The sequence below is a fragment of the Molothrus aeneus genome, chromosome 1 (assembly GCF_037042795.1).
Source record: "Molothrus aeneus isolate 106 chromosome 1, BPBGC_Maene_1.0, whole genome shotgun sequence".
In the NCBI taxonomy this organism is placed as follows: domain Eukaryota; kingdom Metazoa; phylum Chordata; class Aves; order Passeriformes; family Icteridae; genus Molothrus; species Molothrus aeneus.
The window spans coordinates 40,377,860-40,522,038 of record NC_089646.1 but is presented as its reverse complement, the minus strand read 5'-3'; the positions used below and the strand labels follow the sequence as shown (position 1 = coordinate 40,522,038).

General features: G+C 37.7%; 2 protein-coding genes across 2 annotated transcripts; one reads left to right on the top strand and one right to left on the bottom strand.

The window, feature by feature from the left end:
- Positions 1-62,963: 62,963 nt before the first annotated feature.
- On the top strand, positions 62,964-86,969 carry AZI2 (5-azacytidine induced 2). Its single transcript, XM_066555588.1, has 8 exons — positions 62,964-63,122; positions 71,444-71,673; positions 74,133-74,258; positions 74,579-74,678; positions 76,320-76,468; positions 78,906-78,967; positions 81,688-81,803; positions 84,605-86,969. The coding sequence occupies exons 2-8, from the start codon at positions 71,449-71,451 to the stop codon at positions 84,991-84,993; spliced, it is 1,167 nt and encodes a 388-aa protein (XP_066411685.1). The 5' UTR covers positions 62,964-63,122; positions 71,444-71,448; the 3' UTR covers positions 84,994-86,969.
- A 2,682-nt stretch (positions 86,970-89,651) lies between these two features.
- Positions 89,652-133,268, bottom strand: CMC1 (C-X9-C motif containing 1). Its single transcript, XM_066555601.1, has 4 exons — positions 133,176-133,268; positions 120,628-120,720; positions 92,613-92,703; positions 89,652-91,373 (listed from the first exon to the last, which is right to left on the bottom strand). The coding sequence occupies exons 1-4, from the start codon at positions 133,198-133,200 to the stop codon at positions 91,259-91,261; spliced, it is 324 nt and encodes a 107-aa protein (XP_066411698.1). The 5' UTR covers positions 133,201-133,268; the 3' UTR covers positions 89,652-91,258.
- Between the last annotated feature and the right edge of the window lie 10,911 nt (positions 133,269-144,179).

Below are 144,179 nucleotides of genomic sequence, written 5' to 3'. Positions count from 1 at the left end.
CTGGTGCGGGCAGCCGCCAGACCCCGCCGCCGGGGGGATGGGCTCCGGGCACGGAGAAACTCCCTTAACATCCATCTCCATCTTCCAGTTCACTGTATTGCGAGACAAAAGCAGGCAAACACTTTCCACCACCCCGCGTCTTTCTTCTGCTTTCCTTTCTCCCTCTTTTCTTTTTTCCTTCTTTCTTTCTCTCTTTTGTTTTTTCCTCCTTCCTCCCTTCCTTCCTTTTCCCCCCTCAGGAGGCCGTGACACGCATGGCTCTGGCCGCGGCTGCTGCACCGATCCGGCGGCTGCAATTCTCCCCTAGATCCTCCAGACTTTTGTATCCAGCGTGCGTGTGTAAGAGTGACTGTGTGTGTCTGTGTGTGTGCGTGTGCGTGTCCTTGGCACGGCGGCCTTCAATCGCCCCGAAACAGCAAACGCTAACTAAGCAGATCTCTCGCCACGAAGATCAACTCCCGGCCCCAGCCTAATTGTGGTGGTTATTTACTTTACGCTATCTGTGTCCCAGGCCCGGACAAGCCCTCCCGGCTGCAGCCCTTTGAACAAAGTTAACTGGAGGGAGCCGAGCCTGGGGAGGGGGTGGGGGCGAGGGGAAACCGCCGGGGTTTAACACGGGGGAAGTGACAATAACCCGGTAATGTCAAGTAAAAGTTAAACCTCCCCCTTCCTCCCCTCCCCCTCCCCTCTCCACAGCCCAGGCAAGCGCAATACAGCAAAGCAAAACAAGCGATTTCAGACCTGTGCAAGGTGCTGGTGGCGAGAAGAGAGGAGCATTTACCCGATTGTTGCTTTTATTTTATTTTCCCCTCGCCTCTCCCCCCAGCACCACCCGCTATTGCAAATGTGGGCTCCTTGATGTTAATCTCCTCTCAGCGGTCTGAGTCTATGCGTGTGACTGGAGCTCCCTCTCTCTCAGGCTGCCAGCGCCACGCAGCACTGCACAAGGAGAACTGAAGTAAGGAGAAAAACAAGAACAAATCCAGGCTGGAAATCTAAATTAGTGCTAGCCACCGGCTCTCCGATTTTATCAACACAGATAAAAGAAAAAGAAAAAAAAATCGCGTGTAAGCTGCTAAATCAGTTGTGACCACAGTGCACTCTAGACTGTTTTATTCTTTGTGTTATCTTCCTTCTCAGACTGAAGTTAGACATGATAGGGAAAAAAATGCAATCTCATTAAGAGTGGTTTATACCAAAACAAGAATTTCTTAGTGGTGCCAGAGCCAAGCCAACTCTTCAGCTATTCCCCTTTTCATTTCAAAGAGATGAATGGTGAGCACAGACCTGATCGTTCTTAAATCAGGACACCATCAGGTGACCAGTCTGCACTTCTAAATATAACACCCTATTGTCCTGAGGAGCAGCTGCTCTGGAAGTTAACTGGAAACATCTCCTAAGAGCCTGCAGTGCAAAGATCTGATCTATACATCATCCAGCTGATGCATGTACTGACCTCTCCAACAGCGACTCCCAGCTCTGCGCAGATACCGGGCCACATCCTCAGGAGCTGGTCTGTTTTACGCCAAGAGAGAGCCTGTCCCGGGATATTTTGGGAAGCAGGTGACTATCAAGTACTTCATGACACCCTTTTATTCCTGGCCTTGGGTTGTGTTATCCCCCAACAGCGTTGTTACTGTGGGAACCTGAACAGTTCTTATTGTTACAATATATTCAGACAAAGGGCAAGAGCTAACCTTGCAATAGAGAAAAAAAAGGCTTTGTCACACCAAAACTGAATTTTTAAAATACACATCTCTAAAAATCCTTTTATATTGTTCTCAAAGCATGTCAAGTATTTACAATCCCTGCTATTTTCTCAGATTGGTGCAAATGAGGAGCCCTACTGCTGAAATTGCCAGCATAAATGTTTAAAATTGAGGTAAATAATTAGACAATCAAGCCATATATATTAACTTTTATAATCAAATACTTCAGACTACTTACAGTCATCCATTTGTAATAATTACAATAGACTTAATTGAAAGGCTGCGTTTTGAGGTAGAAAGCCTTATACCTTCTGGACACTCTTGCAGTTCTGGTCTCATAAGCAGAAAGCAGTACAGACTGCAGACAGGCACTTTGGAGGGGAGGGCTGCACAGCCACAATGGCTGCACAACGTGTACCAAGGTGGACTTGACAGCAGAATTGTCCAGAACAAAGCAGTGAGCCCACACAGCTGATAAGCCATCCCACTGTCTGTCCACCTGCACAGTCACCCCTTCCTTCCACAGAGAAGAAGTCATGCAAGGAACAAACTTCTGTCCTCTAGAGCTTTTCAGTCAAAGTACTCCCAGTATCACAGGTTGGAAAATGGCAAAATAAAAGTGAAAATAAATACATTGTTCATTCAGGCACTACAGTGCTCATTTTTGAAAACAACTGATAAATTAGGTAGAAAACTTCCCATGGTGGGTATTACTAAATAATCCTGTTAGAAAATAACAATTCCCAATCTACCATCTCGAGGACTGTAAAGTAAAATTCAAAGCCAAACCAAGCCACCTAAAAATACAGAAAAACTTACCCAAATATAAATATTTGTCCATGTGCTCTGAAGATTACTGGAGCTGGACATTGGCAGAGAACCAACTAAAACTAATTCCAAAGGTGGGGGCCCTGGACTCAGAAAGCTCTGCTCCTAATCCTAGAGAGTTTAACCCCCAAAACCAAAAGAAACTTCTGAGATAGTTTAAGTGAACATGATCATACATAAGAAGAAAAGGGCAGGCCCTAGACTATATAAAAGTCAGTACAAAGTTTTGCCTTTAGCTGATTTCAAACTTCCCTTTCTTCTTCTTTTTTTACCCCATCTTTCCTTTCTGTGCTGCAAGAGATTTACAACTCTATTGCAAAAATAAAATTATTAAAATCAATTCATCATAACAGTGTGCTCTCAGTTTCTCTGCACAAACCAGATTGCTGTTATTCAAAGGATTTCTAGAGAACTCTAAGTAGAATATATTTTTTTAGGCTAAGGTAAAGTTCTGAATAATCATTGCAAATATCAGTGAGAGAAATAAAGATCTCGAGGCCAAGCACAATTTGAGCTAGAAACAGTAACTACAAATCTAGAAATGCTAACAGATTGGACAGGAAAACATGATCTGAACCAGCAGCCTGTGGAGAAAGAAAGCATGACCTCCTTCCAGTGGTCCTTCTGAAGAATGGGACTACAGACCATGATAATGCAATGAGCCGCAAAACTGAGCAGTTCATCAGTATTGCCCAATGAAAAGGTTTTGGAACCTCCAGCTTACTTGGTACATACACTGAACTAAAACCACAGAATTGTATTTGCAGCTGAGGTGGAAGAATGGTGAACCAGAGCATTTTACCACACAGCAACAGTCTTGGAAGAGCACACGTTTGAGAAGCAGAAAGCAGGGAGTCTCACTAGAGGGCAAGCCAATCCACACCAAATAGGCTGAGCTCCTAAGGAAACAACATTGTGTTGAATGCTTCTCAGATGTCCTGACAGAATGAAAAAAATTAGCATGGATCTTTCACTTATGTGCACTGTGGTAAAACAGCATATATTTTAGCTTCTATATAGAATAATAAAGTGCATTACTGAATATGGACTGTCTATTACCATACACAACATATATTAAGGATTTCTGAGCCCAGATCTATTGTACATTTTTCAAGAGAAACAGCATTAAAATATTGCTGGTGAAATCAATACTATGACTCATGAACACACACTCCATGCTCTTGCATATTTTGCAGTTGTGAGTTGTACTGTAAAATGGGTGTGGGTGACTAAATAGACTACAAAGACACCAATGTTCTAAAATGCAAAAGGAAGACCTTTCATGACCAAGTACATTCTTCGTAGCTCAAAAAATTAAACTCAGGGAGTGATAACAATATGAATTTAATTACAGGCCAAGAATTGGAACAATTTAATGGAAAGGGTCAAAGACTTCTTCTAGAATCCAGTGTAATTTTTATCTTGTTATTCTTGGTTATGATCAGATGATAGTAAAGCATACTGTGCAGCCAACATGGCAGGGAGATTCTATGCAGTCTTAATTAATTAGGGTAGAAATGGTGGGAAAACATGCACAAATTAAATGAGTTGCCTAAGATCATAAAGTAGTCCAGCAGCAGATTAAAAAGAACATTTATGCCCCTTCCAGAATCTCTCCTTTTAGTCATTTGTTTCACCTAGCAATTTGTGAGTAGTTAGGATAACTGCTCAGAAACTAACTAAAACATTTTTTGATATTTACTTACATAATAAGAATTAATCTTCAAAGATATTTTCAGGTCTTTCTCAAGCACATTTACATTTACATTAATGTGGATGAACTGAAGATGTTGCACGTAAAATGTAAAAAAGTGGCTATTACAAGTTAGCAAGACTTACATAATCTTTATAAAAATGCAGCTATCGGAGCATTTTGCTTTCTGCTGCCTCTCAAATCTGTTGGTTCAGGCTTCATCTATCTGCTGCACTCAGCATTTGAATAATTTTGACCTTTTACCACCCTTAGACAATTCAAATAAAAGGTTTCCTGTTGTCAACACAAGCTCCTTGGGGCCTCACTCAACAGTCTTATCTGTCAACTTGCATTCTAGGCAATTTCATTTCTCACTTAAGAGTTGCAAATAGAGTTGCTTTCTCATGAAGGCTGTGACTTTATCAATAATTCCCTCCATACTGTGCCTTCAAAGTGGCTAATACAAATATCCAATGGGTCATCTTCCCACTCATCAATCTCTGCTTCTGCCCTCTTAGGCACTTTACTGCAGGTAAGTAAACATTTGGTAACCTGGGGACTTCTGCAATTTTTGAGATCTATCTATGCAGGTATTTTCTGTTTCAGAAAGTCTATAATTTTATGTGCCTAATAAATGCTATCCTAAAACAATTACATTGCACTGGGATATAAAAACATGCTCTGGATGTTCATAGAGAGTAAAAGCTGAATGTACTATTTGAATTTCACCACTGTCTACACAGTCCACATGAAAATTGATACATTACAAGCTACATTTTCAAAAGCATCTTGTCTTCTAGCTTTCCACCCCAATTTTAATTCAGTTCTCCCCTGCATTCTAACATTTTTGCTCACAGATCCCAAAACCACAAAGAATGGCTGCACAATTCAAGCCTTGAATGATATTTCTTGACACTTTTAAAGATTTATCTCTGTTCATTTTTTGGAATAAAGAGTCCTGTAATCTACTGAACTCCTGCATCTCCTTTTCTGGAAAACCATCAAAATAGAATTGATAGGCTCAATGAGTTTTAAACATGAACATAGGTCCTTGTAGTTTAAATTCTACATGACTGACAAACAAAACTGTTCTTTGGCCATAGCCAGAGTTTCATCCTTCCTTGCCCAAGACAATGAGAGAAATGGGCATGCACTCACTTTCTATAGCAGCATCATGATTTGAGCACACAAGTATCTGTTCTTTTTTGTGTGGAAGGTTTTATGCACCTCAAAATTGCTACATGAAGTTGAAAAAGAAGCAGCTATTTGTGCTGACTTTTCTGAGAGTTGGCCTGCACTCATAACTAGTCAGGACATCACTGGGTGGGATGAAAAGCCTAACCTGGGAGGCTCAAAGGGAAGAAATTAAGCTCTGAGGGAAGCGGGTGGGCAGCAAACCACATTTGTTTCACACACTGAAAACATCTATCTGTATATCACTGGGTGATGCTACAGTCTTCTTGGTTCCTGTGGTAGGCCTGGATCTGTGTCAAACTGAAAAGTTTGACATAGTTTTCAGTACCTGGGAAAGGAATATCTCCACTGAATTCACTTAAGTTAGAAATTGGGAGAAAAAGTAATTTGTCACTATAATAATTTTTAGAAAGAAACAAACAAAAGGGAAATGTTTTAAAACAACAGAAAAAGAATTTATCTAGATAATTTCTTAATGGATGCTACATCTTCATTGCTAGAGAAGAAACTTATGGAAGTAGACAAAGGCATGAGAATGTTCTACACGGGATGGAATATCTCCAGTGGCAGCCAAGGGTTGGTGTGCAAGAACTGAAGTCTGAAGTCACACTAACAGGGAGAGATGGAGACAAGATGATGTGTGGGCTAAACCCTTCAGCATTTCTGCTTCACCAGCTGGTCTGAAAACCACGCACAGTCCTGCTGTGTAAAATCCAAAGGAGATTTGTAGAGGAACAAGTGCAGGTGTTAGGAGCACCAATTCCTCTCTGATCTTCCATGACATGGAGTGTTCCTATGTGCCTTTATATCTCATATTCCTAGTGGAATTGTAGGGAAACATCATCAGAACAGGAGCATGCCATGGGAAAAGGAAGAAGCCCTGAACAATTATGTGTTTAGGTCCAGCAATCCCTTTTTTTCTTAGGTTTCTTTCCTTTTTTTTCCTTTCTCAATCTCTTTTCATAGCTTCTGTCTCTTGTAGTAGGGTGAAGCTTAAGGACTCAATGTGCTAATGGCATCTTATTTTTTTTTTTTCATAGCAGACTGCATATATACATATGCAAATACAGTTTTGAGCTGGGATGATGGGTTTTGTTTAAAACTATTAAAATGAAGTCTGGAAAATTTTCTTGATGATGAAAATAGGTGAGTAATCTGTTTGGTAGTATCTGTATAAACAATATGCACAAAACCACTTTCTTAAAACATTTCTGCTTTTAATTCTTAAATTAATGCATATTGCTCAATTTTACTACTTCTTTCAACTTCTGCTAGCTCTCTGGTCCTGCTGAGATATGCCCCATTCTCTCCTTGTTCTTTCTGCAGATTGGAAATACATTCAAACGCATCAACCTTTGGAATAAAAAACCCAAAGTGTTAAGCATAAATGAGACTGAACACAATTCATCACATCTTCTAAACTGATAACAAGTGTATATATTATCAATTACTCTTCTATTCAAGTGCAGGGACTTGAGTACAGGATTTTCCAGTTTTGTCCACTATAGTCAGGTCTTCACCTGCAACTGGTTGAATCCAGTGAGACAGAGAGTATATATTTAAATAGTATAGTCTTCAGCACTTTAATATTTAGAAGAGTCTGAGTTTGCTCTCTCTGTCTATGATAAATCTGTTTTGATCCCAGTTTTACAGCTACAAGGTGAAATACAGGACATAGTTCTGAAGGGAAAACACAAAATCCAGAACTTTCCCTTTGCAAAATAATTTTAAATTCCATAAATAGTTTCAATATAGCTATACTTTGGAGCTGGCAATGTCTCCTCAATTGTAAAAGCCATGTTTTCATTATTTCTGCTTTTTTTTGGATACTACAGAGAAAAAAACCCCACAGAGTAAAAGTCTGAAAGAAACCTTTGCTGAGTGGGATATTATATATCTTCAGAAAGCAACATGAAAATTTTATTTTTAATTTTTCTACTGAGAATTGTAGAGTTTAAAATAGACATTAGAAGGAGTGAGTATTAATGAATACAATAGTGAAGCAAATTAATGAGGAAATGAGAAGACTAGAAGATGCAAAATACCTAGGAAATTGATGAAAATTAAAAACCCAGCAAACAGCTTCTGACTCTGAATGGCAAACTCAAGAGAGATGAAAGATGAATGCATCGAAAAGAACATCTTTTTGTTCCTTGAAAGAATAGGTTATTGTCTACTTGTATTTCTTGGACACCATCACTGGTAGTTCACTCACAAAATAACAATGGAAGACACATCCCTGCCCCAAGGAATGTACCATCAAAAGACCCAATGGAAAAATGTCCAGTCGTTGCAAAATGAATAGAATTAGATCCAAAATTAAGCAAATGTACTTAAACAGCAATGCCTCCCAGCATATTAGAAATAGCTCAGCAAGACACCAGTCAGCCTAACCATTCACAGATAGATGTTTTGATGACAGATTAAAAATAAATAGACATGGTAATGGATATAAAGAAAATAAACTGAAGTTGCAAGGAAATGTTTTGATTTAAAAGCTGAAGTTCTCAGGTCAAATATGCTGTCAACAGGGTATGACACTTAAGGTCTCAAAAAGCACTCAAAGCTAAACTTCAGCTCTGTGTATGCAAATCACTGGTGTGTGTGGTTGTTTATCACTGTCACTTGTACAAGAAAATGATAGAATTTACATCTGTAAAAGCCTGTTTGTGCTTAGTTTGTATTCAGTTAGCACATGCAGCTGAGGTTTGTATGCATATCTGTATATTTTATCATTTGCTTGCAGAAAAAGCAGGGCTCAAATTGTACCTGAAAAATAGATGCCATATTTCGAAACTGTGGTTCTGAGTAGTGCTCAGAAAAAGCAAAAAGTCCCAATACAATGGTTCAGACAGAATCGAATCTATTTCCAGCAATGACACCAAAATAAGATAACACAGTTTACAATCAAACAAACAAGATGCCAGACATCATGAAGATGTTAAGACTGTGTTTGTCGGTTTCCTTTCTTGTGCCCTTTAATTACAATGAAGGAGTTCATAATTTTGACAGTTGTAGAGGTCACTTTACCTCAGAGAAAGTTCTAATGCTTTGCTACAAGTAGACATAATTCATAACTCTGAGTACTCTTGTTTGATCCTGCCATGAAGACTCATGGCAGGTCTGTTCTTTACAATGGTGTCGGTCATGTAAACAGAGCCAAAATTCCTGGATCAGGAGAGGTGTGAGGCTGAATTAATCAACTTACCTCTCTCTGTGCCATCTTTGGCACTGAGCTAGCCCCTTCACCAAATTCTGTATCAGCACAGTCCAAGCTCTCCCCAGTGCACAGGGATCCATTGGCCTTTGTGTATTTGCTGTTAATATACATTATTTTTATATTTATTCATGTTTCACAGGGTATTATAGTAAGATCTAGATAAAATTTATTTAGTGTAAGTGCTTAGATTCCAAAACACAAGGCCCAGCTGCCAAGGAGAGAAGTGGGACTATAAAGCTGTTCACTGTCCAGTTTAGTTCTTGAATTTGCCTCTAAGAGACAATGTTAGCCCTCAAACAATAAACCACATTCACTCATAGTCTGGGAGTCTATCTATACAGCTATTTATCTCATTTCATGGGAGCACCAGAAGAGCTCACAGCTCCAGAAAATAGTTGAAGTCAGAATCCAACAGCAACCCAAGAGATTACGTTCTTACTTCTTCATCAGCAATTAATTTATTCTTGACTTTCAAAAGGTAGTTTCCTTGGATCTACCTATATCTATTTCAATTGAAACTCATCCTCCAGATAAGATAAATGGTGTCCCTCCATAGCAGAATGTAGTATACTTAAAAATGGAATTCAAGTTTGAGAGCTAGAGGGTGTGTCTGTGAAGAGAAGGCCTATGTGAAATAGAGCTAGCAAATGTTTTCTGGTTTAATACTGGAAATCTGACTGGAAGACAGTCATAGTACTAAACAGCTTTTACTAGAAACAATAGAGCTGTTTAATAACCTGTTTGGTCCTGGGAAAATCCCTATTTTCTTAGAACTAAGCCAATGGCAAGATGCCTGTTGTTTCTTGGGGCATTACCACACTGGTGTCTCACAATAAGAAAACAATTTTACAGGAAAAAAACCCTATTTTGAGTGCCTTCTCTGAAATCAATTTGCATTTCTATTACTTTCTAATGAAAAACATTGCAGTTTACATACTTTGCTATATTCATACAGCTTTTATAAGCTTGTCAAGTTATCTATTTTGTTAGCCTTCTATTAAGTGCTCTGGAATAATTGTGTTTACTGTATTAGGCACTTCTGTCTTTTCTAAAGAAAATTAGATGAAAACTAGGAGTTGATATCTTATCTAAGACCAACAGGCCTCCTACTCCACCACCCTGACAGTGCCCAGTGTCAAATACACTGCAAAGGAAAATAAGTAGACAAAAGTGCCAAATAAATATGCAATAACTAGTGAGTACTAGGCTTTCCTCTTAATTACCACCACACTGTCATTAATTTATGCCAAAAATAACAAATTATATGTACAGTGTTAAAATATTTTTTGCTGTAACTCCTGTAACTGTTTTTCTCTTTACCCATATAAAGGTCTAATACTCTAAGAATTTCAAAGCCATTTTAAAATTCCAAAATAAGGTACAGCAAAGCAAATGCAAATCAGCAGACATTACATTCTCAAACATGAGTAATGACTCAGCGTTGTTCAGATGTGCATTTTTATTTCTACAGCTGCATCTTGCAGTGCAGTGCTATCAGTCAGATTGAAGCTCTAAACAATCTGGTGATTTTACAGTTCTGTGACATCTAATAGGTCATTAACTTTTTTCTACCTGTCACAACAATATAACAATCTATTTAAAGAGCTCTTATTTAAGATTTGCCTCCCACTAAAAAAACCTATGTTCTGGCACATGATTCAGAGGGATGGGAGGATTAAATAGGTACAATCAGATAATATTGCCTTTGGGCCATTCTTTCTGAAGAAACTAACTTCACAAATGCCATTTAGAGTGAGAACTTTCTTATTCTCCATTTAGGAAACAATATGATTCAAGTATAACTGCAATTTACAAAAATAAAGAGGACAAGAAAATATTAGAAATAGTCTCTACGTTTCATTAGAACATCCACTCAAACCATCTTGTGCATTTGTGCATTTAAACATATGGGTATGTATGTTTATATAAAGCACAAACATATATAAAGCATGTATTTCCATATCATATGGATGCACTTACCCCCCCATATATGACATGGAATAGTGGGTATAGGGTAAACTAAAACACTCCTGCTTGTCATTTGCCATGTTTCAGGATGAACTAGAAAAGCATTTACAAGCAAGAAATTCTAAGGTATTGGGAATAAAATAAAATAAAATAAAATAAAATAAAATAAAATAAAATAAAATAAAATAAAATAAAACAAAACTATGTTTATCAATGGATATTGAAAATTTCTCTTCAAACACAAAGGCCAATTGAAAGCAGGCTCCAGGGGAGGAAAACAAAACCCAAAACAATCCAGAATAAAATGTTGATTATGAAAAAATTCTAAAATGTTGGGAAAAGAAATTAATCTGAATAGAAATTAGCTAATTGATGTAGCTGATTATGGATAAGTGTTAAAAGAATAGCAAAAGACTAAGCAGAAAGCTAAAACTAAATTAAATGGATGCAGAAGACTGGCTGGAGAACAAGTTTATAATTCAAGAGTAGCAGAAAGAAGAGATATAAATTGAAAAGATGTAGGACTATATTGGGTGTACATGCTCTCAAGTGGAAATTCAGAAAATCTGGAAAGTTAAAATTACAGGTATTGATTTCACTAAAAACATAAAAAGTTACTATTATATTAGAAGATCTCATTTGGCCCATTTTGGGTAACAAGTTTAGTATGCATTACTTGTCATAGTACAAAGGATTCTTAATTGCTTGAGATGCAATACAGCTCAAGTCTTCAAGTGAATCCATAATTGCTTATTTGGTGCTGGTGTATATTTTAAGAGTTGTGGGAAAAAAAAATTCTCTGGAGTAATTTCTTTTTCAAAAATAAAAACTTAAGTTTTTGGCATAGCAACCAAGTTATCTGTACTGGTAAAAATACAGCTCCTTGTTATCTACTAATACTTGGCTAAATATGTTTTGTTTTCAGGAGGCAACTGAAAGAAATCTGATGTATGAACAGCCTTTATGACTGATGGTGATGGTTTGATGAATGAAATCCCTGTTCTTCTTCAGAAGGAATTTTACATCAATGAACTTTTTCTCTGCACTGAAAAATAGGGGTTTCAAAACAAAACAGTTCAAAGGTGAGAGAAGTTTTTAAAAGTTCTTGTGAAATACTTAGTTCAGAGAAAACAGCTTTGTCATAATATTCAGGTGCTCATTGGTAATCAAATTTTGGTTTTCCTTCTTATTGTTTAACATTTGTAATAACTGGGATGTACTCAACATTGTTTATGATCTTAAAAACTGTTCAGGTGCCTAATAGGCCTAACTTTTTGGAAAAAATATATCCATTGTAAATGCAAAAGATAATTAACCCATTAATTACTTCAAGGCTAAAGGAAATGCAGCTACAGTATATCACTTATAATGACTAACAATTAAACTATCTTAAAAAAATTCTCACTGTGATATTTCAAGATTTTTGCATGGGCTGAGAAAAGCTGTAGTTAATACAATATTCAAAGAGATTAAGGGGGATTCAGTTTTTATAGACATAAGATCATCTAAAGGGAAACCTTTTAGAAACTTTAACGGAAGGCTTCAGAAAAAGGTAAATACGATCCAGCTTCACAGGCCTCAGCCACCAGAGGATGATACAGCCTATTTGTAAACAAATGGTTATTTATTAGCTGTGGTATTTGAGAGCTGATGATTGCTAGGGATTTATGAGTAAGTCATCTCATTTCCCTTAATCATGGCAATGACTCAATATTCCTAGCTAGAATGGAGTTTCAGTATGTTCCACCAATCTTGCAGTACACTTTATCACTTGGATATTTTGGGGTTTTTTTTTAACTCTAAGCAAGAGTGATCATAAGATATGATATCTTAGGGGAGCATTTACCATGACAAAGCACTGCATGCTTAGCAGAACTACAGTCAAAATACTCTTTTCTCTTTCATAACAAAGCTTCATGTGTAATTTAATGTAGAAGTAAATATCAGTGCTATTAAAAATGACAGCAGGGAAGAAATGGTAAATAGTAAGAAAAAAGAAAAATATAAATGTTGCATAATAATCCAGTTAGTTCTACTGTACAAAGGCAAAGGAAACTCCTAAATGCTTAGTTTTAAAAACACCATCAGTTTTTAAATACAGAGCACCACATAGTGAGTGGGAATGGGTCAGTTCCTGTCTCCAGAGCTCTGGTAAATTGGGCAACATAGCTGAAATGATCAGAAAATAATTTAACTGGATTTTTGGCCTTTGACCTTGCAAATTTCTCATCACTAAACTTTTCCAGGCAGATGCATTTTGAGCTTAAACATACACCCCTATAATTTAACTTCATAAGCTTAAATATGTCTCAGACACTTTCATTACTTGGATATTCCAATTTAGACTTTTCCTCCTCAGAGGCACGTGGCAACAGAAAGTACAATGTAGACTCTTGAAGGTATTCTAAGAATGACTGATTCATGTCAGGTTTCAGTAAAAAAACTTGCAATTATCAATTTTTGAGGAAACAGGTATATGTTATTCAAAAAAGACCAAAGAACAACAGGACAATGTTTGGAAAACTCGTGCAGCTGCCTAGCTTCTAAAAGCAAAAATTCTAAACCGGTGTTACATCATATGTACACACACTCAACCAGTTTGTGTTGGTGGGTGCACTACAGACCTCTGACATGTAACCTAGAAAAGTACTTGAGTTGTGAAAAACTCTCCCTCTTCTGTGAATCAGCCACAAGAGGCAGGTGAGACATGCATTTCATCTGGCCTACAGAATTATTGCCTGGCTGGAGCAAAACACTAGTTCCAGGGGAAGACAAAGGTAATACCTATCTATCATTTTCTAAAGAGAAATCCTCCATGAGTGCTATTTCCTCTACATCCATATCATAGTTATAAATTCCTTGGTGGCCTTCCCAGTCAAGTAATTTCTTTCTGAGATCCAGACTGTTCCCACTTCTTTCTATTAACTTTGTCTTTTAATTCCACTTTTTTCTGCCTTCATTTCTTTTCCCTAATAATTTCAGTTACTCTCTCTTGCCCTGTGCTCCATCATTTTCCCCATCCTTGTAACACTCAGGCCCAGCTCCTAGTGCTCCACTTAGGCAGGTTTCCTTCTATTGCTGTGGCATCAGCAGGGATTCTTTGACACTAAAAGAGAGATAATCTCCTGCTACAAACTCCATTTTCCAAACCACAATACTTGTCAAAGAGAGGAGGAATTGCACAAAGCCTGACTTGGCCTCTTCAGTCCAAACAAGGATCCAGTGAAGATGAAGCTTTGGAGAAGGTAACTGCCAAACCCTAGTGGCTAAAACACATGGAGGTTTTTTTCTTTTTTTCTTTTTTTTTCATGAGATTTTAAATGCAAGCCAAATGTAGGCATATTTTCACAGCATAACTCATGCCAAGCTTTAGGCCACTGCTCCAGAACATAAAGATAATACAATTTCCTTGGTAATTGTAAACATTTCTCATAGGAGCAAAATATTTTCCTATTAAATCTATTGTGAGGCATGGACCTGCTTGCTTAAGCTTTCCAAAATAAGTAAAGTGCTACATTCATTTCAGCCTGAGGCAGACACCTGCCATGGAAAGCTTCAAGTTGAGTATTTAAAATTTAGCAAAATTGCATTTTATCTGAAGCCACTTAATAATGGGAAAAGACAGTGTCTTAAATAAGGGGATTTCTTATGTGTTTATTTTAGATTTTAACTGTACCCGGCAGCGTGGGGATTGAGTTACTTCCTCTCAGGGGGATGAGAGTAATTTTGCAGACAATCTTAAAAACAAAATTTTAATACAGCTGTCTGCTTTGTTCTTCAAGGGCATGGGAGATGCTCAAAAAGGCTGAATTGTGAACTGAACAAAGCTTGTTTTCATAATTTCTGTGTATGCATTTGCAAGGCATCTGAAAAAATATCCATGTGATTTCATCAGATTCAGTGATACTGGGTGTGTTTCCCAGGATGAGATTAAGCAGATTGCCTTGGGTTTGCTCCACAGGGGACAGGTCAACTACCTTTATTGCATGCCATCAGCAATGTGCCACTGAGACATTTCCAAAAGATTAAATACTTCTCAGGATTAAGAGGCCTGGTTAAAACAGAAAATTTCCTTTTTTGTTTTTTCTACGTGTAATGCCTATTAGGGGGCTATAAAGGGGATTATGGAATCATAAATCACCAACAGTATTGTTTGCTGAGGTATTTTTGTTCTTATTGCTTATACTTATGAAAGTACATGCATTTTCAAATTGTATATGCATGTATATTTTTATTAAAATAAGGGCAGAATAATATGTTGTTTAGCCTCCCTAGACAACTGCTGCATTTCTCAACTCACTGTGCCATTTAAGCTTTGCTTTGTGGTTAGAAGTGGCAGTTGGTATAATTATTAAAGAGAAGAGATTTTCAAGGATTCAAAGGATTGCTTATCAGCAAGTACTCTTTATGTGCCTCCATAATACTTGCCTGTTCTGTAGTAGAGGTTTCTTGAAAATTCCCTCTACACTCAAGAAGAATGAAATTTAAGAACTATGCTAATAATGGTAAATTCTATTTCTTGTTAATTATTTCTCAGTCTTACATAGTCACTCTTTCAGTTTATATTATCTGACTGAATAGTACAAGATTCACATATTTTGGAATTTACCCTTTTTGATCAAAATATTATTGAGTATAAGATGAAGAATCTCAGTCAATCAAATAATTACTAAAACAATTACCAAAGCCTCACATGAAACTTTCATATTTTTAGTATTAATTTTTTTTATTTTCTTTTGGAAGCAGTTGTAACCTTCTGTCCTTGTGTTTGCTCAATACACAAATGAAGGCTGGCATGAGGTTCATAATTTCACAACATTACAGGTCAGTCTCAGAGGCTGCAGAACTATGGATGGAGGATCTTATTTTTGGCTAAAGTCTCACAGAGCCCCCACTTTATCTTTCCTACTATTTTGCTCCTGAATCTGACCCTGTCTTTAAAATGGGCATCATGCAGTGAAGCACAGAAGTTCAGATGGCATAGATCTATTTTGAAACTTTTGCTTCCAATACATCTCCTCTAGAACTTTAAGAAAATCAGACTCAGATCAGGATACCATTGTGCTAGGAGCTGTAACAGGAAAAAAAAAAAAGAGAAAAAGAGAAGAGAAAGAACAATGACTCCTACTCCAAAGAACAAAAATAAAAAGGAAGACTGGGGGGGGGGGGGAATTAATAATTCTGGTATATTTTAATAGGCACTTGGGTATTAGTATAAATATTAGTAGGTATTGATGCTATAGGAAAATGAATTCTGACATTAGAGACCATGTTATATAATTTAAGACTTTTAAACTAGGTAAGAAATACCAAAGCAAGTGCCAATAGAAATAATCTGAGATCAGTAAGACAGTACTTTCCACTTCTGCCGGACTTAATCTCAAAGTACATGAATTAGTTTTAGGTTTAACTTAGCCTATCTGGAGGAAGACTGACAAAAATAGATACATCCACTTGCCATATTTGTACTAACACTGGCTCAGGTTAAGGCTCAGAGACAAAACAGGACCTTGTCCTGAGAAAACATTTCACTGCCACTGATTCCACGTTCACACTCAGTGTCCCAGCTACATTAGGATCCCTGCTTCTTTGCAGCTTATTGCTTAGAACTAGGATAAGGTTTTTTCCCTAACAGCTGCCTAGCTGTCAACATTTTTCTGCTCTTTTAGAACTATTTTTCTTTATCATAGGCCTGCACTGTACATATGTATCTTCTGCAAAATATTCATATGGCACTATTTTTTAAATTATTTCTTTTGTCTCGTGTCTCCTTTCAGCACTTTTTAAAATCCTCAATCCTTTGAAATATTTTCTCTCTTTAGGGCAGGAGCACTGAACTCTTCCTGATGCCTAATTCAAGAGTGGAAATCAACACGATGTATCACATATACTAAGTTTGGGATATTGAAATGTCAAGTGCAATTCTGAAGAAGGTATGAAGGACACCTAGTGCCTAAGGAGACAGACTGAACCACCATTTCCTGAAATACCTGCAACCAGAAAGGATGAATGTGATCATGGCATAAAATAAAGCTATTCAAACCTGGCAGCACCCTTGGGAGACGATAGCTGTGCAAAATGTTGGTGTTTGGCTCAACAAAGTGACAAGCAGCTGCAGAATAGTTTAGTGACAATAGCAATGGAGATTTCCAGTACATTCAGCATGCTTTGGAATGCAGGATACATATGCAAGGTGTTTTAAGAGTTAGCACTGAGTAACATCCTAACATTGTCTTTTCATTTACTGTTGCTTATGTTAAACTGCACAGTACTGTACCCATTCCAGTTTCCATTTTATTGTACAGGATCTGTTTTATTAGGGAATGCTCATTAGGTTCTCTTCAGTTAGCTATTAGGCATGCTATACAGGCTTTGCCTCTGTTTTTGTGGAGTGTGTATTTAAAGCCCATTTCTTAAGGCCCGTGGTTGTCCCAGGCCCACTGTTTGGGTTATTTATTGTGTACTGGAAAACTGAACATAAAATAGATTTGGGGTGTGCTGCACACTGCAAACTTAGATCATGTCCAAGCAAGTTGGAGCATACTCCTGACTGAATCACACATGGACAAGCATCAGCTGCCTTGCCGTGCCATAACATGGCCAATGACAAGTCAGCCATGTGACTCTTCAGAGGAGGATCTCAGGTCTCAGTGTTGTGAAATAGAAAGGCAGATGGATTTGTAGGCTGTGTGAGCTCCAGAAGTCTTTCTTAGCCTGTAGAGAATGCTACAAGACTCCTGTATTTGACCATGAAAAGCACTAAGACACATCAAGGGGCACAGTAGCCTTAGTGAGCTCCAGGTCCAGCCCCTAAGGTGCCATGCAGACATAATCATATTAATGATCATATGTCTAGTTCTTTTACCCTCTTCCACAAGCCAACCCTTCCAATATCAAAAAGTGTTTCAATTTGGACTCTTCCTTGCAGAGAAAAAAAGCTCTGAGATACTTAGAGCAAATAATTATAATAATTACTTGACAGTATTATTATTACAGTGTTCCACCTGCTCTCTCATTCTCCACCATTGCAACAGCAGCTCATTTGTTCAGACTTGACTTGAGTGAAGCACTGCAGTTTCTTTCCAGCTCCTCCAGTGATGGAGAGAAACTGCAGTGCTGTGCAGGACCTGAAAATGTGAGTGGAAAAAATATGCTTTGCAGCTCTTTGGTTGGCAGAATGCCCCACCGTATGACCCAGCCTGCGGAGAACAACCTGAAACTATGGAAATGGGACACAGCCTTTCCCTCTGCCATGAACAGCGATACTGCACCTACCTCTGGCCTCAAAGATAGTGAGGGATTATAGTTCTTTTGCTGATAGCAATGTAGCTCACATCATCCATTAACTTTGTGCATGATAAAAATGTTTCATTGTGGTGATACATCGTCTCTTGCAACCAGCTCACAAAATTGGTGAGATAAACTTGAGAGAACAAGATGCACTGTTCTGAAAGATGATACAGTTTATTTACATGCTCTGCAGATCAGAGAGCTTGAGAAGGGAGTTTGACTCCAAAATAAAATTGTTTGGGTTTATTCCATGTTCCAATTCACAATCATATACTATTTGCTCTTCAATAATTGTCCTTGTAGCTTCTTTATTTTTACTACTTTCCATATTTCTAATGCTGAAGTTTTTTAATATTATTTTTCTCCATATAATTAACTTTGAATTTTCTAAGCAAACTTTCCTTGGTTTACTTATTTCCTTCCTGTATTTGCAATCTCCCTTTGCTCTTCTCTTTTATTTCTGTTTTCACTAATTTTTCAACACCTTCTAATTTGCTTGCTATCTTCTTAACACTCCTCTCTTTCAGATTACTAATAATACTGTTAAGTAAGACATTTTTAAGAGATTATGCTGCTTCATTTCTTGCATTATCAAAGACTCTTTGCAGCATGCAGCCTGATGAAATCTGTTTCCCTAAAGATCAATGTGAATAAATGGTAGGACACATTGTTTAGGGAGCATATTGCATTCTGAGGAACTGGCTCCTCTCTGGTCTTTCAACAAGAACCACTCCTACCTTACACTCAGAGAGTTCACAAACTCAGGTTTTGCTAAATTTAAGTAGAAGATTCACGGATTGTAGATGTAGCTAGAGATTTTTATAAATCCAGAGAATTTTTTATAAATCCACTGTGCTGAAGAAACTGTCCTATCCAGCCACATCAATCTATTAACTCTAACTTTGGCTCCTTCCACGCATGCTAAAATCCTGCTCTGCATGCCATTCTTGTCCACGTACAGCCAGCTGAAACAAGATGATGTGCTGTTTTTCTTCCTGCAAGGTAGCCAGAAATGGTACTGTGCCCATACTGCTCATAATATTTTGGCTGTCAATCATCTGCTACAAGTACCTGAACAGTGAAAAACTCAGAAATAACTCCTCTCCAATATCCATTACCAAGAATCTTTGGTCAAAATGTTCAGATGTAATCAACATACCAAGGAACCAGGGAATTTTCTGTTATATCTTTCTCACCTCTACATTCATTTTGGCAAAACATAGAGCTCTTTATTCAGTCATTTGTTTAAGGGTGAAATTTTACTGCTTTTTTAAGGCTTCTGTATGTCAGGAAACTCTAAGCCTAGTGTTTAACCTAATTAATCAGCTTTTTCTGACTCTTTTCCTACTACACATTGGAAAAAACCACAAAAGATCAATTTGTTTAATATATGTGAAATGCTATATTAGTAAGCATATTTAATACATACACATTGGAAAAAACCACAAAAGATCAATTTGTTTAATATATGTGAAATGCTATATTAGTAAGCATATTTAATACAGTCATCATATATGCTTTTATTTTGATTTTTAAATCTTCAAGCTTCCTGTGAAATTCAGTTACATTTTTAAGTGTTTCTCATAATAATGCAGACATGACTCTCCCAACTTAAAAGAATTTTAATATTTTTTCTTAGTGACTACCAGTCACTAAGAAAAAATATTAAATATTAAATATTTAAATAAATATTTAAAATTTTAAAAATATTAAAATATTAAATATTTATTTAAAATAATAAATATTTGACTGTTGGTTCAGTAAAGTGAAATGGATCCCAGCATAGTTGTTTGGTGAAAATCAATATATAGCCCAAAGTTGTATCATATTTTTATTGCAGACTTTTTAGGGTACGTCTCATCTTTGCATTTATGAGAAATGTCTCACCATTTGCATTTCTGTCTGAGCTAGCAACTACTAGAGATCAAGCTTGAACTGAATATAATTGACTTCACTACCTGTTCTACTACCTGAAGCTGTTAGACACAGTTTCAAAAATAATGTGAAGGAAGAATAAACAGGTATTGCCATCAAAACAGGGAATCTCCTACAGTCACTATTCCTGCCCTTGCTCTATTCCCTCTCTTACATCACCAGATGTACTTATGTGACTACACAGTGAACAGGATAAACAAAGTAACCTGGACAATCTCTAACTCCTTGCTGGAGGGGATATGGGATTATTTTGATCCAGATTGGTTTTCTGATCTAATTTACTAAATAGACAAATACTTCACTGCATCAAGGGACGCTGAAAAAAACAAAGCACCAAAGTCAGAAGGACTGGACTGCAGCAATGTCAATTCAATGCTTTGAAGCTGTGATACTATAAAAGTGATTAAAATAAAATGGTACCTAAAATACATCAGTGGCCCTAGCTAACTGGGATGAAAAGGCAGTCATGAGAGATTTCCTGGAAAACACCAATTTAGGTAGCATAATTATTGAAACAAGGTAAATTAGTAGCTAGTTGGTTTTACACTGAAAGTATAAAACCTTTTTTCCTTAAGTGTTTCATATTGGTAAGAATTCCTCCCTAGTCTGTGAAGAAATTATTTATTAAAACTTTGCTTATTTTGGCTTGCTTACTTACTTTTGAACCTTCTCAGAATTTCAGCCTTACCTCTTGGCTGCTTTATTTTTCTTCCTAATTTCTTCTGAGAGATTTTGTCAGAAATCCTTTTGAAAAATCACAGTAAATTACTTCCTCAAGATGCCCTTTATACACTGTACTGTTGACTCAAAGAATTTAGCTGGTCAAGAATGTGTGATTTACCCTTGTGGCAGCTAGGCCAGTTTGGTCATATCAGCATATATTTATCCAAGCATTTCATTACTTTCTCCTTAATTATACTGCATCACTTCTTATAATACTGAAAAGAAGTTTGCAAGCCTGTGATACCTGGAATCATTCTTGAATCCTTTTAAAGATGGGAACAATGCTAGACATTTTTCAAACACTGCAATTTTTTTGCCTTAAGTGATGTACAGATTTTAGAGCTTCACTTTCATATTTTATGTTTCTCTTTTGCTCTGAGTTCTTTTGTCTTTTAGTCATAAGCAACATGTAGCAAAGAAGAAGTATTTTCAAAGATAAGTTATGTTTGCTTGAGGCCATAAAAATACTAAAAGATGACTGGCCTAAATGACATTATTTATTACTTAAAATATTTCTTAACATTAATATGTAATTATGTGACACTTTAAGAAACCTCAATAACAAGAGCTGTCAGAAATAAAATTGTTTTGAGAATAATTTCAGTAATATTTTCTTTATAAAAAGTCTCAAAAGGAATTAAATTATTACAAAAATTGCACAAAATAATTTTAAAGGTCTTTTCACTGAAAAATTAATGTGAGAGTGGTGACCATTTATCCCATAAAATAGCGAAAGGAAGGCCTTTATATTTAAAATTAATATTTTATCTGTCTCTTTCTGTCTGTTTCCTAATTCCATTTTTATCCACTTTGTTCTGTTTCTCTTTTCCTTCCTTACTCCTTAGGGTGGGAGGAAAGAAGTTTGCTTTGATCTTTATTCTGTTTTGTAGGTTTTTCTTTTTTAAGTATAATTTTAGTTGTAGGACAGTGAAATGAGCATGCCTTGGATGTTCTCTACCATAACTAAAAGCTGTGTAGCAGCTAATAATCCTCTGGACAAACATACTATTTTTGAAGTGAAAAAACTCTTAGAGACTACTTAGAGTTAAATTTTCCGGTATTGAACTTAATGTTAACCAAAAGGGATTATATATGAGGATCAAAGGACAATTAAACCCCACTATTGTTTAATATTGGGAAAAAGGGGGGTCAAGCCTATACAGCTGAAATGCAGTTTCTAACCACTGAAAGATATGTGCAAATCAGTTCCAAACATATAAATATTCATCATTTTCCTATAATGCATTAAAAATTGATTTAGAATCAGAGAAACTTGACTGGTTTTATTTTAGCAGCTATCTAAACAGTCATATTTCAGTTATCTGCAGTTTTTTTAAATCTAAACAAAAATATATCTATGTGGTAAAAGAATACTACTTCAGTTTTCATCCTTAAACTAGAAAATACAGCAAGCTTTTTAGAAATTGTGTCACATCTCAGAATTACCACTTAAAATAATTATTCCTTTTCAAACTATTCTGCTTCATGAAGAACCAGTGAATTTGTGAGAAAATGGGCAATCTGTGTGTAGAGTTCAGCAGGGCAGTAGTGAGAGTGTGGTGACACAAGTCACTAAGTGATTCTCCATGGCTGAATCCCAAGATATGTTAAAAATAAATGCAAAAGATCTCATTTTTAACATCCTGATCTAGGGAAAGATGTCTCTGCCCATGACTGCTCACTTATATTCAGTGATATTTAGAGGTTAGTGTTAACCCAAAGCAATCTATGGTTTTCTGAAAAAATAAACTTAGTAAAGCAACATTTCTTAGATGCTGTCATTATTTCTGTACCATCTAAGCTTACAAAAAATTCTATGCAAAAAAACCCCATTTTGTGAAAAAATACCTGCTGTGAAAAGTATTTCGTGAAGAGCTACCATATTGTTCTGGACTGTGAAAAATTACTGTATTTTTAAGCCTGGCTCTATCTCATATGACTGGGTGGCTCTACAGTATTTCTCCTGGTACCAGGTTCCAAAAAAGTCTTCAAAGGTGAGGTATCTTAGTTCTGAAGATGATAGTAAAAAAACAGAGTGAAAAACGTGGCTGCTTAGATAGCATGTGCTTCTGAAGAGAACTGTGGTAGGAAACAGAATTCAGTTCAGCCTGAAGAAGAGAAGGTGCAGGGGGATCTTACCAATGTATACAAATAACTGAAGGGACAGTGCAAACAGGAGAAAAGCTCTTCCCAGCAGTGACCGGTGACAGGACCAGAGCCAATGGGCACAAACTGAAATACTGGACTCTCCCCCTGAAAATCAGGAAACACCTTTTCACCATGGTGGTGACTGAGAACTGGCACAAGCTGCCCAGGAATGCTGTGGAGTCTCTCCTTGGAGATATTTAAAAGCCACTGGAGTGTGGTCCAGGGCAAACAACTCTGGATATCCCCAGCTAGAGCAGGATGGTTGGACCAGACTACCTGGGGATGTTATTACAACCTCCACCATTTTGTGTTTCTGTGATAATCCTTTCATGATAGAGTAATTTTGCACCAGGAAAGACAAAACAATGGAATAGTAAAAAACCACGGAATTTTTGTCCAGATTTTCTGGCATTTCAAAGCATTTGTAGATCTGGTGCTACAGAAGTACAGCAAGAATATGTTTAAATAAAATATTAATAACTGGGAGATTGAAAAATACAATTTCTACTGCATAGAAATATGAAAGGTAAGACCCTGTGATCACAGTCACTAAACTACTGAATCATTACATGTTTCATTTTTCAAGAGGGTACCAGGAGAACAGTCCCTTCTGATACTGCTGCTACTCCTATTTTCTTTAAAAGCATTTGTGGGAAGAGGCCAATTTTCTAAACGAATTCTAGATAATTTATCCCTACTTTTTTGCACATACATGATCACTTTTAAGAAATATGATCAAAGTCTGATATATTAATCTTTCAATAAGAAATTACAGTACAAATAATCTTGCCAGAATAATTTTTAAAAATAGAGAGCAAATAATCAGGAGATAATGTTTTAAGGAATGTAACACCACAGCAAAGTCATTCAAAAGACAAAGGTAATTTGATGAAAACTTTCTAATTGCTAGAAGGCTTTTGGGAATGCTGGAAGATACCAACTTTTTTTACAAGAGATTATGTAAGTCGTAAATAACAGAGTTTGCATTTTATCCAATTTTGCTTTTAACATTTGGAAATAGTTTACTTTTACTCAGAAATAATGAAGGAACAAGAAAATTTCTTCCGTACCAACATAGCATATGCTTTTACCATCAATTTAGTTTATTAGAAGTCAATCAACTACAAGTTTCCTCTGTCAAAACTCAGAATTTTAAGATAAACTCTGTCCCAACATCTGAGTAGGTAAAGCTTAAAAGATGACTACTTCTAGACTTTAATTTCTGAGTTCCATCCCTTCGGATGATGTCTTGGATCAAATTCCTTCAGAACAATTGACTTCAACTATGTGGAAATATGCTTCATGCATTTAACTTAGTCAAACATGCTATTTGATATCTCAAAGGAGAACTTTTGGTTTTGCAAATTTTGGGAAAGAGTTATAATAAATTGCAGTTGAAGAAATGCCTTAGGCCAATATGGCGTTCCTCAAAGCACACTGCAGAGAAAGTGCACTCAAAGCATTCTGCACTAGCAGAGAATGAACAAGTCTAAAGTTTCTCTTAAAGCAAAAGCTATGACCCATTGCCTTGTCAATAATTTCAATCTGACCTCCTTCTACATGTAAACACAAAACAACCCTGTGAAAAGAATCAAGAAAACTTTCAGATCATGCAGAATACTTAAATGCTGTATAGCCCTTCTCAGTTGCTTTTTAAAGTAGATGTAGATTCTGTCTTACTGTAGAAAAAAAAAAAGCACATGAATTCATGACCTCATTCTGGGGGATGGGGCAACAGAGAGGTACATTTCTATCCTTTTCACATCAACTTTGACTCAAAATGAGGCTCTACAACACAGGTGAAGCAAAGAACTTCCAAACCATGCCCAAGAGGCTCTACAAGCAGTGTGCCTGAGGGTGCATTTCAATGCTAATAACATGTAGATTATATAAACATAGCCTTACTGTGTCTGACCTAGCGGGTCATGATGAGAAAATAAAGGCAAGAAACAGATGAAAGCTGAGAGAGCTCAAGTATATCAAAAGCATTACTCTTAAAGGGCTTTCCTGTAATAAATAGCATAATGGGAACCAAACAGCCTGGCATAAGATAGAACAAACTCTGGGCTTTCCTGGGATAATGCTCCCAGGAGGGAACAGCAAAAGAAGCATATTCTCATGTCCAAAGACAATGCAGACCACTAATGTTTCAAGGGCTATGAAAGGAACAAAATGTAACAGAGTCTAAAAAGTTGTCCCAAGTGACAAGCCACATTTCTTTGAAAAAAAAAATCATTTGAAAATTATCCAAAATATTTCTTTTTCAAATAAAAGAAAATGCATGGAACAACAAACATTAACAAATGTTGAGTTATAATGCTGTCTTTTAAATGTCTTTTAATGCTGTCTCTGCAGTACACTGAGACATGTTTATGAGGTATGGAAATTTCGTTCTTCAAAATCAATTAGAAATAAATTGCATCAAAAAAGGCAGCCGATTATACATGTCTACAAATTCCCAACATTGAATAATAAATTTTGATGGCCATGAAAGAGTCGAAGCAGGGATGTATTCTGGCATTATCTTTTCCAGCCCAAATGCTGTATTTTTGTTCAAATTCCAGTGTGTGCTACTTACTGTTAAGTTTGTAACTACCATTGAAACACCAGCTCTGTATAATCAAAAAAGTTTGCTGCGAGACTGTCATTCTCACTTGATTCTTACACTTCATCATTTCCTCAAACCACCAGATATAGTACATCTATGCAAGTTATCATCATTCTCTGCAGTTCTATAAATTAATTTCCTATTCACAAGACAGAACTTGTATTGAATCCAGTTGAGACTTAGAAAGGCAGATCTCAGGTATAATATTTTAGAACACAATGAGGCAGAAGGGAATAGCTCTGATTTTTTTCCATAAAGGTCTGACCTTGGAAGCACACTGAAGACCTTTATGAAGACTATGATGGCCCACTTGAAAGCTTACAGAAAACAAACCTCCAGCATTCCAACCTATGCATCCTACCTTGTCTGGGAAAGGCAGCAGAAATGTCAGTACCATGTGAAAAAGACTTTCCATATCTGACCCTTTGTAATAAACTGGATGCAAAATGAGAAAGTAAAAATTCCGTCTTAGAGAAGAATAAAGCCAGGATGATAGGATGCAGCCCTTTGAATTGCAACTCTCTGGATTTGATCCATGTCAGAGTGATCAAATCAATCAATTCTCACTGATCAAGTGAATTACAATGAAATATAAATACTTAATTAGATATGTGGCCAGAGTAGCAGGTCTGAATAATATGGCACATATTAAAGGACTAAACTGGGCTGAGTGTTCTTTATTTTACAGATTTATCAAGCAATTTAATTCAGAATGAGTAGTACTGCACCCCTTAACAGATCTAGAACTTCTGTAGGCCAGCAGGGAGGGATTCAAATTTTAGTGTTCAAATTATGGAACACATCATAGGAGGAATTAGCCACCGTATAAGAAATGCTTAGACATCTCAACAACATTATTTGCTTTTAGAAACTATTTTTATTAATTGAAAAGGAATTTTAAAATTTCATATTATAATCATGAATATACTTGCAAAATGCAATAATTACTCTAGTCATGAGTTACCAGCAAAAATAACTATAATTTATACATTTTTCCTTGTATTGCTCCTTTCTCTTTCTACATGACTCACAATCTGTTTTAAAGCAACAGCTCTGCAACATGCCTGAGTTCCAGAAATTTTATACAATATTATTTCTAATATTTGATCATTTAAAATAGTATCTCAGAAGGGCCCTATTTGTAAGAAAATGTTATTTTAACCATTTAAAAAGGGTTTCACATTAGCAAAGCATATAGAACTAAAACCAGCAGACAAAAAGATCGGGTCTCATTGATACTAAAGTGAGCAAGGTTAACTCTGTTTTAGGTTAGGACATAATTTATCCCAGAGTTTTTACTTATTTAAAATAAGTGAATAATATTCAAATAATTGCATCTGAATATGAAATTATTGGGTTGGTACTACAACTGATGATAGTAGAAATATTATTAAAAGTGAATACTTAAGAAAAACATGTTATTTATACACAGAAATCAAAATAGACCTTTTTGGGCAGAACACTCTAGAAATATTGTTACAAAATACCACAAGAGAAAATAAAGTTCCTGAGGCTGAACTCCCTGGAAAGGGCTATGGATTTTTTTGTTTGGTTGGTTCTTGCTCATCTGTCTCTCAGATACAAAATTAGGACAGCTTGGGAGTTAAAATTGGAGAAAAGAGGATTGTGGGACAAAGGACCATACACAGCCATCTTCCATATTTCCATACATGGGTATAAGGCATACATAATATGAGGGAAATAAATTATTTATATACTGGTATATATATATATAAAATTTGTTTATTTCATGTTTACCACAAATACTTTTCCATTGTTTCTACTGAAAATAAGATCATTTGAAACTGGTCATACTTTACATGGTTAATATGTTTCTTCACAACTAACATTTAGTTTTCTAGCCAGGGCTCAGAGTGCCATACAGGAAATCATTAAGAAGTATTTTACTGCTTTCCAGCATGTTTACATGAACTAATTTTATAACATACCTGCAAAGATGGAAGAAGCCAAAGAATTATTGCTGTTAGCTATTTTTAATACAATGTAGTCAGCAGATAATTGTGTTTGCCTTAGTGTTAACTAATGCCCCTCCTACTGTGTTTTAAAAGGAAGTGGATCAGCAGGAAATATTTAATTTACATCAGCTTCTTGCTGTTTATGTGAAAATCAGCTACCAGAATAACAAATGGTTATTTTATGTATGATTTATTTCTTCCTTCTCGCTAAAAATTCCTCTTTCAGAAGAAAACACACATACCAAGAAACAGTGAAAAATATTTTAAAAATACATTAAATGTCAAAAGTTCAATGCTCTTTTTACATATTGTATTCCATTGCAGTCAGACTATTTTAGAGAAATATTTGTGGAAATATTTGTGTCCCTCAAAGCTGTAGCTAAGGGGGAACACAGTTGTACTCAACAACTCTATATCCTAAAAGTTAATACTATTAATTTTTTCAATGTCACTGCTAAGAATGCTCAGCAAGAAATTTGAAAAGCAAAAATAGAAGATTTTTTAAATTTGTTTTTAATTATTTCAGGATATTTGGTTTTGCTTTCTTTTGAGGGACCTGACTTCATTTTCTTTTTGTCTGATTGACAGTACATATCTTCATAAAGACCACCTATAGATGTGCTTACACAAAATTCCATACAGTATTTTCAAGGCCTCTTAAATCAACCCACATCTGTTGGGAATGCCAAACAAGAAAACAGGGAAATAAAACAAATAATTGCCATTTGGTCTCTAGTATAATTTTAATATTACACTGAAGGGTTATTTCACATAGTCGTATTTTCTTACACTTTTAGGTACTGCAACATGCAGTCACTTCATAGGTTTGTCTATCAAAATCACATACTCTAAAACTGGTTGTGAAGTCTAGTGTTTTTAAGGAATTTTTAGTGCAGTAGATAATGGAATTTGGTCAAATATCTGCTTTCATTTCCTGGGTTTGCCTGTTAACTATTTCCCTGGAAAACACAGGGATATCCAACAAAACCAGGACTGGCTAAAGAAAATTATACAAGCGGTTCAGAAGGTTTACACAGAAACAGCTGGAACTCCACTTGGAATCAGTATGACAAAACAACCTGTGAATACTTACTCCTGTAAAATTGGGGAAAAGAAAGCCTCATACTGATACTGAAATTACTTCTGTGATTCTTGTTTATTTCAAAAATGCTTTTATAATTAACAGTATAGATGAGGTTCAGGTTTCCTAAGTTTCACTTATTGGACCTCTTAGATAAAGAACAGAGAGAACGATATATCCAGACAAGGTAAGAGCAAAGCAAGTCCAGCTTCTCTTCCCTCAGGCCTGCTCCTCCTTTTCCATCCTATTCTTTCCCAATGCTCTGCAGTTTATAGGAAGATGAATTTGGCTGGGAACTGTAACATGGCTTTTTTAGCCTCATTTTTTCCCAACAGATCTAGATTTAAAACTTCTGAATTTCATAGCTCTTCCTGAGTGGAGTTTTTTCACACCACACTGTTTATAAAATAATTAGCTAAATTAACTGATCATCTGAGATGCTGCACAGAACAATGTGTGGCATAATAATACCACAAAACCTAGTAGAACCTTTCTTTTGGATACTAATGACACCTTTACTTATATGTTGGTTCACCTGGTTTTAAACTAAACCTAGTCCAACAGAATTCTCAACTAAAAAACGTGAGGCAAAGTAAATGTTGTAATCTATCCTTACACAATACTTAATAAAACAATAAGGTGCACCAGTAGGATAGCAAACCATCCTGTGTTTCAGTGCCAAAATGAAAACTATTACTTATACTGAAACACTAAGGATGTGGCTGCTGAAAATTAGGAGTTTACTTGCCTTTATAATTTATATTTTCTTGAAATTGTTAGAAGTAAAATGTGGTATGGCAATAACAAATGTCTTGGAAATTGTTTTTTTCTTACACCATTTATATATACTGTATTTTATATATATATATATATATACTTATTGTAACTATAGTAGTATCATTCCAATTGTAATCATTTGAGCATATTAAAAAATAATAAAACCAAACAAATCAAATACTCTAAGAAGAAAATATTTTTTAGGCAAATTAATACAGCTGGGAGAAAAATAATACCACAAGAAAAGCTGGGCCTGAAGTAAACAACTGACTTGACTGCTAAAACACTGCTATATCAGAAACAAACTATTTTCTCCTCACAAAGAAAGTATTAAACATTTCACATGTGTTATATGACTTGTATATAAGTAATTTCTGATGAGACAGCCCTCATAAAGGAGGAGTTCTATGTGTCTTACCTCCCCACAAGAACTGTTTCAACAGAGTGTTTTAGCACACTTTTCCTTTAAAAAGATTGCATAGTTTTATGAAATGTCATCAAACACCCATAAGTCTCACCATTTCAAAAAGTGAAATATTATTTCCAGACATATAATTTCATGAAAGAGTTAGTGGCTGGAAATTGACCATGGGAAAATAATAATTTCACTATTTAGCAATAATTATAATACTTAGCTTGTTCTTCTAGTGTTATTTAACAGGGAAATAATTCCACAATTCCACTCTGAAAAACAGCTTTTCTATTTTCAGGAACTGTGTTGCCTAAATAGCTCACAAACTACTCTAAGTTATGTAGACCCTTAAAGAATTAATTACTTTCACTGATAAATGAGACACTGAAGGCAAAAATGGCCTGTCCTATGACCCAATAAGAATTGTATCTGCTGTTGTTTTCATTACCATAGCTTGGATCAGAAATTAAAACCTGGTAAAAATAACAATGAAACTCTAACTAATTAGAAATAGCAGTAAATCACTTAACGAGGAGCAGATGTGATTTTGGGGATAAAAATGAAAATATTTCTTACTTAAGAATTAACTTCTTAATAAAATAACTTTATTTAATAAAATAATTTTTTGTTTTATATTTTATTTTTATGTTCATTTATGTTTAATTTATATTTAATAGAATAATATACTTAACTTCTGAATAAAATAATTTTTTATTTACTCTGAAGATCCTTGCAATTTTTAACTATTACCTTATCTGTGTCTTCTTTTTCAAAATTCTTTATTATAGGGATATTGCAACGACAATGACCTTCTTCCTCTCAACAGTGTTGTGAAATATTTGGGTTATATACAAGGGGTTAGTTTTCAGTGCATTTCTACAGCATCCCATGCAGCAGGCTTTTTGATGCATTTAATACATTAATGAAAATTTACTATTATCTATTAAGATTCTCTAAATTAGTGCACACTAAGGAAAATCAGGCAAATTTATTGGGATATTTCCATTGATGATAGATAAGTAATCATTAAAAAATACTAACAGATCACCTTCAGTCCAGAATCACAAATCAACCAAACAATAAATGTGCTTACACTTAAAATCTAAAGCAACTTCTTGATTTGTCAGCCTGTGCATTGAAGTCAGCTTGAGGAGTTACTGCCCACATCAAATATTAAACATCTGTGCACAGCTAACATTCCTCCTTGTAAGAAACTTAATATAAGCCCTGCAAACAAAGAAAAACCTATGTTCTCTCACTTCAACCTGTACCTACATAAATATATGCATTTCTCAGAAAGGCTCTGTTTCAATAAAACTTAATTGTGTCTAATACCCTGTCTTATACATAAACCAGCCAGGTTTCTTTTCTTTTCTCAAGCTCTTCTCTATCCTTCCCCAAATTTCATCAATTTCAGATACTATCCACCTTGTTAGAAACATCTTTGGGCATTTGCAGACACTCACAAGAGAAATTCAGTAGTCACCCATACTTGTTTTTCAAATGCCTAGAAGGACGAGAAGTCCTGAAGTTTATACTTAGAAATTCTATCAAATGAAAATGCATTACTGTTCTCCAGGTCTGTTTATTGCAAGCCTTCAGTCACTCCAATATTACTGTTATAACAATAATTATTACTTTCCCTTCTTAGAGTACTAACAATTATATATTTAGGAGAGTCTGCTTTATATGTCATTATAATTTATCTGATTCTCTCAGCCTTAGAATATTGTTCTATTAAGTTCTATTGTGAGTGCAGCCAATCTGCAAACCTTTTACTTATCAGTAATACTGTATTTAACAACCACAGCTCTTGTGTTCACATGTAATTTAGGAAATAGCAATTTAAATATTTTCAACATGTAATTTTAACTTATTTAAGGTGATACTAATTTTATGCCTTTTTGATATTCGTTTTTCACAATATATTTGAACTCTTTGCAAGTTCAAGTGAACAAGGAGTCCCATACAGTCATATGTAAAGTCCTGCATTCATTTAATAAGCAATTTTTATCAAATGATTCTGTGTGAAGAGCAAGCATGTTTAATTAAGAGCAGCAGAAACTGCTACAGTAAATTCCAGGTTTGGATTGAGGCTTGTACTAGTACATTTTGCATTTTTTAACAAGAAGTTAAAGAAGGATGAGACCAAGTTGTCGATTATTTTTAAAACATCTATACTGAGAATATACTTCAGATAAACTAATATGCTTTAGTGCTGGCTCCTGTACATCCCCCCAAAACATTTTTCTATAGGGCAAAATGGTGCACTAAAAATCTGCTGAAGCAATATGCTACTATTTAGCAAGTTCAACATCTAAAAATTGAGTAGGTAGTATTCCTGTAGCCTCTACTAGATCACTGTAAAACCCACCAATCTGGCATGATTTAACATGACACATAAAAGCTGCTGAGAATGGAACAGCAACAGTACTACAATTTTAAGGTTATATAATGTACATTATACACAAAACCTCACGTATCTTCAGCATTGAAACAGCTTTCTTTTTTTATAACTATTTCCACTTCAACTCAAAACATGAAGCTTTCTAAATCCTCTCTTTAAAGACTAAAGTAATTCAGTATTCATCACAGACATCTGCTCTAACAGACAAATCCAGATGAACTTTGTACTTTCACTTCAAATTTGCCCTTATAGAAAGAAATTATGTAATGGCATACTATTACATTTCACCTCATCATTTTTCAAACATCAAGTAAATGTTTCCTAAACCCTTTATATGTTCAAATAAATGATCATAAATATTCTGCACCAAAATACTCCAGATAAAAAAATTACAGGCACGGATTAAGTACCATAGTGCCCATTTGCACTTTCATTACTTAGAAGCCAAAGACAGGCTTTTGCAGTTAGATTCTATACCATGTTTTAATGTTCTTGAATCAGGTGCCTAGCAAAAAATTAGTATAATTGTTATTGAACACCTAAGAATATTGTATTCTCTTCATACATTTCTATAAAACCCTGTTGATTTAATTTCCTTAGATCCTCAAGATTCATGACAATTCATCAGTTTCAACTTTCTTCTGGAAACTACCAATATATTTTTCTCAAAATAGTGCAGTAATTAAATAAATTTTATATCGAAATTGTACTAGATGACAGTCTATTAATCCATCTGTCAAAGACTGCTTATCCATTTTAACTTTGATCATCTAGGTTAAGATTTCTCTTAAAGGTCACAGTTAATTCAGTCTTCTGAATTTTACCTTGTGTGCAATGTCAAGAAATATTACCGCAGTAATCAGTAGTTCTGTGTTTGTAAAGTGAAAATGCTCCTAAACTAAAACAAACGAACAAAAAAACCAATCTATGTTTATCTCTCCATTCATGCTTTCTTTTCCTCAAGTCATACTAACTTTTAAATTGTTCAAATAACACAAAAACAAGTGAAATGACATCAGAAAAAAAGAAGTGATATAATGAAATATTTAAGATGCAATATTTTTAAGCTAACTCATTTTCATTTCCTATTTCCTCTATCTGTTTAATAGAAACCTCTTTCTTCATTATTTACTAATTAATGAAGTCTGGAGAGATATGGAAGGTTAAATACTTTTCCTCCTTTTTTCTACATTGAATAGTAAATGTAAAGCATAGAACTTAGACAATATTTTTGTTAAAAAACCCCAGTCGTCCTCATGCCAGAGTCACTTCAAGCACTGGCCCATCTACTCCTATGTTTTGTATAACTAATAAAATCAGTACCATTGCTATTCTCTATGTCTGCTCATCTTTCTTAATGATTTTTTCTCTCTTTCGATAAAACTTGGCTCAAAAAAACCCCAATACTTCCCTGTCTACAACGGGTTTCCCACATAAAATAGAAGTGCAGGATTTTGCCTTTTAAAGTGGCTACCAGTATTCAGCATATGGGGCTTTTTTATTCTTAGTTCTCAAAGCACAAAGAAAGAAATGCTTATTTGAAAATAGACTGCCTAGGACTTAATTCAAGCTGAAATAATCTTGACTAAATAACAAACTCTGTTGTATTATAAAAATAAGATAGTATTTCCAACACTTCATGGCTATAAAATGCCATCATTTACAGATTATCAAGGCAGGAGGGCAGGCAGATTTCATTTTGTAAGGTCTTTTCCTGGTAAGTATAGAAAATGAAGATAAGTGCATTGTACATAGCAAGCTGAGAGGAGAGGTTAATGTTATTTCAATTCTTTTGCATGTTTGAGGGATTTCTTTTATGTATCCGAATTTTTAAAAATAAGCAGAAGAATATCAAGGCCAAAAGGGACTATAACTACATTAGCACAACCACACTTCCTCTGCAGGCCAAAGAATCTCCTGCTATTACATCAAAACTAAATATCTTTGTAAAGATTCCAAGTAATGACAATCTTAATCATGTGTTCCAAAGGTTAGTTACCCTCATTGTTAAGAGATATCCACATTTTTTATTAGTCTGGATTTGTCTACATTCAGTTTCAAGCTTCTGAACCTTATTACATTCTATAACGTTTAAGGCCATTAAATACTAGAAATCTCATTTTCATGCATCTATTTGTGGACTCTGATCAAATTACATCTGAATCCTCACTCAAACATATTGAACAGATTGAGCTTTCTAAGCCTCTCATCATAACCCACATTAGAAGTAGCACACAAACATTCCTATAGCTATTTCTGAATATTTTTTCAATAATTTCTCTTTTTTTTGAAATATAACAACCATTACTGAAAGTAATATTACAGCAAGTCTAACTTATGCCATTTGCCAATGTTTTCCTACTTCTCTATTCCTATATCTATTTTATGTCAGCAAACAGTATAGAAAAAAAAAGTGATCTACACACACACCTGAACACTTTATTCCAATCTCAGAGTACGAAATATCTAAAACAACTTCTGGAGAAAATAAACAATTAAATATATGAGGGTGAATGGAAAATGAGATAAAATGACACGACTCACAAAGCAATCCTGCTAGAATGACTGGATATCTTCAAAAAAGGAGCAAATTTTATGAACAAATAAAAAGCAGAATAGTATTTGTCTAGATCTCTGTAACACTCCACACAAAAAGTTTTACATAAAATTGTGGTTATTGCTGCAATTGTAAGAAGTAAGGTACTGGCTGTGGAGGGGACTTCAACTCCTATGAGCCAGACCTCTGCCCCAGAGTGAAGTTAGTAGTAGAGTTCCTCAAAGATCATCTTTGAGAACAATCTTATTTAATATTTTTAAAACTCCCTGGCATAAAAAGTAGGAGTGATGTCAATGCCTCCTAACCATGTGTCAATACAGAGAACTGAACTAAGACAAAGGAAAAACCGGGTGACTCAGGGACTGGAGTAATGGAAGTGTCATGACATTTAATAACACGAAGTATGAGGTTGGGGCACAGGCTCCGTGCTCAAGGCTTCTTAGCAGTGTATACTAAATTGGATTTTGATGCCCTCAAGGAGAGGATAAAATTACTTATTTTCTCAACATGAACAGGCTTCAAAACTATATTTTGTGGTGATGACAGAGGAACCAGGACAAGAACATCTTCCCTGAGAAGTTTGTGTTGCTAAGCTAAGCAACATCCCTTACCACCAATAGCAAACAGCCATGGTCCCACTGCCTTCTGCACAACCCTCTCTCTGTCTTGGGGATGAAGCCATGCACCCTGTCTGAGGAGAAGAACCAAAAGCTACTGGCAGATGCAGAAAAGTGAAATGTGCACACCCCAGGTGAAAAGAACTTCAAAAAGCTCCAGCATCAGATAGCCCAGATCTCAGTTTGCTCTGTGCTCACCTCTGTCAATGGCCAAATCCTCCTAGAACACTCAATTTTCTCCAGTCTGGAGAACTTAGGGAGGCAACAAAGGTCGCAATGAAGTAAAGCTTCCCAGTCCCAATAATATGTGGCTATGAGACTTAAACCACCCAGCCCTTTTAGCAGCAGGGACTAGCTTAATCTCTTAAATCCATCTTCCACTCCCCCATATGAAATAAAACCTTTTCTCTTTTGTTATCTCCTCTAGCAATCAAGCAGACAGTGTTGGAGAAAAGGTGTGAGCAGGAGGGGACCAGTATACAGCCAGCATAGCAGCAGTCATGAAATTAATGCTCATGTGATCTTGGCACCCTGAGCTGCTAAGAGAGGATGAAATATGGGAGCAATTCTGTACCATGATGATTCTGCAGACACATCAGTCTGTCATCATACACAACTATTTGTGCCTAAATCTAGTTCTGTGACAGTTCCTCAGAAACTAATACACTGAAAACCTATTAGGGAAATGAAGATCATAACATATTAGTCAGTCTCAGGACAACTGAGCCACCAATGTGATGCAACCCTACAAGGCAAACATGACCTTAAATCAGAAATGATCATTTCAGTAGAGTAAGAGAAGACTTTATGTTATTTTACATTGCACTAATGAGTCCCTGTATATACTGTTACATGGAATTCTGGCAACTTATATTAAAGAAAAATGGATTCAAACTGGGACATGTGGAGAACTGTTACTAGGGTGATAAGAGAATGGAAATTTCCCTCTTTTGTAAGATCAAAGTTAAAGAAAGTGATGGCTCACTACCTTTTTTCCTTACCTCTAATTCCACATTTTGTTTTGGCTTCTACCTCAAATGCACCATTCTACAAGCCCTAATGCTCCTGTACCTATGCAGTGAACTGAGTCAAGGGACTCATAAATCAATAAAAACCTTTCAGTCATCAGTTTCTTGATGGGATTTCTTTTCTGAGTATGTAAGTATATGGTGGCACACATAAAATAAGGCCTAAAGCTAAGAATAACAATGCAAATTTATGATGCAAGTGCAGATCATTGTTTGCTAATAAACACATGTTGAAAGGAAACACTGAGAAGGAACATAGATGTTTAAACATAAGAACAACACAAGCTTGGAGAAAATAGTTATGCATCTACTAGAAGCCACATTTCAGACTGGAAATCAGAAATTTTAGCTATCACAAAAGTACAATTGTAGTTCCAGTTACAGGGACAGAGGTATAACCTGTTTTTACAGTACAGCTACTGTCTGCTAGCACTTTAGAAGTTCTTTTTCAATCCCATATTAAACAACTGTTCCATATTTTTGATAATAAGTATGCATTTAATTGTGTTGAAGTGTAGTATTTTTTTAAATTTATTTCCAGGAAGTCAGAGATTAGTAAATTAATAAATAAAAAAGTAGTACCACTTGTACATCTGGACAAAGTGAAACATCTGGAAATGCTAATAATAGTAGCAAGGTAAAGAAACTTCAGGCGGGGTGTAATTTCTCAAAAGTTCCAAAATTACTCTAACAGCTTGTTTCAAAGATTTGCCTCCTATATGTGGTGTGAGACTTTCAGATCTTGTACACCCTCAGACCCATAGCCATATTGTGACCTGATATTTAACAGAATCTGGTACTTAGTATTTTGGGTTTTTTAAACTTGTCCACCTCTCTCTATGTCCAAAGCCATTATTTGGTTGCAAAAAGATGAAGTATGCAAAAAAAATGTCTAGGTAGTTAAAATACTCTTTTTTTTAAATCACCAAAAAGCTCCAAAATATAGGTGATCTGTTTTCATGAATGTTAAGTGGGAGTTTAATCTTAGAGGGGGAAAAACAGGAGGCAAATCTTTGATGCCAGTTTTGAGCATGGTTAGAGCTCATGATTTTGCATGAGAGACTTGACATACTATGGAGTCTTGCAACACATCAACCTGCAGGAATTGGATTATATTTAAACATACATGGTAACTCTTACTTTTCATACCAATGAGTTGTACTGTGGCAGCTCCTTTGGGAGTCTCTGCTGGGAGCAATGAACGTGCTCTTCTTTGCTTGTTTGTTTTAGCATTCTTTGCATTGAAAGAGTTACTTTGGGATTTAGTTTTCTGACGACTTGATAGAGAGTGACTATTAGATACCAGAAATATGCCTTGATACAATTATAAAGAAATTCTGAGACATTTAATTAAATTGATACATATTTCAAGGGTTAGCTGAATTACACTGTTCAACATAATCACACAAAACAAATATTTTACATGCCACTTGTTAAATAACATTCATATGTGACCACGTAATTCTGAACTATGCCTAAACACATCAAAACTCTCTAAGAATTTTTCAGATTTTACACCTGATCCTGCTTTCTTGCCCCTCAAAACATGCCCCCTTTGTGCCTCACAGTTTTGCACATTTCAAATATCTACTTTTAAAATACAGAATAATACACAAAAAAGGGCATGAGAAAAAAAGAAAAATATGAAAAAACAGTAATATGAAAGAAATTCAAAACTCAAATAGTATTTACAAATACAATTTATTTTATGATACTTTAAAATACATTATTACAATCTTCTAGTTATGCTTTTAAATTTTTTTTTCTGTCCTGAAGAACATTGGAATTGTTGTGATGGAGGGGTTCCAGTTGTTTTTTCAAAGTACTTTAAGAGCTACAAATCTAAAATTGGTGGACATTAAAAAAAACACAGCTAGGAGATGCAAAAACTATGAACCTAATACCTTGCTTATCATCTCTTTTAATCAGAATATTAGAGATTCATATTTTACAGAAATTTTTATAAGAGATCTCACTCTTCACTTGAGCATTACTACCTTTTTGATCCTGTAGTACTGCCAAAAAACATTTCAAAACCAATACAGGCAGAAGACAAATACATCTGACAAACAAAATAAATTATATTATATTTGTTATTTGTAAGATATATGTACTCCTTACCTTTGATATATTAATACAGGTGCTGTAATTGATTTATTATGTCACAATAAACCAGTAAAATAAACCATTTCCTCACACTTTTCAAATTACTTCCATTTTAGATGTGTAGATCTGTGGTTCTCTGTTATTATTTTTAATGAATAGCAAACATCATACCATCAATGAATAACATATAATAAAAATATGTTTGCATGTCTCATTCATTGCTAAAACATCACCTTCCCCTCAAAGGGACACATTAAGTCTGTTTATTTTTTGGAAATTCTGCTATGTGGCAAACTACTGACAGGCAGTTGTCATCACCAAAAAGGTCAGTGGATTTGGAGCACTTGTCTTTTTGTAAAAGCAAAATGTATTAAGTTTGACAACACTTTTAAGCACTTTGCACAGGTTATCCAGAGAACCATTGTGTGGTGCCAGGGATTTTTGTGGCCCCTCCCCATCTCATTACAAATTCTGGTGAAGATGCCACTGTTTGAAGGCTCGTTTTTGTCAGGTTATAACATTGATGCCGTCCCGTAGCACACTGTGCACTCCTGGCTCCAACTACTTTGCTGCAATAGCTTACCTCTGAGTGGGGCTGTGAAGGAGTTTCATGTGCAGGGCTCTCTCTGTAGCTTTAGTCTGGAATCCTTTTTTTATTCCAGTCAAAGCAGCCACTTCATCAGTGGCTACATTTGCACAGCTTTTCCATTAAACATCGGTTTCATCAAAGAAACTGTTTCCTGTTGACAATAGATCTTCTCCAGTACATTTGGATCAGTAATTGTTTTAATGCTAGTTTCTTCAAATCTTCAGCAGTGTCTTCTATGCATCTTTCAACTGTATTTACTGACAAGAGTGCATTTTAGATTGCTGCTATATTCTTCTACCTGTGTTATTTCAGTGATTTTTATTGTCATGGGAATAACAATTGTTTCCTCAATATGGTATGTGGTCTTTTGCTATTATCTATGACTTTTATCATTAAGTTTTGCAAAACACTGGATTGAGCAGTATGACTGAAAACATCACTGAAAAATATTTGTGAAGGTCTGTCTTCATGTTCTAATGTGTAGCTTTCTAAACATCTGGCTAACCATAGTGGCTTCATACCACCTTTAGCTGGTATCTCAAGACACAGTACACATTTTGGTGAACTTCATTAACAGCGGTTGTCAGTTCATAGGGTCATAGAATAAAAGAATGATAGTTCCAACCCCCCTGCCATAGGCAGGGCCAACTTTACTAGATGAGGTTGCTCAGAGCTCCATCCAACCTGGCCTTGAACACTTCCCAGGGATGACATATCCACCACTTCTCTGGGCAACTTGGTCCAGTGCTTTGCCATCCTCCCAGTGAAAAACTTCTTCCTAATATCTAATCTAAACCAACCTTGTTTCAGGTTTAAGCCATTCCCCTTTGTCCCCTTTGCCGCCTTTGTAAAAATTCCCTCTCCGTTATTCCTGTGGGTTCCCTTCAAGTACTGGAAGGCCACAATTAGGTTGTCCCAAAACCTTCTCTTTTCCAGGCTGAACTAACTAAATTCTGTCAGCCTTTCCTCACAGGATACTTGAGTCTTCATAATTTTTAATGTGTTTGATCAACTTATTGTCAGATCCAATCAGATCACCATTGGTTTTGATGTTGTGTGGCTGACAAAGAAGTCACACTTGGAACAGAAGTATCAGCTCTACCATTTTCTTGTTCCCTGCTTGTGTTTAGAATCATCTTCAATGACAGTTTCTTTGCAGGAATCTTTTAAAAACATTTGTCCATTTTGTGAGGGTTAATGTAATCAAAACTAGTTAATACAGTCTGTAAATTCAGTTAAGCCCTTGCCCTTCTATTTAGTATATATTTTGATTCTGTGGCATTTTCATTCCAAGTCTGATTCCTGAGTATGCTTTCACTTTTTTGCCTTTTTCTTTTTTCTTTTTTTTTTAAGATGCTCTATGCTACTCCTAATTTCGGCTTCTTTGGCTCACCTTAACTTTTTTCCTGCCTTGATTCTAGTCCAACAGTGATCACGGAGCCCAGTTGCCTATCATAATATCTACCTACAGTTGTTTGGTATTGTGTGGAATTTGACAGTACGAAGCAAAAAATGGAACTTTCACAACTATTAAGTGTGTTTAGAGCTGTTGCTTGAATGCAGCATCAAACAAATTGAACACTGCAGTAATTTTCTATATATTTACTGAGACATGCAAACTCCCTGGACATCTGTAGGAAATCCAGTATAGACCTCTCTCTTTCACTAAGAATATTGTTCAACTCTCATAATGTGTAATTCAGGGAGCATCAGGCCTCTGACTAATGATAAGGTTTCATCAGGTAGAGTGACATGTGTGCTATGGCATTACCTAAGCTAAAATGTGGATTATTTTCCTATAGTTTCTAAAATAATAAGTTGTCACTTATAAAAACTAGTGATTCTGAATCTGAAAAAAAAATAAGCATAAAAGAGAACATAATTTAAAATTAACCTTTTTGGTAACTATTTCTAAATTTGTTACAAGTACCAATACTAACATGTATTAGGACTAAAGTCTTCAATATTAGACATTACTTTAATAAAACAATAATAAAATCTACTTGTAACTGGCATACAAAAATAAAAGGCTTCTAGATTCAATATCTACTTTATGGCTTCTGTTCAAATCTCATGTCCTTTTGAGATTTCTGGTTTCATAGCTTTAAAGAAGCCTATCTGAAATCCTCTGTATTGGTAAAAGAGCACTGAACTGAAACTTAGTAACTTGATCAAAAAATCTGCCATGAAGGATCAGATATTTTTGGGATCATGCTTTTCACTTTTTGACAAGAAAAAGTGAATGCCTGTAAGTTTTTGGCTCCTAAGCTTAAGCAGATGTTCACATCTGAAAACAGAGATTATCTTCAACATATTCAGAGCACTCTTGGATTTTGCTGTACCCAGGTACCAGGACTTGCACCTGAAGATACCCAGCACTCCTCAAATGAAGTGGAAAGACCACTACAAAAACATGGACCCTTGTACTTTGTATTTTTTGGACAGCATTATAACTTGATGGTTCCTATTCAACACAATATTCACCTTGACTGGGACATGGTTCCATCATGCAGGACCAGGCACACAGCTGTTGGACACTAATGCAAGTTCCATTAAAGCCTTCTGAGAGTAGCATTATCATGATAGTTTGCTGTTGTCCAAGGTCTTTCCCCTCAGAATCCTGAAAAAAATCTGTCTTCTGCTCCGTACCACCCTTTAGGAGTGGAGCTCCTCATGAACTACAGCTTACCAGTGAACAGTGAGAAATAAATCAGCACCTTAAGAGAGTTTTGAAACTGGAGAGACTCAGTCAATGGGCGAATTAAATTCCTGAGCATATCTTATTGAAGGAAATTTACCATTAAGGGTTACTTCTGTATATTGTTGTTTGTGGAATTAGCATCCTCTGATTATAAGCTTACCAAATCTTTAACAAATCTCAGGGTCACTGAAATAAACATTTGAAAGTCAAATGTTTGTCTTAAATCCTATTTCCAAGTATGATTATATTGTAAACTGGCATAATCAACTGAAAATTCTATTTTTGCCAGCTTAATTTCAATCTTCTTTTTATTTTAGAGGAAGAACTCAAAAAGAAGGATGGGAATTCTTCCTTCAGTGGCACTGTTCTTGAAGACATTCATAAAAAATAACTTGAAAATGTCCTCAGTTAACTCAGTTAGCTTTAACTGAGTTAAACCTCTTTGAGTGTGATGTTACCTTGAGCAAAGTAAACTTCAATGCAGAAGATGAAGGGGGCAGAAAATTTGTGGTGATAATTCTTAGGGAACCACCATTATTAACAAGGAAACTACATTCCTTCAAAGACCTCAGTAGATGTTAGGTAACAGCTATAACCTGCACAGAACATAAGGAGGTATAAGTTGTTCTCCAGTTAAGCACAGGAAAAATGTTTAAAACAAAAGACGAAGCATAGAATTTAAGCAGAATTTCTGATTGAGGTGCTGGGTGAAGAAGAGACATTAACTCTCCCATGGGTACTCTGAATATTTTGATTTGTGATTCTGCAGTTAAGGCACTAGTATGTAGAATAATTCAAATCCAGGACAGGAACTTCATTCAGACTTACCAGTGAAGATGCAGCAGAGAGGTATGTACCTAATATTTGGATAACTCACCAAGATTTTCAGGAAAATAGGATAGAATGCTCTGTGAGAGCCCAACATGTCACCTTAATGAAAGTCAAACTGATACGTCCAGCATCCAGATAGAAAGCATAAGCACCCCATCCAGATAGAAAAATGTCAGTAGTAATGAATTTTTTTTTGAAGTTTGATATCTTTAAAACATTGGGAAAATGAAATTATACACACAGGTTGATGCTAAATGAGCTTTCAGGATTTCAGAACTTGAACTATTCGCCCAAAACCCAGAAAAAAAACTTCACTTTCAGAGCACAGGGATCAAACACAATTCCAAGGAAAAACCAAACCAATCACCCAACCAACCAGGCAAAAATACATGCAGAAAAGTACTGCCATTTTTCCTTCCAAATTAACTTGCACCAAAAAATAATCTTCCTATTTGATTTCTTTTTCTGAACATTGAAGTTATGTAACTGGGATAGATAATGTCATGGCTGAGGAAACATCCACAATGAGAGTGTAAAGTCTGTACCAGATGAGTTTTAGGATACAGTGCTGGGATGATGGTACTAGTATGGAAAAAATGGATCTATGCAATGCTGCTGAATCACTGCTTTGAAAAAACATTATTCTTCAATGATACTCCAGGTGATGGGAATACTGAATCATATCTTATCATAGAGAATGAATATAGATGTAAAGATTATTACTTCCACTCAAACTCCCTGAAGTCATCTGCAAGTATCTTGACAAAGAAATCAGGTTAATACAACCTTGAATTTCTGAAAGGCACTTAGTCCCTCACTATGGATTCTTAAGACAAGTAAGAATGCCATGGTTTATGGATCCTCAGATGACTAAGCCAATGACCAAAAAAGGAAAAAAAGAAGGGTAAAAGCATATTTGGACTGTTTTCTCAGTAATGACTTTTCACTAATGCAATCCAAAAATTGGTCTTTTTTTGTGTAACATGCATAAATTTTCTGGAAAACTGAGTAAACACCAAGGGGAATCTCTAAGTATGCTCTAATATTGATACTAACTTGTTCCAGAAAGAGGAAAGGCATGGGGATAAGGAACTGAAAAACAACACCAACAAAGCAACCAAAAAATTGCAAAAAACCTTACACACCTTTCTAGACCTGTCTGGGCAATAAAAAACCAGATGAAATACAGGGTAAATTAAAACTTAAAAGTGATTAATATGGGAAAAATAATTTACCTTTATAAAAATGACAAGCTGAAAATTTGACATTTAAACATGACCTTGAAGTTATGACAACTCTATGAAAACATTGGTTCAATGTTCAGGAGCAATCAAAAAAAGGAAATCAAGTATTTGGAATTACTAAGATGGAACAGAGGAACACATCACCATGCCACCACCTGATTTCACAAAGCTCCCAAATCTTACAGGCTGCATGCTTTTTGGTTCTGCGAGCACAAATGGAACAAAAAAAGAGAGCGGTAACAAGGAATCAAGGTAGAGAACACCTTTCAAGTACTGCAATGTAAGGTAGAATTCTTTACCTTAAAAAAGGAGTGTCTGAAAAGATCATAAAATGGAGATACACTAAGTCTTGACTGGCATAGGGAAAGTGAAGAGATTTTTTATTATTTCCTATTTCGCTGTGTTCTCACAAAAATACAGACAATAGGGGAAGCAGTTGCTTAAAGGAGAAAAGCATAACAGTACAGCTGTGAAGGAAGCCCAATGAATGCTTGCCACAGAGCAGACAAAGTATTTTGACTACCGACAGAGTCGGTAGTCAAACGGAGAGCAAATTATAAAGGCAGTTGAAGACAGAAATACTTGCCATTAGGAAATGAATACTTTTCCGCAGACAATACTGGGAGGGGGTGGTGTGAGATGCTCCTCGCGAACAGGGCAGGGAAGGCAGTCGGTGGGGTGAAGCCGAGCTCCGCACCCGCAGCTGGGCTGTGACATCTCGTGGTCACACGGTCTAAGTGCAGTCCAGGACACCGCGCTGCAGAGCACTATTTGTTTTGCCTTCGATATTAAAAGCAGAGACCCTGAAGATTTGATCAGTGGGGCAGGCAGAACAAAATCAGAAGAGTACACTACTTATAGCTCTCTATATAGAAATGGGTATTCTTCTAAAATTTAAGAAGCGAGGTTATTAGTGATATATGAAAGAGAAAGTTGACTCAAATGCTGTGCGATCATTAAAACAGACATGCTTTCATTAGCACTGTTAAATGTGACTTCAATTATTGAGGAAAACAGACTAAATTTTAAACCTAATCTGAATCCAAAAAAACCACAGACCCCCTGAATAATGCTCCCTCAGCTGTGAATGGAATTGGATTTGGGCTTCATGACACACAAACTGTATGGTTCTAGTAGACACCAGGACATGAAGTCTTAAAGACCCATGCCTCAGAAACAAAAGATGTCTCTTTACTTGAAAACCCGACTGGAATGCAACTTCTTCCTAACCTTTGTTTTGGCTCTGTGCAGCTTTGAAGAGCAATTCAACTCACCATGGCTAAAGCAGTACTGAAATTTTATTTTGAGATCCTTACAAGAAAGAGGTATGTTGAATTTCTCACACCTATAGTACAAGATTTTAAGTCTTACAGATACTTTCAGTCACCTGCTTTTAGGTTTGCAAAAAGATTGAATATTTAATTTTAAAGGCAAATCATAATTACAGGATCACAGAATATGCTGAGTTGGAAGAGACACAAAAGGATCATTGATTACAGCTCCTGGCCCTGTACAAAACCATCCCCAAGAGTCACAGGATGTACCTGAGAGCATTGTCCAAATGCTTCTTGAACTCTGTCAGTCTGGTGCTGTGACCACTTCCCTGGGGAGCCTGAACCAGTGCCCAACCCTACAAAGTCTGTGCTGAATTTCATTGCATAAAATATATTGGATAACATGGTCACTAAGATACCTATTCAAGTGAAAATTTCTAATATCAAAAAAAATTAAAATGCTCTACTTATCAAAAAATTTTAATCAGAAAAACAGTATTTCTTGAATAAAATAGGAATAAAGTAACAGAAGGTGTTTTTAAAAATCCACACTATTTTATCTACTTACAGTCATTTAGATTTGTTGAATTTCTCCTATTTTATCTGCTTACAATAACCACAAAAGAGTTCACTTCTTTAGAAAGTCCCATACAACCTTCTTTAATGGTTTTTTTTCCCCTGAAATCTCAATTAGTATTTGGTTTAACAGCCTAGAATAAGCTTATATATGACAAGAGCTCAGTTGTGTTGAAAATCATATTCATAAACTTTTTAGGCAAATTACAATCTTGGCAAGAATATAATATGAACAAAATAAAATGAGCATAAGTAATGCTCCCTTGTTATAAAGTTGCAAGTATGCTTTTCCTAGACCAGAATTAAATACATTCATGTGAAATACAACAAAGTGAGGATTAAAGTCTCCCATTTCTATTTTTTTAAGTAATAAAAATGCAGTCTTCAGCAACATAAACAAAGTGCATTCTGAACATTTCAGAAGGAAAAATTTAATTCTCAGCAACAGGATGAGGTCATGCAACAGAGTTACTGCTGTGAAAAGGATTGCAGTACTATGACTGTGACAGTGTTCACAGGGGTTCTTGGAAGAGGGAAGAGACAAGAATGTTGACTCCATGTTTCAGAAGGCTTGATTTATTATTTTATTATATATATATATTACATTATAACTATACTAGAAAAGAATAGAAGGAGAAGTTTCATCTCAGAAGGCTGGCTAAGCTAAGAATAGAATAGAAAAGAGTGATAACAAAGGCAGCTGGCTCGGACAGAGAGAGAGAGCCAGCTTTGCCGTGACTGGTCACTAAATCCAAACATCCACACGAGACCAATTATGGATCCACCTGTTGCACTCCACAGCAGCAGATAACCATTGTTTCCATTTTGTTTCTGAGGCCTCAGCTTCTCAGAAGGGAAAAAATCCTAAGAAGGGATTTTCACAAGAGATGTCTACGACACTATGACCTTTCATAAAACTCTTAGTCAAGGCATAAGTAAGTTAAGAGGTAAGACAGAAGTACCCAAACAAGAGGCCAGAGAAACTAAAGATATCTATACAATAAATAATGTGACTGTATACATACAGAAGGAGGGGGGCTATTTTGCTCTGCTACCACTGTTTTGTCCCACACATAAAGTTGTACAACACACACATTTCCAGAGAGCATCTTGACTTACAAAGTCATTTATACTTGGTCTAGCATGAACTAAGCCATGATGTAATAATAAGGATCAGGCAGCCTTTTCTCCATATGGGAAGGAGATACTGTTGAAAGGTGGGAAAATGTCAATGCTGCTGCTGTCAGATCTGTACAGAAGAAATCATCATGATACATTGTGATTCACTGTGCATCTGTCTGATTAACTCTGCAATTGACAGAAACTCACAAAAATAAATCCAGCACAAAACCATTCATGACCAAGTTTCCATCCACTTCTATTTGACAGCGAATACTTCCTATCCATTAGGTCATATTTTGTCTACAGGTAGATCAAGGCCCCTCCTGAACAGCAAGCTTAGTGTAATACCACGACCTTAGCAACACTTGTGAAATCTTGAAACTTGTAGTTGAGACTGGTAGGGCTCTACATGCCTTTGGCAAAGCTGGCATCAGATGTACTTGAGAAGGCAAATATCAGTCCCAAGGTGCTACCAGAATGAAAATATATATACTCCCATATGTTCATTAAAACACAGCTCTCTTATTTGTGCCTGCTGCTGGAAGGTGCACCTCTTGCTCAGGTTTGAGGGGAGGACAGAGTTCAGCAAAACTTACATAAAGCTGCTTTTCATACCCCAACCCTCTTGGTCTGGGACAGCCACTCCAACAGGGAGATCAGATGTGTCTAATGATCAGCACAGATGGATGTGAAAATTGAAATAAAGTCCTGAAGCATGTCATCTTGGAGTTCTCACAAGCAGATGGTTCTGAGGACTTTTGGAGGAATGCTCCACAGACCCCATGTATAGTACCCATTTGGAGCTAACTTTGCTGCCATTCAGTGCTCTAGGTAATCACCTTTTCAGACAGGTATTAGTAAAAATTCTATGAAACAAGTCAAGAGGACTACTAATCTCAGGTGTAGTCTTGCTTGTCTAGCAGAGTGGCATGGCAAGCTTCCTCACACTCTTAGCTGTGAGATATGCTTCAGCCAAAGGCAAGAACACAGTAATTCCTTTAAGAATTTTTTTTCTCTCTACAAGAATGGGCATATTTTTATTGAGAAAAAGAATTGAAATGTCTGGAAAAAACAGAATGACTACATTAAGAAATACATGATGAGCTGGGTGAATTAAGCATAACTTGTATCAGGCACATGACAAATTCTTCTGGTCCATCATAAAGGCCAAAGGTTCAGTGCCCATAAAAAAATAATTTCAGCCCATCTAAGACAAACTGGAAACTATTTAAATTGTCAGCTCTGCTTGGGGGCCTATCTATCTACACTCTACACCTGTACATTTAATAATCTGTTGGAGGCTCTAAAGATCAACGACAACATGCTATCTTTCCTAAAGAAACCACTCCAACACTTATCAGAGACATAAAAAGACAGATGGCCTTTTGTGGTGGGTTGACCCTGGCTGACTTCCAGGTGCCCATCAAGCTGCTCTGTCATTCCCCTCCTCAGCTGGACAGGGGGGGAAAAACATGACAAAAGGCTTGTGGTCAATATAAAGACAAGGAAGGTCACTCAGCAATTACTGTCACGGGCAAAATAGAGTTGACTTAGGGAACTTAGTTTAATTCATTACAAGTCAAATCAAAGTAATGAGAAATAAAATCAAACCTTAAAACACCTTGCCCCTACTCCTCTTTTCTTTCCAAGCTTAAATACTGTTTTTCCTTATCTCCTCCCAGAGGAGTAGGGGGACACAGAGTGAGGGTTATGGTCACTTCATCTGCCACTCCTTCTTCCTCAGGGAGAGGACTCCTTACATTCTTTCCCTGCTCCTGTATGGGGTCCATCCCACATGAGACAGTCCTCCAAAAACCTTTCCAACATGAGTCCTTCCCACAGGTTGCAGTTCTTCACAAACTGCTCCATCATGAGTCCCTTCCATGAGTCCCACACCAATCCTTCAGGCACAGGCTGCTCTAGCATGGGTCCCCCTTGGATCCCCCTGCCAACAAACCTTCTCCAGCATGGACTCCTCTGTCCATGGGTCCAAACGTCCTACCAGAAGCCTGCTCCAATACAGGCTTCCAGAGGGTCACAGCCTCCTTCGGGTATCCACCTGCTCTGCCATGGAGTCCTCCACAGGCTGCAGGTGGATCCCTGCTCCAACATGAACCTGGACTGCAGGGCACCACAATGGGCTGCACAACAGGCTGCAGGGGAATTTGTGACGGTGCCTGGAACACCTCCGCCCCCTCCTTCTCCCATGACACTGCTGTCCATGGTTGCTTCTCTCATGTATTCTCATTACTCTCTCCTACCTTTTCACAGCAGTTTTTCCCCCTTCTTAAATCTGTTATCCCTTTTTACATCTGTAATCCTAGAGGCACTACAACCATCGTTGACAGGCTCAGCCTTGGGCAGTGGCAGGTCCATCCTGGAGCCAGGCTGGCACTGGCACTGTTGGAACTGAGGGAGGCTTTCAGCAGCTTCTCACAGAAGCCAGCCCTATAGCCTCTCCATTACCAAGACCCTGATACACAAACTCAATGTGCCCTTTCAGATTTTTCCTCTCATAACAGTAGTCGGAAAATGAAATAAAAACAATAAAAAAGGACATTCATATTTGGGATAGTAAACTTATACATAAATAAGAAAAGTTCATGGTAATATTACAGAATATTTTTTAAAAATGAACCAGGACTCCCTTCTGCACAAAATATTACATCTCTCAGGACTATTTTTATTTATTTAAAACCAATTTCTTTTTAGTTTCAATATTCAACATTCCAATTTATTAGTATGCATATATGCACAGGTATATATTCACAGATAGAAAGTTGTGCTGTGCCTGAACATTCAAAAATGACAGCACTTCAACAATTTCTAACCCAAATAAGTGAATATTGACACTTACAGGCTCCTGTATGAATACATGGGGTTTCTGCTGTTTCTATCAGTATAAACCAAGCAAGCATTGGCTGTGGGTAACATAGCAACTATCTTGCAAGGCATTATTGATTTATTGAAAATTGTGATCATCTGAAAATGGTTCAAATGATATTAAACAAAAAAAGATTGTGCTTTTGAGCTCTCTGTTGTGTATTCCTCTAAGTGGGATGTAAGGAGTAACATCTTCCAGAAAAAACATGCTTGTCACTGAGGAGCAAGTGCTGATACACTGAACAGAAGGAAGAATAGATTATAGTTGATGACAACACACAGAATATACCCTCTTAAAATATCCATAAGCTATATTACATTTAGAATTCCAAAACAAATAAGACAGAGATTTCATATTTGATTTGTTCTGGCACAAATCTGGATAAACTAGAGTGCAGGGCTACACAACATAAAGTTATTAAAACAAAATTATATCCACAGTCTAATCTCTGGCAAGCACTCAAAAGCAGTCAAAGCAATAGTCATGAGATAGTTTTATTTTATGGTAAATATCTGACATTTTCATTAGTATACACTGGCAAGAAACGCATATTGATGTTCCAAATGCCTATAAAAAGCAAAAATTAATTCACACCCCCAAAAAATGGCAAGTAATTTAGAAATTACTTTATATTTCATATCAGTTTGAAGCTCCTATGAAATTGCCAGCAAGCATGAGTAAAAAAACATTTTGGTGAGAAAAATTGAAGGTTTTATATGTAAGTACTGCTAAGTCAGACAAAAAACCCACATAGCACAGCTTGTCGAGTGACAAAAGGAAATGTTGTGTAGGGAGAACACACATCCAGCCAGCTTCTCCCATCACAGTCCCACAGCACCTGCAAGTGTTGGCCTAGGAATGTCAGAAACACATGCTTGCCTACTTTTGTTCTTACTAAGGAATTACTTTGGTTATGACAACAATTCCTTTTTGAACACACTTGTACTACCTCACTACACAATCTCCAGTAAATTCCAAGAGTTCAATGCCTACTGCATAAAGCAGCAATTCACTTGCCTCTTTTAAATTCACCTCCAGCTACCTTAACTGAATGCCATCTAGTTTCAGTACTGTGAGATTTGGTCAGCAACAGTTCCACATTTCTTTTATCCACTTCCTTCATGATCATAGGAACTTCAGTCATATTTCTGTACCTTCTTTTTTGCCAAACTGAACCTACAGCTTTGGTTACATTACTGTATGCATGTGTACTTTCAGATAAAGTGTAAAATTCAATTTTTAATCTCCTTTGTACTTTAATTTTACTTTTGAATGGAATTTTTTAAGCCACTTCTAAGACAAGGTTTTACTTTTTAACTTTTGGCAGTCAGAAAATCTCAAAATTCCCAGAATAATTAGTGTATTATTCTTATGTCTGTTAATACCTATATAATATGAAAAATCAGTTTCCAACTACCTTTAAGCATAGCTATACAGTAACTCATATATGAAAATATTCTATCAGTCATGTGTGCATAATGTGTTATTTTTCCAACCTTCAAGGAGTTTGGACTAACTGTTAATGTGTTTTGGTGCTACCCAAGCTCTGGAACAAAGAGTAACCAGGAATTGAGCATGATAGCTGTAACAAAGACATCTAAATTGTATGCCATGCACTGTCTGTTACCTGGATTGGAACAAAGTTTGTCAGAGCACCCGAAAAAGCAACTGAAAGAAAAAAGGCCTTCTTAGGAAGTCTATTTGGGAAATGTATCCATATCTCTGCTGCCATCAATTACTGCATGGAATGCATTAGGAGGAAGAAATAAAATCCTTATCTTTGAAAGCTCTCACAGGTGAACAATTATAATCCACATTGACTTCATCTGAATTTTGTGATAAACCTCTGTACCAACAGAGAGCAAGTCCAATCTGATACATTTAAAAAAATTAGTTTTTCCATTTCATTGCTATTCCTGCAGTAGCAGGACACACTAGCTGTTCATTTTTTACTTTATACTTATTATAATTTAAAAGCACAGAAAGTAAAGATAAAAAGCTTTAAAGATCCTTCATTGATCAATTTTTTAATTGTGATTGCCTTTATAGACATTCAGAAATCCTTTTAATGAATTTGAAGGACCTGTCGATGCTAAAATCCAAAAGTATTATGATACAAACATCACAGTTGTGCAATTTTTGTCAATTGGGGATCATCCTGCTCCAAAATAAATGATGATTGCAAAGTTTCAATTGAAAGAACTTCTACTGGAGTAACATGCAAGATGCATGTTTTGTATTTTCTATGTTCTTAACAATTTCTACTCCAGTAGAAAGAACTTCTACTGGAGTAACATGCAAGATGCGTGTTTTGCATTTTCTATGGTCTTAACTTTGTTATAAAAGCAAAATTCACAGAAGGACTTAGAAAGCTTTCCTGTTCCACAGCAAAGGGCCAGGCATTCTGTCAATGCTGCAGCTGGCAAGAAGAGGGAACTTTTGCTCCAGAAGAGCTGCAGCTGTTTGGAATCAATGCCAACAGGAACCACAGGCCAGGGCATAGGAGTGTCTGAGAGCTCTGTACAAAGCTGTGCTGTGGCACTGTGCGAGAGACGTGAGGGCCGGGGCTGAGGCTCTCCAGAGAGATGGGCAGAGAACATTGGTCTGCTAGAGAGCATCATTCAGGGGTTTGCAAGAGTTCAGCATATTCATTTGTGGACAAGATTATGGTGTGGTTTCCAAGAGAGTAAAACTAATAGAAAGCCCCGAGGAATAAAAAGCTTTGAAAAATGCAGGGGTGGGGTGGAGAGGTCAGGTCAGATTTTGCTCTGTTGAAAAGATGAGATCAGTTTGCATGTTCCTCTTGTTTCTGTACACCTTAACCCAAGCCTTAGAGCATCAGAAAAGTCAGCTTTGCTCAAAGGCAACTGGTATTAGAAGCTGGAAATCACAACAGAGACTTCTTAAAAACATCAGTCAGTAAAGTTAAATAGGTATCAATAGAAACAACATGAAGAAAAATCTAATTAAAAAATACACTGCTGCTGAAAATTTTATACAAATCATCCTGCCCCCAGTAATGGAGCACAGATTCTGCAGTGATTGAAACAATATTAAATGATTTTCTACAACTAATTTTTATTTTTCAAACTCTTGAAAAAAAGAGCACATCTAAAATATTTCTGCATATAATACAAAGTATGTGCATGCCTTGACAAAAAAAGATGACCAAAAAATTACGATTATAGCCCTTGCAATCTTACCTTGGCTATCTGCATATTTCCCAGAACTGCTTCCCAGAGGAAGCTCCAGACAGATATGATTGCTTCCACTCTTATGGGGCTCAGCCTCTTCAGGAAGATACTTGTCAGAAATCCAATGCACTTAAAATATGGATGAGTATCCATATTGCAATACCATGGCTGAGCTGTATAAACTTGCATCATCAGTCCCTGCTTTAAACACTTTCCATTTTCATTATGAACCCACACTTTATACAGATACATCTTTCATTTTTTTCAGCCATAGGAAAGTAAAGGCTTTGCAAATCCTTCATTACAAAGTGTCAAACTGTATTTATTCTAAATTTTAAAAAAATCCCTGAGTTATAACAACTAATGCAAGAGATTTTTTCAAGGAAGATTTACTTACCAGTGAAGTTATTTTTAGTTCTTTTTATTATCTAAAAGTAACATCTTGTGACAAAAGCATTTTATCTTTACACACCATGAGGATACCAGGAAACTGTCAGTCAGTGCATATGCAACGGATTACTCCAGCCACTGACTTTTCTATAACCTTGGGAAGAAGGTAAAAGGAAAAAAAAGCAAGAGAGTGTTGTGGAGAAAAAGTAGGATTTTGTAAAATATATATGTCAATACAGTTCTTTGAGATCACCATTTCCCTATAGTTCTCACATCCAAATGAATATCATATATTTAAAATGCATAATTAATTATATGAACATTAATGACATTTCAACAACAAAATCATTACATTGCCTCCTATTTTCAGTCATTTTCTAGTTTACAAAATAAGGTCTGTTTACTTTTATCCCAAAAGAATGACTATATTAAAAGATTTTTTAATTTTAGTTTTGTCAAATCAGAATATTGCACAAAGGGAGGAAGACAGTCTTGTTAAAGAATTAATTGCTTTGATAATGAAATTAAGTATGACAACAACAACCTTTGCCTACATTACAAGGTCAGCACAATGATCAGGAAGCACAGCAGGCACAACTTCAACCCAAGACTAGTTTAAGTGGTTTAACTGCAGAATATAACATTGCTGGTACATGTGTGCAAGAAAAAGAAACAAAAAAAAGGACTTAAAAATCAGCAATATATTTTGATATGATTATGATGTGGATGACATGCCCGGATGCCTGGTCCTTACTCTTCTTTTTCTGTCACATTCCAGATGATCAGGAAGGACATCCATAAATGCATTCTCAAACAAGAGCCCAGTAGAAAAAAAACCAGGAGGAACATAGGCCTTAGAACATGGAACCTGCCCTTCAGTACAGCATGCCTATCTACAGCTCTCCTTCTTCTCATGATCAAAAATAAAAATGGAAAAGCCCCCAGGAAAATGCTTTTCTGAGAAGTACATTATTATACATTATTATTAGTACATTATATATATTATTAGTACATTATTATATAGTACATTATTATTATACTGAATTGTGATTATTCCTCCAAAATTAATGAAATTAATTATCTTTCTTGGCCTTCTAGAACATGGTGCTGACCCATCAAGGAGCAGACTGGACTGGAACATCTCTCTGCATTTCTTTTCACATAATGGCTTTGAAACTGCAGTCTTGGAATTAGACTGGCTCATCAGTATTGGTAGAAAACAGAGATGAAAAATTATGCCAAAGGACCTTCCTGTTCATGAAAGAGATCTATACCTCTGTAGTAGGATGTTTTTGTTATCATCTGAAGGCCCCAAAAGAGTAATTCTGTTTTCCTGAGCTGAAAAATGACAGTTTTCTTGAACTCAACTAAGATATTTAAAATATTGAAGTTGTTGAAAAAGAGTTCCATTGGTTAGGGAAGATTAGAGAACACAAAGCATTTACAGTGTGTATCACTGAACTGGAGGCTTATTAAGCCAGTCTCTAATTAATGTAACTATCTCAGCAGAAAATTACTCACTCATTCTTTTTATAGTACCAAATCACCTATTTATCACAGTACCCCTTAATAACTTCCATGAATAAGGAATACAAACATTTCCTTCCTATACCCTGCTTCCCATAAAACAACTCTTCCTCCCCCCCCCAAAAAAAGGGAAAAACCAAAGAAAATTACATGAACAAAACAATAAAATGAGCCCTACAAATTTTTCTCCTTTCCCTTTGCTCACTTAATGTGTTTCACTAAGATTTGTACAAGATATCCATAAAGAAACAGCCAAACAGCAGGGAAGCCTGCATTTGAGCAAGTTCTGAAGACATTTAGCTAAAAAAAGTAGCTACATTTCCAATTCTAAACACTCATAACTGAGAGATGAGCAGTTTGGGATTAACACTGAAATCAAATTCAAAAGCTTAGTCAGGAAAGGGTAATGGAATTTTAACTGGTTTTATCATATGGGTATATGATAAACTCGTTAGTTACAACGAGTTTGTATATCATATAAAAAATATGATATACAAACTCGTTGTAACTAACAAGAACAAGTTCAGTGTGCTGAAGACCAGTTCCCTTTGCTCAGCTGAAATGCTTCCAGAGCACACTGACAGTCAACAGAGCTCTCTAGCTCAGGCACCCTGATCCCAGCTGCTAGACAGTGACAAAGCATTAGGTGCCAGCTACTTCAGTGCCTTCCACAAGGCAAGGCACTGCCTATGGGTCGGGACATGGTAGTTTTTGAATTCAGATAATTTAATGTCTTCAGAGAGCTGCAAGTCCTCACCATGTCTCTACCTTGTATTTTGACATTTTAACAGTGTGTTACTGGAAATGACAACAGCACTCATACGATGTAAAGGCTTACTCTAAGAAAGGTTATGAATAAGATGACAGAAGATGCTAAAAACCCTAAACCTTCAACCTAAACAGTAATTAAAACCAAGGGTTATACAAAACAGTAAAAGCATTTCACAAGGAAAGAAAGCATCCATTAGAATTCTGATTGTGGAACCAGACAAAAACCAATTTGCTACAGGAAGCTGTCTCAGGACACTAGAATGTTCTGAAGGTACTGTTAGCTCTTGCCACTTTCTCCTGCAGTAATCCATGAAAGAAAGAATAGACAGACACAGCTTTAATTTAGGAGATATTCAACAGACAACCCAGAGCTAACTCATTTGATAATAAAAGTATTTTTTATTCAGCTTATGAATTGCATACTACTGATAGTTTTATGTTTTCTTTATCATACTGAAATTATCTGAGTGTGCTTCATCTTGGCCCATTTGTGCCACATCCTAGTTGCACTGCAGAATAAAACTAAATGCACACATGAAATAGATAAGAAAAAAGTACAAATAACTAACTGTCAACTAAAAAAAGAAATGCTTAATAAACCTGATACCATATTAAGTCAGTAGCAAAACTCTGGTCATACTCTAAGCTTCCTCCCCTCATCCCTGATTCTTTTCCAATCCAAAACCTTTTTCTGTAAAAACTGTGAAAAAAGTTTATGGCAATAAATTGCCATATTTGGAATGGCAATGGCTGTGCCTCAGAGTTTATGCATTTTTAGCCAAGATTTTCTTTCAGGACAGAGCTTCCTATTAAAAAAATGAGTGAAGTGACCCCTCCAAAGCATGATATTTACCACCAAATTAGTTCAGGACAAACTTCTTTCTGTTTCCTTTCTCTTTTCATTCACACACAAATAAACCTTTGGGCAACATCACACAATAGTCAAAATAGAACTTCCAAGAGTTTTCCAGACATTTGTAAAATTGTACAAAGCTTCAAACAGACAGTTCTTTCACTTGATGAACAGAACAAACCTATTAGAGATGTCTTAGCTACAAAGAAAGAAAAGTTAGTCAAGTTTACTGAATGCAATAAGGACCTAATATTTTGTTTTAAACTTCAAAGTAGAGGGGGGACAAAGTAAAAATAACTGAAAATAATATTTGCTTAAGCACAAACAAGAGATGTTCAATTTTAATGCACAAAACAATTTAGTATTTCAAAATCTAGAGGATTTTAGGGACATCATTAAGGAGACAGCAAGAGAGATTTAGCTCAGCTGAATTTAGGAAAAGGTTTGACATTGATTTTGTCAATCAAAACCCACCCCTACTCCTTAAGCTATAGATGATGATGAAAACTGAATCTTCAGTATTTTATATTTTTAGCCTCCTTTAAGTACTATCTTTCTTATTAGGAACTTAATATTCATCTGCCAAAGCATCTGTTCTTTGCAAATATTCACCATTTCAGCTAATTCACTAAGGCAGCACCATTAGGCTCAAGAAATATAAATATACATAGATCTATTGTGATTTTAAAAAATAATATTCTGCAGATTTACTGAGAAGCCTGCTAACGGTTAGCAAAAAGAAAGAAAGAAAGAAAAAAAGCTCCAGCCACTAAACTCCTATGATCAACCATTTCTTCCTTCAACCTGTTAGGGCTCTGGCTGAGGGGAATGAGGGGAGGTTTTTGCGAGGAGCCCTCAGGGCGGGGAGGGCTCGAGGGCGGCCCCTTTCAGCCTGCCCGGCCGGGGCTGCTCTGCTTCCAGAGCTGCTCTGCTTTCCGAGCGAACCGGAGCGGGCGCGGTACCTGCGGTGTTCCTGCAGCGCCCATCGCCTCACGGAAAGCCGCACCCGAGCATCCGCGGGCACCTGAAACGAGCGAAGGACGCGGAACCGCCCTGTCCGCGGCCGGAGCCCTCGGGCCGCCCTGCTGAGGGGCGAACCGGGCATCGCCGAGAGGCATCACTGCCCTGCTCCCCGCGCCGTCGGACAGGGAGCCCGGGGCCGAGCCGGGCCCGCCGCCGCCGGGCGCAGCCCGCGCTGAGGGGAAGGGGCGCAGCAGCGGCGCCCCCCGCCCGCCCGCGGCCGGGACAGCGGGGCTGGGCAGGGCCGCTGTGCCCCCCGCGCCTCCGCCCCGACCCCAGCCGGGCCTCGGCCGCTGCCGCACTCTGCGGGCATTTCCGCCGCTGTTCACGGGCTCGCTGAGCCCGTCAGGCAGCGCCCGTCCGGCCGTGGAGGCACGGAGGGATGTGAGGGAAAACGCTGAGGGAGCGCCACGTGTGAGGGGACCGGAACCGGGCAGCAGTCTCGGTGCTTGACAGCTTTTTAATTTGGAGCTTCATCTTCTTTGCTGGCAGCTGGGTAAGACAGTTCTTAGTCAGAAACTTGTCTTCATAACCTTTTCCAGCGCAGGACCCTCTGGCGCCCAAGTCAGTAAGCCCTGCCTGGTGAAAACCAGCTTTACACCTCTTTCTCAAATGCTTTTCAACTAAAACTTTAGAAATTATTCTGCAATGCCATTTGCATTGCTATAGGGATAATTTATATACTGTAAGGTTAAAAAAAAAAAAGTTCTTCCGCTGCAGTGTCCATAAAGAAGTTGGTTCACTGGAAGTGTCACCCATGCCTGTCCCTCATTTCATACAGGACTGAGCCTATGTGGAGGTTTATAGTCATACTTTTCTTAGGGGACTGTAAATACCTCAGAATTAATCAAGGAAAATGTACCACTTTTGTTAAGGAAAAAAAGGTGGGTTTTGCTTTTCTTCTGTTCTTAGTCTTCACTTGCTCTTTGCTAGTCATAAAATTATCCAGTTATGCTTCTGCATTTTAATGATTAACAAAAATCCTAATAAAGTAACAAAGTAAAAACATATCCTAAATAATCTCCCCCAGACAGACCTTTTTTTTCTTTTTTTGTTATCAAAATGAGAGGAAAGCTAATATATTTATAAGCATTTGTTAGGTTGAAGGTATGGGTGCTAACGTCTTTGAAATAGGTCTTAAAGTCTCTACTAACTTTGGGCAGCAGCTTTGTTGCAGAGCTCAGACAGCTTGGCTCCTGGAACAAATAAGTGGGTCTGCACAATCCTGAACTTTGGGGTAAAATAGTAGGTTCAAGGGGGGAATATGTAGCAGGTAGTTCGGCAAGGCTGTACCTTCCTAGTTCCTCAGCAATGGGCAAAGGAAGAGGGCAACATGCGGCTGGGAGTTTAGGATAAAAGGAGGATGTGTCCTCTGAAACCTCGAGAGAGAAAACCCAGTGGATGTATGATCCAGCTGACTCTCTCCCTTTATTTGATTAAGTTGAAGGACTCCTCGGTCTTCTTTTTGGACATAAACCTCTGGCGTTTGTGGATTTTCCTGACAAAATCCTTCCTTTCATAACCTTCCTAAAGAGGCCCTGCAACAATAGCCAGGACAGAACAAGCTCCAGCTGCATGCCAGAGTCACCAAAACCATGAAGATTTACCTTCCAGTATGGCCTGCATCTGTCAAGATAGACAGCTAAGAATAAAACCAGTCTAGTCATCTTACCTAGCATTGTTCCCATGACCTTGCACAGCACATGTTACTGAATGGACTTTTTTTTTCTTTTCATGTGTAATAAAGGGCTTGATTTGTTATAAATCCATAAACAATGCACCTCAGAAATCACACTGTGTAGTGTTTTGGGCTCGGTTTGTTTGTGGGTTCTTTTCACATTTTTTCTACCTCTACAGCTAATTACTGACTTAAAACAGACTGCTTGTTTGTGCTGGAGCAGACTTATTTTAAATGTTACTTAGGCTTTATCAGTAGTCTAGAGAAATGCACAACTAGAATTTTAATTGCATGCATTATTATTTGGTACTTCCAAATTTTTACTGTAATGCAGCTTTGTGTCCTACTTTGACTGGTGCAGGATTGCAGAGTATAAAGTGCTGAGCCATTATCTTTGAGCAGGACAGATTTTGTGATCTTTCTGTTGCTTCTGTACAATGTCAACCACAGAAAAGGATCAGAAGAAAGCGACTATGACTTATTTTTGTATTTGCAAGGACTTGCACTGCATAAATAGATGTGTTTAACACAGCCTTTGCATCTGTCAAAGTGAAATCTAATGTGATGTGGTTCACAGAATGCTGATTTTTATATCAAGTTTGTTCTGTTCTAATTATATGCAATAAGAGTTTTGTATCATTCTAATTGTACTTATTTAAATCACACATAATAGAAGTAGTCAAGAGAATTCAACAGAGTACAGGGAGTAAGCTGTTCTAGGCATACACTTCTAATGCATCAGAGTTATTTAACCACCACACAATCATCATGGTATGCTAAGAGGTTGGAATGGACCCTAAAGATCCTCTAGTCCCAACCTCTCCATGTCATATGCAGGGACAACTCCCCCTAGACCAGGTTGCTCAAGGCTTTATCCAACCTGTCTTTGAACAGTACCAGGCTTCACAATGTCATCTGGGGCCTCAACATTTCTTAATATTTTATCTTCAGTTTACCATTTTCTAGGTGAAAATTTGATGTAGTGTCATTTAATATTACTTATACAAACAACAATATTTGATTGCTGATCAGTGATAGAATTTTATTTTTTCATTATAGAATTTTTAAATTTTCTCTCTTGTAGCAAAACATGGTGTTCCCATTCATCCGAAAAACAAACAATAGAATCAGTTAACACACCTTTCTGATGGGTCATGAAACTGGAATGTATTTAGTACTGGAAAGTTACCAGTCTCAGTTAAAGGCACACCTTTTGACACCAGATGCTCTGGCAGACATCCTTGTGCCCATCTGTTATGGTGAATTATTTGCTAAAGTCTGAAAAGAGCTGGGGTTTGGTTTTGGTGGGGTTTTCTTCTTGTGTTTTAAAAGTCGAGTATTTTGGTTCTGCAGGCCTAATGCTTGTGCCTGGCAATGTGTTTCCTTTGTATGTGCTTAACATGTGCTGGGATTAGGATGTCAGACTGAAGTACAGGGAAATGTCTTGCTAATTAGAAGATAATTCCTGGTAGCTTCCAAGCTCTAGGCTGGGCAGCTTACAAACAGCTGTGTGGAAACATGATGGTGTTATAAGAAGAATATGTCAATCTAATGGTATGTTTCATTTTTATTTTTTTTTAATTCTATAGTTGTTCAACAGAACAATGCATGCCCATATGCAGCTGAACTATGTATGTTTTTACACTTTCTAGTTAGCTTTTTAATCCATACCTTGTTCTAGTACGTTCTGTGCAAATGGGGTGATAATAAATTCATTTTTATTTCTTCAGAAATCAAAGCATGTTTCTTTCAGAAAATATTAATTACATGATTGAACCACTGTCCACCTAAAGATTCAACATTTCAAAGAAAAAACACAAACAAAACCAGACCCTCTACTATTGGAAAATTCTGACATTAGTTTTTAATATGACTTTAAGCTGTTTTTAAATGGGTAGCAACAGGTTTTACAATACCAGCCATTGTCTGGGACTATTTTTTGTTTAACTGTTGTGTAGATAGGGTACCAACTGTGTATTTTATAGGGAAAAAGATTACAAATTAAACACATGATTAAAAATAAATGTGATAATTAGTCTGTGAATGCTATCCACAAAAATAGTGGGCATATTTGATAGCCCAAATCCTTATGTGCTTTCCTTCTGGATTTCATAATGGCACTATTTCAAATCAATGTTAAACTATGTAGTAGGACCTCTGTTCTGTAACTTAATGACATGCAAACTCATTTGTATCCATGTCACATGTATTGTTACAAAGAGGTGTTAACTTGGAAATAGTTAGGGCAATATTTTTTGCCCTTCAACTGAAGGCCACTGCTCTTAGTAAGAAATATAGTGGAAAGTAGCATTGTGCTATTTTGGCTCATAAAATAAAAAGCAATTTACATATAACACAAACTTCTGGTGAAAATCTCAGTAATGGTAGTATGCTACAAACTTTTTAAAAATTTGTTTTGAGGTCTGGGAGCATGATTAATGGAGAACTTGTGGTTTTGGTTTTTAAATTAGATTCTTGTCCAAACAACAATTCCCTACCCACAGCAGGGGTCCTGCTTCCATTTGGTCTTTAAGCATTTAAGGACTACTCAATATTGCAACATTTTTCCAAGTATAGATCAATTTGGCACGTTAGTACACTTCCCTTGCTCCAGCTAACTTTGTGGCACAGTTGCCAAAAGTCCTTTGGGACTTGGCTAAAGAACTCTCACAACATAAAAGCAAACTGCTTGTTTTTTCAGCAGCAAAGGAAACTCCTGTTAGTTTTAAATTAGTCTTGAAGAGCACAGCTGCTCTCCCTTGTAGATCTACATTAGACTTGTTGAATCAGCTTGCTTTTATTCCCTGTAACAGAGGTCCTGATCTGCAATTTAGATTTATCCTTGCTTCATTTCGACCTTGGTGGAGGAACAAAAGCTGTGGTTTTGGCAGATGAGGTTACATGAGATGATCTTTCACCCTGCTGTAGCCACAGAGCATTCTCTGCCTTTCATCTCTGCCTTGTGGGGAGAAAAAAAAATTAAAAGAGTACCAATGTAAAATGTTACACTAGCTCTTCAGCTGTGCAGGTGTAACTTCTCAAGAAGCTGGAAAGAGTTCGAAGAATGTGAATTGGATGGGCTCCTCTGCTGAGGAGTACTTGGAGCAAGCTGGGGGCAGCTCCCATGAAAAATCACTGATCTTTATTGCTTTGCTACAGCCTTATTTTGAATGATGGCAGGGAGTGCAGTGAGCCTCAGAAAAGGGAGAAAAGTGGGGTTTTAGTGGCTGCCTGATTGTGGAGATGCCCAGTGGTGCTGGAAGAGTGGGCACCGGCAGGGAGCACATCTGTATCCTTGCCAGACGAGAGTGGAGTTCTGTGCCCGTTTCTGGGGTCCTCAGTACAAGAAAGACAAGGAGCTACTGGAAACGGCCAGTGGAGGCCCCTCAGGGGTCTCTCTTCTAAGGAGAGAGTGTGGCAGCTGGGCGTGTTCTGAGAGAGGACCTCATTAGTGCATATAAATAACTCAAATGTGGATGCCAAGAGGATGGTGCCAGAAACAGGACAGAGAGCAATGGCCATAAACTAAAACACAGGACGTTTCACCTCAGCATGGGGAAGAACTTCTCTAGACTGAGGGGGCAGAGCACTGGAACTAGATGACCAGGGAGGTCGGGGGAGTCTCCCTCTCTGAAGGAATTCCGAACCCACCTGGACACGTTAATGCAGCACTGTTCGTGGTGACCCTGCCTTGGCAGGGGACTGGGCCTGGATAATCTCCAGAGGTCCCTTCCATCTCTAACAATTCTGTGAGAGCATTCCAGGTGGGAACGCTGACCCGCAGCAACCTTCCAGCCGCTCGGGGCCGGCGGCGGCGCCAGCCCTCGGCCGCGCTTGCCGGGTGCTCGGCAGGGCGGGGCGGCGGCCCGCTTGCACGCCGGGATTTGCAGTCCGCCCTCCCTCCTTCCTGCCCGGTCAGGCGGTGGGGCCGCCTCTCTCCTTCCGGGAGCGGCGCTCGCCCGTTGGCGGGGACCGGGAAAGGCGTTTGTTGACTTCCTCGAAGGCGGCGGGGGCGGCGCCCAGCCCCGGGAATTCCCCGCGGTGGCGGAGGCCGAAAGCGCGGCCGGGCCGGTGGGCTGGGGGCGATGGGCGCCCGAGGGGGCCCGAGCGGAGACCGCGAGGGGCGGCGCTGCCTCCCCGCCGAGCTGAGCGCCCGCCGCTGACCCGCCCGGCCGAGCGGGGCCCGGACAGGTTGGTCCCGGCGCGGGGGGAACGCGGGGTGGCCCCGGCCGGGGCTCCCCCGCGGTGCCGGGAAGCTTCGTGCCCCGTGGAAGAGGAGCGACTCTCCCTGGGAAAGGAGGCTGGTCTTTCGTTTCTCCCCTTAAAATAGAGTCGTCCTCATAGAAGCCCAGAATTGTGAGGGTTGGAAGGGATATCTAGTCCAGTCCCGGTGCCGAGGCAGGGTCACCTCGAGCAGGTTACAGGTGACACAGGAATGTGTGCAGGTGGGTTTTGAATGACTCCAGAGAGGGAGACTTCACGCCGTCCCTGGTCAGCCTGTTTCAGTGTTCTGCCTCCTTCATATAAAGTTCTTCCTCATGTTGAACTGGAACTTCCCGAGTTTCAGAAGGGGCAGCCTGGTCTTGTGCCATGTCCCTGCCCAGTCACACTTGGCCGGAATAAGGGGTCATACCGTGGCAGGAGGGTGAGCAAGGCTTACAGGTGCTGCCAGCAAGCTGGGCTTGGGCCTCGGGCAGACTGTTAGCCTGGTTACAAAGCTGCCTCTAATCAAGTTGAAAAACTGCGTGGGTTCTTGGAGCTGCCGTTTGTGCCTTGGTACAGAGCAATCTGGCAAAGGAAATGAGCAAACTACGGGTGTGAAAACAGAAACATGTATTGGAGCTGACAGGAATACAGGTGCTGCAGGCCGTGTTAGTTTGGAAGAAGGAAGTGTAGATGAGCCTTGAGGTAGTTGTGTATGCTACTGGTGCTTTACACTTATAAAAAATTGCCTCTTGAAATTCTGCTGTTTCACTTGGTAGGGAAAAATACCCTTATCTCCTTAAATGAATTGGTCCCCTAGCAACTTAGAAGTGAGTGTCAACTGTTCCAGTGAGTGCTTTTAGGAGTTTTTTGTTTCTTAAGGAATCCTTTCATTACCCCACTCCCTTTCACTGTATGTATGCAGTAAAATCAGTGTGCTGGAAACAGACTCTGGAAAAAGTGGAGTTAGGGGAGAATTATTGCTAGGACAGTAAAGTCTGCTCTGGACTCCAAAGGTCAGTTTCTCTTCTGAGACAGTTTTCTGGGACATGTTGTTACAGGCTATGGGAACTTTCATTTCCTGGATAGTGGTGTATGATCACATGCTTCTGCTGCAAATAATCCAAGTTATCTGTTCCAACATCTATTTTAGAGTTTTAGTAATTCTACTAGAATTACTGTAGAAACCAGAAGAAATCTAAGATGATGACTACTTTTTGTTCTTTGAATAATTGCTGTTTAATAACAGCACTTTTTTAAGAAGTGTTTATCAGATAATTGCCCTATAGCTTAAGTAGATGATTATTGCCTCAAATTTTAAGCAGAATTTTTTCATCTAAAATTTCAGTGAAGTCAGAAGGCAGAAAACACTGGTTCACTGAACTCTAAATTAGACTGTATGAAGGGTTTAGCCACCTTCTCCCAACACCCGTATTTTTTGCTAAAATTTATAATTATTCAGAACCTTGTTTGCTTCATTTGTAGTTTAGAAAAGTGTGAGGTGACCATTACCCAAGTGCTAGCTAGGTTATGTTTTACAATGAAAATTAAATAGTAAAAAGTTTTTCAAAAGAGCAAAGAGGGTGAAGTGATATCTTTGTGCAGCAAAAATGGGTAATAAATGAGAGATAGTTTTAAGATTGCCTAAATTTCAGCAAATATTCTACTTTGGTTTTCTGTATATCTTTTATATGTGACACTCAAAAGGTGGGGAAAGTGTGAAAATTATTGGTCAAATATATGAACAAACTACTTAGTGTACTCAGGGCAGAGAAATAGAATAATTTCATCTCACAGCATTGGAAAATCATAGAGTTGCAAATGCAGTAAAATTTGTTTGTATTATTTCAATAGATGCATTGAATTGGAGATTGTGCACTATAAAATGTTAAATGTGGGTTGCCTACTTAGGAAAGTGGAAACTCCCCTGTCACTGCACATGCTATTCATATGCTTTCTTTAGAACAGAATTTGAAGGAAAAAAAGAGAACATGTAGAAGGAAACAGGATAAAATGCAGTATGGGTTTACCTTTTGATATATGTTTTCATTCTTTCACAGGGATTTTCTAGACAGGGGAAGTCTGACAGTCCATATTGAATAAAACAGTGATAATGAGATCGAGTTTGCTAAGATGGCAATGCTAGGAGTAACAAAGGGGTCAGGATAGTGACCAGCTTGGTAGAAGTCAGTGGGGAGTTCTGCTGAACTCCATACTTGTGTCCATTATCCATGGTTCACTTTGGACTCAGTCTTATGTTTTTGCTAAATGTTTATACTATACTTCCATTAATTAACTAATTTACATGATTATACAATGTTTTTATGTGGAGTTCTTAGTGTATGAAACTGTAGATGCAAGTAAAATTTGACAGGACCTTTTGAGAAGAAATTAAGCTTGAGAGGGTAAGTGAAGCATAAATGGCTTGAATATTTGAAGTCATCCACTTAGAAGCTGTTAAGTGGAACTTAGGTTCAAATTACCAGGTTTGTCTGAAATTCTGCCATATAAATCTGAATATAGAATTTTAGAAGACAGCCCAAGTTGAAAAGGACCTGGCAAGATCATGTGGTCCCCTTGTAAAAGGGAGCCTGAATCAGATTTGCTGGCATTCTGTCCATTTGTGTCTTGGAAACCTACAGATGTTGTGTTAGTGAGTTGCAGGATGACCAAGGGCCATCGGTGAGACTCACTTGCCTTCCACTAGCTGTAACAGGTGAGGCACATTTCCACTTAAATTAAAAGTTAATACAATCACAAAAAGGCTTATCACTGAACTTGTGAACTTATTGAATTGTAATTAATCTATTTAATTGAATGGAAGGAAACTTGTGATTGGGAGGTAGGACCTGCTGTTTGGTTTACAAAGGAAGATATGAAAAAATAATCCAAAATAAATCCTCTAAACTTTTGGAAATAGTTATTCCTTATAAACCTTTTGAAACGGGAATGAATGAACAGCAAAAGAAAGGTTTCAATAACCTTTCAAGATACTTATATGTGGTGCTAGAAATGTTTAACAGCCAAAAGCCATTTTGGTCCTACTTAGGTTTGTTTGACAGTACTGCTTTTAATTACTTTCAACATTAAATGTAATAGTTTAATAAACAGGATTACATGATGCTGAAAGGATAATATTTTATTGATTCCTACTTCTGGGTTTTTATTTTCCCCCTTTTCAGATAGTTGTCAGGGAGAGTGATTATTGTGACAGGATCCACAGGAAAGCAGATTGAATACCTTACACTGAGGATGCAAAAGGTTTGCAAATTAGCAGTGGAGGTACTGGAGTCTGACACTGTTCAGAGAAAGTAAAATTTATTGAGCGCTTTTGTAATAAAATGGGCTGTTTATTGCTTTTCTGGTCCTTGTGAGAGTAGATTATTTATTGTAAAAACCTTGAGATTGAAAAAAATTGCCTGTTGTACCTAAGGAGATTTTACTTGGCTTTTGTAGCTTACCCAGATGTTCAGGATAGATGAGCTACAGTGATCTGGTTTGTGAACTCAGAGACAGTGAGTTTGCATTTCCTGAAGGCAATAAAACGAAAGTGCTCTGGAGGTGTGATGCAGCTCCCATGCTGACGTGTTTCTGAAGGAGCACCCAGTACACTGGGCGGTGCCCCTGTGCTCGGGGACTTGCTGGGAGGGCACTGGCCCTGTGGACTTTGGCCATATGGAAGGATGAGCAGTGGCCAGAGCAGCAGCTGCTGAGATGTGGGTGTGCGTGTGAGAATTTTTATTACTCTTAAATGGAGCAAGTTTGTGTAAAAAGTGATGCCTTTCTCTGTCGAACAGTCTGTTCACAACTGGAATCAAAGAGAACCTAAGATTTCTGAAGGAGAGGTGCAAAGTGATGGATACTTAAAGAGACTGGAAGTCTTGCTTGTTTTAACATCTTGTGTCATATGCTCCAAGTACTGTGTTGAGTTTTTGATGGTGGCTGCGGGAATTCTGTATTATTCCTTGCTGTGCTGAAGTGTCTTTTAAAAAAAGGGAAAAAAAACCAGTACAGCTTTTCTGAAATTAAGGTGAAGGTTGTAACATGCTCACTCAGGATTCCTTTGGTTCAGAGGCATTTCTTGAATTTAAAGGGTTTTTTTTATGGTTACATGCATTTATGTATACCCTTCTCTGTGTAAGGCAAGATAAATCCATACAAAAATTATGCTGTTGTTATCAACAGCTGGAAACTGTTCATATTACCATTAGCAAGTCAAACCCTTCAAGTCTGGAAGGCAAACAGGAAAACAACCATCTTGAAATTACTTGCATTTGATATTTGGAAATATTTTCAGAACTGTTTTATTCTCTTTCAAATCAACCGTTAGGCCAAAATGAGAATCTGCTTCATACTGGGAAAAATTTAATGTAATCCTGCTTTTACTGTCTCTCCTTCTGATCCGAGAATAAGATTAGCATTTCAAACTACAGAGCTCTGTTTGTGCAGTGGTCTGTTTGCTATTAGAGCCTCTGCATCCCATGTTCCTCATATGTAGAATGTGTTTTATATTTAACGGCCTCCCATGGTGTTAATGACTAGTGTTCTCAAAGCTCTTTAAAGAAAAAAGCAATGTTTCTGCCAAGCATTAGTAAGATATGGGAAAACATTATTTTGCTCAAAATATTCAGTGTATTGAATCAAAGCTGTTCTATAACCTATGTTGAGCAACAGAAGTGGTTCCTGTTAGTTCTTCTGTTCTTCACATTGTGTGAAAGAAAACTTAGGTGGTGCCACCTCTTCAAACTCATTTGCTTATAAACAGGGAGCATAATTAGTCCTGCTAGAACTTAATGCTGTTTCCTATCAACAGTGTCTTCAGGTTGGGTTTTTTTGTTTGTAGGCTTTTAAACAGTAGTTAATTAATACAAACAGTAGTACTGGTACTCATTTAATGTATTTCATTTTGGACATAAAGATTAAAGTCCTTTTAAGTAGGCTGTTTTGTGTGCAGATCATTCTAAAGTGTAAATGAAATATATTTATCACAGGCAAAACACTTAGCTACTGTGCTGAAGTAAAGGGAGTAAAAAGTATTAAGAAGACCTTTCTTGGGATGGGATGTGTGGTAAATGGGATTGTGAAGTTTGCCTTAAGGAGGCTGAGATGGACATCAATTGTATTCAGAGACATTAACTTGTCGGTATATTACTTCAAATATTTTAGTGCGAAATCTTTCACTTGAACCAGTTACTGTAGGACAGATTACCTCATGAATTGCAGCTCCAGAGAGGTCAGTGGTTACTCAGGTGTTTCAGAGTGTCAGCTCTGAGGCATTTTCAGCAGTGCATACGAATGTGACTTTGAATTAGGAGAAGTCAATGTGACTTTGAATTAGGAAAAGTCAAACAGATTAAAGCAGGGCAGAAGTCTGTGGCAGGACTTGGTGAACCATCCTGAAAGACCTTCTGGCATCCTTCTTTCAGATTTGAGGAGCTCTAACCTGTGGTATAATCAAAACACCTATTTGATTGTTGCCGTCAGTTCATATTTTTAAGATGAGGTAATACAGTTCTAGGGCATCTAAATTTTGATTCCTGTCCTTGGGTGAAATCAAAGACTACATCTGGAGTCGGGGATTTCTTACAGACATTTCTTTTTTTATACTGAGGGTTTTTGTCTATCCTGACAGCAAAAAAAGCTGGGTGAGCTGTGCATTTCACCATGGCCTTTTATAGTACTGCTGATCATGAACTGTTTAATGGCAGCTCGTCATCACTTAGTGTGCAATACAGTTGGTCAAAAATGTGTATATTGGATTTTTGGGAACTGTTATCTTCAGTGTAGAAATTTAGAAAAGCATGCAAACAAAGTCCCTTTGAATTATATGGAATTAAATGCTTCTCTTCTAAATAATCTCCAGTTCTGGCTTAGAGAGCAGCGTCAGAAAACCAGAGTTGAATAATCCTATAAACTAAATGAGATCTTTCAACTAAAAAAATGGTAGAGTAACTGGTCTTCCTAACAGGTGCAGGTTAGGTGTGTACTTGTATTTATAAAATATATTTGTGTATACTGAGTTTTATTTGGAAGGTGTTTCTCTCTTGGAGGCTCATAAAGGCACTTTTAGTTAACAAAATGCAGAATAAATATGGTCCTGTTTTCCCATATTGCCATCTCCTGGTAGCACTGATGTGTGCAAGAAATAGGGAATGTATGATGCTTAGGTTTAAGAGCTATAGGAAAGCATGGGGACAAAGATCTGTGCTATGTACAAGGTCACAAATCTGCTGCTTTCTTTGAGAGATAATGATAAGCTGTGACACTTCTTTAATGACATTTGAGTCAAGTGTTCCGAGAAAAGGAGATGTGTTGCCTTGAGAAGGCAAGCTCTTGGGAATTTGATGAGATGGGTGACAAGACTTGCAGAGCCTTTGGTGAAATGGGGGAGGATAAGCTGGTATGTTATGCTCATCTTGGAAGACAAAATGAGCAATTCCTTCAGTCAGTTAATGCAGTTTCCATGATGTGGTGCTTTTGGTCAAGGTCACCTTGTGCATGGAGTGATACTGTGCTTACAATGAAAAGGAAGCAAACCTTTCTTGCAGGGTTCTTTCTACTTAAATATCACAGAAATCACAGAATATTCAAGGCAGAACAACAAGCAAGGGAAGCTTAGGCTACCTTTTTTTGTCAGAATGCATCAAACAACATGCAAGGCATCCATTCACCTCCTGAACATAGCCATTAAAAGGAGTTCAGCTTTGGTTTGTAGTATTCTTGTCTTTTTTCACTGTTGAAAAACTCCACTGCTGTCTTATTTAGTAGAAATGAGCTGTCACAGTTTTTTTATCATGTTGTCTAACTGGCTTGGAGCAAATTGAGACAAATGTGATAACAGCACTATTGTGCAGCAGTAGCTGTACTACAGCTCTTCATAATGCTGCACTCTGAAAGCTTTCCAGCATGGTGAGAGAAATTTGACCATACAGACAAGCTCCAGGCCTTTACTTCTTGTAATCTATAAACAAATGGAAGTTTAGTTTGAATTCAAATAGCAAATGCACAGTAGAAGCAGCAGTTGTGACTGTGGGTTTTTTTTTCACTAATGCCTGCCTTTTCTGCAAAGTTCTGCTGATCAAGTTGGTTTTCTGTTGAAGTTTTTCCTGCAGTACAAAAAGCTGTCTTCATTATGCTCAGTTCTTTCATTCCAGCATTTCTGTTGGTTCATTAGCTAATCATCAGGAAAGTAAGGATTTGTTGAAGGGGAAAAAATAAAAGTCTGCTTTTTGTAGAAGTCACATCACTAGTTTGTTTAAAGGGCAGTGTATTATCAGGCACTTTGTAGCATTTCATAGTACTGCATAGGAATACAAGTAATCTTGATGTTCATAACTAAATGAGATGTGTCTGGTTTTGGTTGGTTGTTTTTGCATTTTGGAGGTTGGCTTGTTTTTAAATAAACCTCAAAAGTTGTTCACGATAACTTGTAACTCTTAAGGCAAATGCTTTTGGGGGTTTTCCATTGAGACCTATTGCTCAAGAAAATATATAGAATTTCTTTAAGATTATATTTTCTTATTGAATGTTTTGCTGTGCCTGAATGACATCGGTTGTAACAAAAACTCAGTGTAACATCTACTTTGCATTTGTCATTCATGTGGATCTGCCTGGTATTTTAGAGCAACACTTTAGTAATGATCAGATTATTGTCAGTTTTCTCCACACATACTGAGGCAGGTCATGTTACTGTGCATGTTTTCATTCTCATCATATTTTCAGTCAAAAATTACTGTAATTGTTCAGAAGGAGGTTTTCTACTGTGACCAGGGAAAGAATAGCTACTCATGCAGTCTCTTTAAGGACAAATACAAGTGTAATTTAAGAATCTGCTTTAAAGTTTCAGAAAAATATAAGCATTTGCATTCAAAAATAAAGAGGCTTTGGCACTTGTGCTCAGGAACCACAGGAGTTAGTTGATTTGTTGGAATGGTACTCTTTTACTGCTCAGTGCTGGCTTGCAAGAGTTCTGATACAATATTCCTTTGGAGTTCAGATAGTTGGTACCAGCCAAATTCTACATTGGTGCTAAGACTTAATAAAAATGAATTTGAGGGTTCATACATCTGATAGGTACTCAAAATATTTATATCAAGTAACGGTGAAATGTGTCTTTTCTAAACAGTGTATTTTCAAGGTGACGTGGATTTCAAGATTTTTCTGCGACATTAAGATACTTCCTGATTATTCAGTCTTGTCTTGTCATACTTAGACAGAAACACCCTGCAGTATTATTTTGGAAGGTTTTCAGACTCTTTGATGAATTTGTCTTTGTGAAAACTTAGCACTTATATCTGTCTTTTTAACAGCTGTCATGGAGGAGTTGGTAGAGGATGACATCTGTATTTTGAACCATGAAAAAGCAGACAATGCTCACAAGAGAGACAGCGATATTCCTGTTCCATCCTATAGTGGAGATGAGTCTGTTGCCTCACACTTTGCACTTGTCACTGCATATGAAGATATCAAGAAACGACTGAAAGAGACAGAGAAGGAGAACTCCTTCTTAAAAAAAAAAGTGAGAATTTTAGAAGAGAAGGTAAGAAAATAGTTGATATACCAGTTTCTGGTAGCAGCTTCTTTTTTGCTCCTGGCTGGATGCCAGAGAAGAGGGTTAAGGATTTGAAATATATATACTTGAAATAATTTCCATGTTAAAAAGTTTTTATAAATTGTTTTATTTATTTAAGTGAAATGCAGTTTGTTCCTCTGGTAGTGTAGTTGTGTCATACTGGCATTTTTGATTCTCACTGGGCACATATATGATGCAATGCAAGGACAGTGGCTGATTCAGACACATGTGTAGTTGCATAGAATTTGTCACTGTAGTTTGGGTGCCACTTCATGGTGTTTATTAGCTTGGGCATGTGTGATACAGTACTGTTGAACAGTGTGGTGCAAAGCTTGTAAATTATCAGAATCCAGGAATTGTCTATCAAAAGACCCTTGAGGATACCAAAATGATAAGGAAAAATTGGTTGGCAAGGATATCCAGCTAGGTCTAGCTAATCACAGCCTCTATGCCTAACATAGATGTTGGCTGGCTGGCTTTTGATGCAGTAATTCTGAAAAGTAAATGAATATTGGAATTTGTTTTATAGGCAGTTTCTTATGGCCATAAACCAGTGTTAATGAACCTAATGTTCATTAAAGCTAAAAATTGACCAGGGCACGGGTTTTTCTCTCCAAGTAAGGAATGCCATGATAAGATGTACATCCATTGTTCAGCACCGAGTGTCTTTGTTTGGCAGAAATTCTTGAGTTTGATAGGTTGCTTTCTTATATGAGATAGAGATAGATCCTAGTATTAGAACTGAGACATTTTTTAGGACTTTCTCCTTACTGTGCTAACTGACTCTTAAAAGCTTTCCAAGTGTGTATTATTTTGTGGCATTGGAATGAAGAACTTGAGTCATACTTGGCACAGCTTTGAGACACCTATTTGGGAATTCTTGGTGAAGGCTGGATTGCATTTTTCTCAAAAAGGAAAACTATCTCAAGACTGTCTTTATATAAGGTGTAGGGGGATGTTGGGAATAGGAATAGAGCTTTAGACCTGAACCATGCTCAGTGTAACATCTTTTATGTTGTTACTCAGAATCACGATAAACAGAATTTGACCTTGACAATTCCTTTTGTCTTGTGTGTTTTGGTTTGGCTGGGTTTAGCTTAATTCTCTTAAAGATGCTACTTTGTTTTCTGTAGAGAAAACTTTTTCATATGTGAATACCACTAAAATGTTTGATGAGGGAGGGGTACTGAGAAGGCCAAGGCTGTTAGTGACTTCCAGTCTTTGTCAATAGCTAATGTACCTATATGCTTAAAAAATATATGGGGAGTTACCCTTTTGGAATCTGTCATTTCAATGTGCATAGAAACTTCCAGAAAGCTTATTAAGGCTTGTGTTCTATTTGAGTGGCTTTAGTAGGGGGAGAAAATATAAAGGACAAAACTTAAAAGGAGTCATACACATACAAAAAAAAAGGCAAAGGGGCAGGAGCTTCCTATCTTTGTGGCCTGTTTTCCCATACTTTCTTTCAAGCAAACACTTTAAAGAGGAGATATTTAAGGTAGATATGTGAGTGTCGATGCTTTGTTTTAGTAATTTTTTGTGTATGACTCCTATTTTTTAAGAAAATATGTGAAAATCGGTTGTGAATATCTCCAAGAGGTACACATAAAGGAAGTGTGCAGGATAAAAAGAATGAAAAGGAAAATGCAATACTTAATTAAAGCAAGAACTTTTTATACGAATGGATATAATTTGATGTAAGACTTCTTTCTATCTTATTAAAAACACTGAATATATTTTAACTCTGTTCCCCTTTTTCTAGCAATCCAATGAGTAGTGGTTATTCTGCCTTGCTTGTCTTTTGCCATAGCAGGCAGTAAGATGGTGGTAATCTCAAAGTTAATAGATATTTCTAAAATTATTCTGCTTTGGCTTTTTGTACATAAATACACTGAAAAAGAATCTTTATTTACATTATGAGGCGCTTAGGAAATTATGTTTGGCTTCCTTGGAACTTTCTGTGTGTTGTGCATTTATATGCTTAAAACTCCTTTTTCAAAAAGCAGTTTACATTTTTTTGGAGCCTGGAAAAAATACGATTAAGGGATTGTCAGTGGGAGTAATGATAATTTATGAATGGTTTTTAAGTACTCATAGGAGTGAACTCATAAGCAGTCTACTGGAAAGTGTCCCTGTCCATGGCAGGGGGGTTGGATTAGATGAGATTTTAAATGTCCTCTTCCAACTCAAACTGCTCTATGATTCTATAAATTAGTGAGCATTAAGTATTGTGAGAGATTTCAGAATCTGTAGACAGCCTTTGCTGCACTTTAGTAAAAAACTTTGGCCCATATCAGTGTATTTGATTAGTTTGTTATCTAAACTGAAAAAAAAAGGAAAAGCTGTTAGATTAATATGGCAGGCTTAAAATTTTTCAGTTCCCAGCATACAAAACTTCTCACTTGTCCTGTGTGTTGAACGTTCAGGTGCTTGGCTCCCGGGCGGAAGAGGAATGCAGCTCAGTTGGGCGGGAACAAGTCAATAAGGCCTACCAAGCCTATCGAGAGGCCTGCATCGACCGTGACCATCTGAAAAGCAAACTGGAAAAAATGGTGTGCCTTTTTAAGTAATGGCTTCAGTGCTTGCTTTATCAGCACTGCATAGCTAGTACATGTTTACTCTAGAATGAACTTTATATTCTTAAGATCTGTGGTGTTGGTTTTATCACTCTTTTAAAGTATATGACAATACTTTCTGTAGAAATAACAATTTAGTGTACCTCAGTTTTATTACTGGGCTAGAATAATGCTAAAAAAATCAAAACAGTATTTTTTGTTGTTGTATTTGTTCTAAAATATTGAATTGTCTGACATGATAGAAAAATGCTTCACAAATTTTTTTGGGTTGGGGTTTTTCTCTCCTCTGAAAATAGGCAAAAGAAAGTGCGGAATCCTTGAAAAACTTGAACGAACAGTTGCAATCTAAAGAAGTAGAGCTGTTACAACTAAGAACTGAAGTGGAAACGCAGCAAGGTATGCATTTGGTTACTTCATCTTAGGGTATGTTGAGGAGCCATAGTGGCCTCGGGGGCATGAAGAGGCTTAACCTTATATAGGGGCAAGGTAAGAGAGGTATCAACAGCAGTGAGGTACTTTGAACTTGTCTTCATTCTCATGAATGGTGACACATATATTCTGAGGCTGTTGTGTTCTCCCACCCTAGGTGATTTGCAAATTTGAGAAATGGGCACCACCTAACTGTTTATAAGCTGGGTCATGTGCATCTCTGGTCCCCACCTTTTCCTCAGAGCAGAGCAGAGGCCTGGTCAAGTATAAGGATCAGTCAGTCAATCCCACTTCCTCTGGCATCTGCAGAGGGTCCAGTATATTGCTTTGTCTCGCTGTTGGACACGACAAATACAAGGATGTTGTATGGCAACAGCTGCAGTTGCCAACAGTTACTTAGCTGGCTGGGAAATGAGGAAAAATAGAAAGATGTTGGTTGTAGAGAACCTGGTGAAAAGAGGAAGGAGAAAATAAATATATCCTGGCAATTCCAAAAGCCCAAATCCAGCGTCTCTTACTGCAGTAGTAAAGAGTGCTCTGTATGTGATAGATGCCTAAAACAAAACACCATGGAAGGAAAAATCCCCTTGATTAATTTAGTTACAAGAAGATGCCATCTGTATAGAGTATGGACTGACTTCAGAGTGACTTCAAATGCAGTCATTTGAAAGGCACTTTTGAGTATGACTGTGCATGAATTTCATTACTCTCCAAGAGGACCTTAAGCATGTATGAAATGCACTACTTCAATTGCACAAATATTTAAACCTAGAAAAACAAATTGCAGGTACTGCTAGTATCAATGTTGAGGATATCATAGTTTCAGGCGGTAAGAATTGCAGGGTTTGTAAGGAGAGCTCTGAAAATGTGATGATTTACTTGTTTGTAATTCAGTTTTACTCATAAGTGAACTCTAGGTACCTTACTTTAAAAAAAAAAGAATCAGTGTAACTTAAGACTGTTTAAACTATTAATTCTGGAAATAAGTGTACCACACAGTTAAAGACTTGTGGGGTTTCTTCCTGTCATGTTCCTTCTTTTCTTGCTGTCTCACTAATGCTTGCTACTGATCTGATGGTAGCATCAGCTTAGGTTGCTTCTTACCGTGTGAATTGCTTCAGTCTAACAAGATATGTGTAACTTTTATGCTTTCCCCTTTTGTTTGGTTTGTATCTTTTGTTGTTCTGTGTGGAACTTCTTGATGTTGAACTTGGGGAAAACTTAATGGTAAGTGATGTAATAATACAAATCTGAGGGCACAAAGACTGGTGTTTTCAAAGCATGTAAGAAGTATGCAAGTTGGCATATGTGTATTTGCCATAAATTGATTTTTTTATTTCCAGTGCCTTTTTATGCTAGTACTTCCTTTTTCTCAGTGTCAAATGTCCAGTGCATTCCTAGAAAGTAGGGCTCCAAGCTTTAAACCCAGAAAATAGGCCAATAATGCCAACAGCATTGCCAGTGTTATATTTCCCTGTTGCCATAGACTCCAGTTTCTTCAGAAAATGTTTTTGTAAGGCATGGGCTGATTGAAGAGGATCTTGCATATTGAATTATGTTCTTTGGACTGAGATTGGAATCTAATTGTCTTGTTTGTCTTCTTTACAGTGATAAAAAGTCTGAATTGTACTCCAGCTAACTGGGAATTGGAGAAGCTGAACAGTGACCTGAAAGTGCATAGTCTGGAACAGGATCTAGAAAAACTCAAGGAAGAGTGCAACAGTCTCAGGAAGGAGTTGCAAAATTCCAAGCAGAAGGTACCTTAATTTTTAAGGAATTTTTGTATTAATGCTTAGTTTTAAATCCCAAGGTCAGTCAAAATCAAGGGTTAACAAAAAGAGGAAGTCTATATGAGTGAAATATTAATATCTTGGTAAAATTAGCCTTTAAATATTTTCATAGATTGTCATTCTTCTTGGAAATAGGAACAGGCTTCTCAGGGCGGTGTTCATGGCATCAAGCCTGTCCAAATTTAAAAAGTGTCTGGATAACACTCTTAATTAGAAAGTTTAGCTTTAGGTAGTACTGCAGTGAGCAGGGAGTTGAACTTAATCCTTACAGGTCACTTCTAACTCCAGATATTCTATGATTCTATACAGGTGAGATTTCCCAGCCATTGCCCATATAACAACAGAAAATAAAGCTGTATGATTTTTTATAAGTAGCCACTGAAGTTTTGTGTAACCCGAGCTGCTAAAAAAGTTTAGGCAAAAGCTGGCCTCTATTTTTTTTTTTTAAAGCAACGGGATGCTAATGTTTAAAGATGTCATGAACTTTGTTTAAGGAGGTATGGCACTTTTCTTTAGGGTAGTTGCATGAAGCTTGTCAGCAAAGTTCCTCTTTTGGCATCCTTCTCTGCCATTTCTGGGACAAATATCTGTTCTGAGGGACACATTTTGTAACCTAGGCATTGTTAGGGTCTCAAAAAGAAAATTAAGATCCCAGTAACAAAAAGCAGTAAGTTACTGTCTAGTGCATTCTTTGTGCTTTCCATCTTATCTTTGATGAAAGGTACACTGCCAGTCTCTAGGACTCTGCAGTCACACTGAAGTCACACAGTGAATGTAAAACATTTAAATGTGATTGTTTGAGGAGACAGACTGTTTTACATTCCTTATGGTCATTAATAATGATGATTATGTAATCTGGAATCACACAGCATTTGCGTGAGTCTGCAGTTTTTCCACTAGGTGGAGATAAAGCATGCGAGGTGTTTTGTTAATTTCCCTTACTGTTGGTTGTTTCACTTGGGTCTGGAGCTGTTTCAGGTGCTTTCAATAACTTGTAAATCTGAAGGCTTGCTGTAACCTGCGTGAAGTTCTGGTGTCTTCGGGTAACTCTAGAACAGAGTAACAGCTGTTCATAAATAATTGCAGATTGTATTGTGAGAGTGAATGATGTCAGAGGGAACAGACTAAAATAGTATTTGTAAGGAATACTGCATGTGACACTGTTTAAATAATGTTTATGCCAGCAGCTTTTGTTGCACAGAGCAAATACAGGGAACAGCTTTTTGTTTTGTTTTGGGAGGTTTTGTTACATTGGTTGGGGGGGGGGGTTGTTTTTTTTTTTTTGCTTGTCTTTAATACCATTTCTTCTTGATCCTGGTAACTGCTTAATACAGGAAATAAAGTGCATGTTTTCAAATATGGGGTAATACAGTGCAACTTTTTTATGCTATGAATTTCAGTCTTTGGGAGATGGTGATAAAGCTCAGGAGGGGAAAATCTGTCAGGTGAACTACAGTCAAGTGTGATCAATGGCCAATGACAAATCAGCATTATTTCAGCTCAGCTGGTATTTTCATTATTACTTATTTTCATTACATTAGTTAGTTTAGCTAATATGTAATGGAAGTAAGTAATAATTAAAATGAAAACAGGAAAACATGTTTTCAAATGTTTTCTACCTTAGGCCAGTGTACCTCTATTTTTCTGTACTTTTAGATATTCTTACTCAAGTTTTACATTGTAGTTCATGCACTGTGTACATTGACAAGTTGCTTGAAATATGTGCAGCCTGTCTTAAAGCCTCTGTAAAGGGATCAAATCCACAACAGCTTTGGCTAGAGGGAATGATAGGAAGGGAACATGGAAAGAAGGGATATGAAAGGGAGGGAGCTCATCACAAGTGAGGGTCTAATAGAAGCACGGCTAACAAAGTGAGTCCAATGTTTGATTTGTTAAACAATCCTGGTAAATTCAGTGTGGCTGCCTATATGTGCAATTTGAAAGTAGTCTTTCAGACTGAAGAGATAGATAAATTATGTTCTGTTATAAAAGTAACTTGTGGAAGTAAATCTATACTGAAACAGCTTCCTTTAAGTTAAGGATCTTTATATACTGTGACAGAGAAAGAAGGAAAAAAAAAGACTGTTTAAAAAGCAGAAATTGAGAAAGACTTTTCATGTCCATTTAAGAAAGTAATCAATCTCTAATTCTGAGAGTTCAGCTGTTTTAAGAAAGAAGAGTATGGAGGTGGCTGAGCAATGCCTTCGTATAAGTAGGTAGTTTAAGCATTTCTTAGTGGAAATTCTTAGTAGAATTGAAACCCACTGCAGCTAACACAAATGAAGATTACCTTACTTGTGAATTTCAGTATTAGGCAAATTGGAGTTTCACTGTCGTTGTTTGAGAGAGAAGATCTGAAATAATGTTCATTCATTCTCTGTCTTCCCTTCACTCTGTTATGCAGGACCAGGCTCAAGAGAAAAATCCATTACATGGAGACCACCTTCAAAGGCAAGACATCCAGAGGTATGAAATACTTTATTTTCAATTTACTGAGGGACAGTTGTTTGAACAAGTAAATTACTCTTGCTGACTCTTTAGGTGTATTATTTCAAGTTACATCATTTCACTGAAAGTCTAGGTATAGTTATTTAGCAAGATCATTGTACATTTTTTTCCTTTGTTGTGTTTGTAGTTCCAGATGATGAATATTTATGTAGTTATGCCTGTTGGTGCACTTACAGCTTTTTCCACCAGAGGGAAGAGCAGCCCTTCACATTGCCAGGCTTTAGTGCAATGGGCCTTGGTGCTTCCTTGGGTGTTGAAGAGACTTTTCAGCCACTGAAAGAGAACATACAGACACTTCCCATCATCTGTTCTCTGGTGCAGTGAGGCTAACAATGCACACACTACACACAAATCACACTTTGTCCTTTCACCTTGACTGGATACTTATTCCTGTGGTTCCTCCTGGAACTTTGCTGTCAGCCTCACACACCTGATAAAAGATGTTCTCTCAACACACAGCAGTTATCTCTTTGATCACCGCTCTGATTGAACTGATCATTTGATCAAATAATTACTGATCAGAGCAGATTTATTCCATCAAGTGGTGCTCAGGTGGCAGCCATCTAAAATAGCATATGGATTATATGGTGTTTATTGTAATATAAATACTAAACGTGTCATAAATAAGTAAGCCCATCCAAAAATCTGTGGAGAAAACGCTTGAAAAACCTCCTATGAGAAACATTTGTTGTAGCAAGCAATCCTGCTTTTTGTAGGAAATGGAGACATTTGCACCTAATTAACTTTCTGGAAACTAGTTACTTCATATTTGTGAGCAGCCTGCAAATCTGACTTTAAATTCTCAGTGTGCAAATCTAATTTGCTGTGCATTTAAACAGGCTGTCATAGCGAAGGTTCATATCACATGTTAGAAGGCAGGGAATTCCAGGCACAGGGAATCCTTGGTTTTCAGTTACAAATTCCTTGAAAAATAGGCTTTGCAATGGGATTCTAGGCCAGTATCCACAAAAACAAAATCAGTTGCATGTGATTTAGGTGGAATTCTGGTACCTGCAGCCCTTTGCAAGATGCTTGTAAAACTGCTAAATGCATTTTAAACAATCCAAGCACTTTCCTTCTGGTTGGTGGCAGCTATGTGAGCTGTCCCTGTATTTGCCACTTCTGTGTTAAATATTGGACAATTCTGGTTTGACATAACTAAAGTTTTTGATCTTATTTTTTAGACCAAAACATGAGAATTAAGGAAGTGTGATTGCCACATCAGCTTTTAAATTAAGTTGTCAGCTCTTAAGAGTTGAAAGAGCCAGAAGGAGTCTGCAGTAGGAAGGCCACAGGTTTAGCTGAACTTCTTGAAATATCAATTCTGAAAATTTTAACTTCCTATTAGTCAGAACTGCTGACACTTAACACATTACTTATTAAAATAACACCTTCCTGTGTTCTTTAACAGAGCTTTATGCATCTGAACTTTTGTATTATGGGGAAGTATTTCTGTGGACAGAAGTTCAATTTCTTGTTTTAAGGGAACTCTCTCAGTGTTGACTTGCATAATAGCCACTTCTCAGAGTGATTTTGAACACATTTGTGCTTGATATTTCATGCAGGAGTGATCCTATATTGCTATTTTTGAAGGATAGTGTTACATACAGTTATAAAGCTTATTAATTCTTACTCATCTCAGTAGCTTGAGATATTGAGCTGTTTTGAAATAAATGCCTTTAGTGAATGTAGCGAGGAAGAAAAAATTCTGGAAACTCTCATCCATTATATTTGTCTTCAATAAATGTGTTTTGGTAGAATGTTAATCATTAAAAAAGCATTAAATCATTGCATTCATGTTTAAGTAACTGCATCCTTATGTCTTTGAACACTAAGTTAATTATTAATCAACATAAATGTTATATTCAGTGAGCCTTTGCTAGAAATTTTACCAAGAAACATATGGTAATGCTGACTTTTTTTTTCCCCCCTTTTAATTTTCTTACCAGTTATTAACCTGAAACATCAGTGTTGGAACAGTGCTGCTGTTGCTAAATATGTTTCTTGTATTATGCTGTTTTAGAGAATTAATTGGAACACTAGTTTTTACACTGTCTGATCAGGCAGTGTATTAACATAAATTGGAGGCCTTGAATATGAAAGAATGTGGTTTATATTTTAGATTGTGTGTATGCTCAGTTTGGGTCTCGGGTATTTAGTCTGAATTCACTGTAGCAGTGTGCATGGTATAAGACCCAAATACTGGTTTTTGATTATTTGAAATTAAAATCAATCAATATTACTAGGCTCCTAATATGTGTTGGGGTATGTGGTCATTAATTGAAAGGTATTCAGAGTTAACATTCTGCCTTTTTTATAACCTGGTGTCACTTTAAATAAAGTATTCCTTTGAGATGACAAATCTTATTGGAAGATGCTTAGTTTCAGATGCTGAAATGAAAAGTCAGCTTCATATTTCTTTCCTTTGGAGAGTTGAAATTATTATTATTATTACCTAGTATGTCAATATATAATGCATTGTATATTGCAGTAGGCAAGAATCAAATTATATCCATCCGTTTAAGGCAGTTCTCAGTACTGTTCAGTACAGTTACAATTATGGTACTCCAATAAAATTTGCAAAAAAATTTATTAACAGTTAACACTTGATAGGCATGTTGATAGGCTGCTTTAGAGGCAGCAATATTTAACTTGTAATAAATTTTTTGTTTTGAAAGTTTGCAACAAACATATTGGGACCTGAAGAGAGAAATGTCCAGTTTGCGTGTACTGACTGACAAGCAAGCTGAGATCCTACGAAAACTGAAAAGGAACCCACCAGGAGTCAAGAAAGGCAAGTCAGTGTTGGCAGTAACAGACCTTACAAACACAAACCATTGATGCAAGCTGTAGCATTTTAAAAATAAACCAGCTATCATATCTTATCAGAATCTCATCAATTGAAGTTGATAAGCTAGACTGTATTATGGTTCCAGCTTCCCCATTTTCTGCTTTTGCTTCTGTCTCATACTGGTCAACTTCACACATAAAGGTGTTGCTGATGTGTTTTTTCTTCAGTACTGTATTCTGTTCCCCTTGTGGCTTTTTTCTCAGTCAAGTGTTGCTTATGTGCACAAGGCTGAGGTGTTAAGTTTACTTGTATTTGACCTTTTACCACAACTACTTCATATTAGGAGGGAAAAAATCTTTTTTGCAAATGCAGTCTTATTTTCCCAGTACAGAATATAAGAAGTATTAAATTTGCAACATTTTAAAATCAGACTTTAAAAGACTGAAATTCCTTATGATTCCCTACTTCTTTATATTTTATTCAGAAAAGTTTTCTTTTCTAACAACATGCTACACAGTGTGACATTTTCTGAATGTCAGAATACTGGGGAAACAAAACTGCCTTAAATAATTTTAAGGGTTAAATATTTTTCACATAAAGTATTTAAATTTTCCATGAGCACTTCATCAGACAGTTCTTCGGTTCCTTACATATGTTTCTCTCAAAACAAATGCTATGCTAGACTATCAGGCAAATAAACTGTGGTAAAGAGTTAATTTCCTTTGTTTTCTGCTCACTTCAATTGTGATCTTTACTGTGCTCAGAATACTGGTGGAAGACAGTGCACTTGGTTAGAATGTACTGGTGACAGTCTCTGATGTCCCTGTCCATTACCAGATCAAGACATTTTGTTTCTAAACAGCTCAGTGAGGTAATGACAGGATTCACCTCCCGAGCAATCCCTGCCTTTGTGGTCAGCAGTGACTAATGATCACTTTGTCTCTGGTACTTGGCTGATACAAACTGTCAACACATTTTGTAGACTTGGCCATATTATTACCAGGTGAGTCTGTGTTCCTACAATTCTAAAACATGTTTGTCAAATAACTGCAGCAGAGAAACTGGGAACTGAATGAGTCTAAATAATCTTAGATCTGTCAAGGTTTGATGTGATCATATTTAGTCTTTATGTCCTTACTTTTAATTTGGAGTTACCTGTCTTGCCACTACACAACTACTTATTTTTCTCTTCTCCTTGGTGAAGAAACTCATTTTCTGCAGTTCTTATGCAGTTGTTCATCCACAGCCACAGAAGGCATTCTTGACTGATCAGGAAACAGTGGACTTCTGCCTTTTCATCTGTAGATTTTTTTCAGTAATTTTTCAGAAGTATGTGAGAGTGGACAGGTCTGATCTTGGTCATCAGCCACACTTATGAATGCAATGCAGATGTATCTTTGCTTATATTTATAGACAAGTCTTGGCTTATGCAAAATATGGGTACAATTGACTGAAGCCTTCCACTTCCAATACCTCTAGTACTGACTTTTGGCATTTACAGACCAGCTGCCATTGTCTGTAAGAGGTGCATTAATTCTGCAGAACACATGTTCATTACTTTGTGTGGGACATGAACTGTATCAGTTAACATGTGGATTCTACTTAGAATGTAGAGAGGCATTTTATGTGTGTTATGTATGGAGGAATTTTCAACAAATGGGTGCTTGTGGGGTTTTTTGTTTATTTTTTTGTTTTTTTTTTGTTGTTAATTTTTTGTGTGTTTTTAGTTGGTTTTTTTGGGAGTTTTGGGGATTTTTTTGGGTACATTTTTAATCTATTTTCAGTGGATTCAATTTTTCTTGAACTTCTAAAGGTCTGTAGGCCTCTAATTGCTTTTTACACCTGCCAGCACAAAAATGCCAAATCCCGTGCCTTAGCATGTCTTTCAGACATGATGCCCATGGTATTGGAAGGTGGTTTGGGCTGACATCCACAAATTTTAATTTATTGTGACAAACAGAAGTTGTATTCTTTGACCAAGATACCAGCTTCTTTTTCTGGCCCTGAAGAACAAAAGTTAAAAATTACAATTCATGCTCAAGATTAAGAGCTGCTCTAGAAAACTCTGTGTAAGATGTGAGTTTTAACTCAGGAAGCATTAATCTACTCTGATTACATGTTTATGTACATTATCACTGCAAAACAAAAGGACCTGCTTGTATTTGGCCGTATGTTCAGATGTGTGTTGAAGGTACAGCTCTTCCATTTCAGGTAGATCCTGTTGTTTCAAAATCCGCCCCCCCCCCCGGCCTAACAGTTTAAAACTCCTCTGTAATACCACACAGCTGAGCATTGCAGTCTGTCAGTTTACTTTTGAAAGTCAGACAAGAGAACCTGTGAACACCACACGTTTCCCTCTTACTGCTTCATGGGCAGTGAGAATTTGGGTTCTGGATGGCATGAGAACACAGCTTGTTAAAGAAGCAGTAGAACAGGGAGCAGCATTCAGTCTTCTGCAGCTGGGTGATTTCTTCAAGCATGTGCAAATGGTCTCTGTTTCAGCATTCATTTCACTCTGGTCAGAAAGATCCATCAGTTTATCTCTGTCGAAATGGGAGTTGGGAGGTATCCTTGGAGTTGGGTGTGTTTTAGACATTGTGATTTCAGGATTTTGGGTTCATCTTGAGACTGGTGAGGGTAGTATGTTGTTTTTAGATTTCAAGTAGTTACTGAATATGGTCCAAAAACTTGTGGCTTGAAGAAACTGTGTTTAACATCCCTGCTAGACTGTAGTACATTTGGGGTACATGAAAAATGCATTAGACAATGTAATTTTAAAATCTTTTTTTATCTTCTTCCTTCAGCTGCCTGTACTGCACCAGTGCAATGTGTTGACTTGAACGTTTCAAAGGTGAATTTGACATCTGGGGTAGTCTATAAAAACCTGTCACAAAACGATAAAGCCCTCGGCAATGCTGTGTCTCCCCCTCTGCTGAGAGATGCCCGTGTCCCATCAGAAAGGGTGACCCTACAGGCTTGGACAGATGAGAGACCAATTCCAGCTGACAGCAAAATGTTTCAGGAACACCATTCCTACGGAAAGAGCTCTCTGGAAGATAATTCCTGGGTATTCCCAAGTCCTCCAAAGCCCAATGAGAATATGTTTTGGGAAATGAAAAATAATCCAACTTTGTTAAACTGTCCAGCAGATTACCTGGATCAGTGTAATCAAAACTGTCTGCACAAGAGTTAAACAATTTTTAGAATGAACTGAGGCATTTTTGGAGTGATTCTGAATAGGCACCTTAATGCTCGAACTTTTAAGGAGAGAAAACAAATTGCTTGAAATGTTCTTTCTTTATTTTTAATTCTAGTTCCAAATCAGAAGGCCTAGTCTTCCTCTGCTGTAAATCAGGAGTGAGTTCCTTCATGTTAAAGCTGTGCTGGTATAATGTAAATACAAAGAAATCTAGCATGGGGCCTAGATAGTCTTGTACTGCAAATGACATACATTTGCTAAAGGTTACAATGAAAAGTGAGTTTGTGGAATAAAACAAAATAATCCAGTTCTGTATCTGTTTGCTATTTGTATGTTATCAAGAAAATACTTGGCATCCAGTGTTAGAACTTGAACCAGCTCTGAGCTTATATTTTGACAGTGTTCTTTTTCAGAATAAGGATAATATGAAATCTTCCTTCCTCCTTTCAATTTGCTTTGAATCCTCTGGTTTGTAAGTGCATTTTTCTGTAATATGTAACTAAGAAAGGTGAGTTTGGTTTTTTTTTTCCAACCTTGATTTATATGAGAGAGTGGCAGGAGAAGAACCACCCTTAGGCTATGCTGTTTCGATTGCCTCATTTAGGGCTTGACTGAGAATGGTGAAGGACCGTAAGTAAAGCTGCTGCTGCCCACTGTGAATCCTGGAGGTTCAGCTTGTTTCCCTCAGTGGAAACTGCTGTAACTGCAGCAGTGCTGCCACAGACCCAGCGAGCTCACAGTGCAGTTTTCCATATTGTGCCTCCTTTGCACAGCACCACAACTCTGACTCTTCATTCCTGTGGTGGTGAAGGCTACTAATTTTTCTTTTGTTAAAGAAACAAAGCCTTAATCTAATCAGACTTGGTGTTGTTGCATTGTTGATAGACAAAAGTATTTTTGTGGTGTCTTTAGTATACCACTGAGAACCAGAGCTACTGGAATTCCAGCTACGTGCTTTATAGATTATGGGTGTCTAGGCATTACTTTTTTATTATTTTTTTTCCTCTTAAGGCCATGAACTGTTTCTAGACAAATATCATTTATGTTTTGGGGTTTTTTTTTCTGCAAAATTCTCTGCTTCATATCTGGCTTAATACAACAGGGTTAAGTGAAATGTCTTGACTGCTCAAAAAGTGGAAGAAAAATGCATTGTATTTTAGATCCATGATACCTAACTTGTAATGGGCAGGAAGATATTTAATACTGAATATGCTATTTACAAATGTGTGGGTCGGTGAAGTATTCAGCTTCACAGATCCAGCTTAACATCAAAGTAATAAAAATTAATTTCACAGCTGTTTAGTAGCTAATTATCTTAAGATGGCTTGCAAATACATGGGGAAGCTCTGGAAGTAGCACAGCTGTAGTAATGATGGGCTGTAGAAGTGTTAGGAGGGTGCTACGTGATCTCTGTGGTTCCAGACACCCTCCCCTGCACAGTAAGTACTTCAGACAGAGCCCATCTTTCACTCTATCAAAGGCAAAAAAAAAATGCCTTCCAGATACCTTCTCCTATAGTACAAACAGCATACATAAACAATGTTTCCCATTCACCAGATATTGTTTTTATCTTTCTATTATCTTGCTCACGTATACTGGCTTGTCTGTGATTAATGGAAATGGTGTCAGATGCTGGAATTTATTCTGACCAATGAACACAGCTGACTCAGGGGAGTACAATCTCTTGGAAAGTAATAGAACAAAATCCAATATGCATAAAACAAATCCAAGTCACTAGGCTTTAGCTGATAGAACCAACTACCTATGTAATAACAAAGAAAACATTTCTTATGTGGCTGCATAAGCTATATGGTACCTAGTTCTAATGTAGTTTACTTTTGAGGTCCCCCACCTCAGTATTACAGAGGTTTTTTATTAAGGAATGTAATATTCAACAGGCATTAATATGATCTGTGCAATGAAGGAATTCTACTGTGTAAGATATTAAATAAATTTATTTTTGTTTGAAATTGGTTTCACTAACAAATCTCCTTTCCGTATTTGGCACAAAATTTTTTCCTGAAGTTTTAATTCCTTTATTGTGTATAAATGTTATTCCAAATACAAGCAATTAGATTTGAGGTTCATTGCTTTGACTCAAGGAAAAAAAAACAGCCATCTGCTGTAGCCTGCTTCAGCATCTTCTGGGAGAATTATCCTCCTGGATGTTGAAACCTGAAGCATTTAGTTACCTTTGACTACTTGTGTCAAAAGGTTCCCAGTCAGCCTGTCCTGTCCTGTATGAAATTAAAATTAAGATTTTCTGTGCAGAGCCTGAGAATTTCCAGGTTTTGCATTTGACCCTTGGTTTTATATTCTGTGCTCCTTCCCAGGGTGGAGAAGGGAGCAGCAATGTTTGATGAGAGGGACTTCAGGAGTGCTGCTGCTAACTAGGGAGAAGAGGGACTGATGTCAGAGAGTTTGCTGCAGGCAGCATTTCCAATCCAATCACTCACTGCCATGTCCAGGCTGTAACATTTGAAGAGGAAGTCCCCAGACTTGGAGTCGCTTGGGAGCTCGCTGGCTTGTGAAGCATCTGTTGGGTCTGAAGCTTAAAATCAGATTTTGACTGAAGATGGAAAAGTCATTTAAATCCATGCCACTAGTGGCTTACAGTGCTTTTTCCATTTTCAGAAGTGAAATCTTTTCATCAGTGACAGCAAATTATATGGAGAAGTAGCTGTAATAACAGGGTTCTGGTGTTAGTGTGCATGTGTTACATAAAACTGTAAAACTGCATATAGTAAGGACCTATGTTCTGAAATAATTATGTTAAATGACCCCAAGAAAATTTTAACTTTAATGCAAACTTTGAACATTTTAAAACCTCCGCCAAACTGACAATTTTTAATTTAAGAAATGAAAGCCAGCTTTTGGGGCAGGAGGTAGTTGTTGCTTTGCACATTTAAATGAGCAAATAGCAACCTGGTGAATACGTACTTTGGTATTTGGTGAGTTGAATGAACCTTCTGATAACTTATATGTAAACTTGCACTGTTTGGTTATTTTTAAGTATTTTTAAAGTCTGATAGTTTTAAGTTTCCCTGCCAGTTTACTGGTGTACAGCTGATCAATTTTCCTCACATGTGAACTAGCCATATTGAAGAAAGCAAACCCCCAAATTAGCTGTGATGCATTCTCCAATTTTTACAGCTGGAAAAAGACAAGAGCAGCACAAGACATATGGTGGAGTTACAGTAAAACAATACCCATTCCAAGTAATGAAACACAGGCCCATGTAAGTATCACATGAACTATACTGGTGGGATAAAGCAGATGGAATTTTCTTCAAAGCCAACTTGCAGCAGACTTTGCCACTCCTGTGCTGAGACAACTGCAGCTTTAATGATGCTGTGGGCTGGTAAAGGAAGACTGAAGAGCTCGGGCACCTGACTGACACCTCTATTGTCTTCTGATCTCCAGACAGGCCCTGTGAAGGACAGTAGTTGCAGAGGTGTAAGGTATTTCCCTGATTCTCTGAGTGTAAAAAAGGGCATGTGGGGGTTTGATTTTTTTTTTTTTTGAGGTTTTATTATTTTGAGGGGTTTTTTCAGGCTTTTGACCCTTTCTTTAGGGAGAGTGGTGTTACTACTTGCAATTGTATGAACATAGGGCAGTCGATAAAAGCATTTTATTTTTTTATGATCAGCAGTAAAGGTAAACACTAATTTTAACTGAGTTGCAGTTGGACCATTAAAAAAACCCACCCTGTGCAGTAACTGTCCAGCAAAATTAATTTAATTGTATTTTAAGATGGAAGAGAGCAAGTCAAACATTAAGATTCAGTAATTAAAGTGGTAAGATGATCATGTTTGAGTATGGCTGATTGATCTAGGGAGAAGCATGCAAGAAACACCCAGGTGCTTACTGTTATTGAACCAATTTTTAACTAGGCGGAACACTTATATTGCAAGTGTATTTGACCATTTTTTGATCAGCTGAGTGCAGGAATTACCCAAGGAAGGAGGATGGCTGTACTAAATGTGGAGCAGGTGTGCAGGTTATTTTCTGGATGCTGTCTCAGACTGCAGTAGCTGTTCCACTGCCCTTTAAAAACCCTGTGCATTACAAACTGCCCCTCATATTCCCTCTGAGTTTGGGTTTTACTCTCTGAAGGCAAGCTTCTAAATAATTATGTGACACCTTCCCCTCTTTCCTCTCGTATCTTCCATTTGTAGGGGGCTCCCCTGAGGAGTTTGAAGAGCCCATTAATACAGCCTCCAGTGAAAAATGGGGGTCTTGGGTGCCTGCCAGGTGCTCTGAGGAGGACAGATAGGCCCCTGTGCTGTATTTTCTTACACTGATTAGAATCCAGGGCTGCCTCCAGTTCACCTGAGTAGGAAGGAGAGTTTATGGCTGAGACAAAACCAAAACCGAAAGTAATTCAGTGGTATGAGTTTCTCACGTCATGGTACTCATTCTTTCACTTAAACTTTAAATAAAAGATGTAAATGCAATTCAAGTACAGCATATGCACAAGATACTAAGAAAATGAAAGGTGTGAAACCAAGAATTCAAGCTAGGGAACAGCACATTAAGGCCAGAGGTGTATTACAGAGGAAGCTGATGCATGATCCAAGGACCAATTCCTCCTGGCTTTCCAGAGGTTGAAAATATAGCAGATTTTCATAGTGGGACAGAAGAACAGTCACTGTCGTTAAAAACATCACCATCTATTTTAAATTTCCTCCTTTTTAAAATACATACAACAAAACAACTAATTAGGAATATTTTGGTTTTCCAAAATGCTTGAGATAAGAAGCAAGAACATGTGCAGGACACTGTTCCACATAAGCTGTTTCATGGTGGCTACTTTTAGAGCTGAGCGCCATTTAAGTTTGCCTAACAAGGCAGAATGCTACACATCTTTTCAGTTTATCCCTCACAAGTCCAGTCCTCCACCCAGTCTACTGAAGCAACATTATTAATGATTATTCCAGTAACAGGCACAGAATAAAGGGCAATGACTGACCTGCAGCATGAAGTCCTTCATATATATACATGTGTCAGAGTTTCGTCCTTGAATACAGGAATACTGTTTGTGGTGAAACAGTATTAAAATAAACAAGGAAAATGTTGCCTCTTCTAATGGATCAGTATCAAATCCTACTCCTTACTCGGAAAATTACTTTTTTTTCTTTAATCAAGGCATTAAAGTTACCAAGTTTAAGTGCAGCCTTTCCTTGCTTTTAAAGAATTTAATTTTATTTCAGAATGTTTGGATGATACTCCAAGATAGTATCTATTAGTATCACTAAGTGATACTAATCACTATTTCTATTAGTATCACTAAGTGAAGCCATAAGTGAAGCCATTTAAGCAAGTACAATTAATTTTTAAATAATTAAATTAATTAATTACAATTAAGCAGCTTCAAGTATCAGTACACAAAAGAACGTTTGTATGCTCTTTTTAAATTAGAGACCTGCTTTGTTCCTGCAAGGTGATCTGCATCTTCTATGCCTGGTTTAGTTGTTTACTCACCTCTACCTGGGATAATTTTGCAAGTGTGGTCACTCACTCACTCCTGAAGCATGGCAACTTATTCCCTGTTCTCAGGGAAGGTCTGGATGAGATTACTGTCTCCCCTAGAGTTGAAATGGTCAGTCTGGGCCACGTACAAGCACAAGGCATCCATCCATCCCTTCTGACAGTGTAGGCGTCAAAGTGAGTCACAGTGTAGACTTAAAAATGAGTTACAGTGCAGGCACAAGTACTACCAGGCTCTCATCTGACAACATCTTGATGAAAAGGGTAATTCACATTGGTCTGAGTAGCTCTTCTGCATTTGCCACCCTTCTCTTCTAGTAAGTGCATCTCCATACAGTCAGCTTCAGGTGGTGACTAACGGACCAACTTCAGTGTATAACCAATCTGTGACCAGTTAATACAACTTAAATTATTCACCCTTATATTTTTATGTAGCCTGGCTCATGCAGCTAGATATAAGCTTTAAATTCCAAATAGACATGCTGGAATTGTAAAGTCCAAATTGTACACTGGTAACAAAATCTCAGCTCCAGATAGAGGAACACACCTTTGCCACCTCTCTTGCAAACTGTGACAGCGTGCTGTAGATCTTTAATTACAAAAAGTTTTAAAGTTGACTCTTAATTTCAGACATTATTTTATTCTCCATTCACTATCTCATTTTGTTATTTCAGTTAAACTCCACACAGAGTGGTACAGACAATTTAAGTCTGTTTAAATCAAGTGAAATCTAAATTGCATATAAAAAAAAGTTCATTTTAAGTTTTAATCACACATTCTGAGCAAATTTCTGTCTTTTTTTCTTAATTCCAGTTGCTCTGTATTCTTCTCTTTGCTTCAAATATTCTGCTTTGCATTCTTCATAGAATGATGGATCAGAATAGCTACAAGACAGAAAAACACATATCGTTTTTCATCTTGGAATATTCAACAGATATTGCATGAGTACCACTCATAACTGATCTTCCTTCCACACCCAAAGAAAAATTGTCTGCCTTTAACAGTAAAATAATTTTCCCTTTCAAGCCTCTGTAGTGAAGCCACCAAGAGGAAAGGCAGAAAAAGGGAAACACATTTGGTATTTAAGTTCAGCTGAAGAATTCGCTTGCAGTTCTCCTCCTCAGCATGGGAACCTGCTGGAGATGACTCATTTTTTAATGCATCCAAGTAACTACTGGGAACAGGTTCAAGGGTATGTCTTTAACAGTAAATATAATGGTCCTTGATCATTACATTAAATTCCTTTCTCTCATAATTTTTTGCAGTATAACTATTCAACACTATAAGCCTTTTTTTGTCAGAAGCATTTTGTTTAATTTTATTTTTTTCAAAAGGTGAAAGAACAGACAAATAAAACTGAGTAACTCCAGCAAATTCTGGCTGCAGTTAGGCCTAAATTTTTGCCCGGCTGCAGATGTTTTTTTTCATCAGTTCCTAAATACTTGAGAATAACTGTCACTAGTTCAAAGGCATTTATTTTTAATGTAAATCACTGGTTTAAGAGAGCAGGACACGCCAAAAATCAAACCAATCTCCTTTTTCCCCCAGTCAAACTCAAAAACTTAGCAGCCCTCACCCTGGGAAATTCAAGAATCTAACACTTCAGCCTACTGGCACTGGGGGTAAATTAGGACTTCCAAAAAAGATGTTTCAATCCACCATGGCATTGAGTTGACCTCTCATATATAACAATTTCCCATTGCTCCTGCAACTGCTGTTCACAACAGCAGGACACTTTCAAGACAGACTAAATCTTAAAAAACAGAAGCAAAACGAAAACCAACTTATCCTGTCTTACTAACAGACTACGAAGAAGCTTCACTGTGCACTCCTATCCCCACATCTGTGATGTACCAGAGCAAATAAAGGGCTGCAGGTCCTCTGGGCTGAAATCTGTCCCCAGGTGAATCAAGAAGAAAGTCTCTGTAGCCATAGATTCATATGGTAAATAAAATCTTGTCAGTTAGGGCCCTGACTAGCACGGCTTTAATAAAGCAAAGATACCATTTTCAAAAAATACATCCAAGTCCCTAAGCCTGCACAGCCCTCTTCAGAATAGTTAACATTTCTAGATTAGTACAGGCCATGCACAAAAACCCAGCAAAAACTCAGGAGGGACTTACTAGCCAACCAGACAGTCCTTCAGTGCTGCATTCTCCTGCCGACACTTCACCACCATCAGAACACCAGTTTCTTGACAGCATTTAGTAAATGCTGGGGGGAAAAGAAACAACACAAACCAAACTGAAGTTAGAAAAATGACAATAGGTGAAAACACCCTACGTGTAGGAAGTAGCAGACCGGATCTGATTTATTATTAATATAACCATAGTTGGCCCAGATTCTCATACTGTTTGCAAGGTCTTTGTCACTTGTTTAGCAACAACACTTTAACTGGGATTCTCCTCTCATCATGTAGCACATTCACACACATATTGCTGTTGCTAATACCATTTCTGAAGTTATTCTTGCAGCAAATCCATGATGCTTGTGCCTGCTTTTCACATGCTCTACTCAGGGCTACCTACCACTTACATCTCTGGCATTTAAGAACAATGAAGTTGCTCAATGAAGTGAAAGTACCTGGTCTGTTTTAAGGACCTTAAGACTTAAAAACAAGTCAGTGAGATACTAAAACAGAACAGCAAAGTCATGGCTAAGGACATGGGATTTATCTGTGAGTAACTAAAATTATGCCTCATTGTTACCAGCACCCTGTACAGATGTTTCCCCGAATAATAACCCTAGATAAGAATTGGCTGTTATTTCTATCAGGAGATTTCAAGCTATTCTAAGGGGTAATCAGCTACATTTAGCAGATGGAAAAGAGAGAAAGACAGACAAAAAAAGAATGCCATGTGTCCACAATCAACCAGGAGCCAGATCAAGAACAAAGTTCACCCCTACCACATCCCCTTCCCCAATTCCATCAATTTCTCCTCCTCTAAGGTCTTCCTGGTAGTGATTTAATATCCAGCAAATTTAGGGCATACAAAAATTTTTTTCTTGCAGAATTTACAGCTAATCTAGTAACATCAAAAGATAATGGTACTACCTCACAAAACAGCTAAATCATGTTACCTATGCTCAGTGTATAGGTACATCAAGACTTAAATAAACAAGAAAGAAGAGACTTGTGTCTATAAAGGCAGCACTCCTGTCCTTTGCTCATAGCAGATGCCTGCTGAAATGGGCATTAAGCAATTGTGGACCTCAGTGGAACAAAATCCACCTTTTAATCCTGGATAATACTGTCAAGATCTTGAGAAAGTGATCCAACAACTGCAAGCAATCCCTAGGTGAGATTAATCTGCTTGTCCACAGCTATTATTAATTAGGCTTTCACTAAATAATTGACAAGACAAGGTAGTCTTTGCTTTAAGTGTTGAGGACAGATTTCAGTGTCCTTATACTGTGAAACTTTGTGAAAAACTGACTTCTTACCTACTTCAAACATATTATTTATTGATGAACACTTAAAAACCTTCTCCAACACAGCACCCAGCATTACACACTGGCAACTCCACCACATCCTACATGAAAACCAGATGAAAGTGTGCAGAAAATGGGTTTAAATTAACCAGTTATTACCAGCTGGGAAGACACTGCAGCCTGTGCTCAAAAAAAAAAAAAAATTAACAACCACACCCAGTTTCTAATATCTATGTGTTTTAGACTTAAAGTCACCCAAATGCACAAGCACAGCTATGAGGAAACACCTGGACAGCTGAAGTTTACTAAGCAGTTTAATCTCAGAACAAGGCCAATGTTTTATTAGGTTATCAGAATATTTCTTTGGTTTCCAAGAGTGAATCTGACATTTCTTCCTTTCTTTCCTGGACTATTTATATTGACTATTCCTACATCAGCATCTCAGAAAAATCATACCTATTAATACATTTCTAAAAATGACCTTTGTTTTTTTTGTGGGAAAAACATCCAAAGCTTTTGAAAGGTTTTGGGCTGTCTAATTTGATTTATCCTCTCTGTAGGCACTTCTTTAAGTGCTGTGCTGAGGTTTTGGGTTGGGTTTTTTTTTTGTAGTAGTAATCATTTCTTCTGGAAGCTGTGAAGTAAAAAACCACTGAAGACAACAGGAGGTCCCTCTCACTTGTTAACTCACCAGTCTTGATCGGTTAAAGGCGTGATGTCCCAGTGAACAAAAAAGCCTGAACTGCAATTGCCAGGATTCCCTGGCTTCAGAAGGCCCTGCCTGTGGTACATGGCCAGGCACTGTTGCAAAGTGATAAAACTGCTTCCAGCTGTTTAGTTTTAACATTACTGATGCTTAACAACAGAGAGGAAGAAAGAAGGTTAAAGCATATTAAGCATCCTTATATGAGCACACAAAGCTTGATTATCCATCTCTTCTGTTTGGCAGTCATGTAAGGAATGCAAGACAGGTTTATAGAACACTTACCAGAAACCTTCCAGGAGTGTGGAGAATGTTGGTTTTTTAATTTATTTTTTAATTGTGCTTTGTCTTGCTCACAGAGGGGCAAGTACCAATCTCTTCACTCTCCTAACCAGTGATAGGACTCAAGGAAGCTGGGTCAGGGCTAGTTCAGGTTTGCTACCAGGAAAAGATATCCACCCAGAGGGTGGCTGGGCACTGAAACAGGCTCCCCAGGGAAATGGTCACAGCACCAAATGTGTCTGAGTTCAGGAAGCATTTCAACAATGCTCTCAGGCACATGGTGTGATAGGGGTGTTCTGCATAGGGCCAGGAGCTGGACTTGATGATCCTGATGGGTCCCTTCTAACTCAGCTTATTCTATGATCCTGTGAGTCTTCCATGAAATGAAATGCGTCACTGCTGAGCAGCACAAACAGTATTTAAACTACTCGTTTGGAGAATAATGTCAGAAATAGTGCTCAATAGTTGCAAGTATCTCAAACCAAGAATTTATCTCCATGTCTGACAAGCCTTAGTCATTCCTCACTCAGGCAATATCTGCATTATTGACCACACTTTCAGGGTGCATAGCAAGACACCACAAAAGGAGCAGATACACAGCATCTAGTTACAAACCTATTGTAATTTAACACTTTAACAGCTATGAAGGGTAATCAGAACACTAAAGAATCCAAACAAACCTTCTGCCTGATACACTGCACGTTATAGAAAGAACAGAATTGATCTTTTCATAATCTTGTGTATGGTACTATCTTTATGACTTCAGGAAAGCTTTCCATGACTTCAGAAGCCCATGGGCTGATACATTTTCTTTCTTCCTGGAAGCAGCAAGCTACCAAAACAAAACCTCAAGCAGCAGCAAAACAAGAGGTAAATTTGAGCAAGTCTGTAAATTCCTAGCAAACTGTAACACAAAGGAAAGTATTTTTTCAAACAATAAAAGTTATTCCCAATATTTCCAGATACAAGGCAAATAAACTGAGGAACAGAGCTCAACACCACAGAAGTGAAAATGCCTTGAAGAAAGGGGGAAAAGGCTTGCCCTCCATCAAATCAACCCTTTGCCAAGGCTTTTCTAGGACAGCTACATATGTCCATCACTGAATGCTCTGTGCACAGACAAGGACAGGTCCACTACTGCGTCAGCAAGCTGCAGGTGCCTATCAGTTACCACGGAAACTGGCTACAGACCCCCTTTCACCTGCAGCAGTCATGGTCCATGACATCAGATCTGACATAGGTCACCCCACAGGCTCCTCTCCGTGCCACAGGCTCTGTCTAAGGGGATGCACATGGAGCAAAGATCTCTTCTCAAGGCTACAGCTCAGAGAGACTTCACTGAACAGCTCAACACTGATTTGAGGCTGGATTTCTTCTTCTTCTCCTCTCATGAAGAAAGCTTTGCATTTCTGTTGCAAGGCAAATCCAAAATAAGTTTTGGTCACAGTTTAGAGAATTTTAAGTCTCATTACGTTCTGGCCATTACAGCCTCATAGAGAGATTTTAACTACTAAAGAGCAAGCCTGCAATTTAGTACCTTTCCTAAATCAACCAAGTACATAAGGCCAAAATGTATCTTTGCCAAGACAGGTCTGCTGTCAACTGAACAAAAGCTGAACAGCCGTGTCTGAATACAGAGCAATTCAGTTTTGCCAGTTCTCACCTGCTCACTATGGCATGCTGGCATGTGCCAGGGATCTGCCTATGATGGGAAGACCACATTTTCAGGGAGAGACAGGAGGGCTCTTTGGCTGAGGCCAGAGATGAGTGAGTCCTTCCAAGGACTGACTCTTCAGCAGGGAGCGTCTCTGGCCCTGAGCAGCTCAGAGAAGCTGCTGTGTTTGGTCCTGTGGCACTGCCCTGGATCCAAGAGCTGGATTTCACTGGGTCTTCCTATCCCATCTTACCCACCTGAGAAAGGACAACACAAAGAACTAGGAGAAATTAGATCCTGACATATGTAAAAGCAAAGAAGGAGCTTTTTAAAGCCTTCTTAATTTATCTAAAAAGCTGGACAGACATGCATTTTTTTAATAAAAATCCCATTTCAAGTCTTTCTGTAATTCCCTTCAGATACAGAATTATACAAATTATGTTGGAGGCATGAAGAATTAGTTTTGAGTGCCTGACTTAGTATATTTGATGGTTGATTAAAAACTTCTTTAAGTTACAGAGCACTCTTTTTATTAAGGTTTCTTTGATAATTAGCTAGGTTGGCACAGTAAAGAACACTTTGTTTACAAAGATCTTTACAGTTCACACTAATCTGTGCTGAAAAAAACAGTATCTAAGAAGAATGTTTTTCTTTAGGATTTCTAATTGCTTTTTCCCCAACTCTGTTTTATGACTTTATGACAAGATAATATGAGAAGCAGATGGCAACTGAAGCGAAGCTGGCTAACAGTTCACTTATCACAGAGTAAAGATTGGACAAATTATTTGCCTGTCTATTCAAGCAGTCAGTCAGGTATATGCAATACACACTAAAGTATTAATCTGAAAAGATCAGATACATTAACAGAAAGCTCCAACAAAGTTGGTGGGGGTCCACCAACAGATGTCCTGGGACATACAAGTCCTAATTTAACAAAAGGAGATAAAAAGCCTGGGTCCTGCCCATTTTATAGGTTCAAGAACAATTTGCTCTCTATGACAAAAATATAAAACTTGTAGGATTTTGAGTCAAAGGGACAAACCAAATCTGGCATAAGACACAGGCACAGCTCTGCAGAATAAAGATGATGATTTTCTTCCACACCATTAAACCAGACAAGGTTAAATTTAACACTGTTAATCTCAGTGTCTGCAGGACTACAAACAGTGGACAACAAAAACAAGGCAACATATTTATGATGAAAGTGTTCTTTATGTACCCTACAACAGATCCCTCACCCAAACAGAATTCAGCTGTTTTTTTCACTGTGTTGCATTCAAAATTAAATAGTGGAATAGGTGTGTTGGACTGCTGAAGTTTCAGTTATGTGAACATAAAGGAAAGACTTCATGAAAAAAAACATGTTATGTCCTGCCACAAGCTTAAAAACAAACTGAAAGTTCTGGGATTTTTTTGCAATTTGATAAAGAGGAACAACCAGCATCAGATTGTATTTGTAGCAGATTTCTAAAGGATTTTTTCTCTTTACTTAAAATATTTTAAAATATTAAGATCGTTAATTAGTTAATTATTATTAGTTAATTATTGCTTCCTCCAAACATCAAAGTCTTCCCATGAGTAAAGTAAGAGAAGAATAAAAATAAAAATCTCCAGACAAGCAGCAGCATGGAAACTGTGTTGATATAACACCAAGGAATCATCCTCGTTGTTTTCAATGTATGAACTGTTTGTAGCGTGAAGGCTATTTCTGAAAGTTCACTTTGTGCAGATTCAGATTATAAAAATACTTGGCACTTTCATATTGCCTCATATTGTGAAGTGTTGTACATTTCATATCATGCTGGAACTGTAGTTTTATCAATTATAATTGTGCATCTATTTTGCAGATGTGCTTGTACACAAAATAAATGAAATATTCCCCATTATCAAGATAAATTGATCCTCTCAGGTCTGGCTCTCGTTTATTTAAAGACTTTACAATTTTACTACTTAAGAGAAAGTCCTACAGAGGTGTTATCTCACCATTTATATTTTCTCAACACTTATGATACTGCTATCACACTCTTAAAATAAGAAAAAAAAAAACAAACCAGCTTGCATCGTGATCCAGACCAGGCTTATTCTGGGGTAGGTTTTTTCCCTCTACACAAAAAAAAAGAAAAAAAAAAGAAAAGTTTTGTCTGGTGTTTGGGTCATTCCCTGGGCTGTACCACTGAGTGGAGAAAGATGCCCAAATAATAATGGGGATTTGGGGGTGATAGTAGAAGGAGGAGGAAACAGCTCCCTTTAAAATCTAAACAAAGGCAAAATTTTAATACCTATGTTTGCAAAATGTGTATAAAAACATTAAATGATCCAAAACATTACCAGCAACATTTTTAAGGGTAGTTATTATGCTTTTAAATTTTGTATTAAACTATGATTCATTAGCTTGTTACTTTGAAGATGACTCAGTATGCACAGAACAGATTACTGGTGCCTTTAATGAGCCAGAGGAAGTAGTAGCATGAACATGAAGAGATTGTTTTACATTGTAGAGTACGAGCTATTTGATATTTCCAACACAGTACAAAAGAAAGCTTCTCTGTAGATTGCTCATGGTTCAGTTAACATCACTGAATATCTAATACCTCCAACTCAATTAATTCTCACCTGATTAAGATCAGTCTGATATTCAAACTAAATCATCTCTCCAGTCAAGTAGAAATCAATATTTCTGATTTTACTTTTAAATTACAACAACAAATAAAATACATGCATCGTCAGTATGCTAGGAGTATCTTTCCTATTCTAGCCTTCTATGGCATGCAGAACACAGCTGATTAAAGAATTATTCTAATTTGAGCCACAATATATATAAGGCAGATTAATTTTGAATAGAAGGAGATAGCATGAAATAATTAAATGCATCTTATATAGGGCAAAGAGAAAATTGACATAAAATAATCTTGATTCTTTCAAGTGAACCTTTGTTATCAGATCAAATACTTTGTCTCTGCAAATATTCATTTGCTATAACATAAAAATCATATAGTTTCCATTTTCCTGCTCATCACCAGCCCCCCAAAATCTGCTCCATTTCAGCTTTTTCAGCTGCAGGAATCTATCCTAGGAGAGATGATCAATACATACTAGCACACAATACAGGACTGGGGAGCAGAGCATCCCAGGAATTCAAGAATTTTAAGGAAGGGATATTCATCTTCCTGGCCAATCTTTACCACGGCACTCTCAGCTTTATCTTAAAGTACAGAGTGCAAACAGAGGAACGCCCAGCAGACCACAGCATCTCTGGCACTCCGAAATAAAATGCAGAAACCTCCCTCGCCTCATGACTGAGGTGAACATACAACAGGAGAGGAATATCAGGAAGGCAAAGAGCGCAACTGTGATCCGCAGAGGAAGAATGTTTCAAAAAAAACCTAGAAACTCCTTGCCTAAACACAATGCCTTGGGTTAAAGAAAGCATCTTACCAATATTCTAGAAATAAATCTGAAGACTGAGCTTTAGAGGACATTTAGAGATGAGAAAATAACATACTGAATCAAAGGGCCTATTTGTCCTGTACATCATCTTTCTCAGAAGGCTGTAATAGCTGCTTTAAAGAAATGTGTCAGAAAGGATACATTATGGAAAAACATCTTCTCAAGTGAAGTTTCTTCTTAACCCCTATCAACTGTAAGTCTGGCTTATATCTTGAACCATAAAGTTCTCACATACCCTTTAAAACCCTAAGGGTGCCTTCCATGGTGAGTCTAAATGGACAAGCATTCAAACCAAGAGGATGAAAGAGGGGAAAAACCTCCTGAAACCAGAAAGGTATGTGCTAGCCAGGATTCCCTCAAAATCTCTCTGCCCTGGCCCACTCAAGTCCTGCTAAACTCCCAACTATTGCAATTGTAGTTATTTGTTTCATACCATGCGTGCTTTTTTCATTAGCAGGTTTTCAAAATCCTGCTGCAAAAATTAATTGGTCTCAAAGTATCTCTCAGCTGGATACAGAAACAGGCCAGAGCAGTGGGGAGCAAAGGCACTCTACACAGTTCAAAAATGCTTGAGAGTTGGTTGGGATTTTTTTCAGTCCATCCAGTTACTCACTCTGTAAATGCCACCTACCTACTTAGGAACAAGAGTCTCCAAAGTTTTCATGTCCTACATCCATTGATATTACAAGGATCTAGGTTTGGTCAACTGCTTACAATGGGCTTTTAAAATCAATATAGGAAGCCAACGGCCTATTTAAACATTCTGTTTCAAAAATTATTTATATATATATATATATATATATATATATATATATATATATATATATATAGTGGGGTTTTCTTAAACCACAATACCACAGTTCTGAAAACTGATGTAAGGCACATAGGGATCCACCAACATCAGTTAATTCAAAACAGAAGTCATTGCTCAGCTGCTGATCTTTTTCTTACAGAAATATTAGCAGGGTTTCTCTTGTTTTCAAAGCCAACAATCATTAAAGACAGAATTTGTGGGGGAAAAAAAGAGGATCTTAAGAAACTACCATCAAGGAATGACAAGCACATTCACAGAAGCCATGAACCATGAAGATACAGTCCCATTCCCATGTGATGCAGAGGCTTGTGCTGGGGGAACCTCTCTCACCAGACTCACTACATGTGTCCTGCAGCTCAAAATTTGCTACCATTCAGACTGAGAGTTGTGGATGTTTCTAAGAGGCATAACCAGAAACCTCAAGCAACAGCAGAGAAGCCCTTCTGTGTGTCCCAAATAACCCACACTTATCCACAGTGGGTCGTTGGATCTTTCCAATTTTATAATAAGCACCAAGAAACAGAGAATGGAACTGAAAAGCAAAGTTTAAGAAAGAGAATAATTGTTTTGTTTAAGAAAAACACATAAAACAAGCCAAGGAACACAGCCAAACACAGCAATTCAAGCCAACATAATCAGTTCAACTAACAAAACCCAGACAAATACTTAAAAGTATTAACAAAAATATGCCAGATTAAAGTAATTAAGTGTTAAAAAAAAAAAAGAGTTCTGAAAATAACATATACATGCAATCTCAGGATACTTTAAGGAGCATTTAGTTCTGCCATTAGGACAAGGGCAGGGCAGCTCTGCCCATTCTATGTCCTGCACATATGAGATCTGACCAAAATGTCTTCTTGGGGACAAGAGCTGGAAAGACTAAAGTTGGTTTTCAGTTTCATATAAATACTGAATGCACACATGAAACTTGACTAGGAAAAGTGTTTCCCTAAGAGTCACAGAGTCAGAAAAGAACATATACCTTAAAATGTCAGGCAGTGCTTTCCTGACTACTGCTAAATGATGAAATACTGTGAAAGACAGAATTTATTAGCAATATATGTTTAGTCACTAGAATTTCAACAGAACTTGACTGTAACAGCAAAAGGAGCTTTGGCAAAGATGATAAAGAGAAATGTCTACTTGTTAGTTTTGGTGCCATAGACCTGATCTGATCCTCGTTCCTGGATGTACAGAGTTGTCAGCATTTTCTGTATGCATGAGTATACACACCTACCTACATATGTGTGTGCACACATTTTGCCCCAAACACACAGGAATCTAGTCCTGTCATATTTTTAAGTAAATTCCAGCAACCCAGCTCTATAAGAGCTACAAGACAAGTCCTCCTGCTTCTGACTAAGCACGACAGGCAGAGCACAGCAGTACACAGGAGAGTTATGTCCTCAGAAGACACAGGAGAAAGAGCAAGGGCATAACTATTATGTATAAAGCTTTACAGCAACTACTTTGTGAGTTAAGGCAAATTTAAGTGCTCAAAGATGACAATTTGCTGGGCTATGCAGGCAGATTTTTCCAGAGAAACAGACCTCCTTTTCTTCCTAGTGAAATTACAAAAATTGACCCTTTTAAGCAAAGTAAGCACATTGCTGTGAAGCATTTTATTTGTGTAAATCATGATTTGTTCACTAAAGAAACCTGCTTGAGGAATGTTCCTGTCAAATACAAGCATCACCTTCTCTAAAAGGCTTCAGGTAAAGCAAGCCCAGCAAGCACAGCCACCTGGTTAAACTGCACTGGTTTTAAACAACTGCCTTGATCTAATTTTCCTGCCACCCTGCAGTAAGTATCCCTGACATCAAGCGTTACCATACCAGGCGCTGGAAGAGGCAGAACTGGAACAAATGCAAGTTCCCCCATGGCTACTGTCTGTCACTGCCTGCTTTTATATAAACAAGTGCATCCAGCTTGAGCTGTGCAGAGCAGCCTCGCCTCTGCCTGTCCTCCCGCCTCCTTCGGGAGCTGCCGAGCCACTCAGGGACAGCTGAGAAGTTCGAATAACAGATGATTTAAAGAAACAACACCCCTCCCTCCGTCCCACAGCGACTGACTCTTCAGCTGAACTCTAAAGGCAAAAGAGATCTATTTCTCAAAAGCAGAGCCTCACGGAGTGGAAGAAGTAACAGTAATGTCCTTCTGCCACACGGTGGGGGTAGAGCAGGGCATTTATATCACTCCTGAGGAGGCATTTGCTCAGCTATTCCACCATGACACCAGCTCTCAGTTACACCGTGCCGTGCCAGGGACTCTTCCTTTCCCCCTGCCCCTGTTCAGTTTAATGGACTTCCAAAACTACCTATTGAACTCAGAGGTCCAATACTGAAGGTTGGTGGTAGCAGTAATAGTAGTTCTCACTCCCCTGAATGAAACAAAATATCTTCTAAAAAAAACCTGAAACTGGTTCCAGGGCTCCAGCTGGAGGGTGAGATGGGGCACACAGAATATGGTCAAAATCTCAGGTCTTTTGAGTCTATAGAATGCGCCCAATATATGGAATATAAAATATTTATACAGTTATTAAAAGAGGAAGTTACTTTCCCTCGCAGGTCACAGTTCATCCCCAACTACTGTTCTAACATCTCCAAAACAGTTATCATGTACTTACCCTACTTTCCAGTAAGTGTCTTTTTTTTCCCAAGTTTTTCCATTGGCTTGTGTGGAGGCAGGAATTCTTCACCATGGAAGAATTCCTGCTAATTGAGGTACTACCCAGGGCTAGTAAGGATGACAAAACCAAAGTGCAAATTTCCCAGGAAAAAAAAAATTCTGTTATGTCCATATTCAGAAGTGAGCAGTGAAGAGTAACTCAACCCCTGCAATTATGGCCACTGTGTGATAAAGTATGTAAACTTACTTTTGCAAATAAAATTGCATCATTGACTATGGAGGCACTTAGAATTTCAGACTACCCTACTCATTTCATGATTTTGAAGAAATTACTTTAAACCATGAGGCAGGAAAGCACACTATCAAAACTCAGCAATATCTGGAAATTTGGTAGTAACTGTGTAACATTTATCTTTCATCTTCTGTAAAATGTTTTAAATAAAGGACTGCAATAACCAGGCACATTTCTTCAGAATAAAAGTTGTAATTTTGAAGACAATAAAATAAAATACTGGTAGACAGGGAATTTACAAACAAGTCTTTGATAAATCTACAAAGCAAAACAAAATGCACCAGAAGCTAGGTATGAAAACGCCTCAAAAGAGAGAAATTGTTTTGCAGTGTAAAGCTCAATAGGCAAATGGAATGAAAATCTGTGTAAAAACATTGACTTTACTAGCACAAATCCAGGTGTAGTTTGGTACACTGAAGCCTCGGGGACACAGCTCTACCTTCTGAAAGTTGATTACACTGTGCTCCTCAAGCTGTATGCAGAGGAATTCAAGTTTGGCGGGAGGGAGTTGTTAAGGTGCATCTATTCTGCCTGCTCCAATTATCTTGTTTCTGATGCAAAAACGTCTTAGAGCATCAACTTACAAATACAGCATAAACAGTGTTATGAAAGAAACAGCAAAAACAATCACATAGATGCAGTTTCCATTTTAGGAGAAACAACCAAACTCTCTTATGAATTTAGCAATTGTTAAAATAAGTATGTTAACAGTGCATCTGCTACAAAATCATTGGCAAAGGAGATACTCAAAGTTAAGACAAGGGGATATGTATATGTAGCTCCAGTTTAGAAGCCATTTGTCACTTCTTCCTATGGCATGAGGATACTTCCAATGAAATATCACATGCCTATCCAAGCAATCAAGAACTGACTAAGTTTATTCCTAACACATTCAATCACAGACCAATATCCAGGGCTCAACCTGCTGTAAGACCAGAAGTGACAGAAGACCCCTGTGCATTACTCAGTAGCAGCTGAGGACACAAGAATCTGAAGCAGCATTCAGCAGCTGGGACATGAGCAGAAACTGACTGAGGGTCCTGGTGCTGCCACTACAACCCCCGTGACTTTTTGTCTTCTGTTTATTTAGGACTGAAAGTAAGGACCTTTCCTGGTTGGGACTTCAGTGCTATGACTGGCTGACTGTGAGTGCATTCTCCACTGGTGCAATGAGATTAAAAAGAACCTAATGTGGCTAAAAACCTTTCCTCCATTTTCTGGGTTTTGAACTAAATGAGTTTTGCTCACTGAATGCAGATGTACACATGCTTCTATCACCACAGATTTGTCAGCATGTAAGTTTTTTCCAAAGACTTGTCTCACCTTTATTCTGAAAGAAGAAAAAAACACCCAAAAGCTAGCATATGCTGTATTAATGTAAAACCCCTAGAGGGCAACTAAGCTTCAATTTCAACCTGCATAAATATTCAGCTCCTTAACTAGTTTACAGATTATGTAAACTATTTCCTTCAACCTTGTTTTTTTTCCCCTCGTTTAAAAGAAATGAATCCTTTTCATTCTCAAATCACATTATTGCTGCCTATTTAGTGTAAGTTAATCACCACTGCCCAACCAGAGACCGAGTCCTCAACCCAACAAAGCTCAAATGTGCGCAAAAGAGAACAATAAAGAAAACACATGCAAAGGCTTCATTTAAACAAAGACAGAAAACAAGCATATGAAAGTCTGAAATCACTTTCTTTGCATTAAAGACCTTTAACAATACGTCTTGTTTATTATTCAGCTTAGTATTAATTTATTGCATGGCATCTGTTTTCTTGTACAGCAGTCTGCTTGCAAGTCTCAAATTTATAAATCGAAGTTTACACTGTTGAGATTATTTGCATGTTTCCCCCTACATACCAAGATTTCAGCCTTATATATTTGGCAACCAAAAAAAAAAAGTGATGAAGTAGGAAACAAGATATCAAATTAGTTATGAAAAATGGCTTCATTTAGATTTTGGTCTTTAGCTAAAGTCTAGGACTGCTGCCAGTGGTGAAAGCAAAAAAAACAAAAAGGAAAGTAATTGGAGCCACAAAAGTAAAAAGCCTATATTCAATTACAAGTGCTCTTCCCAAATTTTAAATTGGTAACCAGTGTCCAGCTGAGCCTTGTTTGCCATGAACCAGCAGGCAGCAACTGCCTTTCTCCTACTCTGATCAGATCTTGTTGGGAGCTGAAAGACACTTACTATCCTGCCAGTCCACAGCTGCACGGAACCTGCAGACACATTAGTGCTTAATGTTAGAGAAGGCACTAACAAACCAATGGGATTCCCAAGATATGGAAGCAACCAGAGACAGACAGGAAAAAAACAGCTCAAAGAAATCCTTAGGAAATGCTTGCAAAGTCCAAGAGTTTCTACAAGGCTTTTGCAGAAGATCAAATACCCAAACAAAAACTGATAGCACTGCCATCCTTGCTTTATGCGTAACTATGCAATGTCCCATATGCTGAACAGAGACTAAGAATGACTACCAGCAGAATACATTTTATCTCATTTTAGCCACCCAAAATTTCCATGTCCCACCCAAAGCTGATTCTGAAAGTACCTTCCTGTCCTTGTTGCCTTGAGCCTTGACAAGGAAGGGGTAAGGGGAGGGGGAACAGATAGAGAGGACTACAACTGGGATGAGATGTCTTCCATCCTACATGACAAACAAAAATCAAAGGAGGAGTTTGAGGAGCTGACATAAATCTCCAAGGGTGTTCCACTTATAAGAGACTCCTCTCAGAACACTGCCGAACTGAGTGAAGTAACTTCTATTCCCCTTGAGCTTTGAAGGACTGCAGAAGGGAGAAGAGGGAGGCTAGACTGTTTCTTACTCAGATTCATCCCCTCTGATTGCCTGAAATACAACAAGCTTTAGGTATTCATTCTGACTTTTTTGTCACAAGTTCAGCCAAGGCTTAGAGACCTGAGGACTTGACAACTATTAGTACAAAAATGCCCAAGTAAAATGTTATTGTACAATCAATTCAGGTCTGGACACACAAAAGATTGTAAGTACCAGATCTCTTTATAACACAGTAGAACCCGGACATCAGTGTATCAACCTTACAATCAAACTGAAGATGGTGATTACAATACATTAGAAACAAGGAGATTCTACCTGCTTCACACAAAAGAATTACAGTCACTGTTACAATTTACTGCTTATGTCAAACGGATCTGGCTGAACCTGATACCACAACCCAAACATTGTTACCTTTAAGTACTTTTAACACATTTCCCAGAGGCTATTATTTCTCCTCTTTATTAGAGTGGCTGAACTACTTTCAGGCAAGTCAAGTCATTGCAACTCAAACATTAGGGCCACAGAGATCTGTAACATCAGGTCTGGAACAAACAGCACTGCACTGAAACCACTGCAGAAAAGAAAATCATGAGACCAGAACTGTTCATCAGGTGGGAGAAGATAGCCAAAGCAAAAGTCCACAATTCTGTTAAAAATCTTCCTTCTACAGAAGTGCAAGTACTATTTTTTGGGGTTGTAATTTACTAGGTATTCTCTGCCCAACAATGAATGCTGCTAAATGGTTTGTGCACAGTCAGTAAGTAGTATTTGCATAAATTTGAAAGCAGAGTGAAGAGGACAGACTCCCTCAACAGTATTTTGGTTTAAAAATGCTAAAGTTTTATAGTTACTCAACAGATGGAGCATATCAAAATGAATATACACCAGTCTTGCTGAAGCAAAAGCATCTTTTCCACACCATTCTCACTCTCCACAAAGAACTCAAAACCTCCTCAAGCTGTTTGGAATGTATAAAATAAAATATAAAAAATCATCACACATACATACATGAATGTGCTTTTTAATTTCCTTAAGTTTTCAAAAGTACAGGGACACCTCTATTACAAGGAAAAAGCTGAAGAATCATTAATACTACTACTCAACTCTCATGAAGCATTGTTACACATAGCTAATATAAAATATATTAAATATAAGATTTTTGATGTAAGTCATTGAAGATGCCAGAGAAGCTGTGAGCTCTTCTGGTGCCCCATTAAAGATTAGTTAATTACTAATTAAATCTTAAGTTATATAACCCCAAACACTATACCATTCTTTTGTATTCCTCTTTTCCATATTCTATGGAAAGCAAAGGTAAATTTCGGTTCATTAACTAGATACATGCTGAAGCCTACATTTAATGTAAAAAACCCCCAAACCACTCAGAAAAGACATGCAAAGAAGCACAAGGAGGAAATCAGGACAGATCAGAAATGACAAATATTATTTACACCAGAGAAAAATAAAAAGTTCTTTTCACCATTGGCCTCATGAATCATTTTGACTGGGCTGTCAGAGTCACTGTAGAAAATTATCACCCCAAAGGCAGGAAAAAAAGTAATGAGCAACAAAGTTTGAAGTTGCAGACTGTGGTCACTCTTGTTCACTGGATATAATTTTCTTCAAGCTGAAAGCACAAGTTCTCCCTCTGAATTTAAATGTCATTTTTAACATCATAGCATTAAAGATTTTTGGTGTCTTTGTTAAAGTACTTCATGCTCCTGAAAACAAGTCTGGAATCTCAGGGTTCAACACCTTCCCTAAGCCATTTCGGGGACTCTGACAGAAATAGTTTTCCAGGATGGTTACTGAGTAAGTATTTTATTTTTCTTTTTCCCTTTTAGCTGGTTAACATAAGTCAGATCATCCTCTTTCTTCCATTTGAAGTCCTGCTTTTATTCAGATCACTGCCAGGAACCTGTCCAATATATGAGAACCCAAATTGCTTGATACACAAAGAAAAATCAGTTTGGGCATTAAATTAAAAAAAAAAAACCCAAAAAAAAAAAACTTAGAAAGCAAAAAGCATTTTTGAATGGTAAAATAGAACTAGGCACTGAAACAGGCCATAGTAGCTTAAACATTAACCAGATTACAGGACAAACACAGGCATACTAGGTATGGCCCCAAGAGAAGATGATGGCCCAAAATGTCTTCCCAAAGTCCTTTGCAGACCTGCAACCCTTTCATGCTTGATAAATGTGCCCTCCAAGGGCATCAGGTTTGATAAGCATTTCACAGAAATGAAGTTCATGCTTTTGAAGCATAGTTAGACCAGTCTAGATGGCATCAAGAAGTCCTACTTTCAACTCTCTATGTCTTTCCACATTATACATTTTCTGTACATTTCCCACATATTAAACCATAGCATTCAGAAGGTTTTTTTGCAAACATTAGCTGTGTCTCCCTAAAATAACTTTTAAAAAGTCTGACAGTCTACAGCCATAGGTGAGATCACATCTCAAACCACAACTCTGCAGTGCTTTATTTTCACCAACTTCACAAGCATCCCATTACAGCAAAGAGCATGGGACATTTCTGTCACCAGGAAACAAAGCAAGATCTGTCTCAAGCCTGGCATGCAAATGTAACAATATATTTTTGATTTTGTGCTTCAAAAAGGACTATTTAAACATCCCTGAAATGTTGTTATCTGAAAGCTTGAAGGGCATCATTTAGTGTATATTGAAGGAGGGAAAAGAAGAATAACTGGACTGTCCTTGGGAGATTCCAGATCACAGCCAGAAGGAAAGAAAACTAAAAAGTGAACAACATTATGGGTGATAAAAGTAATACAAGGAAATCCAGAACACGAATATCAGAAGCCCCCCAAAAAAGGCAGTAGTGACTTAAAGAAATCTTTCTTTATACTCATTTTAGGAAAAAGGTAAGAAGGCAGATCTCTTAATACCATAATAAAGTCCCAAATTCCCTTCAACCATTTCAACTCCTTCCCAATACAATGAATAAATACTAAGAGAAGAATGTGTTCACTCCATATAAGGGAAATTTTCATGCACAGGTCTTCTATATTTTCTTCTTCAAAATTCCTCCTTTCTTACTCACTATCCCATCAGCATGACTACCTTCCATCCTTTCCATGATTCCTTTCAAATCCTTTAGTAGTATTCCACTCAAATCTAGGAGAGAGCAGTTAAACTGCTTTTCTTGTTCCCTGATCATAAATTTAAAGCCTCATCCATACCTCCAAAGCTCTGTACACCTCTAGCAGTCTTTGATCATCCCTTTTCCTATCCTCTGAGCACCTCTGCAGCTCTTAATTCCTCATCCAAAACACCTCTCGCCTTCTGTTACATGATTACACTTCCTGTAGAGGCATCCATCCTGATTTGGGGCAGCAAATGTTCCAGGTGCTCTTTTCTGCAGGATTATTACAAATAAAATTCAGAGGGATGACAATACAGCACAGTGTTTTATGACCTTTCAATACTGTAGCCTTTACTCCCTTCTTAGGAATCAGACTTTTAAGTAAAACACTCTCCAGAGCACAAATCTCCCTACTCTTTTTTCTATGCAGCACCACAGAGACAACTGCTGGAAAGCATTTACAACTGCAACAAAACTAAATTTGGGGATGGGAAAGAGGGGGATTGTTTTTTGTTGTTATTAAAAGGACCTGAAAAACAATGTACAAGAACAAAGTTTTATTCAGCAACAGACAACATTGTCTCTACTCTAAAAAAAACGCTTGTGCATTGTCAGTATTGTTACCACAGGACCCATTAACTACTACATCAAAGAATAAGTGCTAGAGGGACAACTCCCTCATTTGAGCGAAACAATCTTTAGAACCACTGCTCTACTTGTAAGAAGAAGCTTAAAATGTTTCTATCCCAAAACAGGATAAAAATTTGAGATTTCATTGTTTTCAGAAAACAATGAAGAACACTTAGACCAAAAAGCATGAAGAACACTTAGAACACCACATTTTGTTGAAAGTGGGTGTAGCCGCCAAACTATGTTTCAACTTTGTGTTCCCTTATTACCTGATAAGACCTGTGATTCCTGCCTTTTTTTTTATTTTTGACTGGTTCTGCTGAGTTGTAACATTCTACACAAAATATGTACAACAGGTATAGGTCTCCAACATACAGGGGATGAAAACTACAACTCTCCTAATCCATTGTCTCATTAAATCAAAGCATATTAAGTAAAATCACAACTCCTATTCTGATTTCAATTTCGTGTTAATTCCTGTTGAGCTTCATTGCAATTTCTGAGGTTTGGATAAGCATTTTTCTTTGGCAAATACACTTATTGACTTCATGTGTTTTCTAAAGAATGGACAGAAGTTTTCCCCTATCACCTTATGCTGAATACAAGGTCAATATATTGTTTTTAGGCTGCATGAATGCTCACTATTTATTGTATTTCTGAATTCACAGATGCAACATTTTGATCAAACTAAGTTTTATTTCCCACTGCTGAACCTAATGGTACCTATACAACACATCCTGACTTCAACAGCTGAAAAACAACCTATTTTCTGTGTGAAACTAACCCAAGGGTAATATTAATAATTCATATACAACATAAATATTTATACACAGGCAATGAGAATATAGCATGACCTCTTAGAAGTATTAAGATTTATTTACACTAACTGCTAACTGTGTAACTGTTGAATGTAGTATCTAAGAGGGGTTTATAATGCAAAATTTCAGAGCAACAACTTCATACATTGTTAAGGACAGGCAGCTAAAACAACAGCTTCTGTGAGTCACATGAACTGCCACTGCTCTGTCCACCCACGCCACACTAACACCTCACTGTAACACTCTAACACTGCACCCATAGGTTATTGCCACCATCAAAATGGATGCAAAAAACCCCTCACAGAATCCAAAGTTTGTGCTCCCTTGCTGGTAATAAGAATGACTGACACAGAAGAATTAAAATGTGTCAAGTGGAAAAGAAAACTATGAGATCAGCAAACACTGTGTATAACACCTGGGAAAAGGCATTAGTCAGGGGCTGAACAGCACCCTCACCCTTTTGTTGGGAGAAGAACTTGACCATGTCTCCTCCACTCCTCCCTTCACATGGTTCCCTAAAGACTGATCTAAATTCCATTAAATACACCAAGATCATTACATACAGGTAATGCTGCATTTCTCTATTTTTACAGTTTTTTAGCAATCTTACCTCACCAGGACCCTAAGACATGAAACCAGCTCTTCAACCTAACACTGCAGAGTGTACTAGTGGAGAACTGGAAATAATTTGAGGACTTAAAAGGCATATACATCAATACTAGCATCATTCCTGAAAAAACAAGTTTGGAGAAATTATGATAGAGAAGAGACTTTTAAACTTTTCTCATCAGTGGGCACAGAATTTCCAAGTACAGATGTCAAATGAAAACAACAACAATGTTTCAGCTTCAATGGGGAATTGGTCAGGGAGTGGTAATATGACTAAAGGGTGGAAACAACTGATGATTTGGATGCTTAATTTCAAATTCAACCCTTCCAACAATCCAAGAAATTATACAAGAGGACAAAAGGAATTATTTTATTTCTTTCCTTATATACAATAAAAGTACTCCCATTCTGCAGATGTTAAAACAATCTGGAAGAATAGTTTTCCTCCTAAAACTGGATTACCAACTGAACACCATAATACAATAATTGTATCTCCCCATAAGAGCTGCAGAAGAAACAAACCTACTGTTAAACTTTCAGCAGTTAGCTTGGTGAGTGCTCTTGTCACACATATTACTACTAGGTACTACAATAATCCAAAACCACACAGGCATCTTCTTTTCACACCAGCATTTGTTAAGAACATGCAATTAATCTGGGCTATATTAATATATTTATGCTGGACAGAGAAACCAATTTGAAATTCAGGATCTTAGCTGGAAACCAATAAAATCTGTAACTTGAGAAAAGCATATTGAAAGACTGCACAAAACACAGCTAACCTCTTGAGGTTCTCATCTATGAACTACCAATATCACTTTAATATCTATACATAAAATCTCTACCAGGTAAGAGATCCAAAATCAAAACAGGGCTTGTAAGATATGGCAACCTGGCTGAAATTGATATTCATTAAAGTACTCTTTGCATGAATAGGAGCATTTGGACTCTGTGGTCTTTATCAGAGCCCCAGCTGGTAATGGTTGAAGGTTAATGCCTTACCCCATTCTGTTCAATTTTCTGTCCTAATTAGTCCTCTAAATCTATAGCTGTGAGCACCAAGTGTCTGTGCTCAAAAGAAACTAATTAATGCTAGCAAATTAGATCAAGTCCAAAGATCCAACAGCCAAACTCTTAAATGCTCCTTGTTAATAGGAAGTGTAGCTGTCAATAACTGCTGTTGGTGGCTATAATGAGGCCTCTTTCTTTCACTGAAAGTGATTTCATTTCTCTTTGTCCCTGTAAAAGCTGTTCCTTTCCCTAATAAATAAAAAAATAAAAAACCCCACACAACTAAGTTGCAGTGGTAAAGCTAGCAGCAGTCTGACCCATTTCTTGTCATCAGCTGGGTTGAAATGACATGGACATTGGGAAGAACAAAAGTAATCAAACCAGACAAGTTCCCTCCCTGAACATTTTCTTCGAAGTGCTCAAAACTAGTTAGAACATTGAAATTTCTACCATCAAGCAAGAAAATATGCCTTCATATTTCTTTTCTATAAATTAGCTTAGGGTAGTTAATGCTGTTATCATTCACTCAAACAAACACATACACACAAATCTGGAATCTCATTTCTTCAAATTCTAATTTCCATATAGCTGTTCTCTCTGCCCAGTTTGTTGGAGCAAAGCTCAATATACCATAATCCCTCTAGAGATTGTATTAATTCACATAGTTAAATGTGATGAGAGTAAATTTTCATTGGAAATATATAGCACTGAATATTTTTTTCCAAAATAAAGGCTATTGTGTGCAAATAAGAGCATTGTATAAAAATTCAGCATCTTACACTCAAGGAATGCTAGCCAGAAAAAAGCTCACAGCAATTTACTATTAGTACTAAATATAACTGTACACTACCAAAACATCTAAAATAATTTAAATAACTGACTACTGCACAACACATAAAACATAATATAATATTAATAGTTTCATATAAGGTGATGTGGTCACACAGTATGACTATAATATACTTCAATATTCAGATAATAAATACAGCAACAGTTTTCCTCCATTTTTCCTCCATTCTCCACCTGCAGTTTTGTTGCTGAATTGAAACAATGTTCTCAAATTATACTAACCTTCCACTCACAAAAATGGAGTTGCAGGTAATAATGCAGCTTTTTTTTCCCATCCTCCTAAGAGAAGGCTGTTGTGGTCATAAAAAAAATTTGATTCTTCCACTGTAACCTCTCAGGCTTTCCACCAAACTCTGAATAATATGGACATAAGCACATATAAGCAATTTCTGATCACAGCAGCTCAATTTAAAAAAAGGTACCAGCAGCTGTCATGTTAACTCATTGATTTTTATCAGTCACTTGATCTTTTGCTTTGGTCAATTAGAAGATCACTGTGCTACCACATATTCCTAGGAAATGTGAACTTGAAAAAAAAAATTGTAAGGACTATATTTTCACAATGATGCAAAGTGGATGAGCAAAGCTCAGCTGTAAATGGCGATTTTAGTTTTAATTTGCTATAAGACAACACTCATGAAAATTTTTAAGTAGAGCTGTCATGTAATTTCCCTCTACTATCAGTGTTAGCATCTTCTGATGTCAGAACTGTAGGTACCAACCAGTTAATCCTCCCTCAGCATTCAACAGGGATTGACAACAATTAACAAAACTCAGTCTGCAATACCAGGGAAAGTAAGAAACATCAAGCAAAACTTGCTAAGGATTTCACACGTTTCATTATCTGCATTTCTGATAGGAAAGTATATATAAAAAGAATGGGTTTTTTAAGAAGGAATATCTAAAGGTGTGCTTGGGCATTTAAATGTACAGCACCACATGTAGTTCAATCAGAAATTTCTTTGGATTTCTGGACCTTGCTATGTCAGGTGTAAGGGTCATGGTCTGGAGCAGGTGGCCCCTAGAGGGACAGAGATAATGTCAGTGACAGGACTGTTGAGTAACTGCACATTATCAAAACTCCTGATGACACTGGTCATGCCCAACTGTAGAGAAGCCTGCAGTAGTGTTGCATCCCATCATCTTCACTAAGTATCAACACGAGCCCTGAGGAGGAGAGGGCTAATGGGAAATCTGGAGAATGGGAGGAGGATGGCTGCTTGGAAATGTCCTTTTCCAGCCACACTTTCCAAACCATTTTTAATGCCCTGGCAAGTATTATGAGATTTTTTCAGCAATGTAACTCCAGTTGCTTTAATTACACAGCTCCTCCAGACAACAGAACCAACACAACAGTGTTGTCCAGTGAAGGTCCTCAACTCAGTACAAGGAGAAATATCTTCCTTGTGTCTCCCTCGTAAAATTTTTTTAATAGATCAATAATTTTTTTAAAAGGACAGAACAACCTGTCATCTTGATCAAATGGATGTCACTGAGAATGCGCTTAAAATAAGAAATGGCTACCTTTACTTCACCATCTTTCTAATGGTACAACCAGGCTGAACTATCTGTCCCTGCAGTGACCCTGAAAATACTGCAGGTCTATTTTCTATTGAATCCTTCAAACATACAAAGGACTCTCAGTTACAGAAGATGTCTGCAGGTCCTCTTCATGACCTTAAGGGCCCTAATCCAGATGATGGGACAGTAACAAACAACAAAATTCAGAGGAAAGAAGTTCAGAACTTAAACCCCTTTTCACTGGAGCAAGTTGCTCTTTTCCCAGGAAAAAAAAGGTTGCGAGGTTTTGGAAGGTGGGCAGAAATGCTTTACAATACAACCAATACACAAAACACCTACAATAAATATAATACAGAATTAATTTCATTAATGACTCTGTGACCCAGTAATTTCTTTTTGGGATCTCAATTCAATACAACTTCTTCAGAGTTTAAACTTGCAACATCTCAAAGTCAGTCAGTCGTTTCTGTTTTCCAAGCCAAGTAACCCAAAATTAAATCAAATTAAGCTGACAGCCCAAGTTTCTGTATTTCTGTTACTAAAAAAAAAAAAACCATCAAGTTCAGTTTCAGAATCTGTAACTTTGGACAGTAGAGTAAGTGCTCTCAAGAAATTAGACAAACTTCTCTGTAGAAATGATTAAGAAACAACTACAGCTCTTGCAACTTTTTCCATGACTGTCCCCAGTTTTAGAGCATGGAGCTGTCCCTAGTTTTAGGGCACGGACTCATGGAAAGCAAAGCACAGCTTGGCGAAACTACAGAAATTTTGATGTGCTAAAGGTCACCATTCTGATGAAAAACACTAACTCCAGGTTCCTGAAATTTGCTATGAATTTGCTTTGAAGTAGCTTACTCATATTTAGATTTTATAACTGGAAATTAAAGCAAAACAGGAAAACAGCTTGCTTAAGAAATTATTTCATAAAAGCAGTAAGTGAGGCAATGGTTAACAAATGAACCTTTCAGTTACTTAGGTTTGAAATGCAAGGACATGCTGATACAGAAATATATAATTTAATATTGTTTCAGGTAAACTCATGCTACAGTTTGTAAAAATACAGTGAAACATTCCTGTATGACAATGTTTTTGGGATTTTTTGTCTGCTTGTTTTTTGACGCTTTTGCCCACAATTTCACATACACACATACAATGCATGGATATGAGCACAATAAAGCATATTTACATAAAGGTCACAGAAAACTGACTAGTATTTCCCAGAAAGCATGTTAACAGAAATACTACCCAAGTTGACAAAACTATTAATATATCCATTTTCACTGAAAAAAGTGCTTGAAAATCTTGTATCACACAAAAATCTTTCTGAAACTGAGAGCTACAAAATTCTTAAGAAACATGCAGAACACACAAGAACTTATACTGGAACAATCTGAAAAAAATGTTGTAAGCAAATTTAAATAATCTAAGTAAAATGAAATATGACCAGAGTGGACATACTTTCCATGGTTATTTCTTCCCTAAGCCATTTTGGTAGGCTGACAACCAAGCACAGCAATGAGCCAGCCATTTAACTGTGTCCTAGGGAGCAGGATCACTTCTTAAGTTAACAAGAGCCTTTTATTTTTTATTTATTTTGTAACCCTTGGGGTTTCTTTTCCCTGGAACGCTCTGGAACACGTGCTGGACAGGCTGTCATTACTTGCATTATTAGCTCTGATAAGCACACAGCTCTAGGTGGTATAGCTGCAGGCTAAGGTACCGGGCTGGCTACAGATGGACCCTGTGCTCATGCAGAGCACTATTGAATGTACAGGGGCTCCCCATAGGGACACATGTGAACCCTGCCTGATCAAGCCAATTGTAAGGGCCCATACTTGTGGAATAGCTTTATTTCCTACAGTACTGATGCATTTATCACAATTTCCTAAAGACAAAAAGAAACAGAGGTCTACTAATAGGAGTTTCTGAAACATGAACTTGACATAAAGCAGAGAAATCCTACATTGAGAGCAATTTAAATGAGTAACTCTGCCCTCAGTGTAAACAACTCCATTTCATGCATGTGTGTACACTCCACAGCACACAAACCAAGTCACAAGAGCTTTGATTACTTAATTACACAGCTTATGTTCATAGCTTATAATTGTTTACAGCATAAAAAGCATAGCCTCTTAACTCTGATTAACACCTATTCCTGTGTACTAACAAGACAAATTTATTCCAGGAATAATCTCACAATGGATTTATGAGATGGTAAATCTACTGATCGCAAAACTGTTTAAGATCATTTCCCAGGGTTTGGTCTCTCCCCTCCACCCAGATGAAAAGGTGTACAACAAAATAACTGAAGCTCTGCTACCATCTTTTTATTTTAAGAGAGGTATTAATGTGGGGTTTTGCTCGTCTATTTGACAAAAAAAAATTGTTTCAGAAATACTCAGTTTCTACTTCTAACTTTACACAATTTGATCAAAGTTGGCTTACAGGTGACAGAAGAATGACAGGGAGATGGATGTATCCACAAACCTTATTTTCCTAAAGATACAAAACTAAACTCTACACAGGAGAAAGAAGGAAGAAATTATAATTTTGGTTAACATCACAGAAAAAGAAAAACCATAACATCTGGCTTTAAAATTTACGGAGGGAAAAAGATGGAGAAGCTGCGAGGTAATGGTCCACAGCTCACAGCTCAAGAACCTCCAATATTGGCTGCTGCCACAGAAAATGAAGCTGCTGAAACCGAAGTCCTCATGTTACACAAAGTTCAGAGGAGAAAAACACATTCACACTGTGCCTTTGGTTAACCTCAAACAATATTATACAAATAGCAAGCTCTCAAAATACTTTTAACCAACATCTTTCAAATGACCCACACTACTGCAACTGCTTTTCATCTTCTTTTTTTTTCCCCAACAGGTATAGAATTCAAAGTAAAAATGATTCAACTATTGTTCAAATTTTAAAAAAAGGTTTGTTAAGTCCTTCTGGCAGCACTGGAAGGCACCTATAACATGATGCCACTTTCCCTTGACAGATATTACAGTAACACTACTTTTTAAAATTTTTTGGAGAACCTCTAAAAGCAGCTGCTTAAAAATACACTGGTCCACTTTACCTAGCCTTGACTCTAGTGACAAAACTCCAGAAACTTCTTTGAAGTTTCTTAAATAATAGCAAAACACAAAAAGCCACATGCCATTGGGGAAACAATTGTTCTTCCTGCTGTGGTAAAAGTCGCTGAAATAATTCAGAGAAAACAATATGGCAACAAACTAAAATGCACTCCTTTGTCAGTAAATACTGTTGGAAGATGCACAGAAGACACTGCTGAAGATTTGAAGACACAAGTGTTAAAACAAGTTACATAGTGTGGGAGATTTGCTATACAGTTGAGTTTGAAAGTAGAGAAGTTTTTAACTTCTCACACCTTGTGGTATTTGCATTTCAACAATGAAATGCACAAAAATATGCATTTTTTTTTGTGAGCCACTAAAGGAAAGATGTACTAGAGAAGATCTATTCCAAACAGGAAGTGGCATCTTGAATAAAAAACAATGTATTATGGACAAACTGTGCAAATGTAGCTACTGATGCAGTGGCTGCTTTGACTGGAATAAGAAAGGGATTCCAGACTAAGGCTACAGAGAGAGCCCTGCACATGAAACTCCTTCACTGCCCCACTCAGAGGTAAGCTATTGCAGCAAAGTAGTTGGAGCCAGGAGTGCACAGTGTGCTACGGGACGGCATCAATGTTATAACCTGACAAAAACGAGCCTTCAAACAGTGGCATCTTCACCAGATTTTGTAATGAGATGGGGAGAGGCCACAAAAATCCCTGGCACCACAGAGAAGTTTGCTCTCTGGATAACTTGTGGCAAAGTGCTTCAAAGAGTAGTCTTTTCTAAAAAAAACGTGTCAGGTTTGACAAGTGCTCCAAATCCACTGACCTTTATGGTGATGACAAGTGGCTGTGAGCAGTTACTTACCTAGCAGCAATTTCCAAGAACTAAGCACTCAATGTGTCCCTTTAAGGTGAAGGTGTCATTTAATAATGAGTAACAAAGTAACTCCTTTGCAAAAGAAACTTGTATTTGGGAGAAAGCATTTTGAAAACAGGTATGTGGATATGTTCACCTAATTATGTAATTTTTGGTTTGGTTTTGTAGGCAAACAAAACGTGTGTCACTTACAAAAACCTCCTATATCTGGACACTTTAAAAGGATATATCAACAGAACTTTCTAACCCATTAAAAATCTTCCCAAGGAGAGTTTTAGGGGGTTGAAAACACTGACATGCAACACCTCCTCGTTAAGTTTGGAAGAAAAACTGACATCAGGGAAGAAGATAATTTATTAGCTCAATTTCAAGCAAACCATTTGCAAAACTTGTGGATAGGACTGAAAAATGAGCATAGCTAAGTAAAATTTAGTAAGTGCAAGCAACTATGTACTTCTTCCATGGGGATATATGCACTTCTGTAAGGCATCTTTTCTGGGCACCTATCAAGATCAAGTGTTGAAATACACTGAACTTAGAACCAGGTATTCAAATTCCTATATCACAGTGTTAAAGATTTTAAAAACTATGATGCATGTTCACTCATATAGATCTCAATAAAAAGTACTGTTATTAACAGTAATCTTTTTAGACTGATATTTAAAATATTCTAAAGTACTGTTTATTTCATCTTTATCTAAGCCTTTTAACTTCTATTTTTATGTTTTATAATGTATATAACATGCAGTACAGTGATACATTTACATAATTTATAAACGAATATACCTATATTGGGATCGTGCAGTCAGAAAATTTTTACTGATGGGGTGCATGAACAAAAGATGTTTAACGAGCTCAGATTTGGATGATCAGATGCAAATGCTCTCTACTGAAAGCCAACACTTGTACAGAATAATTCAGTGGCTTTTCATCCACCCTTACATCCCTCCTATAGCAGGATTCTTGGCTTACCTGTGTGTAAGCAGCTCTCAGCAGAGGGGGTGACATCACTTTAAAGAGTTACTGAAGAGTTATTAATTTAAAGAGTCCAGTACTCTTCACAAGAAAATGAAAGCAGAAGTGCACTGCATCACCCTATTTCAACATCTGTCTATTAACATGTATGTGTTTATGTGCATGGATCATTTCAATGCTGGGGCAAGGAAAGGATGCAGTAAATTGGGAATATTTAAATGAATTGGTTATAATGAGAGAAGCCTTAACTGAAGGTTTGCATGAGGCAGTTGAATCTATTTAAGTATTAAATATTTCAAACAGAAACACAGTAACTCTTGTGCTGCTCTGTCACCACGAGACTGAGATGTGAAAAAAAAATGTATTAATCATACTAAATTCTACAGCCCTTGAGAGTAAGTCATTTTGGAAAATAGTCCACATCACCAAGCAGCCAAAGGCAACACAGCAGATTTATATGCTTCAACACTGGTTTCACAGTGAGCTGATAAAGATGGAGATCACACATATTAATTCTCTGACTACATGATTTCAAAAATAAGGATTATATTCAGGCACAAAATTGAGTACATCTGATCTCCTAATGAATATTTGACTCTTACCTTGCACCTTATCTGAACACAGCTCCTTGGCTCGATCCCTCATTATTTGTGGAATCAAAACATCTTTTTCTACATGTCTCAGCTTAGAATTTTCTGCAAGAGTGAAAAGAAAGATAATTTTGAAAAAAATTGTTATCTATATATCAGAAAAAGTCAATCTAAAGAAATAACACAACATTGTTTATATAACATACAGGAGTATACTAAAACTGTCACAAACAGCAGTAAAAAGTACAATGAAAGGACCATGCAGATCAAAAGGATGGAAAGTCCATAATTTGCCCAGATACAAATATGAGCATTATCCTGAATATTTCTACTCTGTTTAATATGCACTGTGAACCAAAAATAAAGGAGCAAATTCTGGCAGTACATTTGAATTTCTGCCTTATTGAATAAAAAAATCTACATACGGACAGCAGTTAAATACTTTTATTTCTGGATACTAATATTTTTCTATGCCCATGATCTGTATGTACTCTTTCATTCACTAACACAAAGCTGAGAAAAACAGCACATACTAGAGGACAACCTAGAATTTGTATGGCTATGTGGAAGACTTCAGTTCTTCAGAAGAAAATGAAGTCTCTTCAATGGAGGATCTAGGAGCTTTTTCATTCAGAAATCCAACTTAAAAAGAGAAGTGCTGCTGCCTGATTTCTATACTTAAAAGTAAAGTTGTAGTTTGCTTTCAGCTGTCTCTAGAATCCTCTTGAGTACAGCTAGTGATTTAGAATAAACAACACAGACCATTAAAAAAAATACTGCTTTTCCAAATCCACTTTCTTCAAAAAAAAGGATGAGAATTCATCAAGAACAGTTTTTTTATTTCTCAGTTTCTGAGTTTAAAACCCTTTAGAGGACATTTGCTCAGAATACTGTAGAGTCCAATGGACTTATACCAAATACATGGTTTTCATCTTCCAACACACTTTTTATTCATCTTTTGAAGTTGGTATCACATTTCAGAATAGCATCAATTGGGATGCTCACACTATGGAAATTCTGTCATCAGATAGAGTTATGTTGGGTGACAATCATTTCAATTTAAAATTACTCATTAAAAAGAAAAGCAGATGAAATGAAGAAAAAGTGAAAGTGCAGTGTATTGAAACTAAGGAAAGAACCAGGTTTTAAGTTACCAACAGCTTTCAAACATTATTTTTCAGAGCATTTTTTGTTGCCTCTCCATAAAAAACAACTGAAACCAACATCTGTCATTCTAAAGTCATCTTCTTTTAAAGTTTACTAATGCTAAGACATTACATTATGAGATTACACAGTATTGTATGTGATATTACTAGTGGAATCTAGCAACAACAGAGGATTACAATGAGCAATATACAGAATCTGAACTAAAGCCATTTCTGCTCAAAAATATCCTTCTTAGCATTTCTACATCAGGAAAAACCCCCTCTATTCTGTACATACAACAGAAACACTAAAAACAAATAGCTCAGACTTAGATTTGCTTCCATGCACTGATTTTCATATTAAAATATTACAAATACCAGACTTCTACAAATATATTATTTTGCAGATAAAATATTACAAATATCCTTCATTTTAACTTTCTGCAGAGCATCAGTGTACCAAACACTTGGTACAGTACATAGGCTACAGACAATACAAAGCTGTCAGAAAACTTCCAAGCATGTTTTGCAAACAGGACAAATCAGTTCAGCTGAATGACATGGCAGGAACTGGCACCACCACGCTACATGCCCCCACTCACTCCAGTCAAAGCAAGCTGGCACTGCAGCCTTCCTGCCCTCTCCCCATCCCTGTGATGCTCTTTTCCCTCTGCCCACACAGACAGGCTCAGCAGCCCTGTAGTGAATGAAAGGGAAAGTTAATTTTCTTTAAAGATAAATAAATTTCCTGTTAGGCAATTTTTCAACTAGGTAAATTCCCTGATCCTGTTCACTGTATAACTCCAAAGCCATCCATATGAGGGAATTCAGTGAGATGAGGACAAGAAGAAAGACTGAAGTATCATGGGTACCACTGGCTCGAATTACAGCCTTAATTTCTGCTCCCCACACTCTTTTTCTAAACTCGACTATACTGGTGCTTGGAGTACACAAATACAAATGCAGATAGAGTGAATTAAGTGGGTTGCCTGCTGTCACCAAAAGGGAAGTTTTGCCAGTGCCACATTGCCCTCACTCACCCCCATCACATCATCATTTTTAAGCACCTAACCTCGCAGTGAGTGAGCGAGTCAAAACAGAAAACTAACTCAAATACGTGTAAAAAGGTGCTTCTCAGCTGATTTACACTTTGGAGTAATTAAATCCACTTATCTACTTCCCCTAATTAGCATCATAGAATAACCTGAGGCGGAAGGGACCCACAAGAATCACCAAGTCCAACCCTTGGCTCTGCACAGGTTTAACTTTTATACCACAGCATAGATGGAAATGTAGCAGAGAGGAGAGAAGTCTTTAGGGCCTGGGAAGAGCAGCTGGGTTTCCCCTGCTGGCAAAGCTGGCCAGAAGCATCCACAATTTTCACAATGCCAAAGCACAGGCCTCCAGTGCAAGGATCAGCTATCCCTCTACTGACACAGAGGTGAAGTGGGTAGGAATGCAACTAAAGGAAACAGGACACAGTGCCATCTGGAAAAAAGCAAGCAAGCAAGCAAAGAAAAAGAAAACCAAAAAGATAAGACTTCCCTGATAGCCCAGAACAGTCAAAAAAGATTGTCGGGTTTTCTCTTATATTAAACACCCAATCTTCTGTTTGATTATTCAAAAGAAAGAGGCGTAAGACTGATAGCAAGGAGTAGCTCTACTGGTGTTAACACCAGCACAACCAGAACCATGACAGAACTGTGCTCCAGGCAAATTCCTTCTTTTTAGTCCCATGTTGTCAAGTCTACAAATGCTGAAAATGCAGGAAGGAGAGGGCACATCAGGACACTGGGCAGCATCCAGTAGGAAGAATGAGAAGAGAGCTACAGCAGTAATTCAAAAGTAATTATACAACAGTATAAAGGAAACTACTGTAAAGACTATTTATAAACCCATCTACAGCTTTTAGAAGAATCTCTGTTGTGAAGTATCAGTTTCAATGGGTTTTTTTAATTTTAAAAAATGTTTGTATTTACAGGATTTTGCTTTTGTATTTTTAATCAGAAAATATTTATTACTTAACAATGGTTGGACTTGATGGTGTTAAACGTAGCCTAAGTGACTGTATGAAAATTCCAAACAATTTTAATTATCTTACACTGTCTAAGTTTCAGGCTCTGGGTACAACTACCTCTCCAAATAAACCAAATGCAGATGTTCAGTTTAAGCAGTAATGTATTTACTTGTGAGTTTTACTGGAACATCTTAAATATTCTTCCTGGATTCTCAACTATCCATTGCTTTACAATTACAGTGATTTTCCTTCAACAATCTTAAAACACTTTACTGAAGTCAGTATCCCTAGGATTTACACAAAATATTTAAGAAAAAATAAGGTGCAAATATTAAAAATATCAGATACCAGATAAATCAAATGTGTTCACAAGCAAAGTACCTGCACTTCTGATACTGATGTACAAGCACTTGCAAGATCACCATCAATTCAAGCTATTCATCTCTGCAGTAACATACATGGCAACAACTTTCAAAGAACACCTCAGAAGCAAGACTTCATCAAAAAACAGGACACAACCATGATGTAAAACCATCAACTCCTTTTGCCTTTTTTCAACTATATTACAGTTTCCAGAATAAGAACTTTTTCCCCCTTTTGGAAGTTCACTATTCTGCACGAAGAAAAGTACTTCTTACTCTAATACCAGATACCTGTGCACTAGTCCCTACAGAAGAACCTGCATTTCAACAGTCTCACTCCTGTTTTATTTCATCATGAAAATATTATTCCCAGACAAGTAAGAAATATATTTTCCTACAGTTTGCCTTCTGCGTTTGAAAGTTGATACTTTTGGTATCACCCACATCCTCCACACACTTTTCCTGATCTTCTGGGGAGGCTGTTTGAAGAGATCATGGCTTTTCACCACAAAGTGAACCACCACATCACCCCAGACAAATGCTAGCAGCAGCTTTTTCTTCTCCCTCTGCCAGCCCAAACTTGGGCATTTTTGTTAGATCAATTTAACATTCTGATAGTTTACCCTTACCTTACCTTCTGATGAAATTTCCAAGTACCATCAAACATTACAAGGGACAGATGGATGAACACAGCTAATCAAGTAAAGGTTAAAAAACGAAGACTAAATACTACAAATACTAAAAAATAAGTATTTTGTAAAAACATACACAAAGTTAGCCAGAATTAAAACCAAAGGCAGGCTTCCAGGGGCTACAGCTAAGTCACTAGCTCCTTGAAAATCAGGTCTAGAGGCAAGGAATCTGTGTGATAGAACTACTGAATGTTTCCTAAAGACTGATCAGCAGATTCCAGAATGCTCCTCTTGGGGACAAGGAACAGAAGATAAAGAACAGTTAAAAAAGTTACAAGTTTGCCAAAAAAAAAAGGGGAGAAAGCTACAGAAAAGGGAATACCTTTGTGAAGAGAAATTGTTTTCCATAAAACCTTAGCCCAGTGTAAAGAATTAAAGAGAGAGATTACTTAACTAGGAGATATCCCTATTCACTAAGAAACATAAAATTGATGACTTGGGGTTTTTTTAACAAACAAAATCTGTGGGGTTTGGCAAATCTCAGTGCTCGTGGTTCTCGTTGAATACAATATGTAGGGGTCAAGATTACAGTTGTAATAATAGCCTTCCATGGTTGATCAAAACCCTCAGCTGCAAAAGCTCTTTATTGCCATGGAGGGCCAGGGACCACAGCTGGTCATTTTAATAGTTTTGTTATTTTTCTAAAAATGGCCAAACCCCAAGAAACTAATACACATTAAGAGGAACAAGAACATACTAACCACCAGAACACATCAAATTCACTCTGTATGGAAGCTGGCAAAACAGATGACAAATACTTTGCTGACTTTCTAGTCTCTGACTAAAGGACCCAGGATGGCCTCGAGAACACCATAAGCACCGTGTAGAGCTGTGCTGCAGGCAGCAGACCTTTAAAGGGGAGAGGAGAATGAAATACAAAGCTGCTTTACAGTCCTAACAACAAAAGGGACTCTAGCAGCTTCTCATATTAATTAGAACACTATTACAAGAAGAGGATACCAGGACAAAAGCCTTCCTAGAAGAGTGTCCTGAGAGAAGTCATGTAATCTCCCCACTTCATTCAACACAGCTAGTAACTGATTTGCTCACTCTTTACTCATCCTGCTGGTAGTTAACAGCTCTGCTCTCACCTCTTTCACGACTTCAGGTAGCAGGGACACAGATTACTCAGGAAAGTTGAAATCTGCTCTACCCAGCTACTTAAAGAACACTTTCTCCATCCAAAGGGAACTGAGTCAAGCAATTCCAGTAACAGTCTTTGAAATGTGCATTTCTAGTTATACAACCTATAATTTGGATTTTCTTGATTTTTTATTTAGCCACATCCAAAAAATGTTCAAAATGGTACTTTAAATACTATTGCTTTTTCATTAAGAATCACAGTATGTATGAAGAACAGAGAAAGCTTTAGTAACTTTACATCATTTTAATTAGCAATTTTACTACCTCATGCTTTTCTTGGAATTCCAGTTCTATTAACTTTTAAGCATCAGTTATGTTCCTTACTAGAAAAAATGTTTTAGAAAGTTCAGTCAAGGTTCATGAATCCAAGTTAAAATACAACACAATATAAATCTGAAAAGCAATCACTTTAATTATTTTGGGAGATTGAAAAATGTGGAGCCATAAATGGGATCTTCTTTTTTATTACACCTTAATACTTTTTCCTACCAGTTGCCATCAAAGGTAAACAGTTCTGAGTAGACAGATTTCTAAGATACTCTTCTTTTTTAAGCTAAAAAATAAAACTCAAAAAAGTATCAATAAGAACTTCAGCACTAGAAATAGCAGTTACTAAAGTGAAAAGGGAAAAAAACCAAGGAGATGTATGCAGAATTACAATTCTTTAGCGGACATCACATTTAAACTACAAAGAAGCTGTTTTCCTGGAAGGGAAGGTCTTGTTTTAATCTATGACAAGTCTACTAAAACTTGAATTTAACAGCCATTCTGTCATTTCTTCCACATGCAGATCTATAGTTTACACAGTACTTGAGATGGTTTGGAGAATGAATAAAAAGTTTCTAACTAAGTTGCAAATTGCATTAATTTAGAGGATTCAGTTATTCTTCATGACACTCCATAAAAATTGTTTCTGTGAGTTAAATACTCCATTTCATTACGAAGTTTTGCTTTAGGACACTTGCCTATGAGATAATTATAAGAATACACTGGAAAAGTAAACTTCTAAACAACAGAAGGAGCAGCAGAGTGTCCACTGCCCGCTTATTGGCAAACATTCCTTTCATCAATCAGATTACTGGTTCTAGATATTACATTTTTTTTACAAAAAAATAATCAGATCAATTTTAGTGCATGTATAGCAGTGTTTTGAGTAAGCAAATATGATTAGAGCTTAGTACTCCTCTAGGAAAAGAACACATTCAACTCAAAATTTTCATCTCCATTATTCTGCCTAGCTTATTCCCCTTGTATTAAATAAAAATTACCGTTCTTAGGTTAATTCATGTGAATCATTTATGCCTATGTGCATCATAAAAACTCCTCCAACAAGTCTGTATCATCAAATCAGACTGCATCAACTACTCAAAACCTCTGTTTAAAAACACCAAGTCACACATGGGAACAAATTCATTTAGAGATAGACCCATTAAAGTCACAGGAGAGAAAAACAACTTATCTTTCTAAAATCTTAGGGTCTTTTCTGACAATTGTAATTGATGTATCAATTAATCCTTTAAGTATCCAATCCCGTAGCCTTTGGGAGGGCTTCTGTGCCTTTACCAACAAGGAATTCAAGGGGTCAAAGCTACAGAATAATTTCAGCATCCTGCTTTGTAAATCTGAGTCCTAAAAAAAACCCTACAGAATCCTGTTAAAGGTTAAGAATTTTATCAAAGACATCCAGTGTGAACTGATGGATGATGGACCAGGACCAAACAAACACCTTTATACATATGTAAAATGCTACAGAGTTTGGTAATTTCATTTGCACATCAGTGTTTGCATTCAAACTAGAGCTTAAGCAGTGAGCTTCTACAGAGGTTTTAAAATACAGAAGGACAATATGAAATGACAGAAGTGTTATAATCCAAGTGAAACTAGATCTGTGATACTCTGAAACCCTAATTTAAAGGCAAAAGAAACTTATCAATGCAGCTTTTCTATGCAGTATCCTTTTTTATTCGTCTTTAAATGTATATGAATAAATTTAATTGTATTTAAAAAGTTCCAGATTTTGAGATCTTTCTAATACTGACAACATTTTAAATTAAGATGGAGTACAGGGATGACAACACCAGGGAAAATTTCCAAAGCTTTAACTTCTCACCATTCTATCATCACCTCAAAGTCAATTTTCACCTTTTTCACTGGCTGAATTTGTTATCTTACATTTTGCTTTCGGGCTCATGTTCCTGCAATATGGCAGTACTGGATTACGAGAATGCAGTTTGCTAGAAGTGAACAATGGCTGTATTACAGCAAGTCTGTAATGCCTAGAAATAAAAGGAAAAGCAGACCTGACAAAGCACACTTTCTTGTTAATTACATGCAGATTGCAAATGCTCATACATCTAGTGAGTAATAACTAAAGCCAAGCCGACACAAGGAGATATTTTTACACTGCTGATCACACAGCAAATCCAGTTACAGGGCCTGAAAATTAATTACAGATTAGGACTTAATATTTACTACTGGAAATAATGCAGCTTCATCAACACATAGCCTGTACCATTGTTCAAATATGACAGACTTGCCAGTTAGGAAAACTTAAGTTGTGAGCTACCTATAAAGGGAACACCTCAGCCCACGTCAAATCCCATCTGAAAACAGGTAAGAATTCCAGCAAAATGCAGTAAAGACAGCTAGGGCTGTGGGCTGACCAAGGATTAAACTAGCAGAGCCAGCCCTAATTCCACTATTGTAAATCTTCACTTGGTAACTGATGCAAAATCCTCAACACAATTTTCTGTCACTTAAACAAAAACACCATGCAGGAGGATTTCAGCAACCAAATACACATTCCAGGGTTTTTTCTGAGATGCTAAAATATACCAACAGCACAGACACAATTCAAATCCTACATATAGGATAGGGTGGCACACTTTTTAAAAAGTCAAGCCCACACATTTGAGCACCTCTTGTCTGAAATCAGTCCCAAGTGTAAAATCCCTATTTTTTCTATGCCCTTTCTAACTAACAGTGAATGGTGTCCAAGAATTTATTGCTTACTTCCACTTGGAGTAAGAAACAGAGAAAGGTCCTAAAAAACCACAAACTATCTGAATCATATAAACTAAACAAATAACATAAAATAGAGTTAAGCAGTGACATAACAAACTGTGCAATAACTTGCACCAGAAACAAGAGGTAAGAGGTAAATCCGACATAGAAAGAGCAAAGTACCCAATATGGACGAGGAAGGGATGCAGGAAAATCTAACAACCAACAAATCCCTCAGTTATCACAAGAGGAGATGTTAACCACCTAAGATTTGCCACCATGCTCAATACTATTAATCAGCTGCTCCAGCACTACATAATTTTCAGAAGCGTGTGACAAGGTGTAATGAAAAACAATGTAAATCACAAATAAAAGTTTCATTATAGAAACAAATCTGCCCAAACTCCTGGAGAGCTTGAATATTTAGCTCTTCAGCCACTCCTTTCAAAATAAAATTTACAACTTTCATTCCAAATAAAGAACATCACATACAAATGAAGAGCAAGGCTTATGAATAACAGGACTGAATAACATTCTTCCTGCAATTTAAAAAAAAAATTCTTTAACTGGAAGTAAGGATTAAGAGACAAATGAAAAACAATGCCTACCTTTGACTTCTGTACCTCTATAGTAAATGAACAATCAGTACATACAATATAAATGAATGAACATCTTGGAAACTAACATGAGGGATATGATTAAAACACACCAGTGTTCTCAAGTTTCAGAGCATGAGGTGACAAGACTAAAAGCCTGTCAGTTACATTAACACAAGGATTGCAGATGTTATTCTGGTAACTTATGTTATTAGTCACAAAACTTATCTAAAAGAAGTTTAATTAAAAGTTGAAAAAGAACAGCTGAAAAACATCTTTTCCTTTTACTTCTACATTTTTCCCTTTAATTTCAACATTGCTTTATCCCTCATTATTTTATCCTTTCTATCTTTCGAAGCTATAATTTCACTCTTTTCAGTGTATTCTTCTAGCTCTAGTCTTACTGCCCTTGCCACTTTGAAACAAGTCACATCCATTCTGCAAGCCAAATTTTTTCCATTCACTGATAAAACTGCTGTTGTATTTAACAACCTACACTTCCGCCTGACATGAAGAAATAGACATGTTAAGTAACTTAGGAAAAATACCAAAACAGTCTTCAGACCCTCTGTTTTTAAGCCCTATGTCAAGGATAGGTACCAAAATCTGTATTGTCTATCTCAGCTATCGTCCATGACTCTACTTTATGCATCTGTGAATGTTCAAGTAGGGATCCAAACATCACCACCTGAAAATGACAACTATAACCAGGTGCACAGTAAAAATAAAATTAACTTTATCATAACCCATGGCCTCTACCACTAAAAACTGCACCCTACATAGCTTTGGAAGTGCTGCATATAAAAATCAAATTCAGTGCTGGGCTGCAGCACATTGATTTTGGAGAAGGACTAAACAAAATAGTGTAACATTTTCCTAAACTAGGAGAAGCTGTTGACTCCTTCAAAGGCAGAGAGGCCCTCTAGGAAGACCTATACAAATTAAGGGCTGAACAATCACCAACCATGTGAAGTTTAACACAGTTTAACACCCGGGATGGAGCAATTCTGAATGTACAGACAGACTGGGGGGAAAAGCATCTGGAGAGCAGCACTGCAGACAAGGACCTGGGGGTCCTGGAGAGTTGAAGTGCCCTGGCAGCCAGGAGGGCCAGCCCTGTCCTGGAGGGCATCAGGGACAGCATCACCAGCCAGGCAAGGGAGGGGATTGTCGTGCTCTGCTCTGCACTGGGGCAGCCTCACCTTGAGTCCTGTGTGTTTTGGGCTCCACAATACAAAAAGAATATAAAACTTTAGAAGAGCATCAAAAGGAGAGCTACAAAGTTGGTGAGGGGCCTAGAGGAGAGGAAGGGCCTAGAGGCACTCAAGGAGCAGCTGAGGTCACTTGTTTGTTCAGCCTGGAGACTGAAGGGAGACCTCACTGCGGTCTACAGCTTTCTCACAAGGGGAAAAGCAGAAGCTTTAAGCAGAGTTACAGGAGGTTTTTTAAGCTGGATATTAGGAAAAGATTTTTCACCCAGATGGTGGCTGAGCACTGCAACAGGCTCTCCAAGGAAGTTTGCATGACACCAAGCATGAGAGAGTTCAGGAAGTGTTTGGACAACACACTCAAGCACGTGGTCTGATTCTTGGGGAAGTCTTGGGGAAGTCAGGGCCAGGAATTGGACTTGAGGATTCTTGTGGGTCTATTCCAACTCAGGATAATCTGTGATTTTATGAACATAAAATCTTGTGAACATGTTTACTACTGATTTATTTATTGGAAATAATTACCTAATGACACAACCACAGCTTCTTCCCAAACTATGGCTATCAAAAAACTCCTCCCATAGAAATCACAACATAATTCACAGGTTCTACATTCTGAGCTTCAGAGGACTCCTTGATATTCACTCTCTACTGCTCTTCAAAGACATGAGAATACTTGTGTCTTTTGTGACCATAAAATGAATTATCAGTCATGGTAACAATTTACAGAACTGTGATCCTCCCTCTTTTTCTCATATTTGAGCCAAGAAGCAGTTAACAACGATGACATTAAAACCTACCACACCAGGGTATTTGGGTTAACACCTTCCTAACATGAACAGGGCAGCTCACACCTCTTGCAGCAATTGTTCCAGTTTCTCTACTACTTCACTTAGACATCTCCACGTTTAGTTCATTCTGAGGTTTTTAACAGAACTGTATAAGCCAGAAACTGATGGGGAGCGGGGGAGGGAAGCAAAAGATAGTGGATAACAAGGTAGCAGATTTAGAGAGGTGTTAGTAAGCAATGTCACTGCTCAGATGAATCTCAGTATTGGTGCCACACAGCAGGTACACCCTTAGCAGTCCTACCACAGCTAACATACAATCACAGTATAGTTTGGGAGGAACAGATATGTCATTACACACATAAATATGGAAGCAGAATGCCAATGACTTCAGTGTTTGGTGTGTTTGGTGCCATGCCTTTTGTTTTGCACTGAAATCACAACAGGTTGAATTGCTGGGATTAGCTCAGTTGGTTACAGCATGCTGCTAACAACACCAAGGTTGTGGGTTTGATCCCATTATGGACCATTTACTTAAGAGTCAAACGATCCTTGCAGGTCCCTTACAGCTCAGCCTATTCTGTGAATCTGTGAATTAACTAATGTAATAACTAGGCTTTTTCCACAGGACAACTGGGAAGTGAAATTACGCTGTAGATGAACATCCACCACTTGAAATGCCATGCTAAATTCTATTATGTTTTCTTGATTGAGTAAGAGATCGATGCATAGAGGATACCATCAATAAACCCAGAACTTGACTACTCTATGAAGGCCTTCTTTGCAAGGCCTGGAAACCCAGGCGCAAGACACGTTTCCATCAGAAACCGAGAGCCTGGCCTCGGCCAGCATCCTTCAGCTTCTGGAGAAGCAGCCACAGGCGGCAGGGACCGAGGTGCACAGCCACAACCACTGCAGGTCACCACCACCTACGGGAGACTCAACCCCTTGCATTAGCTGAAGGGAATGGCCTTTTAAGACACCAAGCCGAAGGCACCTGACTCGGGAACTCTGGGCACAGCGACTGAACACTACATGGGTATGAAGGCCACGGGCTTACATTCACTCCTGAGGACACGTGTCTATAACCATTCGGACAAGACCTCGGTAGCAGGAAGCCGAGGACAGCATAATCTTGGTGCTTTGCCCTTACGTTTGTTACACAGCCAGAGAGGCTACAGCAGGCACCCGCAGGCACCTGGACGCCCCGGAGCTGCCTTCGCCCGGCGTCCCGCCGCTGGAGGTCACGGCGGCGGCAGCAGAGCGGCAAGGAGGGAAGCAGGGAGGCGGCGCCGGGAGCCCGCTGAGGGCACCAGGAACGTCCCAGCCCGCCGGGAACCTCGCGGAGGCCGGGCAGGAGCCCCCGAGGGTGGCCCTTCCCAGCACCCACCGGCGGTGCGCCGCAGCCCACGCCACCGCCCTCTCCGGTGGGTGTGAAGGGCCAGCGGAAAGCGACGGGGGTTTCCCACAGGAAGCTTGGCGAGGCGAGCGGCGGTGGGGGAGAGGAGGGCGGGGGTGAAGTGAGTATGTCTGGGGGGCGCTCCGCCGCCCCGCCGTCCTCCCTTCTTCCCTCCCTCTTTCCCGCCCGCCCGTCGGCCGCCCCTACCTGCGGCGCCGGGGGCAGGCTCCATCTGCGGCCCCACGCAGCGGCGGCAGCTGCGCACAGTGTGCGCGCGCTTCCCCGGCCCTGCGGCGCAGGCGCGGTGCGGCCCGGCCGCTCGTGCCGCTCCTCCCCGCGCCGGGCGGAGACCGGGGGCGGGAGCGCTGAGGGCGGAGGTGCCGTGCATGTGGGCACGGGGGCGGCCCTGCGGCACCGCAACTAGGCCGCCGCCGCGACTGAGCCGCCACCGCGGTGATTTCCTGACCGTGGGTGGCTCGTACGTTGTGAGTCACCGAGGGATCACAAAATCACAGAATGGTCAGGTTGAAACGGGGCCGCAGTGGGTCATCCGGTCCAGCCTACCTGCGCAAACAGGGTCGTCCTGGAGGATTGCGTCCACATCGTTCTGGAGTATCTGTGGTGAGGGACACTCCACACCGTCTCTGGGCAAGCCGTTCCGGTGCGTGGTCACCCGCACAGTAAAAAAAAATCTTCCTCATGTTTCAGATGGAGTTCCCTGGGCATCAGATTCTGCTTGTTGTCTCTAGTCCTATTCTTTGGCACCACCGAGCAAAGCCCGGCTCCATCCTCTTGGCACCCCTACTTTAGATATTTATAAACATTGATAAGGTCCCTTGACAGATGTTTCTTCTTGAGACTGAACAGGCCCAGCTCCTTCAGCCTTTCCTCATAAGAGAGATGCTCCAGTGCCCCGTTCATCCTCATTGCCCTCCGCTGGATCCACTGCAGGAACTCCATGTGTCTCTCCTACTGAGGAGCCCAGAGCTGGGCTCCTGACAGGCCTGGGTGCTGAGCACCAAGTTCCCAGGGAACCCCAGGGAAGCTTGTGTGTGTGTCTGCCTGTGTGCAGCCGCTGACAGGGACTGGTGTCACATCCTCCAGCCCTTGGGTGCCTGAGGCTTCCACAGCAAGGACTCGAAGTGGCAAATGAGAATTTCATTGGTGGCTGTTTTCATCAATGACTTAGTTTCTGACCATAAAAAGGGGCTTCCCAGTCATTGGACATGAGGCCCCTTCTCATGCCTCAGTGTCGCTGGGACCACGTTCCTGTGATAGCAGGGCGGTTGACAGAGGAACCAGGAAATCTGCTGTCCCATCTACAACTCCTAGTTAGGAGTCTGCAATATATTTGAAATATTTGGTCAATAATTGACCAACCTTTAGTTTCATGAGGCAAGAATAACCACTTTGGGACACAAAACATGGAGTAAAAAAATTAATTTGAAAAGTGATAAATTTCCATAAATTGTCATACACTTTAAAACCCAATAACATGATTCCCAAGACATTAAGAGAAATGAGGAGTGAGGAGACATATCTGAAATTCGGGTCTTGTTTTAATAAATACAAGCCAGAATTTTCAGAAAGCCTACCCTCTTTTCCTATCTTTAACATTTTAAACTGACAAGTGATATAAAAAATTAGTCATTTTATGCAGTAGCCTCTTACAGGAGGCTGCAAAAATTCTTCCAAATATAACATTTCCTCTGTTACCTGGCATTGTTACGTTCATTGGAAAGGTGAGTCTTAAACATTACATTCTCAGGGAAGTGAGAAACCCAGGAGCCTTCCCCAAACTTCCAGATTGTATGCCTCTGGAAGATAATAAGCAGTCTAGAAAATTCAGTGGGAGGAATTTAGATAATGCCATGTTATTTATTATTGAAATTATTTTCCGTCAAAGTTTCAAGTGCAGTTTTTCCTCAGATTGACATTATTTTCCCCATTTGAAAATGTAGTCCTTTTATTAGGAAATATATTGTTTCAACTTGAGGCCACACTAAGAGCCAAGTTCTTCGTGTTGATACATTCACAGAAATTAGTAGAGCGTGATGTAGGCAAAATCTTCCACATGAATGCTTTTGGCCTTACTGATCCAGAGCATTTCTGCTTTATACCATTAAGTGCCTTTATGCTTTTCTTTTTTTAACCACAAGTTTGATCTCATTCCTTAGAGTAAAATATGAATATTATAATTCTTTTCTGTAATTTTAACTATGCCACTTCAGTTAATGTTTATAAACTGTTTTGAGAATTTTAATTGAACAGAGCAATGCAAATGCAACATGTCAATTTATTTGTATTTGTTTTATTAAGGGATTTTGGCTATCCCACTTCTGCAGTGAATATAAGAGAGTGTTAAAAAAACGATACCAGCCAATCTGCAAAGAGTTCTTATATAATCTACAAAGAGAAAATACAAGAAAACACATGATATAAAGAGGAGCTTTCAGCATGAGAGCCAAAAAAGGGGAATGTATGCTTTCCAAGTAAGTTGAGTCTTTTAAAAAAAGGCATTATTTTAGTTAGTAATTTTGCTGCTCTTAAACTCTTGGCTACTGATACTTTATATATGCCCTGCAAAATTAGAACTATGAAGGTGTCTTTTACTGATGAAGATCTTTGAACTTACATGTTAATTTGATCAGTTTCAGGTCAGAACTTTGCTGCTTCTTTCATGGAAACAGTACCTGCAAAAATAAATGTCCAATAGCTTTGTAGCTTGGAGAAGTTGTCCTCTGCTGCTGCTGCTGCTTCTTCCAGTAGCAGGTCTGGAAAGCAGAAACAGAACTTTCTAGAGTTTTATTTCCAAGTTTGACAGACAAGAAGTGCAAAAGGGACTAAGACGCACCTTGAGAAAATAAGAACAAAGGAAAAAAAGTTGATAGAACAACTTTGTTCTGGAGATTTGAGGGTCAGAAATAGTTTTTGAGGGAGGGCGTATGCAGCTGTGAGTCTGATAAGAGTCTCCTGCTTTTGGGGTTAGCAGAAATGATCAGAAATGAGAAAGTATCAGAGAAACTGTTATCTTGACAGATAAGCAAATGAGGCTGACATGCAGAGGAGGAATGGAATAAGACAGTAAGGTAGCAACTGTCCACAAAGGGCTTTAAATTAGGAGTAATATCTTGTGTCTGACTTGGGAGCCAGTGCAGTGATCCCAGAAAGTGGCACAATGGCTGACTCAATGACACAGGATAATTATGTTCTTACAGCAGCTTGAATGAACAGAAGCAGAACAGTTTTTGCTACCAGAAAAGAGAAAGTTACTGTGTGAGAGATGTGAAGTGTTAAGTGCCACTTGAAGAGTTTTAGTAGCACAGATAAAAAAGCAAAACTTTGTAAATACGTGTTCTTCATGCTTTTATATGCTGTCTTGATGTTAATAAGATCATCTACTTATATAGAGAAAAGAATTGCTTCCTTCATTAATATGGAAGTGCCTGTGAAAATGAGCTCCATGCTGTAGGAGCATTCAAGGGTATAAAGGGATAGTTTAATTAAAAAAAGAAAAAAAAGAAAAAAGTGCAAAGTGGGTCTTCCTTAAACATGAGGTCTAACTTGTATCCTACCCCAGGAGAGAGTTTTGAAATGACATCTGGAGTATGCAATTTGTGTTTAGTCAGATCTTTTTTAATATGAATCTTGCACAGCTTGGGCAGTCCTGTGAAGTTGTACTGAAATGTGTGGGGCATTTGCCATGTAGCACTTTGATACAAGTTTGTACCGTATGCTTCATTTAACTGAGACACTTATCTGGTAAACTTGCTTAATTGGGACGTCTCCTGGGGCACTGGTGTAAGACCAGTACTACTTAATACACACAACTGCTACTTAACAGGGCCCTAAAAGAACAGTGGCTACTGCTGAGGCTGGTTATTCAGTGCTGCCTATGTAATCTCTCTGTCACAGTTTCCTGGAATTTGTCTATACAAAGAAAATACTCCCTGCAATTAATTCCCTGAGGGTAAAATACTGGGTGAAGTATTGGAAATACACTGATGATGGTGGTCACAATTGGTGCACTGATTGTTACAGTGGGGAAGGTATGATAAGTTCCCTTATAGTCTTGAAGGATGATTGAGAGAATGTTTTTCTTACAAAATTTTTAAAACCCTATATAGTCAGAAGTAGTGGTGTTGGGTTACAGTAATTTCTGTGTTTCTAAGATTCATATTGTTATTTGATTAGCTAATCGCCCATTTTCCAAAGTGTGAACATATTTTCACACTTCAACCAAGACAGTGTTAACAAAGAAACTATAGATAGCAATAGAGATTAATTATCTGTCCCGTGAGTCTCCACACCTTGCTTTTACCAGATAAAGAGAGCCTATCTGTCTGCACACAGGTGTGATTTTTTTTTTAAACAATAGTCTTGGTCAAATGAGTTCAAAGGCTTATTTTCAAGTGGCACCTCTTAGACACGTTTGTTCACTGTTGATGTTTTTGATCTTGTTTCATGAAATACACCTACCAGTAAAGGGTTGTGATTCTTTGCTAAGCTTACCCATGTGAAATTCATTCATAGGTGTGAGATGTGGGGGAACTTTAAATGAGAATATTTAAAATCAAACAAGTGTTTCCTTCTTTTCTGGAGGGAAAGTACTCTTACTGAAGTCACTGCAAAGTTGTTGAGGGCCTTATTTGCAATTGCCATCTGAGATTTTCACTGACTTGAGACATCTTCTAGAAGAGGGAAAAACACGAAGGAGTTTTAGTGTCTTTCTGTTATATAAGTTGCAGCATTTTGTATTTATTCCCCCACAGAATTAAACCCATCCATATGTCTCTTCAGGATAGGACGTCTTTACAGCAGAATCTGTTACTGTAGGAAGAAGCATTAAGCATATTGAACTATTTTTGCCCTGTCTCATGAGTCTCTAATTTTGCCTGTTCTGGGTTTTAGTGGATGCCAGTGTGTTGCAGACCTCTGAACCTGCAGCCTGTCAAGGCTCACTTAAATGATGTGAGACTTCTGCAATATTTTCACAGTGCAGGCACTGGCACTGCATTGCCTTGGCCTCTCTCTTGCTCTCAAAGAACAACTGGATTGTTGCTTGGTGGCAGGCTCTGTGGTGGTAGTGCCTATCTCGAGTCCTGTGGACTGTTTTTACCACTTCACCAAGAATGCAATCATTCCCTTCATGGGCCTGACCTTTCCACTCAAGTTTCAGGACAGCTGGGACCATCTAATCAGGGTGACTACCAAAACTTGCTGTCTCTAGCAAGATGTCACTGAAGTTGTATATGGGAAGCTGGCCATCTGCTAAAGCAGAAAAATTGCATCAAATAATAATTCTTTTTGCCAGTCACTACTAGATTTGATTGGCAAAGTGAAAAGCAGTTCCATTTCTTTTCTGAGTCTGCACACAAGAGCACACTCTTTCACTGGCTTCTGTTTGCTGAAAAATTCCTCTTTTATGTCAGCAGATTCAGATGTATCCCAAAGCTATAAGCTCTACAGCAGGTGTAAATCATTAGACTGTCATTAAGATTTTTAGGTATTATTAGTTCAGTACTGGAAAAGGAAGGGACGGTCTGCCACCAAAACAAAGCAGACTGTAAGCTTTCATCATTTGATTTACCTTGCTTACAAGAAGAGTTACTTTTCAGGCTGTGGTCAGAATGCTTTTCTGTCTGAATACATACACAACAACTATAGGGTGACTCTCACTTGTATTGCAAGTTTTGTTTAGAAATTTATTTGAGTCATTACTAGAGCTTAGAATTTTCATTTTCCCTCCTTGCAGCTCTGCATCCAGTCATGTTTTATTTCTGTTCATGAAGTTCTTTGAAAAGCTACTTAGCCATTCTCTTGCTTTACCCTTTCCCATTTTTTAACATTTATCTTCCAGGATTAGCCCTTCTCTGTGCCACACAGAGAAGGGCTAATCCTGGAAGAGAAATTTAAAAAATAAATGGTTCAGTGTTCAATGTGGCTTCTAGGCCACAGTGACTACTTTGTGGTGCAGTCCTCTAGGTATATGAGCTGGCACAAGAGCCCTTCTTGCTGTCTTTGCATCAGTACTAGCCTGGATATTTCCTAATCACTCCTTGGTATGGTTTTATTTTGTTTGGGTTTTTTGTGCCACAGCAGAGAACATCTCTATGGAGGCAAGCTCTGAAATTCTAAGGTACTTTCCAATCCATTCTTTAATGCAGACAGAGGTTACAGCTCCACCCTTGGTGTCAGGAGTTGTATTACAAGTACAGAAAAAGAAAGAGTAAGCCTTTAATGACTGAAATGCACTACATAGTCCTGTTTGAGTGTTAGTCTTGTTTGTATGTACTCATTTTGTTTAGTAAATCCCTGCTTACAAAATACAAATCCTCTTAACTGCTGGTTGAGCCTCTTAAGAATCATTGTCTGTTTCTTAGTTCTGGAAATGTTTGTCTCTCATAGGGCACACCATCCTGTAATGTAGGATCACCATTCTGCCTTGAGGTACAACTGCAGTAGCCACCACAAAGAGCTTAAGCAGTTTGCCTGGCACTGTGGAGGAATGCTAGTGATAGACTAAAGATCTGAAGATCAAGCTCCTCAATTTATAGTCCATTCAGATTACTTGAGATCGTAACACTACTCATAATTCAGGAAATTAAGCCTAAGTACAATCCATACTTCTACATTTGGATTGTCATCATTGGAAATTATAAGATCCAAGTCATCAGGGCAGAAGAAAAAGGTGATGAAATAAAAGCTACTTATTAATGTATGTAGAGATGAATGCTGAAATGAAAGAGAAAGAATGTCATTGCCAAATGTGATCCTGGTGCCATCTCAAAAATCTTTCTGTCAGCAGATGGCTTCTTTTTGCATGCACCTAGCTCTCAGTATTTAACTTACAGTAAATCCTCACACTTATCCAACCGCATTCACAGTGTTACATAATTATCTATGATGTTATATTTGCATACCTACTTAGTTTATATTGTTGAGAAGTCTTTGGTTGGTTGTCTTTTTCTCCATGAAATAAAAAATACAATCTAAGATACGGGGATTTTATCTTAACATTTACATTTGAATATCTGTCCTGCATTTGTTTCTAATTCAAACTTGTCGCTTAAATTCTGATAAACAGAATGTGAGTGGAGGAAGGTGCTTTTCTACCCCAACAGATATGGTCAGAACATGTTTTTTTGTAAAATCTTTTCCATCCTCTTTAGTTTTTAGGTGCATAAGAGTGATGCAACAATAATAACTCTGAACACTTAGCTTCTCTATATTCACCAGTCTGGAAAATTCAATGTGACTTTAACACTACTCTACTAAGGAACCTTAACTGACCAGCACTGATTCTGAGGTTTTAGTTACTGAGGTATGGATGTTGTCAAGAGGAAGAATTGGCAGTCATATAACTCCATAATCTGAAATTCAGTAAAGGAAAAAAGTCTTACATGCTTCTTTGTAAGACATCCATTGCTTTGAAAATCAACTTCTTAGTTCCTGGTATCTTAATCTATGTTGTGCAGTTAAGCATTTGCCTGTTTGTGAGTATAGGAGACTTATTGGTGAAGGCAGTGAAATTATAATGTCCCATATTTTTGAGCTGAGAGATAAACTCTTGTTGTACCTGCAAACAAATGTTATTTCTACCCTCATCTCCCTTTCTCATCTCTTTTTTTGTGTTGCTGAGTGTGGTTTTACAGCTGCTGTACTTTCACCTACTGGCATTCATTTCAGTGTTGAGTGAGTGCTGAATGCAGGGAAGATCTGATTTGAAAACTAAGCTCTCAACATGTATTTCTCTGCAGTCTGATTCTGGTGTGTACCTAATTCCCTGCCTGGGATATGTGCATCCCTAAGTAATACAAGCTTTGGGTGATTCCAGTTCTGATGGCTACTTGGTGGGGGTCCAGCAAGGGTTGGTCACTGCTGATGTGTCAGACCATGGTGTTGTCTAAAGAATCATGAGATATGTTTTGGACTGATTAATGTGACGTGTTGTAATACGCAGAATCAAGGTGAAAACTCAAGCAATTTGTCCCATTGATTCCAGTTGCATTTAGGAGTCCATAAGAGCCTGACAACTTCCACATTCAAATTCTTTGCTGCAAAGCATTTGGTTAACCATGTCCTTTGCTTTACTACCAATGTTCAACTTTTACTCACAACTGAAAATTATACGAGGACATGTATGTCCTCATGTATTGTAATGTAATTGAAGCTTGAGACAGAAATGGATACTCAAGAGAAACCCTTGGCAAAATTAGTAAAACAAATCCTTGAAGATCTGGGAAGTGCTGGACAGTTCTGAAACTTCAGTGACAATGGTAACAATATTAATTTAGGGCAAACTGAAGCTGGGAGTTGAATACAGATACTATGATTTAGGATTTCATAGCTCTCTCTTTGCTCTCCAATTAAATAGGTAGTTAAGGTGTATCCTATATTTCTCAACTTTTCCTAATAAAATGCAATGTTGGATGATGGATTTACTATTTTTATTATTTACTATTTATTCAGCATTAGTCAGATCATTGTGCATTATTAGCATCAGTATGAGGGATTCGAGTCTTATTTTTTCAGGCATTGTTAGCATATCTGCTCCAAAAATCTTGAGTATAAACAATTGAAATGGCCTAACAAGCAGAATTGAATAAGGGCAAAGAGAGCAAGAAGACATTACAAATGTCATATTTAGCATGAAAACATCTACTGTGTATCTGTTACCATTATACATTGGTAATATATGTGAAATGTAGTAAAAGTTTCATATATACAGATATTAATTCTCTTTCTGACTTATTGTACAGAATTAGAAAGGAGCATATCATCAGATATGACTAAATGGGGATGTGTCAAAAGAAAGTGTAACTTTAATATTTAGCTTTCTGTCATGTTTTTACATAACTGGGACTAAGTGTTAATCAGCTCAGAAAAGCAGGGATTTTTGGTCAGGTGTTTTCAAATTCATTCTTTCTTGGAGATTCCCCTCCCCCCCACACACTTTTTAGAACACCTTTTATTTAATTTCAGTGACTAATTCACATTTTTGAGAAAAGAATATTCAGTCCTCTAAACTTTCAGTAAGGTTCATAACATTTCTGAGATTTTCCAGAACTTTTACAACAAGATTATGGGAGAGCTAATTTGGTATCTCTGGTAAGTCAAAGGATTGAGATAAATGGAAGACAATATTTTTAAAAATGACCAGTTACATAAACAAACATAGAGAAATAGAAAGGCAGAGAAAACAATTAAAATGCCCATTCTCTCAGTCTCTGTGCTTTATTTTGAATGGGTACTTGGAAATGTAGCTGAATCCCTGCAGTGGATAAACCAACTGTTTTTTTCATGAGCTCTGTGTTCTATGACACAAACATGTAAATCTCCCTCAGTATCATAGTTTGTATTCAGTTATGTACCAAAAAGTTGATTGCAATGTGTGATGAATCAATTCCCATGCTGGGATAAGCTGTAGAAAGGGAAGTTGAAGTTTGAATTTCATGATTTTCTGATGCAAAGCAGCAGATTAGGAGTAACAGCTAGATTTTAACCCCTGAGTTCTAAAGAAACACTGCATTTGGAATGTCAGATTAACTCTTTTTCACTTGGCTATCACTTAGCCAAAAAATTAGGGAAAATTTTGAATTTATTCTTTTTAAGCTCTGTCTGGTTTTCCCAAGCAGGAATATATGTTAATTTAAAAAAATAAAGCAGTTTGCTGTACCTTCAGGCTTCTAGAAGAGTATGATGTTTAAGAATGTCTCACATTGATTTCAGTTCTGGATTTCATTGTGGAACACAGAGCTACTCATATGTGAGAGACATAGAATGCAATCCTAACCAGGACACCTGCCATTAGTGCAAAGTCCTTCTAGGAAGGTGTAACCAGCTGTGGTGGCAGTTTAAGCTCTATTCATATTCTAATCACATCTTCAACAAAGATGGAAATGTAAAGGATTGTTCCAAAGAAAATCTTAAAGTACCTAGTGTTGTGTAATTAAAATAACATTCTGAACTCTTTAACATTAAACTGAAATGACTGTGCAGGTGATGCTCAATCCATCTACTGAATGCAATTTGCATTGAATTCTTTCTTACCTAGTCCGTGTTCTGAGCTAGCACTTGGCTAGAGCACGGCTCTACTGCACTGACATAATTCTTTTCATATTGGGGCAACATACAGAGACCATTTCATTAACTTTCTATTCATCAAGCCATGTTCTGCCTTGAATGTAAATAATTCAAAATGTCCACTTCAGCATAATTTTTCCCCCATAATTTCCTTCCATTGGTACAGCAAAGACCCCGCAGTGTGCGGGGAGTGGGTACCAAGCAGGTTAGGGAGCCACAAGCTTACAGCCAAGGAGTGCTGGTTCCTTGGTGGGGTGACACTCACTCTCCAGGGCCAAGGCCATAGAAAGCACCTTTGGGAGAGCTCCTGCTGTGGTGAAGCAGCACTGGGAGGGTGGGAAGCAGCTGCAGGCAGAGTGCTGGCCAGCCTGCCTGCTGGAGGGCCAGGGCCAGGGCAGCACAGAGCCAGGGTGGGGAAAAGCGGCAGAATCTCTGCGGCACGGTTCTTGCCAGGTTAGGGAATGTGTAACGGAGCAGCTGTTGGATATGCAGTGACAGCTACCACGACCACCATGGCTTTGCTGGCTGACAGCATGTCTCCCAAAGGGGGGTAAAGCATGGGCTACTCTAATCAGATGTTCATTCGGAGAAAAATGAACTTTCTGTCATTCAAGTCCTTGTGGGTACTGCAAAGAGAACAAAAGAATACAGTCATTAAAAAAAAAAAAAAAAGAAGTCACTGGCTACTGACCTGCCTGTCAATAAGCATTAAAGAAATGTGGTGCTGAGAAACTACCAAATTTGTTTTAAAGAGCAATGCTAATGTCAAATACAAAGTCAGAATTGATGTTGATCTGTAACAATCGTGTTAAAATCAAGAGATACTTTTGGTTTTATTGTAAAGGAAAAATCCTCCACAAAAGATACTTGCATTAGCAAGGGAGAAAATCTGCAGCTGAATTAGGGAGAGACTAGAGGAGGGAAAAAGATAATTTTTCATTCCACTGAGTTTGGATATCCTCACAGTTCACAACAGCAATTAGGCATTTGAAATTGGCAGTGAACTCTGGGAAAGGATGAGCATATTGTCAGAATAGTTGTGTTTTTCAGAGAAGTGCATTCACTCTGACTCAGGGAGGAGCTGGAGTCTGCAGTGAAGGGAGAGCAGCAAGTACTAGCATACAT

What these genes read in the sequence shown, in the direction of transcription:
- AZI2 (XM_066555588.1), top strand. Translation starts at nt 71,449, where the DNA reads ATGGAGGAGTTGGTAGAGGATGACATCTGTATTTTGAACCATGAAAAA. An exon ending in AAAGCAAACTGGAAAAAATG is followed by an intron (nt 74,259 to 74,578) that starts GTGTGCCTTTTT and finishes CTCTGAAAATAG; the next exon opens with GCAAAAGAAAGTGCGGAATC. An exon ending in TGCAAAATTCCAAGCAGAAG is followed by an intron (nt 76,469 to 78,905) that starts GTACCTTAATTT and finishes TCTGTTATGCAG; the next exon opens with GACCAGGCTCAAGAGAAAAA.
- CMC1 (XM_066555601.1), bottom strand. Translation starts at nt 133,200, where the DNA reads ATGGAGCCTGCCCCCGGCGCCGCAG. An exon ending in GCCTGCCCCCGGCGCCGCAG is followed by an intron (nt 120,721 to 133,175) that starts GTAGGGGCGGCC and finishes TCACTCTTGCAG; the next exon opens with AAAATTCTAAGCTGAGACAT. An exon ending in GTGTTCAGATAAGGTGCAAG is followed by an intron (nt 92,704 to 120,627) that starts GTAAGAGTCAAA and finishes TTTTCCCCCCAG; the next exon opens with CATTTACTAAATGCTGTCAA.